The sequence below is a fragment of the Malus sylvestris genome, chromosome 11, assembly GCF_916048215.2.
Source record: "Malus sylvestris chromosome 11, drMalSylv7.2, whole genome shotgun sequence".
Taxonomy (NCBI): Eukaryota; Viridiplantae; Streptophyta; class Magnoliopsida; order Rosales; family Rosaceae; genus Malus; species Malus sylvestris.
In genome coordinates this window covers 10,321,409-10,463,793 of record NC_062270.1, presented here as the reverse complement: position 1 = coordinate 10,463,793, position 142,385 = coordinate 10,321,409, and the positions used below count along the sequence as shown (strand labels likewise).

General features: G+C 38.3%; 11 protein-coding genes and 1 long non-coding RNA gene across 23 annotated transcripts; 7 read left to right on the top strand and 5 right to left on the bottom strand.

The window, feature by feature from the left end:
- Window positions 1-44,881: 44,881 nt before the first annotated feature.
- On the top strand, window positions 44,882-48,017 carry LOC126588198 (uncharacterized protein YKR070W). 2 transcript variants are annotated; one of them, XM_050253265.1, is made up of 12 exons: window positions 44,882-45,118; window positions 45,213-45,331; window positions 45,419-45,454; window positions 45,558-45,631; window positions 45,736-45,776; window positions 46,094-46,165; window positions 46,289-46,490; window positions 46,752-46,847; window positions 46,973-47,040; window positions 47,247-47,454; window positions 47,560-47,643; window positions 47,773-48,017. In XM_050253265.1, the coding sequence occupies exons 1-12, from the start codon at window positions 45,003-45,005 to the stop codon at window positions 47,830-47,832; spliced, it is 1,176 nt and encodes a 391-aa protein (XP_050109222.1). In that variant the 5' UTR covers window positions 44,882-45,002; the 3' UTR covers window positions 47,833-48,017. The 2 variants fall into 2 exon arrangements, with proteins under 2 accessions (XP_050109222.1, XP_050109223.1); XM_050253266.1 differs by having other exon boundaries at window positions 44,887-45,118; window positions 45,228-45,331.
- A 14,937-nt stretch (window positions 48,018-62,954) lies between these two features.
- LOC126590612 (probable serine/threonine-protein kinase PBL5) lies at window positions 62,955-66,968 on the top strand. Of its 2 annotated transcripts, XR_007612105.1 has the most exons (6): window positions 62,955-63,222; window positions 64,108-64,382; window positions 64,619-64,808; window positions 64,940-65,331; window positions 65,829-66,190; window positions 66,595-66,968. XR_007612105.1 is itself a non-coding variant. In XM_050256082.1 (5 exons), exons 1-5 carry the CDS (start codon window positions 63,135-63,137, stop codon window positions 66,129-66,131), a joined length of 1,248 nt encoding a protein of 415 aa, XP_050112039.1. In that variant the 5' UTR covers window positions 62,955-63,134; the 3' UTR covers window positions 66,132-66,438. The 2 variants fall into 2 exon arrangements, 1 of the variants encoding a protein (XP_050112039.1); XM_050256082.1 differs by lacking the exon at window positions 66,595-66,968 and having other exon boundaries at window positions 65,829-66,438.
- Window positions 66,969-70,927: 3,959 nt separating this feature from the next.
- LOC126590613 (uncharacterized) lies at window positions 70,928-73,972 on the top strand. Its single transcript, XM_050256083.1, has 3 exons — window positions 70,928-71,027; window positions 72,246-72,778; window positions 73,546-73,972. Exons 2-3 carry the CDS (start codon window positions 72,499-72,501, stop codon window positions 73,728-73,730), a joined length of 465 nt encoding a protein of 154 aa, XP_050112040.1. The 5' UTR covers window positions 70,928-71,027; window positions 72,246-72,498; the 3' UTR covers window positions 73,731-73,972.
- LOC126590611 (uncharacterized) lies at window positions 73,882-76,515 on the bottom strand. Its single transcript, XM_050256079.1, has 3 exons — window positions 75,341-76,515; window positions 74,476-75,018; window positions 73,882-74,280 (listed from the first exon to the last, which is right to left on the bottom strand). The coding sequence occupies exons 1-3, from the start codon at window positions 76,271-76,273 to the stop codon at window positions 74,179-74,181; spliced, it is 1,578 nt and encodes a 525-aa protein (XP_050112036.1). The 5' UTR covers window positions 76,274-76,515; the 3' UTR covers window positions 73,882-74,178.
- Window positions 76,516-79,545: 3,030 nt separating this feature from the next.
- Window positions 79,546-91,659, top strand: LOC126589593 (phototropin-1). The gene is made up of 24 exons (XM_050254942.1): window positions 79,546-79,796; window positions 82,620-83,385; window positions 84,579-84,761; window positions 85,670-85,761; window positions 86,400-86,679; window positions 86,778-86,985; window positions 87,083-87,153; window positions 87,300-87,406; window positions 87,706-87,755; window positions 87,865-87,969; window positions 88,085-88,144; window positions 88,225-88,314; window positions 88,695-88,771; window positions 88,985-89,069; window positions 89,203-89,283; window positions 89,475-89,578; window positions 89,735-89,784; window positions 89,889-89,995; window positions 90,088-90,210; window positions 90,314-90,365; window positions 90,592-90,704; window positions 91,003-91,143; window positions 91,236-91,343; window positions 91,435-91,659. The coding sequence occupies exons 2-23, from the start codon at window positions 82,622-82,624 to the stop codon at window positions 91,338-91,340; spliced, it is 3,048 nt and encodes a 1,015-aa protein (XP_050110899.1). The 5' UTR covers window positions 79,546-79,796; window positions 82,620-82,621; the 3' UTR covers window positions 91,341-91,343; window positions 91,435-91,659.
- A 2,754-nt stretch (window positions 91,660-94,413) lies between these two features.
- On the top strand, window positions 94,414-97,066 carry LOC126590688 (BTB/POZ domain-containing protein At5g60050-like). Its single transcript, XM_050256179.1, has 2 exons — window positions 94,414-95,446; window positions 95,941-97,066. The coding sequence occupies exons 1-2, from the start codon at window positions 94,832-94,834 to the stop codon at window positions 96,895-96,897; spliced, it is 1,572 nt and encodes a 523-aa protein (XP_050112136.1). The 5' UTR covers window positions 94,414-94,831; the 3' UTR covers window positions 96,898-97,066.
- Window positions 97,067-98,397: 1,331 nt separating this feature from the next.
- LOC126589848 (uncharacterized) lies at window positions 98,398-108,565 on the top strand. 5 transcript variants are annotated; one of them, XM_050255283.1, is made up of 9 exons: window positions 98,398-98,702; window positions 98,790-98,907; window positions 99,050-99,120; window positions 99,211-99,340; window positions 99,466-99,532; window positions 100,203-100,269; window positions 100,439-100,490; window positions 103,375-103,456; window positions 108,354-108,565. In XM_050255283.1, the coding sequence occupies exons 4-9, from the start codon at window positions 99,217-99,219 to the stop codon at window positions 108,358-108,360; spliced, it is 399 nt and encodes a 132-aa protein (XP_050111240.1). In that variant the 5' UTR covers window positions 98,398-98,702; window positions 98,790-98,907; window positions 99,050-99,120; window positions 99,211-99,216; the 3' UTR covers window positions 108,361-108,565. The 5 variants fall into 5 exon arrangements, 1 of the variants encoding a protein (XP_050111240.1); XR_007611954.1 differs by lacking the exons at window positions 99,050-99,120; window positions 99,211-99,340; window positions 100,439-100,490 and adding exons at window positions 101,207-102,655; window positions 102,739-102,859 and having other exon boundaries at window positions 103,390-103,456; XR_007611955.1 differs by lacking the exons at window positions 99,050-99,120; window positions 99,211-99,340; window positions 100,439-100,490 and adding exons at window positions 101,207-102,655; window positions 102,739-102,859.
- On the bottom strand, window positions 106,385-107,672 carry LOC126589849 (uncharacterized). Its single transcript, XR_007611958.1, has 2 exons — window positions 107,103-107,672; window positions 106,385-107,010 (listed from the first exon to the last, which is right to left on the bottom strand). It is a non-coding gene; the product is annotated as an uncharacterized LOC126589849 (long non-coding RNA).
- Window positions 108,566-109,641: 1,076 nt separating the features above from the next.
- LOC126589847 (uncharacterized) lies at window positions 109,642-114,373 on the top strand. 6 transcript variants are annotated; one of them, XM_050255278.1, is made up of 5 exons: window positions 109,642-110,588; window positions 111,135-111,407; window positions 111,442-111,947; window positions 112,828-113,272; window positions 113,910-114,373. In XM_050255278.1, exon 1 carries the CDS (start codon window positions 109,716-109,718, stop codon window positions 110,490-110,492), a length of 777 nt encoding a protein of 258 aa, XP_050111235.1. In that variant the 5' UTR covers window positions 109,642-109,715; the 3' UTR covers window positions 110,493-110,588; window positions 111,135-111,407; window positions 111,442-111,947; window positions 112,828-113,272; window positions 113,910-114,373. The 6 variants fall into 6 exon arrangements, with proteins under 6 accessions (XP_050111235.1, XP_050111238.1, XP_050111234.1 ...); XM_050255281.1 differs by lacking the exon at window positions 111,442-111,947 and having other exon boundaries at window positions 111,135-111,254; XM_050255277.1 differs by having other exon boundaries at window positions 111,135-111,947.
- On the bottom strand, window positions 112,194-113,197 carry LOC126589846 (chitinase 2-like). The gene has a single exon (XM_050255276.1). The coding sequence runs from the start codon at window positions 113,195-113,197 to the stop codon at window positions 112,280-112,282; it is 918 nt and encodes a 305-aa protein (XP_050111233.1). The 3' UTR covers window positions 112,194-112,279.
- Window positions 114,285-117,457, bottom strand: LOC126589845 (laccase-17-like). Its single transcript, XM_050255275.1, has 6 exons — window positions 117,270-117,457; window positions 116,906-117,057; window positions 116,517-116,761; window positions 116,235-116,363; window positions 115,050-116,018; window positions 114,285-114,677 (listed from the first exon to the last, which is right to left on the bottom strand). The coding sequence occupies exons 1-6, from the start codon at window positions 117,387-117,389 to the stop codon at window positions 114,547-114,549; spliced, it is 1,746 nt and encodes a 581-aa protein (XP_050111232.1). The 5' UTR covers window positions 117,390-117,457; the 3' UTR covers window positions 114,285-114,546.
- Window positions 117,458-120,517: 3,060 nt separating this feature from the next.
- LOC126589844 (laccase-17-like) lies at window positions 120,518-123,196 on the bottom strand. The gene is made up of 6 exons (XM_050255274.1): window positions 122,980-123,196; window positions 122,702-122,853; window positions 122,326-122,570; window positions 122,081-122,209; window positions 121,013-121,987; window positions 120,518-120,884 (listed from the first exon to the last, which is right to left on the bottom strand). The coding sequence occupies exons 1-6, from the start codon at window positions 123,097-123,099 to the stop codon at window positions 120,754-120,756; spliced, it is 1,752 nt and encodes a 583-aa protein (XP_050111231.1). The 5' UTR covers window positions 123,100-123,196; the 3' UTR covers window positions 120,518-120,753.
- Between the last annotated feature and the right edge of the window lie 19,189 nt (window positions 123,197-142,385).

The window sequence follows — 142,385 nt, the reverse complement described above, 5'->3', positions numbered from 1 at the left end:
ACGGTGAATGGAAGACCTTTGGTATTTTTTATGCCATTAAGCTTTCGACCTATGAAATTGTCATGGATCAAGAGCTCCTGATGGTTACCTTGAACTTCTGGTGCTCGACCACCAATACAATGGTCCTTCCCTTTGACCCTATCAACCCATCTGTTCTAGATATCATGGCCATTATTGGCACCTTCCCCTCTGGTCTCCTAATCGACGCCGCTCTCTCACAGCACGAGTTCGACCTTAACCTAAAGACAATCTTCAACATTCATGCCATCGAAGTTTTAAAGAAGAAAAATCAAGGGTCGTTGAAAGAAGAAGTGCAAAAATTGGACAAAAACTTCTTCAATTACAGCACCTTGATTAACCACTTCGCCATCTCAGAATGGGAGGGCCTTAAGAAGGGAGAGCATGAAGTCTTTTTGTTCTATTGGTATAAAAAGCTCATCTTTTATACCAAATTGAACAAATGCTTGGCCGAGAACATGTCAGTGGTCGAACCCTTGGCCGGCGGTCACACCCTGGCCCTCAACCTGGCCATCCTCACCAATCTCACTCGGTGCTTGGCCGAGGCCTCCTCTGGGAAGATTGATCATACTAGAACGGTCCACTATGGGTCTTCCAACTCTGGCTGCAAGTCTACTTCTGCACACTAAGGCAAGAGATCCCTAGCTTCAACTCCTCTGAAGCGATGGGTCTTCAACTAGCCTCGCACCCCCTTATTGCTCATTCGGCCGAAGACATATTCAAATATTTCTTTAGCCTTGAAGACTTATCTGAGGAAAAATTTCTAGTCTGCCGCCGCCAGAAATACCTATCTTCCATCAGGCTCCTTACATCAACATGGGGAGAAGTAGAAGAGGCCGACCTTCGACAATCATAGGGGTCGTTTATCCTAACTTGAGACATTCCCTTTGGTTGTGATGCTTAACAGGCCAACTGTGAGGTATACCATCCTCACTTTATGGCCCGTCAACTAGGCTACCTCCAAGGTTATCTTTTGCCACTCCTAACGTCTTGCTTACTCTTGAGCTGAGAACGCCTCTCTGGTTCCTAGGAGAGGGAATGTGAGGTGGCCGAGAAAGAATTTCAAGAGCGGTGCACCAAATTCCGCATTCGGCCGTACACCCCTGAAACCGACAATACTAGCACCTTTGCCGACTGGTGGGATGCCTGTGTCAAAGATTTCTTCGGAATCTCAGCCGAGGAAGTTTCGAAGAAACTTTTTGGTAATCGACCAAGGAATACCCTCACTTCAAAATCCAAGAAACGACACAAGGTATATACTTTTTGGGGTGTGATATCCACACACCTTTTTTACTTCTCCCACACCTTTTTGGTTTTCAACCGACGGATTAGAAGAATTGAAAAAAATCAATGGACAGAAATTAACAAGAGGTGTGTGAGAAGTAAAAAAGAGTGTGTGGATAGCACACCTCATACTTTTTTCTTCTCTCGTTGATCTACTTAATTTAAACCTCGTTCTAACTCAAACTCAGTTTTTCCAGGTGGTCGTTCAATAAAAAGAGTCGAAATGGTTGCGATGGTCAAGGTAAAACAGAAACTCGCTGCTCCTTCCAAGAAGGTTGCGACTACCACTCCTCCTTCAACCGAACCAACTCCAGTGGGGACCCCTGCTACGCCGGTTGCATCAAGCAAACGGCCTCGCCCAGAGGTCGAGGTGACAAGCAACGTTGCCTAGCCTCAAAAGCGTATCAAGAAGAAGACAAAGAATAGAGAACGGGAAATTCACGTCATATCAAGTCAGACCACAGGAGCAACCACTCCTAATGTCCCTCTCCATTCTCCTGTCGTCTAGGCCTTGACAGGAGTGCCGCAAAACCCTCCCACGGATTAGATAACTAAAGTTCATCCCACCACGCAAGCCGTGGTTGAACCAGTTGTTGCCCCATTAGCCGAGGGTCTTGCAACTCCGGGGCACCTCGTTGCTCCTGAGGCCAACCTAGCAATTACTGCTTGAGGAAGGCGGCCACCACTGCCTAGAGGACCTCTCCCCTTAATCCAAAGAAAAAATCAGTGATCGCTTAGAAAAAGAGGTATGACCATTTTCCATTGAAAACTTTCCCTATTTCTCTTAATCGGATCTCAACTAACGAACGATCATTCTTTATGTCTAGGAGGATGAGAGCGAATGACCCTCGCTGGTGAGACACCCCCAATCGGTCAAATTACTAACTACCTATCCTCAGCCAGCGGTCGAGGCGACTGGCCAAGCCAACCCTCATGTTGCCGAAATGGGTATGGGATATGAAGCGGTGCCCTCAGTCGAGCCAGAAGTGACAGCGGAAACGCCAGTTCATCCCTAAGACCAAAATCTCGGCATCCCTCCTCAAGAGGTTACCTCGGCCTTTGTAAGTCTTATCCTAGTTCTCTTATAATTTCCAAACCTCAAAATAACTCTAAACCAAGAAAAACATTAAATGTCAGGTGCCCAATCATTCATTCCCTTTGTAAGTCTGATACCTTCATCAAGCTGTAGGAGCTTCTGTGCAGGGCATAGGCCGAGTAATTAATAAGCTAACTACGTCTTTCAGTTTTGTACGGGGCGTGCCAACTCGTCGACCGAGTTTGGCCGGGGAGTAAAATATGTTACGTTGAGCGCGTTGCTGACTTCTTGATCTTGCAACTGTGGCAGAGGAAGGAACACATCTTGGCCTTTGGGTTCTAAAGCCTAAAGACAAGGCTGCTAGTATTGTGAAGTTCACGGATCATTGGCACTGGGTTCAGTCACAATCATTATATTCGTGAGAGTATAAGCACACTGAATTGGCACCAGAATATATGGACAGAAATACTCAAAAGAGATGTATGTCTTGATGGTAAATGTGGTTCGGCAGTTGGAATGCCGAACTTTAAAAGATACCTGTGAATATCCAATCATAAAACAAGTTGGCGTTCAATGTGCCGAGCCTAGTAACCTGTAACACCTCACTTCGTTGAGAAGACTAATCAGATGACCTCTACCAACAAGGACTCGAAAACCCCTATCGATCGAGGCTTGTATAAATAACCAATCGGCCTCGAAGTAATGTTGTTTATTCAAACTGAATGTGCTCCTCGGTCGGCTGATTCTACGGCTACAGTGTTGTTTATCCAAATTGAAGATGTCACTGGTTGCCTTCACAGTGCTGTTTATCCAAACTGAAAATGTGTTGGCTGAAGAAAAGGGAGAAGGATAAAATCTCAAGGTTGTTGAGAGGATTTGTGCAGGGCAATTTGTGTGTTGAATTGGAAGGGCTTTGAATGATGCACTCCCTTCTCTATTTATAGTAGCAAACCCCTCATGACCGAGCTAGAACTGTACTCGGATTAGAACTCCTCAACCTAATCTGATTAGGTCTTGGCCAATCCTAACTCCAATAGGACTTTGAACCAACATATTTTAACAAACCAGATTCATCCCCTAATTCTCAGCATCCTCAGCCTTAGCCTTAAAACTCATTGTTGCACTAGGTCTCGACTACCTCACCAATCTTCCTCGCAGTAGGACTCGGCCGACCTTGATTAAATGACCCATGATGACTAGACGGCCCATGATAGAACTATCATTTTGAGCCCAAACAGTACTTAACAAATACTTTAAACTATTTCTAGTATTAGGACAAATAAATCTTTGTTCGTTAACCTTGGACATATTCCCATTCTATATTTATTATATTTAAACAATTAGATTATAAGTATACATAGCACATACAAAACGTGTTTGATTAGTTCAACTGGATATAACCGCCTATAACCTTAAAGTATAACAAAATCTTACAATGTAGGATAAGGGACTGAACGTGGATTTATCACCACGTTCTTTTTTGTTCATATTTCTGTTGTTTTATTATTGTTAATAATTCGAAATCACGCTATGAAAATAGTAGGATTATGAAAAGGGCTTCTCAAAACTTTTTATTAACCAAAAATCATCTAATAGCTTTATTTAATAAAAAAGGCTTAAACTTTAATAAAAATGATTCAAATTTTAATGAAAAAGAACAAAAGTTTTACATAACAAAAAAAAAAACATATACTGACGTGCGGTCCTGCACGTCACATCACACACACACTCTTCTTCACTTAGCCATTCAACCTCTTTCTCTCTCTTCCTCTTTCATATATTCCCGGATTTGGATCCTCTCCTGAGCTAATGGAGAGGATCCTCCTGACCAGTTATCATGGGCCGTTGGATTTTTATCTAACAGCTATAATTATTATAACTTTAAAGGGACCCCCTGTTTGTAATCGTTGGATAAAAATCCAACGGCCCACGATGACTGGTCAAGAGGATCCTTTCCATTAGCTTAGGAGAGGATCCAAATCCCATCCATTTTTTTCTCTTATTTCACCTCAACCATCCACATCAACTTTTTTTTTTCACCTCTCCCCACTCTTCTCTCTCCTTTCACCTCACTCCATAAACATTATATTTTTATTTTATTATTTATTTATTTGACTATTCTTTCAATTGTTTTATAACAAACTAAGTAATAATATTACAGGATAAAAAATAAAGAAAAATTTCATTATTCAGTTTTATGAACATTAATACTGTGACTATTTCTTAAACAAAACATTGACTACTTCTTAAACTGAACATTATTTCTTAAATTGAACATTGACTACCTACTTCTTAAACTGAACACTATTTTTTAAACTGAACATTGACTACTTCTTAAACTGAATAGTATTTCTTAAATTAAACACTAACTATATCTTAAACAGAACACTAATACTATCATTACTTCTTGAACTAAACACTGACTATTTCGTAAACTGAACACTGACTATTTCTTAAACTGAACACTGACTATTTCTTAAACTGAACGCTAGTACTATTACTATTTCGTAAACTAAACACTGACTATTTCTTAAACCGAACACAATAGACTGTATATTAAACAAAGTAATAGTACTATCACTATTTCGTAAACTAAGCACTGACTATTTTTCAAACCAAACCCTAGTATTATCACTGTTTCATAAACTAGTACTGTCACTATTTCGTAAACTAAGCACTGACTATTTCTTAAACAAAAAACTAACTATTTCGTAAATTGAACACTGACTATTTCTTAAAATCGAATACTAGCACTAACACTATTTTATAAACTATTTCCTTACAAATTACTGTCATGTATTGATGTCAGCAATATATTTTTTTTTTATCTCAAATTTCTTTCTCTTTTTAAATTTTTTTGAAGTTTGTTGATATCAGTTTAAAAGGATTTGGTTAGCTCTACCCTCACAATCTCTTCCTTACACACACACACACACACTCTCTCTCTCTCTCTCTCTCTCTTTGAACTTTTTCCTTCCCGATGAAATATTTAAAAAGTAATTTGGGTGCTGCTTTTGCACTGTTGATTTTCTGTTGAAAATTACTACTTTGCTTTTCTTTCTTTCTGTACGTAAACAGATTTCTCTCTCTCCCTCTCTAAAAGAAAAAAAGTCATTGAAGCTTCAGTCTCACGTTTTCCTTCCCAATGAAATGTTTTAAAAATAATTTATTTCATCCATCCATTCCATCTCATCATTTTAAAAATAATTTATTTCATCCATCCATTTCATCTCATCATTCATTGTACTACTCCCACTACTTATTTTGCACTGCATGTTACTCTTCTTATCAGTTCTATCTAGTCACAATCACAGCAGAGGCTTGATTTGATAATTGAATTGGTTGGCGCATCCTTACATGCAGTTGGGTTGGATTGTTTTTTTTTCTTTTTTTGTTTTTCTTGTCCTTATCATTAAATAAAGTTTGTATATGGTTTTTGGTTAAAATTCAAAATTTTGAAGCCCTTTTGGTTAGTTTTCCTTTATGAAAAACATTTTCTTATTGAAGGGATCTTAGCTCGGTTTGATTCATATAATTAACAAGTTATGTCAAAGCATATGCTTAGGATCTCTAATGGAATGTGTTGGGTTAACATAAAAAATATTTGACTCAACTAAGAAAAGATACGACTAACAACAAATTTAAATCGTCCACTTGTTTTGAGTATAATTTTAGGAGTTTTAACGAAAAGTTCGCGGTACTGTTTACTTTAACAAAAAACCATATTTTAGGAGTAAAAAGTCAAACTTGATACTATTCACTTTAGCCTTTATTTTGTCCTTATCGTTTTAAGTTTTGAAGCCCTTTTCATTAGTTTTCCTTATAATTTTAGGTACTGACGTTAACATAGAAATTATTTTCATTCCATATCAGGATTTTATTACACAAAAGTCAAGATTGCGGGGACTAATCATTTTTTTTGATAAATTAAAAAAAAGGTATTGTGTGCGCTACAACTTTAGTCCCACCCCTTTTCCTATCCAATGTGTTTGAGTTAATATTTGAACATTGGGTTTAAATGAAGGAAAGCCCAAGGATGCCAAATTAAAGAGGACTTGCCCAAAACCCAGCACCAAGCCCACAGGCAAAGTGTAGCCTTCTCAGCCAGATGCAAGCCATATAATACCATTGAAGTGACAAGTGATGAAAACTAACCTACAACCAGCCAAAGAACACTTTTCAGTGGCATTACAAGTAAAAAGTTGATGACTCGTTGCCCTCCAAGTGCTTTCAACAAACATACAAACTTTGCTCTCAAGCCAGATTTGCATCCAAAAGCTGAAATCAACCCAGATTCAATCCTTTTTAGCAACAAGCTATCTCTTGTCTAGATTTCCTTAGAAAGCCTATATTTCTCTAGTTTAAAAGCTCTACTATCTCCCTTAATGGCGTAGTATCGATTCCCCTGTGTAAACTTGTTTACCATCCATCCCTTTTTAGCATATAAACCCCTGTTAATTCAAAGATAAGTGATTGTAAGAGGTTCAACCTTGACAGATAAGGTGAAATCTTGCCCGACGCTCTTTGTTTGTTCTCTAAATTTATAGATCTATTACTTAATGTATTCTCCAATATGTATTCAAGTCATATCCACCTGTTTTCCTACTTTAAGAGTCTTATTTGTATCTAGATCTGGCTAGTTTAATGGATATGTTATCATTAAAAGCAATCTAGGACCAAATAAATGACTTAAGAGGATCTGGACTCCCTTCATTCAAACATACAGGACTATAAACTAAAAGTCCTTGTTTACAAGGCAAGAAAAAGAACTTAATGTAGACTTAACCCATCCATGATAATCATTTGATAACAAGAAGTCCGAGTAACTTGGGGCGCAAGTAATCGACTAAAAACACTTTTGTTCTACATCTGCTATATTGAGATAGTAATGGCATACCTAGAACTTAGTTAGTTTTGATTGCGAGCCTCAAGGCCTACACTTAAGGCCCCACAAAGGCACCTTTCAGAACTAACTTTGTCCTCTTCTTGTAGCACATCAACAAGTAATAGCCCGACTACACATCCAAAGTGCTAATCTCTTGAGAAGCTGTGCTGAGGTTCGAGGATCCTTCCACAGAGAAATCTTCGACACCAACACAATGGTTGTAAGATTCCGACATTGGCGAACTTAAAAACTGAAAACTGTTGTGAATAATATGTGAATGGCCCACATGAATAGTTTATTACTATTTATGCATAGTATTTTCACTATTCATTTGTGGAAAATTTGTAAAGTGAATAATGTTCTCTTTTGTTTATAAAATGAATGAGAGGTGAAGAAGGTTGAGGGACTCACGGGAGAGATAGGAAGGAAGAAAGGATGAGAGAAAGAGAGAGGATGAGAGAAAAAAGAGGAAGAGGATAGGAGATAATAGAGAGACTTATCCTTGTACTCCTATTATTCCAAATTATAATGAAAGCACCACTGCTGCCCCGAGGACGTACTTTAGTCACACTGACTGTAGAGGAACCTCGTAAATTTTGTGTCTTGTTTCATTTATTCCACTGCACCCACCGTCGATTTTATAACACGTTATCAGCACGAGAAGCTCTCATGACAGTGGAAAGCACAACGCCACAAATCATGTTCACATCTGTCGCCTGGAATCTCACAGATAAGAAAATCTTTTCATTTCATCTTAAAATCTTTGTATAACTGATTTTCCTAAAGCAAATATATATATGTTGTTGCATGACTGTATATCATTCTTTGCAGAACTAAAAGAGTACAGACTCAAAATTCATAGATAATTTGACAGCTATGTAAACAGCGTCGGAACTTCAACTTTCAAATCTCAGATTGAAATACTTTCTTCTTCAAAGTTGTTCGTCCGCCCAGTACCTACAACATATCAAATTTTTAGAAAATGCCAACGGTGCGATCATCGCAGATGCCTGAAATATCAAACCAGTTTCCAATTTCCGCAGAAAATTGGACATGCACCTTATGAGTAACACAACTCCATTTCTGTAGCTCAAATCGAAATTGTTTCTTCACGAAAGTTATTTGGTATCCTCATATCCATATCATACTAAAATTTGAACTAAATCTAACGGTTTCATCTTCTCATAAGTTACAGACACTCTTGACTCCAAAACTTATGGGAACCGTTTCGACTTTTTCGAAACTCACCAGAGGAGGAACACCAATTGGAACTTATCGTTACTATTATTTACTGAGTAACCAAAATGACTTCAGAACTGTGAAATATAAATAAAAGGAATCAGACAAAAGAAGTGGCAAACCAAGAAAAAGAAAAAGCAAAAGATGAGGACTTAGTTATTGCATTTTCTGTTTTGGCATATTTATGTGCATGTGTTGGTTTAAAGCCCATGTCACAAGTTTTATTTATTTAAAGCAATTTATTTACAGTGGGTAGAATTATTACCCTTTGCTTTAAAGCTTTGATATTTATGAGAATGGTGCTGAATCAAATCCCTTGTCACAAGCTTTATTTACTTAAAAGCAATTTATTTTCCATGGACGGTTTTACCGCCTACTGCATTAAGTTTTGATTTATGTGAATGGTGCTTAATTAAAGCCCTTGTCACAAGCTTTATTTACTTAAATGCAATTTGTTCATTATGGCTGGAATTACAGCCTATTGTTTTAATTTATTTATTTTATTTATCTTTTGTTACGACGAATATATACAGGACCTGAACTTCCTTGATTAGATCAGAACATGAAGTTTCTCGATCCTCATCATATAAAATGATTGGAAGTTCCATCACGCAAAAAGATCAGGTATGAAGTCCCTTGATCCTGAAGATCAGGACATGAAATTCCTTGATGAGTATCGTAAGTTTGAAGTGCTGCAGTGCCTCAACTTAATTGTAATAAAAGTCATAAGAGTCTCAGTCTATAAACTATTTAATAAGGACCAAAAGTTCCTTATGTCCATACTCAAAATGGGTTAGCAGAAGCATTTATTAAGAGGATGAAATTGATTACCCACACTCTACTCATGAAAACGAAATTGCCAGTTTTGACATGGGGACATGTCATTTTACATAATTCACTATTAAGTTTGGTTGAGACCAGTTACCAACCATCGATATTTCTCAGTACAACTCGTGTTTAGGCACCAGCCAAACATTACACATTTATGAGTTTTTGGTTATATTATCTATGTGCCTATTGCACTGCCACAACGTACTGAAATGAGGCATCATCGCTGATTGGGCATTGATGTTGATCACCATCTATCATTCATTATTTGGAACCCTTGACTAGGGATATGTTTACTGCATGGTTTGCGAACTGTCATTTTGATAAGACAATTTTCCCGCCGTTAGGGGGAGAAAATATCGTTCCAAAAGAACGATGAGAAAATATCATTCTAGAAGAATGATGAGAAAAGACCGTTCCAGAATAACAAAGAGAATTTGTCTTATGATTCATGAAGCAATCAATGAGAAAACGAAGTAAGAATAATTGAATGATGCAACAAAAGTGATGAAATCATATATACTTGCTGCAAATGTGCTTACAAGAATTGATGTCGCTGTTGAAAAAAAAAATTATGGCAGCAAATGATTTATCTGTTGCACGCCTGAAGCGTGGCAAACCCTCAGACTCAAAAGGTTCAGTCATTCGAAAGAAGAAGAATATGGCATTACTAAACTATTGCATTCCTGTAGCATAACTGTTGCATGCCAGAAGCATGACAGTCGCCGCATGAATACATGGTCCAGAAGGACAATCTGTGGACATGAGAATTTTGATGTCTCATGCATGAAGCATGATAGACGTATAGGTTCCAATGACTTAACTCCCGGAAGTAGAGATTAAAATCCAAGCTCTATAACGCTCTAGAAGAGGTTATGATCCGCATTCTCTAAATTACGACTATCCTGGAAGAGATAGTGTAATGCCCTTGAAGAGGCAATGGATATCCAAAGAAATAAAAAGCTTTTATGCATGCGCATGCACATGAGAATATGGGATCACAGATTGATGATAACCAATGGTAATTTTGGTTTTTATAAGTAGCTACAAAATTATCAATGGGCTGTGTTGATATTGAGTCTCGTTCTTTTTCGTCAACAAAATTATTGGCAAAAATGGATAAAGGTAATTCCATTACAATTTTGTAAGAACGTGGAAAAATGGACCTATATATATATATATATATATATATATATATATATATATATATATATATATTGAATAGCCAAAATATGTTGAACCAATAAGGTTACATATAGGCATTTGTAATACAATGAAATACACTTACATGATATGACACAAGGTTACTAATTATACTCTTGTAAACGAGTTCATATGAACGGAAAATTATATACGAATGGTTGTGAGTCAGCCACATTATATCTCCATAAGTAAATCCCTCATGTATACATGGGAGCAAATTGCTCTGTATAAATTCCAAAAGAAAATGTGTCATGAAGTGTAGAAAATCACTGAAGGATTCAAATTGCTTGAAGTAAGCCCCCGAAGGGTAAAGCATAAATTATGTACTCAATACCAATGGATGGTACAAATTACTTTAGTCAATGACATTAAATTATAACTCCTGAAGAGTTGATGATATTAAATTGAGACTCCTGAAAAGTCAAGAAAAATTATAAAATGTTGAGAGAAATATTGTCTCGAGCTGCAGATCGAACAATCTACCAACACGAATCTTATCCATGATGTTAAAGAACCATATGGATTGAAGATTATGAGTTGAATACTCAAATGATGTAGACACTAAGAAGGATCATTTATCTTCGTGAGGGTAAAGATAAATTGATATTTGGTCCAGAAGTACCACATCTTAGTGAAGTATATGCTTTATTGTATTTGACATAATACATTGAATGAAATAAAGCTTATCTATTAATATCTCTGAGAAATTACAAATATGTACATACACATGATTTAAAACAAACAAACAGGATGAAACCTTTATAAAGGTTGCTCATGTGAAGCCTCAATACTTGGAAGTACCCCAGAAGGGGGAGACACTGGAGATTGATCATGTGGTACCCCAGTACTTAGCAAAACACCAGAAGGGGAAGGCATCAGTTGCTTTCGAAATCTAGCAATGAACCTCTGGTGATCACTTTGAATCCGACTTTCGGATTCCTGCAACTGGTCAAGCTTTCTTTTCATGCTCGTCGAGTAATTATTTACAAGCACGTGTAACACTTTATTCTCGTGCTTGAGCCCTCTAATATCTTGTTTAAGACTTGCCACCTCAGCCATCAATGATTCAACTTGGCGAGTTTGAGCTAGTAGGCGTTAGCCCATATTGGATACAGAGCCTGCACACTGAATACTGAGAGCCAAAGAGTCTTGAACGGCAGACTCATCAGACCGTTTTGAAAGGATTCTGTTATCCTTTGGAGTGAGAAGATTCCTAGCTACCACAATAGCGGTTATGTTATTCTTCATCGCAGAGTCTTTAACTGTAAGAAGACCATTAGAAGATAAGAAAGACGGGCGCCATATGTTATCCTGACGCTGCTCGTCTGTATCACTCCTAAGACTCAAATCTAAGCAAATGTTAGATGGGCAAGTCATTTTCAAAAATGATGAAGGAAAAGTGCAAGAAGGGTGAAATTTCTCAGGCAGCAACTTTCTGAGCATACTCTTGAACACAATTGATGTCTCTATAAAAGAAGAGGCAACATAGCCACTCATTTAGAGATCGAAGAGGCACCGCTCTCCGAATTTCAAAAGCCAGATTTTCCTGAATAAAGTTCATTGGCATTTTTCAGACACAATCTCAGCTTTTTCTGATATCGCGTGCAACTTTGTCAAAGATCTCTGACAAAGTTGAAAACGCATAAATCTTACTGTTCTAATTACACCACAGTTGCTGACAAAAGTAAAGGCACAACACCACCTCTTGCTATTGGGAAATCTCTATATATGTTGACCTTCAACATTTATGGCAAGGCACACATCCAAAATGCCTAACTCTCTCTCATTGCCAAAAATGCATCTGCAACCAAACCTCTCAACATACTCAGTTTCCTTCTTCTCCGAGAATACCTCTTCAAACAAGTCACACCAGAGCAAGAGTATCTCATATCTTCAGGAACGAGAGCAAAAGTATCTCATATCTTCATGGACGAGAGCAAGAGTATCTCATATCATGCAACCTCCCTGTCATTTCCTTTGTCATTGTTCTTACCTGCAAAGACAATGATAAAGAAAGCAATATGTCGAAACCTCTACTCACTCCCAGTAAGGAACCGACTGCTTGGAACCTTTCCTGATTGCTTTACTAGTATTGCTCTCGAGTAGCCATCTTCAACTGTTATTGGAGCTGGGTCTCCAGTCACCAAGAAGTGATGAACCATCCAAATGCAAGGATTGCATTTCACTCCTGCATCAGAAGGCAAATACTGCAGGAGAATATGCCACACATGCATGGGGGGAAACCAGGGAAAATACTACTTAAGCAAAGGGAGCAAGTAAGGTAAGAGAAAATGAAACATTGAAGCATGTAGAGACAAGCGCAACAAACACGTGCTGATTCATCCCCGACATAGCCGAAGATCACTTGCCACGTGAAGCTTCTCATGGTCCAATTTCATTCAAGATCAGACCTCGAAGCCCTTGAAGAAATCACAAGTCTGATTCAAGATCAAGTGTTCACCACCCTTGAATCAAAATCTGCTCCAGATAAAAGGAGTAAATTTAGACCTTTGGGGTAAGTCTAGCAGAAGACCCTCCAACCCAGTTCAAGAAAAAACCTATGGAAAGTTAACAACAAGTAAAGCACCTCTTTTGGCAACTCTCCCCGCTAAGAGACTGAAGCATAATGATCAGTGATCAGCCTAAATGATTTGAAATCAGGGGGAGATATTCATCAGGGGGAGCATCCAAAACAGATCAAGATTTTAACGAGTCAATCGAAGATTTGTGGCCATCCAAATGGGAGTGTTGTGAATAATATGTGGATGGCCCACATGAATAGTTTGTTACTATTTATACACAGTATTTTCACTATTCATTTGTGGAAAATTTGTAAAGTGAATAGTGTTCTCTTTTGTTTATAAAATGAATGAGAGGTGAAGAAGGTTGAGAGACTCACGGGAGAGATAGGAAGGAAGAAAGGATATGAGAAAGAGAGAGGAAGAGGAGAGGAGATAATAGAGAGAGTTATCTTTGTACTCCTATTATTCCAAATTATAATGAAAGCACCACTGCTGCCTTGAGGACGTACTCCAGTCACACTGACTGTAGAGGAACCTAGTAAATTTTGTGTCTTATTTCATTTATTTCACTGCACCCACCATCGATTTTATAACAAAAACATCATTTTCTCTTGCATCTCCCGTTTTCTTCTTCTCCCATTTCTACAAGAATCCAACCTCTCAACCTCCCACCAAAATCGAATACAAGATCTCTGTGAAAGATAATAATGCAGTATTTTATATATTATCATGGAATCTTGGACATTAACAATTCACCATCCATGCAAAAGCAAGGATAAGCTTTATATTGCTTTCAATTTCATAAAAGAAAGAAATGACACATAAAGGTTATATATTCTAAAAATGAGATGACAAAAATGTTATAATCTGGAGATGTGCTCAAATCTAGTTGGTAATTAATACTATTTTTTAAAGGAAGAAAGGTGCACCAAGTGACAAACTTATACATGAAAATGTCCCAACCAACCAGTTGCACCACTAAACATTGTTAATATATAAGAAAGAGATCCATATTTCTCCGCACAATCTTGTAGTTTTGTTTGGACTTGGCTTTTGCACTGTCGGCCCATACAAATTTCAGACCGTTTGATCGTATCTTGTCTGATCAACTGAAGACTTCATGATTAGCCATTTGGGTTGATTAATCAAGATAATGGTCAATCGATAACTGTGCCCATTTTGGTGTACCGTGTTTAGCCAAGTTCGTCTATCATGCACGTGCTAACGATAAAAGATTGACCATTATCCATTTTATTTTATTATATGTGGGGTAATCTTTGGGAGACTATTTATTTAAGGGGTAAATCGTCAAAATAGTCTCTGAGATTTACATAACTCCTCACTTTGGTCCCTGAGATTCCAAATCGATAAAACTGGTCCCTAAGATTGTCCACCATCCATCATTTTGGTCCTTCTGTTAAAAATTCCGTTAAGTGTCCCGGAGCTCTTAGCCGGAAGCTTGGGCAATTTTCAAAGCTTCGTAACTCAATCGTTTCTTAACCAAATTCGACCCATATTATATCAAAATGAAGATAGGAAAGTATAGAATAAGATTATACCCATTTAGAAGCCCAATGGTTGCCGGAGATTGCCGGAAAATAGCCTCAAAGTTGACTGGTCCGAGTGAAAACTTGAAAACTCGCTGAAAACTGGGAAAACTTTAAACGTTCATAACTTCTTCAATACTCAACAAAATCAATTAATTCAAAAACAAAAATCATACTTCTCGACGAGAGGAAGAGAATGGTATATTTTTCAATGGCTAAATCATCGTGGTTTGGCCGAAAAATGGCTTGAAAGTTGCTGTCTTGGTCTCGAGTTAGCCACTTTTCAAGCCGTTTTCAGGCCAAACCACAGCGATTTAGCCATCAAAAAAGGTACCATTCTCTTCCTCTTGTCGAGAAGTATGATTTTTGTTTTTGAATCACTTGATTTCGTTCACTATTGAAGAAGTTATGAACGTTTAAAGTTTACCCAGTTTCCGGCGAGTTTTCAAGTTTTCACTCAGACCAGTCAACTTCGAGGCTATTTTTCGGCCATCTTTGACAACCATTGGGCCTCGAAATAGGTATAATATTATTCTACACATTCCTATCTTCATTTTGATATATTATGGGTCGACTTTGGTTAAGAAATGATTGAGTTACGAACCTTTGAAAATTGTCCAAACTTCCGGCCAAGAGCTCCGGGACACTTAACGGAGTTTTTAACGGAATGACCAAAATGATGGATGGTGGACAATCTCAGGGACCACTTTTATCGATTTGGAATCTCAGGGACCAAAGTGAGGAGTTATGCAAATCTCAAGGATCATTTTGGCGATTTACCTTTATTTAAGTTATATTTTGTAAATCATATAACATGGTTATTGATATTGTATTATTACTTACATGTTGTTTAACGTAATTATTTTCTATTATTAACATATTACATGATTTATAATGGTCAAATTAATTATAAAAAAAAAGAACTTTAACGAAAAGCTCTATGTACTGTTCACTTTAACGAAAAACCATATTTTTACACTAAAATGTCAATCTTGGTACCCTTTATTTTGTCCTTATCGTTAAAACTCAAAGTCTTCAAGCCTTTTTCATTAGTTATCAACTGACCATCTTCCTCGATCTTGTTCCTTCTTCTCCAACGACCTTTTCCTTCCTCTTCCGCATTCTCACCCACCTTTCCCCTACCAATTCATTCTTCCACATTCTGTAAATATCCACCCATGCACACACAGAAAGAAGAGAGAAAACAGAGAAGCAGTGGCCACCAACAGAGCCTCTTGCTTTTCTTCACTCTCTTCTGCAATTTTGCGACAAAATTTCATAAATGATGATAGAACAACCTTTAAATCAAGCAATGTATCACATCGATGACCAAATTTTCTACCTATTCCTAAACAATCCAACTTCAATGTTACAGGTTTGCGATCAAATACGCAACTTCTGTTTACCAATGATATAAAACAAACCAAACAATGTGCAACCAAAGAAAATTAAATTACCTTTTTTTAAGACCAAGACAAACATCTTCACCTTTGAAAACAACAGGGACATCAACTTTCAACTCAGAGCCCTCATCCACCCAAACAAACATCAAATTCAAAATCTTCCCACTCTCCTGGTCCCTGTGAATCTACACAATCAAACACCCCAAAATTCAACTTGTTAATGCACAAAATCAGTGAGGACTTTGGTACAACAGAAAGTGTTAAGTTTGTGACCTTCGCTAGATTGCTCCGGTCACTAGTGTGGATAAGTATGTAAATGATAAAGACAGAGAAGCAAACACAAGATGTACATGGTTCACCCAGATTGGCTACGTCCACGGAGTAGAGGAGTTCTCATTAATTGTGAAGGGTTTTGATGCGAAATATATAAGCACACAAATTAAACCCTCTTTTTATCAATTGTAGTAAAGTATGTAAGTAGGGATCGTTCTAGGCCGAGGATTAGGAGGGATTGCTAAATCACTTGGAAACTAACTTGAAAACGTAAAAACAAAGTTTAAAACACTAACTAGACTCAAAGAATGCAAAACTATACTTTAAAACACTAACACAAACCAAAAGACTCAAAACAGCCCCTAAACACTCAAAACTACCTTAAACACACAATCTGGGCAGTTTTGGGACTCTAACACAAACTTGGACGAATTTTGGTTTTCTAATGAACTAAAACACTTAAAAACATAATCTAAGACAAATTCTAATTAATATGACTCAAAGAAATAAGATGGGGTTGATTTTGGACGAAAATAATTAAATTAAGACAAGAACAAAGTAAACAAATTCTTAGACAAATTTAAGTGAATCAAAACAGATTGTAAAATGAATTTGAATGAAACTTATGGATGGAAGGCTAGCTAGGAGGTTCTTCTCCACACATGTCACACTTGCATACAAAACGATTTCCAGTTGCTTTTCGATAAGCTATGAATACTCAACGCCCCAAATTAACCGTGAATTGCACTAATTAACCCTCAGTTTTTCCACAAGTTATTGGGTTGGATGATTGCATACGACAACCCAAAACATTCCCTACAAGTTCCCTACATGAATTGCATAATAGAGATACAAGCAAGAATCATTAAGTTCTATGAAAAACATAAGCATTGACGAGGCACTCGTTACTATGATTTGCATGAAACTTATGCCAAGAATTTACTTAACGTGATTGTGACTAGCAACCTTCACTACTTGTGAATATAAGTTCATAACGATTAGGTGAAACTCCCTTATATTCTAGCGTTAAATTCATGCATGAAAATTAAGCGTGCACTCTCAACCAACATACACAAATCATTTTTTATACGATCGGATAAGTAAATTGAATTCACAACTTATGAATCACAACTGGATGTAATCAAATCATATTGCAAGTATGAACATGGTTTCGAATCACCCCCTAACTAAGAGGGATTTAGTTCCTCATACTCACAAAGCAAAGATACATAAAATTAGACATTAAAATTAAAGGAAAGAAAACACCTAAAATGCTCTAACTTGGGTAGCAAGTGCATCCAAGAATTCTCCTTTGCTTGCTTGCGGCAGATTGCTTTGTGGACGGATTTTTGGGTAGTTTTATGATGTAGAATGGATGGGGAATGGTATGGAAAGGTTTAGGGTAAGTGTGGAGGAGTGTTTGAGGGTTGGAGGGTGGTGGAGAGCTAGGCAAAGAGGGTGGAAGAAGGTGGAGTGGCTGTTATGTTTTCTAGGCACTAGAATGGTGTTTTTGGGGTGTTTTGCTACCTAGGGTGAGTATGGACGAATTTCTGTGATGAATGGTGAATATGAGAGTGTGAACCCTTTGCCAAGGGGTGTAAACATGTATATATAGGCCCCAAAAAACCTTAGAGAATCAGGTTAGGCTAGGGAGAATGCATGGCAAAGAGTGTATGTGGTGTGCAATGGTCCAAGGGTGAAAATGAAGTGATGATGCAAAGTGTGAAGGGTAAAATGGAGTGGTCTTGAAGCTAGGGAGCATGAATGATTGTGTACATTGCATAGAGATGGAAAGGGAGGTGAAAATGTGTCAATAAATGGGTCAAAGGTGCAGCAACATGTGGTACACAAGGCATGGGATTCCAAATGTGAATGATGGAGCATCAATTGGTGCATGTTATGGTTGTGAAAGTTGTCTAAAATTTTGTGGGTGAAGGGAACAAGAGGTATCAAGAAATTAAGTGTAATAATTAAATGAATTGAAGCATGAAATCAGAAATTATGTAGGGGACAAGAGTGATCAAGCATGGCATGGGAATCCAAAGGGAATTCTATGTTGTTTTGCATGGCAATGAAGGCAAGTTGGGGTGACAAATTTTTGGGCTGAGTTCTTCATCTTTTGGACCATAATTCTTCACATTCTTGGCCTCTTTAGTTCTCAAATTCGTCCATCCACTTTGGCCCAAATATGTGACATGCATTCCAAGCTCCATTTTGCTCCAAAATGCTCCAAAATGCATCTTCTTGCCTACTTTGTCCATAAAATCTGAAAACACACGAAAATGACTTTAAACATTAAAATAACTAAGGAAACACGACATAAATGCACAAGAACAAGCCAACTAAGTCGCATAAATATGCTCCTATCAGGTTTATACAAGTACATAGGTTCAAGCTCTCCTTTAATGAGTACTAGTGAATGATTTAGTACAAATGACATTAGAAAATATTGTGAGAGAATGATCTCTATTTATAGAAGAGGGTTTCTAGTTTCATTCTGACATTGACACGTGTTGTGTTGTGATTGGCTTCTGATGTTGACACGTGTCGCGCTATGATTGGCTTCTGATGTTGACACATGTTGCGCTGTGATTGGCCTCCTGGTTTGAAGGAAACTCTTATAGATCCTTGACTGTATAATATTGACCAATGCTCAGTAGTTTCGGGATTGGTCAAGTATGGTACAAACAGTACTCCTCTAAGTTCCCGAGTAAGGGAAGCTTCTCGGTTGAGGACTTGCAAGATCTAAGCCATTTAGTAATCACGAAACTTCTAAGTACCGAAGTGTGGTATCACTTTCACTTGCCTTATCTGTCTCATATGTAGATGTGGCATCTTCTCTAGAAGTATTTTTCCTCCATCCAGGGGTGATATCTTTAACCGATGAAGATGCACAAGGTAATGTATCAATTTCACTTGAAGCTTACTTATAGTTTCGGGCTTGGTCAAGTGTGATACAAACCCTATAGTAGGAGTCCCCCAAATCGCCGAGCTAGGAGATTTGCTGAATGAGGTAACAGACAAGGTAAGCAATCAGACTTCCAAGCAAGCAACCTGGATCAGAAGTTCAACTTCGGCTTCTGGTTGATTGTTCTCTTTCTCTTTGTGTCGTAAACAGCAACAAGGATAAGGAGAAGCAAATGGAGAAGAGATGATATGAGATACTTTTGCTTTTGAAGAAGTAACTTTCCACAGGCTCATTCTTGAACTGGGCTGGAGGGTTTTCTGGTTTCCTCCAGAGTATAAGGCCGACTTAAGAATTTAAGGGTCAAAACAAATCTATCAAATCTAGAGTACGTTCAACCCTGATGATATGGGATACTTTTACTGTTGACAAAGTAGTGGATGTATCGGCACGTGTTCTGTTACGCTTGTCTCCACATGCTTCCTTGTATCCTTCTCACTTGCCCTATCTGTTCCTCCAACATATGTGGTATCTTCTCTAGAAGCATAAGATGTTGAAGATGAGTACTCAAGAGCAATGCTAGGTAAGTAATCAGGCAAAGGGTTCCAGGCAGTCAGTTCCTGACTAGAAGCTTGATTCCGAGTGCTGACTGATTGCTCTCTTTCTCCTTGTCTTGCAGGTAAGAACAAGACCAAAGGAAAAGACAAAGAAAAAGCATGATATGGGATACTCTTGCTTTTAACCCTGATAATATAAAATACTCTTGCTCTAGTGTGGCTTGTTTGCAGATGTATTATCGGAGGGAAAAGAAGCTGAGTATTTCGAGAAACTCTGCTGAGAGTGCTATCTCAGATATGAAGAAAAGTTGAGCATTTGTTTTTATTTGCAGGTCTGCTTGGTTGTGAAGGATGAAGGTCGACATATATAGGAATTGTTCCAACAACGAGTGGTAACGTTGTTCCTTTACCCTTCTCGGTCATAGCAATGTAGTGAGAGCTGCAAGATTCACGTGTTTTAACTTTGTCAAAACACTTTGAAAAAGTGGTCTGTAGTATCTGGAAAGCTGATGTTACGTGTGAAGATTACAGATAAGCTTTATCTAAGGAAATCTGGCTCTCGAAGTTCGAAGAGCGGTGCCTCTTCGGTTTTCGACCAAGCAATCCTGTCGAGGATCTGATTCTCGAGATTCGGAGAACGGTGCCTCTTCGATTTTTAAGAAAGCAATCCTTTTGGGAATCTGGCTTTCGAGATTAGAAGAGCGGTGCCTCTTCGATTTTTGAGAAAGCAATCCTGTTGGGAGTCAAGCTATCGAGATTCAGAAAGCAGTGTCTCTTCAATTTTTGAGAAAGCAATCATGTTGTGAGTCTAGCTCTCGAGAATCAAAGAGCGGTGCCTCTTCAATTTTTGAGCAAGCAATCTTCTTGGGAGTGTTTTCTTGAATGTAAGTAAAGGTTGGGCATTTTTGCCAGTCTGTCTTGCCACGGAGTACGGAGGTTGACACACATATGGACTTTCCAGTTATCAAGCAGTGGTGTTGTTTCTTTACCCTTATAGGTAATAGTAAGGTAGCTGGATCTTCAAAATTTATGTGTTTAAACTTTGTCAGAGATTTTTGACAAAGTTATCTGTGGTACCCGATGAGCTAATGTTGCATGTGGAAAGTGGTGCCTCTTCGAAATCCGGAGAGTAGTGCCTCTTCGATTTTTGAACCAACAGCCATGTTGTCTTTTCTTTTATAAGGCCACCAATTGTGTGCAAGAAGTACATTCAGAGACTTATTGCTTATAGGAATTTTCTCCTTATTTTTGTACTTCAAAGATTTATTGGACCTCATTTCTCCTTCATCATTTCTGAAAATGTCTGGCCCATCTGACCATTGTTTTGACTTGAACTTTGGTGAAGTGGTAGCTATGGCTCCTCAAAACAACATATGGCGCTCATTCTTCTTATCCCCTACTTGTCCTCTTACCGTTAGAGACTCTGTGATGAAGAATGATATAACCGCTGCGGTGGTGACCAGGAACCTTCTCATTCCCAAAGATAACAGACTACTTTCCAAACGGTCTGATGAGTTAGCTGTTAAGGATTCTCTGGCTTTCAGTGTTCAGTGTGCAGGTTCTGTGTCTAATATGGCCCAACGCCTATTTGCTCGAACCCACCAAGTTGAATCATTGGCGACTGAAGTGATAAGTCTCAAACAGGAGATTAAATGGCTCAAGCATGAGAATAAACAATTGTACAGGCTCGCACATGACTATGCTACAAACATGAAGAGGAAGCTTGACCAAATGCAGGAATCTGATGGTCATATTTTACTTAATCATCAGAGGTTTGTGGGTTTGTTCTAAAGGCATTTATTGCCTTCGTCTTCTAGGGCTATACCGCGTAATGAAGCTTAAAATGATCAACCTCTAATGCCTCCTCCTCCTGGGGTTCTATCCAATACTGAGGCTCCGAATGATCACCCTCCGGTGCCTTCTCTTTCTGGGGCTTTACCGACTGCTAAGACTTCTCCTAAGTAACCTTTGTGAAGGCTCCCTCTTGTTTGTTTATTTTGACTCATGTATATGTACATATTTGTAACTTATCGGAGATATCAATAAAGAAGCTTTGCTTCATTTCAACGTATTGTGTTAAATACACCAAAGCCTTCTTCACTTAGTTCTTTGAATTTTTTTCTTTTGTTGAAGCTTGTATGTTGAAGCTTTGTGAGTGAAGCATGTAGATTGAGGTAGTGTTCCCTTAATTTCCCGAGTGATGAAAACTTCTCGGTTGGAGACTTGAAAATTCCAAGTCACTGAGTGGTCGTGAGACTTCCGAGTATCAAGGTGCAGTAGCATATGGTAGGAGTTCCCTAAGTCTCCAGTCGAGGGAGTTGATGAATGAGGTGTCTTGCTAGTAGCCAAGCTTCTAAAGTAACAAAACTTCACCATTTTCCTTTCTAAGTGGTAGCCCAAAACACCTCCTTTATATATATTTGTTATGAAAGTTGTTAGGCCCAAAGAAAATGAGGCCTAGGCAAATTTTTTTTTTTTCGATTTTTTTTTTCGAATTTTCGAATTTCTAAATTTCTGAATTTTCGAATTTTTGAATTTCTGAAAATATATATATTTTAAGCTTTGTAGGTGAAGCTTTGAGGTTGAAGCTTTGTTGGGTACTATGAATTGATTTTGCTTCACACTATCTTGATCAAGAGTGTGTGAAGCTTTTATAGGTGAAGCTTTTGTAGGTCAAGCTTTTGTGAGTCAAGCTTTTGTGGGTCAAGCTTTTGTAGGTGAAGCTTTTGTGAGTGAAGCTTTTGTAGGTGCAGCTTTGGAGTTGAAACTTTTGTTGGGTACCATGAATTGATTTTGCTATGAATTAATTTTGCTTCACACTATCTTGATCAAGATAGTGTGAAGCTTTTGAGAATTTGTAGTTGTCCTCCATTGATGAAGCTTTTGTTGGTGAAGCTTTGGAGTTGAAGCTTTGTAGGTGAAGCTTTGGAGTTAAAGCTTTGTAGGTGAAGTTTTGGAGTTGAAGCTTTTATGGGTGAAGCTTTTGTGTTGAAGTTTTTGTAGGTGAAGCTTTTGAGTTGAAGCTTTTGTTGGGTACCATGAATTGATTTTGCTTCACACTATCTTGATCAAGATAATGTGAAGCTTTTGAGAATTTGTAGTTGTCCTCCATTGATGAAGCTTTTAGTGGTGAAACTTTTGTGTTAAAGCTTTGTAGGTGAAGCTTTGAAGTTGAAGCTTTGTAGGTGAAGCTTTGAAGTTGAAGCTTTGTAAGTGAAGCTTTGTAGTTGAAGCTTTGTAGGTGAAGCTTTGGAGTTGAAGCTTTGTAGGTGAAGCTTTGAAGTTGAACCTTTTGTTGGGTACCATGAATTGATTTTGCTTCACACTATCTTGATCAAGATAGTGTGAAGCTTTTGAGAATTTGTAGTTATCCTCCATTGATAAAGCTTTTGTTGGTGAAGCTTTTGTGGTGAAGCTTTGTTGGGTACCATGAATTGATTTTGCTTCACACTATCTTGATCAAGATAGTGTGAAGCTTTTGAGAATTTGTAGTTGTCCTCCATTGATGAAGCTTTTGTTGGTGAAGCTTTTGTGTTGAAGCTTTGTAGGTGAAGCTTTGGAGTTGAAGCTTTGTAGGTGAAGCTTTGGAGTTGAAGCTTTTGTTAGGTACCATGAATTGATTTTGCTTCACACTATCTTGATCAAAATAGTGTAAAGCTTTTGAGAATTTGTCGTTGTCTTCCATTGATGAAGCTTTGTTGAATTTCCCAATTTCTTTTTTTTTTTTTTGGGAAAATTAGAAATTTGAAAATGTGGGAGAGACAACATATACAAATTTTGCTTCCACACTGTTGAGCAAGAGATTGTGATGCAAGCCACACCTTGTAATAGTCGAAGGTTTAGATGAACCATATAAATTGAATTTGCTTCGAACAGTCTTGATCAAGAGTTTGTGAAGCTTTCTAAGAGTTGTAGTTGCCCTTCATTGATGAAGTTTTTGTTGGCACCATAAATTGGTTTTGCTTCACACTGTCTTGATCAAGAGTGTGTGAAGCTTTTGAGAATTATGGTTGAACTCCTTTGATCAAACTCTTGTTGGCACTATAAATTGGCTTTGCTTCACACTGTCTTGATCAAGAGTGTGTGAAGCTTTTGAGAATTGTGGTTGAACTCTTTTGATGAAGCTCTTGTTGGCACCATAAATTGGTTTTGCTTCACACTGTCTTGATCAAGAGTGTGTGAAGCTTTTGAGAATTGTGGTTGCCTTTCATTGATGAAGCTCTTGTTGGCACCATAAATTGGTTTTACTTCACATTGTCTTGATCAAGAGTGTGTGAAGCTTTCTACAAGTTGTAGTGTTTGCATTGTTACAAAAGAGAAATGTCTGAAGCAAATGCAAGAGAGCTGAATAACTTGATCGTCGTATGCCATGCACTGAAGTTGTTGTTAGGTTGCAATAAGGCTTTGTTGGTGACTATAACTCTTGTTGGGCATAAGTGCTCCCCTAATTGAGTTGCAAAACTTGAGGGTTTTTTATTATTTGTGAATGCTAGAAGTTCACATGTACAAGTTGTACCACTCGTTTTCTGGCTGGTGGAATGAATGGTGAATTGCTTTCATCACTTGGTTGGTGGTACGAAGGTGAGTTCTTTCATCACCTTTCATCACATTTCATCACCTGGTTGATGGCACGAAGATGAGTTCCTTCTTCAGCTGGTTGGTGGCATGAGTGGCAAGTTGCCAAATGATATTAGAGTACGGGTTATACATTTCATCACCTGGTTGGTGGCATGAAGGAGAGTACAGGTTGTACATTTCATAACATGGTTGGTGGCACGAATATGAGTTCCTTCATCACCTGGTTGGTGGCATGAATGGCAAGTTGCCAAATGATATTAGAGTACGAGTTGTACATTTCATCACATGGTTGGTGGCATGAAGGAAAGTACAGGTTGTACATTTCATCACCTGGTTGGTGGCACAAAGATGAGTTCCTTCTTCACCTGGTTGGTGGCATAAGTGGCAAGTTGCCAAATGATATTAGAGTACGGGTTGTACATTTCATCACCTGGTTGGTGGCACGAAAATGAGTTCCTTCTTCAGCTGGTTGGTGGCATGAGTGGCAAGTTGCCAAATGATATTAGAGTATGGGTTGTACATTTCATCACTTGGTTGGTGGCATGAAGGAGAGTACGGGTTATACATTTCATCACCTGGTTGGTGGCATGAAGATGAGTTCCTTCTTCACATTTCATCACCTGGTTGGTGAGAATAAGGGCAAGGTGTTAAGGCACATTGTAGCAAGTGTCGAAGACACAAAGTATGTTGAACTCTTTCGAAGCATAGTTGGCTTATGTATGGATGTGTTAGAATGTATGATGTTTATGTATGAATGTGTTGGAATGTTTGATGTTTATGTAAGAATGTGTTGGAATGTATGATATTTATGTTGATTGATATGAGTGATGCTTATGAATGTTTTGCTATGCATGAAGGGATCCATGCTTTTGATATGTGAACCATGTTGGTTGTAGCACTTAGTATCACATACTTTGTGTCAAAGTACGGATGTTGAAACTCTGAGTTGGAGTACAAGGGTAGGTCACCGTAGACCAAGTGTTTCAGTGCTAGAAATGCAAAAGACTCAGAAGAAGAAGTCTGAATTCCCTCTTCTTTAAATATTTGTCGAATGGCTTGTGTGACAAAAGATCTCAAGCGGTTGAGAGTCAAAACATTTGTAAATTGTATGCATAATTATAATAGCATTTCCTTCAGTACCTAGTCCTCTACTTTGAAAGAGTGAGGCTTAGCCCTATAGTCATAATAGTCGACGATACGTTCACCCCTGGTTGTCTTGGTACGAACTTTTATCCCTCTTGTTGTAATGGGCTTGCTGAGAGTAAAAATCCTTCCTCTTACCAAAAGACAGTTACATTTGGTGACTTAGCGAGTAACTAAATGAGGCAGGAGATAATGCAATGGGTGTCTGAATGGCCAATATCTCCTCACTTGGTAAAACTTGACTTCCCCTTCCAATTTGTTGATAGGGGTTTACCATATGGGGGTTCCCTTGGTATGTCATTGCTTCGGCAGAGGTGTAGTTGTAAGTCTGTCCCATCACCTCAGAGTAAGTCTTCCAAGTGTTGGCATTGATCATGTACTTGAAGAAACAATCACGTAGGCATGCCGTGAAGGCTTTGAGGGCGGTCTTGTCATCTGCCTCAGCGTAGCGAGAATACTCATGGCTGAAGCGACCGGTATACTCTCGTGACTCGTCCAGCTTCTGGCAAAGAGTGTACAAGTCATAAGTTTAGAGCTCCGCCAGAGAAGGTGAAAGGGAAGAGAAGACATCGCTCTTCGTCGGTGTGCTTCCGATATGCCATGGTGGACTCAAAGAGGTTAAGGTGTTCAATTAGGTCTCTCATTCCAGTATAGAGTTGTAAACCAAGCTTTTGTTTTGTCTTCGCTTGAAAGGGGTGTTGAGGATCCTTCTTGTGAGAGGGCCAGGCCTGGGTTGGTTCCAGTCAGATATCCCGACCTGACATTCAGCCTTCAACTTGTGTACTTCCTCAAGGAGTTGTAGGACAAGGGGGTCCTGAATGGAGTCATATACCACTGAAATTTTCTTTCGTAAGTCTCCATCGCCTCTTGGAAGTAGGAAAGCTTGAGCAAGGGCGTGTGGTTTTTTCTTGGACTTGTCGTACTGACTTCTAGGGCGAGTCTGTCAAAATACCTCAAAGTCTCATGTACCTTCATGTTCCTCTGGGACCTGTCATTCCTTCTCTAAATTGGCAGCTAACCTGGGTCGTGGGAAGGGACCGAGTCTTTCAGAAACCCTTGGGTCATTGATCTTCGTGCATATGTGGAAGGGGATTATCTCAACGTTGCTTTAGGAAGTCTCGGCAGTCACGATAAATGGCTTTCGATCCTTTTAACCCTTATGCAAGGAAGTGTCTTCCTTCACTTCTTCTACTTCGGGTCGAAGTATCTGGGTTGAGAGAAGTCTCATGTTGATCAATGTTTTGATGATTAGCTCGCTCCTCATCAAGGATACCCATGTCGAAGGGAGGTGACCATCTATGTTGAGGGGCACCCAGATGATGGTTGATGTCCACAAGGGCAACGAGCTGGCGTGTTTAAGTACGCCTAGTTTCGTGGAGCATCTCAAAGAGCTTCTCATACTGTTCTTGGAGGACCACATTCTTCATTGCTATCTTGTTGTTCTGAGCTTCTAGCTCATCAACTTTAACTTGAAGAGCAACTCTTTTTCCTTCCTTCTTTCATTGCTTCGCACTAGGTGCAAGAGGGGTGTCATTCTAGGTGATGTGGCTTCCTTCGCTCCCCATGTTGGAGAGGGATACCTAGTCAAAAGAGAGTGTACGAATGGTGGAAACTAGCTTGGCAAAGCTGAAGAGAGTGGGAATAAGTGTCGTTCCTACAGACGGCACCAAATGTTGATCTACAAAATCAGTGATGACTTTGGTACAACAGAAAGTGTTAAGTTTGTGACCTTCGCTAGATTGCTTTGGTCACTAGTATGGATAAGTATGTAAATGATAGAAACAGGGAAGCAAACACAAGATGTACGTGATTCACCCAAATTGGCTACGTCCACGGAGTAGAGGAGTTCTCATTAATTGTGAAGAGTTTACACAAGTCCATACGTTCAAGCTCTCATTTAGTGAGTACTAGTGAATGATTTAGTACAAATGACATTCGGAAATATTGTGAGAGAATGATCTCTATTTATAAAAAAGAGTTTCTAGTTTCATTCTGACATTAACACGTGTCGTGTTGTGATTGGCTGGATGTCGACACGTGTCGTGCTGTGATTGACCTCCTGGTTTGAGGGAAATTTTTCTGGATCCTTGACTGTATAACATTGATCGGTGCTCAATAGTTTCGGAATTTGTCAAGTATGGTACAAACACAACTCACTCAAAAATTTTCAATCTTTATATATATATATATATTATAAATGGATGAAGAAAATGAGAAATTGCCTTGATGGGTATAACATTTCTAGATTCGAGCAAATCCGACGACCCAGACCCAGCTCGGATCTGAAGGGGGAACCGAGTGGAGAAGAAAAATGGGAGTTCTACTGACTTGAGAATGGCCTAATCGTACCTGAAAATTGGAAAATTTGGACGAAATTGGTAAGGAGAAGGTGAAGATCTGAAGGATTCGATGAAATGGAAACCCTAAAAATAACTGAGGCTCACGAAAATCTGTTAGCAGAAAAAAAAAAAAAAAAAAAAGGTGCAAGGAAGAGATGGAGGGGAGGAGAAAAGGAGAAGGAAATGAGGAGATAAGAAAATGGGGAAGGAAGGGGGAAGGGAGAAGGGGGGTTTTATTTTGGAAAATTTTCATTACTTTCTATTAAAACTGACAAAAACATTTTTTAAAATATAAACCAACAGAAAATTTTCATTACTGTTAGTTAAAACCGACAGAAATTTTTCATTACTGTCGGTTATAACCGACAGAAACAAAATCGTGGCAAAAATCCCCCCAAAATCCCCTCCCAAAATTTTGTTACGATTTTAAAAAATAAAAGAATAATTGTTTGGTTTAATAAATAAATAATTGTTTTGTGTCACATTCCCACCCGGGCCCCCACCACATATCAGGCTCTACTCCACTGTAGCACGATATTGTCTACTTTAGGCTCCGACCACGGCCTCACGATTTTGTTTCTAGGAACTCACACGAGAACTTCCTAGTAGGTCACCCATCATGAGATTACTCTCGCGTGAACTCGTTTAACTTCGGAGTTCTAATGAAAACCAAAGCCAGTGAGCTCCCAAAAAGCCTCATGCTAGATAGAGATAGGAATATACATATAAGGCTTAGAGGATCCACTCCCCTGGGCGATGTGGGATGTTACATTTGGTTTAATAGATACGCATGTAAAATATGCAATAAAGAAACAAAAAGATAATTGTACAATGAAAATGTCATCACACAAACTAAATATTGTCTAATCAATACTTGAAAAACATAAATAAAAATTTAGCACAACTTTTCCCACTTCAAAATTTAGGCAAATTTAACGGAGATATGCATTCTACAAAACTAGTTTCAATGATCTAACCGTCAAACTTGTTTGTACACATTTCGAGATCACATACGTAAAAAATCACAAAAAACAAACATTCAAAGATTAGGTAACAAAACAAAATCTTTCAACGGTTATAAACGAAAAATCATAATTTAACAATTATTTTAGCTCTGATTTTGAAGATTTTTTACAGCTACACTCCATGACCCTACAAGAATGCATTGAATGAATTCGATCTTCAATTTAAAATATTTACACTAGGGGATACCACAAAATCTTATTTTATACTTAATGGAAGTATAATATTAACTTTAGGCGTTTGTTTAATCTACCGTTTTAACGCGATATGCATTCTACGAAACTTTTTTCAACTATCCAACCGTCAAACTTATTTGTAAACACTCCAAGATTGCATACGCAAAAAATCGTAAAAAAAAAACATTCAAAGATTATGTAACGGAACAAAAGTTTTCGACAGTTATAAACAAAAAATCACAATTTAACGGTTATTTTAGCTCCGATTTTAATGATTTTTTACAGCTACACTCCTAGACCCTATAAGAATGTAATGAATAAATTTGATCTTCAATTTAAAATATTTACACTAGTAGATACCACAAAATCTTATTTTATACTTGACAGGGAAGTCTAACATTAACTCTAAGTGTTTGTTTAATCTACTATTTTGATGCGATATGCATTTTATGAAACATTTTTCAACGATCCAACTGTTAAACTTGTTTGTACACACTCCGAGATCGCATATGTAAAAAATCACTAAAAACAAACATTCAGAGATTAAGTAACAAAACAAAAGTTTTCGACAGTTATAAACGAAAAATCACAATTTAACTGTTCTTTTAGCTCCAATTTTGATGATTTTTTACAACTACACTCCTCGACCCTATAAGAATGTATTGAATGAATTCGATCTTCAATTTAAAATATTTACACTAGCGGATACCACAAAATCTTATTTTATACTTGATGCAAGTATAATATTAACTCTAAGCTTTTGTTTAATCTACTGTTTTGATGCGATATGCATTCTACAAAACGTTTTTCAACGATCAAACCGTCAAACTTATTTGTAAACACTCTGAGATTGCATACGCAAAAAATCATAAAAAATAAGCATTCAGAGATTACGTAATGGAACAAAATGTTTCAATGGTTACAAACAAAAAATCACAATTAATGGTTATTTTAGCTCCGATTTTAATGATTTTTTACAGCTACACTTCTCGACCCTATAAGAATGTAATGAATAAATTTGATCTTTAATTTAAAATATTTATACTAATAGATACCACAAAATCTTATTTTATACTTGACGGAGAAGTATAACATTAACTCTAAGTGTTTGCTTAATCTATCGTTTTGATGCGAAATGCATTCTATGAAATGTTTTTCAACGATCCAACCGTCAAACTTGTTTGTACACACTACGAGATCACATACGTAAAAAATCACAAAAAACCAAACATTCAGAGTTTAGATAACAGAACAAAAGTTTTTTACGGTTATAAATGAAAAATCGCCAATTATTTTAGCTTCAATTTGATAATTTTTTACAGCTACACTCCTCGACCTTATAAGAATGCATTGAATGAATTCGATCTTCAATTTAAAATATTTACAATAGTGGATACCATAAAATCTTATTTTATACTTAATGGAAGTATAACATTAACTCTTAAGGGTTTGTTAAATCTATCAATTTGATAGAATATGCATTCTAAAAAATTAGTTTCAACGATCCAACCGTCAAATATGTTTGTATATACTCCAAGATAGCTTGTGTAAAAAATCGCAAAAAGAAAAAACATTCAAAGTTATTCTGGCAGTCGTCTAAGATTTTGCTATGTTCGTGTCGGTTATATCTGACAGGGCCATGAGTGAATAAAATATATTTAAAACATGTGTTTATTTATTTATTTTTAATCAATATAACATTTTAAAATAATAAAATCAGACATGATAGAGTACACCAGATGTTCATGTGTGTTTATGTGCCAGACAATGTGCTTTGTGACGCATTGAAAAAAATTGTTTGCATTTCTTTGTATCTTGTTGCTTGCCTGTGAGGGAGCATAATCCTTATTACAAAAATGATAGAGCGTCAGATTGTTGTATGTTGTTATTATTCTCTCAGAAAATTTATGGCTCGTGGGAATTGGGTTCATTAGACTTTAGGGTCATGAGTGAAAAAAAAAATTTAATATGTGTTTATTATTTATTTTTAATCAATATAACATTTTTAAATAATAAAATTTACATTTCTGTCGGTTATAACCGCCAGAATACTAAAATAATAACCACCAGAAAGTAAAATAATAAAATATTCGATTTCTATCGGTCATAATCACCACCATTAACTTAAAAACTGCCAGAATATGTCAAAAATATTTAAAAAAAGGATTCAAAAATATTGTCGGTTATAACCGACATGATTTTTTTGGTATCCGCCAGGACTTTATGTCGAATATAACCAACACGATTTTTTCTAATATCCACCACTAATTAAATGATGTGTCGGATATAATTTATTCAACAGGATTTTTTTTAATATCCGTCACCATCATCCGCCACTTAAAGCTAATATTGTAGTAGTGGCAGATTGTAAAGAGAGAGTTAATGATTTTCAAAAAGAAAAATAAGACATTAATGTTAAAAAATTCATTGCATATTAATATCAAATATGAGAATTGTTGGCTTAATTCTATGTATCTAGCATTATGAGTTTATATATATATATATATATATATTTTTTTTTTTTTTACAAAAAAAAAAGCCTAATATATGTTATTCATAAAAAAAAGTAATTTACCAACCATGTACAAAAATGTTATTTGATTCAAAATGTGTATGAATATATATATCAATGTTCTAAAAGATGCTAGGCGCTAGTCAAGCAGCGAGAAGGGGTCTAGCGCCTAGGCGGATTTAGGTTAATTTAATATAAATTTTAAATTTATTATATAAATAATATGTTTTTTTTTAAATAATATATATGTAATGTTAGGGTTTTTAATATAAATGGTCTTAAAAGGAATAATAAAACAATACAAAAATATTTAAAAAGTAAAAAATGATAATTGATTTGGGTGAGAAAAAAAACAAAAGAATATTGACAAAAAAAAAACAAAAATAAAAGAACATAAAATAATGGAAACGTGAAACCAAATAGTGCGGTGGGACCATAAAGACCACATTTTTCCATTTAAATTGAAGAAAAAAAAGATGGACCCCACCAGTCATCTTCTTCCTCTCGACTACAACCTGACTTTTCCAAATTCAAAATTTTTCCTGGTTCCGATGTCTTCAAATACGACCGACTAGACTTCGCCCAGCCCTGTCTAGCTCCCATGCAGACTTGCATAGCTCCACCTAAACCCGCCCAACGTCCGTCTAATACTTTCTCCAATTTTGCAACCGATTACAAGTTAATCGGGGTTGTTGGTCTCCGCCCAGCGCCTAGGCCGATTTTTAGAACACTGAGATATATATATATATATATGTGTGTGTGTGTGTGTGTGTATTCATATACTTAGACCATATTAATTTACCTACCTACTATTTGAAATGTTCATTTCCAATTATGCAAAATATTGTATACCAACAACAAAATATTGCATAAACTTAGGAATTGGATCATGCTTTTGATGTTATCTTTTACCTACAAACAATCATATACATATTACTTTATATATTTTTACCAAAAAACGCCCCTAATAGGTTAATATATGTAATAATACATGAAAAATAATTTACCTACCATGTATAAAAAAATGTTATTTGATTCAAAATATATAACCTAGGTTTTCTCAAAAAAAAAATCATATATATATAATCTAGGTGTAGTATATATATATTTTTATATAATTGGAACAAATTAATTTACCTACCTACAAATTAATTTACCTACCCTGTGTGTAATATAATATCTTTTTTCACTAATACATGGAGAATAATTTACCCATAACAAGAAGAAATATAATTTGATGTATTATATTGAAAAATATTATGTCATACCTATATTTATACAACAGTAAAACGTGCCTAATATGTCACATCCCGGCCTAGGCCCCCACCACATCCCAGGTTTAACTCCACAGTAGCACGATATTGTCCACTTTGGGCCCGACCACGCCCTCACGGTTTTGTTTATGGGAACTCGCGCAAGCAGAAGTTCTCAATCGGTCACCCATCCTGAGATTGCTCTCATGCGAACTCGCTTAACTTCGGAGCTCCTACGAAACCTGAAGCCAATGAGCTCTTAAAAGGCCTCGTGCTAGGAAGAGATGGGCATGTACATATAAGGCTTAAAGGATCCACTCCCATGGGCAATGTGGGATGTTACAATCCACCCCCCTTAGGGGCCCGACGTCCTCGTCGGCACACTTCCGGTCAAGGATTGACTTTGATACCAAATTGTCACATCTCGGCCTGGGCTCCCACTATATCCTGAGTTCGACTCCGCAGTAGCACGATATTGTCTGCTTTGGGCCCCGACCACGCCCTCACGATTTTGTTTCTGGGAACTCACGCGAGCAGAACTTCCCAGTAGGTCACCCATCCTAGGATTGCTCTCACGCGAACTCACTTAACTTCGGAGTTCCTACGGAACCCAAAGCCAGTGAACTCCCAAAAAGCCTCGTGCTAGGAAGAGGTGAGCATGTACATATAAGGCTTAGAGGATCCACTCCCCTGGGCAATGTGAGATGTTACATAATATATGTAAGAATGCATGAAAATAATTTACCTACAAGTTAAAGAAGTGTTATTTGATTCAAAATATATAATACGGATTTAGTATAATTTTTTTTAATAATTGGAACAAATTAATTTACTTCTCAATTAATGCAAAATATATATATAACAAAAAAGGTAAATTTTTGGTATGATATGGATACAATTAATACAATACAACAGTTTATATAATTTATTTCACTTTTTTCTACAACTTTTAATTTGGAATAAATTTAGGGATCTTGGAAAGTGGCATGGGTGTAAATAAATTGTATTAGTAAGTCAATAGTGTTTCGATGTGGCTGCAAATTTTAAATTTGGGTTTTTATTGGACGTTTATATGTAGATGAGTTTTTATCTAAGAATCATGAATTGTAAGGGCCAAAATCTAAAGCACCTAATGATATATTTTTAGGTGTAGCTTCGTTTCTTCTACCTTCTGATCAAAATGTAAAAATAATTAATCAGTCAATGATTCAAATTGATACAAATTTAGGGCAATCCTCTTCGAAAAAGTTGGTGTCAGATAATGCAATTTGATTTTCGTACTTGGGTTAAGTATACAAAAGTATTATGATTATATATAGGGCCGGCCCTGAGAATTTGGGGCCCTAGGCGAACCTTCGAAGTGGGGCCCTAAAATTCACTGATCTCCGGTTCTTTGTATATTGATTTGTATAAAAAAAAAATCGCTAAATACATAAAAAGTTTTATTTTCACATCAAATATCATAAAAAATTAATATCAAGGAAGATAAATACACAAAAATTATTTAAACATTACACGATTCACGTTTTTAGACATAAATGTACTAAATGTTTGCAGTTAAGAGTTTAAGATTGAGAGTGAAAAACAATAAAACTTAATGATCAAGAGAATAAATAACAATAAAACTTGATTGACAAGTATAATAAATTCAACGCCAATTGTTTCTCTTGTGTTTTTTTTTTCTTCTTCTAAAATCAACATCACACTAATGAATTGAATATTAAATAATCCATTGAATAAAAAGTTATTGAAAAGAAAAATATATAATTCAAAGTTTTGATTACCTTAAAGTGCAATCTTTAAGACCATATGATAGTTGATTTAAACATTCAATAGAAATGAAGATAATGAAAAGTTGGTTTAAACATTTGTAGAAATGGAGAGAATGAGAAGTTGAAAGAAAAAAAAAATTGCAAAGAGACTTGAGTTTTATAACTTTATATGCATTTGGACAGATGAATTGGGAGTTGGACATATGGATTAGCAGTACATTTGAAAAACAAGAAAAATCTAGTGACTAAAAAGGCAGCTTCGTGTTTCAAACTCAACACCCCAAAGAAAAATGAAGCCAACATTTCCACTGCACTAACAAATGAATTATGATATTTCTTACTTTTTTTGTATTTATATATTAATTACAGGATATAAATTTTTTTTTGGGCCCTTCCAAAGTGGGGGCCTTAGGCGGGCGCCTACTTGGGCTACCCTTAAGGCCATCCTTGATTATATATAGACTTACAAGTTTCAATAATGAAATTGCATGAATAATGTAATTGCAACTTATATCGCACAAGCAGATTATAATTGTGGTTTCTTATGAAAATAAGTGGAGATTGATTTATATGTGTTGTTGTATTATTAGCACGACAAAAAATATTGTATCTCATGTTAAATCCAAATATCACACATCTAAACTACCTATTAACATAATTTTCTTTGTCTTTTATCACAACAAAAAATATTATGAACACACTACCGTAATTTTATAAAACCAAATTTTGCTATCTTTTATTTAAGTCTCACTACATGTGAGTTTAACATATATCTCATATTTCTTTTAAAAACAAAACATATATCCTATATTAAAAATAACAAACAAAACCCTCTCTTCCCACTCCCTGGTTCCCTTTTTCCCTCCCTTCTTACCATTTTAAAAACAAACAAACAAAAAATATTGACATATGCTAGTAATTAATTATTAACCTTATGTTTAAATTGACATAAACTATATATAGTAGTCCTATTATAATAACATATTGTTGTGTTATTAAGAAAAAAAATTGGCGTTCTAGATACCTTGTGTGGTCAACTCCTCATGAGGTCCTAAAAACCATCCATTTTTTAGGGGATGAACCAATACGTTGGCCTCACAGGTGGCCTGCTGGTTTGAGAGCCTGTTGTGGTCGTCGTCGTTAGAACGGAATAGTGACTTTGTTAGGTGCACAAGACCCCAATCTTGCTGGATCACATCCAAGAAAGCCAGTTCAAGCACCCCACTCAAAGTCGCAATACAAGCCAAAGTTTGAATTCCATGTATTCTTGCTTCTTTCACTCTCTCACACTCGTACAATTGAAACTCATGATCCCCTGCAAGCCAAACAAATCCTCCGGAAAAAAGTGCACGTCCTAGAATGTTATTATCTGTAATAAATGATTGGGTTAAAGAAACGCTGTAAAAGTAAAACCACTCAAAATCAGTAACATCTCCATCACCATTATCCCCTGGAAAATCCACATCGTTGAACCCTAATTTGGGTTGGTAACTGTTTAGGTTAAAACTTGAACTTTGGGCTCAAAAGGGAGTCAGCCCAACAAGAAGACTAGGAGGAAGGGAGCCCGAAGCCCATCCAGAGCCCAGAAGGCAGAAAGGGTTTTTCTCCGACTAGGTGCAGACCATTTACACCACTTGTTCACCTACCTAGAGACCAAGTGGTGTAAACCAACCAACTAATCAGCCCAAAAGCATTTTACAGTGGCAATACAAGTAAAAAGCTGATGAGTCATTGCCCTTCAAGCTGCATTCGGGCAAGATTAAAGCTACAGGAGGCCAAGCCATACTGTCTATAAAAGAAGAAAGAGAAATCAGAGATGAGGACACTCAAACAAATAAACAAATATAAGCACAAACTCTGCTCAAGCCAGATTTGCTTTCAACGAAGCTGTAGTCAACCTAAACCTTCATCCCTTTCGGGTTCAACCCTCACCCAAAGCCTTTGTAAAAGCTTTGCTACCTTGCATAAATCCTGTTGTAGTATCGATTTCCTTATGTAAACTCATCCCCCTATCCCTCTTTATAAAGCTCTCAAGCCCCTCCAAAAATCACAAAGATAGGAAGTTGCAAGACGACCAGTCTTGCCCGACCCTCTTTGTTTTTTGGTCTTTTCATTCATAAGTCGTAATATGTTGTATACTTCCATTTGTATCCAAGTTAGTTCCAGCAAGTTGATGATTAAAAGACTCATCAGTGCTTGAATCCGATTGGAATATGTAGTCACAACTTAAATCAGATTTAAGTTCTAAACCCTCAGGCATGTAAGATTGACCATTCAAAAGTCCTTGGTCTCAAGGCATAAAAAAGAACCTTATGTGGACTTAACCCATCCACAACAGTCTTTGATAACAAGAAGTCCGAAGTTACTTGGGGCACAAGTAATCGACCGATTTCCTAAGTTTTATTTCTGTTATATTATGATTATCGTATAACGTTTGAGTATAAAAGTAATTCTGATGGGAAGCCTCAAGGCCTATACCTAAGGCCCTACAAAGGCACCTATTTGGATGCATTCTGCTCTTCGAGCTCGGGTAATTAGAAGTATAATAGTCATAACACTTCTGCAACCAATGAAATAGACATTATATGTTCGAGTACTGGGTTAGTTATTGATGGGAAGCCTCAAGGCCTACACCTAAGGCCCCATAAAGGCACATTTCATAACTAAAATAGCCTTTCGGGTATATATACAATTAAAACTCAACATCCGTTTTACATCTGCCATGCTAAAGATGGCAATGGCACACCTGAACACCTAAAAGTTAATCTTGATTGTGAGCCTCAAGGCCTACACCTAAGGCCCTACAAAGGCACCTTCAAAGTTAACCATGTCCTTCTCTTTCAGCCTTGCCCGACAAGCCCGCCAGTAAGCAGAAGCTCGACAGAAAGCATCAGCCGGCATCAACCTCTCGGGGAGCTGTGTGCTCGTCAGCTAGGAAACATCCTCAACGGAAATTCTAGCCACGAACATAGTTTTGGCACGCCCAGTGGGACCTATGTTTCAATCTCGTGTGTCAAAAAAAGGACAAAATACGAATAGTTTCAACATTTGTTAAAAATGACAGATCAATTAGGAAATCCTTCTTCTCTATTAGGACAGGTGGTCCTGGAAAACCTAACTTCATCTGGAAGAACTGAAGGAAAAGGAACTAATGAAGAATTGCAGTCTACTATGATACAAGTGTTGAAGAGCATGGAAATAATCTCTTTGGAAACTAAGGGGGAAGTAAGTAGACTGTGTACCTTGATAGGAAATCTACAAAGAATACTAGATCTGGAGTTTTCTACTCCAAAATGTGCTCAATGAAGTGGGATAGGCCAGGTTACCATCAGAAGTGAACCAGTTATTCCCCTATTTCTGTTATTAAAAGAAAAACAAGATAAGGGAAAGGGAAAAGAAGTATCCGAAGGAAGCCAACCCATGATTGAACCGGTTCTAGAGAAAGAGTTCCCCAGCTTTCCATTATTATCATTTAATAATAGGAAGCATAATGAACAAGAAATGACGAGGTATGGGATGCCCATAATAACCGGAGGAGTCAGCGGAAAAGAAGGCTTTGTCATCTCAGATAAACCTCTTCCTTATAGGCCACCTCCTCTGGCTAATAAGAGAGGAGGAGCCAACTGGAGGAAGCCTAAGACAAAGAAAGAAGCAGGCGCGGGCAATGACCGAAGCCCGAAGAACGAGTATGCCTTTCTCTTCCAAAATAATAATGCAGCTACTCAACAACTGAGGGAGGAACTGGCTGAGTTAAGGAGGACGGTGATTCATAATGCTCAACCACGAGTTCGCCCAGTATTCAGGGTTACCTATCAAAAGCCTTACCCTGAGTATTGATGAGCAAAACCCGTTTCCTCTTAACTTCAAAATGCCTGCATTCCCAACATTTACTGGTGAAGATGGTAGTGTGTCCTCCAGAGACCACATTTTCAAATTCTCCAATCACTGTGTGGCATATGAAGACAACCCGAACTACAAGTTAAGGTTGTTTAGAAATTCATTGGCGGGATTAGCATCTCAGTGGTATTCTTTGTTACCCCCTAACTCTATTGCCAACTGGGGGCAGATAGAGATGGCCTTCCATGAACAGTTTTACAGAATAAAACCAGAGATGACTATTAATGATCTGGTTGAAGTCAAACAATACGAACATGAGTCTACCCAGGACTTCATGATGAGGTTCAGGAAAACAAGGATGAAATGCCAATTCCCCGTCAACCAAGCTCAGCTCATATCAATCGCCCAAAGGGCTATGAGATTACCTTTGCGGAATAGGTTCTATGATACGCAATTCAATAAGTTGCAAGAATTGGTAATTGTTGCCACAAAGTATGAGAGGCTGCTGCTAACAACAAGTGAAGCACACTTCCAAGGCTCCCTTTTTTTACAAAAACAAAGCTGCAATTCATCATGTGGAGATAGAAGAAACACGGCCAGAGCATGAAGATGGTCATGATAGGGAGGAAATTAATGTTTGTGCTGCTGAGATGACTACTCATTTTAAACCATTAATGGTGAAAGGGTTAATTCAACCTATCAAAGATCATAAAATAGTGATGAATGATGGAGGGTTTGTTCCTATGAAGCCTTCCAAGTACTAGAGTTATTCTTTTGACGTGGCCAAAGCTCCTGAGATCTATGAGGAACTAGTACGGGCAAGAGTAATTTTGCCCGACAGTACTAAAAAGATGCCCAAGCCAGAAGAGCTGAGAGGGAAGAAATATTGCAAGTTACACTATACCTTCAATCATTCCATAGCCAATTGTGTCTAGTTCAGAGATTGGATACAATACCTTATAGTGAAGGGAAAGCTATTGCTGGACAAACCCCAAACCAGTATAATAGTTGACACAAACCCTTTCCCAGAAGCCCCTATCAACATGGTCAACCTGATTTTGGTATAAAAGCCAAGCTCATCATTTGTCATAAAAGAAGAAGGAGATAGATCCCAAGTTGCTCCAACACCCCTGCTTAAATAGTAGTACCATAAGAGGGACCAAGTGATCGTGATCAGGTCCCAAAATTGGTATTAGTAAGGGAAGCAGAAGAAAAAGAAAATAAAAGGGGGCAGGGAGTTGCTCGAAGTCAATTCAGACGAGAGCCATAAGCAAAGCAAGCAGAGGCAAAATACATGTTCATTCTGCTAAAAAAAGGGTTACGATCGATCCTAGTCTAACAATTTTACATCTTTACTCAGAGTGATTATTCAGGAATGATAAGTCTGCATAATTAATTCTACGAGGTTCGGCCAGAACAGTATTGCTATTTTCAAATTGAGACCTGGTGTACTCTAGCTCCGAGTTTGACTTCTTCACTTCTTCGATTTGATGTTTGAGGGTGCCAAGAAGAGTTGCTTGCTCAGCTTTAAGAGCAACAAGTTATTTCTCCAGCTTCTGGATTTCAGAAGTTACCACTCCGATCCTTTCTTTTGTCAGCAAACCATCATCCATCAACTGCTCGACATGTGCAGAAGTACTTAATTCCTTCTCCTTAAAGCATTTTACACGATTGGCTTATCTATCAGCTCTCTGATGCTGCTCCCTAAGAGCCTTCAAATTCTCAAAATAAGAAAGAAAGGAATCATGTTGAGCTTTGGATAACTGATCAGCTTTAAAGAGCTCAATCGTAACCTTTTCTAGGTCACAAAGAGCCTTGAGGCTGAATGAAGCTGAGAAGTCATTCCTAGCCCATTCTTGGAAAGCTCGGTGTTGCTCTTGAAAGCTGGAAGGTGCTAAAGAATGCTTTGAAGATTTCAGTCTTGTCTCAAGTTGCCCAAATTCTTCAAAAAGTTCGGGTAAGTTGGCAGTCGTTGAAAATGAAGAAGAAGCAGAAGGGGTTCGCACTCCAGTTTCTTCTAATGGAATAGTAACCACTGATGGGGCAATTTCAGTCTTCCCAGTCTTCTCAAGCCCAGAAAGGGTAATCCATGTACCTCCAAAAGTTGAAGGAGGTCGGGGGAGCTCCATTTTACTCACCAAACGCGGGGGAGATTTGCCCGAAGCTTCTCTCAGGGCCTGTTGTAAGAAACAGAGAAGACCACATTGAGGCAAGAAATGTAGTTTGAAGTAAAGAAAAGTTTTGGGAAGAAGAAATATGCCTGACTAAGCTTTGGAGCTTTTAAAGGAAGAATATCTACTCATGTTTGATGAGGAGAACCACTATCACTAACAGGGGAAGAAAAAGCTATGCCCGAAACTTCACCAACACCCTAAGAGACATCCAGGGATTGCAGCAATTGTTGATAAAGCAGGATATAAGAAGAAACTAGAAAGGAAATACTTCCATACCTGAGTTCAACCCTGAGGAGAAGAATGAAGCTCATTAGTGGTAACTATTGGGCAAGCAAGCACTTGCAAAATAGATGCCCCTAAGGTCACAGGAATCTCAAGGACTACGGGTTCGTCACGTGTTACCACCGACGGTTGTTGTGGTCCATATAAGAGGGAAGGCTGAAGAAAATATAAACAGGAGTTAATATGGACGCAATGTACAGAAACTCAATGATAGGACAAGTTCTCACCGAATTACTGCCCTCATCCACAAAATGCAACATGACTCCTGTGGATGGATCAAATTGGGAAGATGGAGTTACCTCTAGGGCAAAAGGAGAAATTGCAGATTTTGAAGGTGATCTTTGACTAGTCAAGGGGGCAGATACCCCGACCTGGATGAAGAGAGCAGAAGAGAAAGAATTAGGCATTTGGTCCAGAAACCATAAAGTTATCCAAGATTTAAGATTGAGGGAAATGCACCTCTGAATGATTAACCCGATGAGGAGAAATGCTTGTTTCTCGGGCAAATGACAAAGAGGCCTCAGGCGGAAGGATCTTTTCCTCCCTCGCAGCCTAGATCAAGCAATCATGTTCAGAGTTTAAGGAAGATTATGCAGATAAAAATACAAGCAAAATACCTCAAGCTCTTTGAGGGTGATATTTCGCAGATCCTCAGCCTTTTGATACATTTCAGCTCTTAGTGGATCCTCCCTTGAAGCAATAGTTGGTTTTTTGGAGGCTTGAGGTCCTAATTTCAAAGAAGACAAGAACAATTAGATAAGGAAGAAGGATGGCAGCTTGATAAAGGAGAACAGGAAACTTACTTGAAGATTTTTGCTTCTTTCTGCCTGCCTCAGAAACTGGAGCAGACGGGACTGAAGGCTTGGAAGTCTTGATGGTTCTTGCTCTTTTACTCTTTCTAGTGGGAATTGGTCGCTGAGGTTTGGGTGAGGATGCAGGTTCAGATTCTGAGGTCTCAATCACAACTACTTTCCTTCGTTTAGGTGCTTTAATGTTCACATCAGGGGTTTCTTCAGCCTCTAAATCTCCAAAAGATTCTGAAACATCTTCACCTCCTCCAGCTTCTCGTCTTTTAGCCTCTACTGCGGCTCTATGAAGAACTGCCGCATCAGCTAAGTCATCATCGGACTCAATGGGTGCCGTTTCAACATCTACTTGGGCTGCAGGATCAAGCAAAGTAAGATTTAAAGGACTTCAGAAGGGGGACAGAGTCAAGTTAAGAACAGAAATACCTATCAAAAGTGATCGGTTCTTCTGCTGGATCATTTCCTTCCAGTTTTCAAGTTCGCCCGAACTAGGGTATGACTTGAGGGAAAGTTGACTGAAGAGTCGGTCATGAGTTTCCCGCAAGTCTCCTCCATATTTCTTGGTCCATTTGTCTTCCCACCAAGCAGAAAAGAATGGAGTACATTCAAAATTGAGAACTATGGATTTTCAGGTGGCCTGATTCATAACTTCAAGACTACGTCGGGCAGCTCGGAAGGTCGCCTCTAAAGAAGATGGTAATCGGAAGGAAGTACCACAGTGGACATAATCAAAGAACAGAATGGGAATGGCTTGCATAAAGCCTAGTTGTCTACTACAAAAGTTAGGGTGATACACCTCCAACCCTCGATCATATCGGTTGCCCCGAACTCCCCAGGCTATGTCTCTTAGTTGAATACAACTAATGAATTTTTCCCTACAAAAAGAAATGGCATCTTCCCCGGGAACGTCTTGGAAGGCTTGATCAGATAACCAAGGATATCTCCTCAAAACTGACGCACCCCATTCCAAGTATGATCGGGTTCTACAAACTTTGAAGAAGAAGAAGCAGGCAAAGGTGGAGTGATCTGTAGGAGCAGCTTCAGCTAAGATTCGGGCAGGGGCCACACCTTCTGGGAACTCTAAGTTAACAACCCGAAACTCTAGGAAATACCATTAAAGCCATGTTTGGATCATCCATATGGGTCCATTCAGATTGGTTTCAAATGGCTCTCCTTGAGTCATTTAAAAAATAAGGTGGTAGAGATGAGAAAGAAGGAATGGACCTGTAGCAACATCATCAAAGTTGTGGAGAGCTTCTACTAAGGAAATCCATTCAACCTTCACCCCTTTAGACTTATTGGGGAAGACATGCTTGTTAAGCCAGTATAAAAGGAAGTACATGTGTTCTTGATCCTTATCAACATAAGAAGAATCTGCTTTAAAATTCTCCTTTACGAAAGGGATGAACCCTTTGAAAGAAGTTCCGTAACTCTTGAAGGTTGTAGAGTTATATTCCAGTGAAAGGAAAGAGGCGGAGGAACCTGAGCTTTCAGCAATTGAATGAGGAACCCAATCTTGAGTAACATCTACTATCATGCCCGATGGTCTTAGCCCAAAGACTTGGGCCATGTCTAGAACAGTTGGAGACATGGGACCTATGCGAAAGTCAAAAGTATTTGTGCCCGAATTCCAGAAAAGAAGAGAAGTAGCAAGTAGCTCGGGCTTGGGAATAATGGTAGTTTTTGAAAGCATTATTAGTTCGTAGATACCATTATTCATCCATTTCTTCTTAAAAGTTGGCTCTAGTTCATCAATCCACTAAGCCCAAGCCAGATCATTCATTAGAGGAAAGCCTCGATAATATGACGACCATTTGACTGAAGAAATGCCCGACTCAGCCAAGAAAGGATTTGGGGAAAACCAGTTACCCCTGGGCATATTGTTCTCTATCACTGCAGGGACACGAGAAATCCAGGTGGGACCCAACGATTGTGTCCCATGCGCTTCAAAGAAAAGTTCAGAATACAAACCTACCAGAGGGCGATGCAGTCCGTTGAGTAAGCGGCGTAAGGTAGCTATGCCTTTGCCGGATTCGTATGATAGTTGGACCTGGCTGGATCCTGAAGCCATTTAACAAAGTTTGGGGGAAGAACGATAAAGAAGATGACAAGAGTAAAAGATATCGGGCAAAGAACAAAGAAAAGTCTGTAAGTTTGAAAGGAGTAAGACGTCTGGGAAGATAGAATTTTTTTAGGAAATGGGATTTCGTGCTAAGTATGTAGAGGATTCGTGGGTTAATGGAAAGATCGCAAGAAAGTGATAATTATCTTTAGAAAGAGTTCAAATCCCAAGAGAAAGACAAAGGTATACAGGCATGCAGCTATTCAATCAATATTGGCGCCTGGAATTCCAGCCTGAATATTAATTGAAGGGGGCACTGTTTGGATTAAAACTTGAACTTTGGGCTCAAAAGGGAGTCAGCCCAACAAGAAGACTAGGAGGAAGAGAGCCCGAAGCCCAGCCAAAGCCCAGAAGGCAGAAATGGCTTTTTTCTGACTAGGTGCAGACCATTTGCACCACTTGTTCACCTACCTAGAAATCAAGTGGTGTAGACCAGCCAGCTAATCAACCCAAAAGCACTTTACAGTGGCAGTACAAGTAAAAAGCTGATGAGTCATTGCCCTTCAAGCTGCATTTGGGCAAGATTAAAGCTACATGAGGCCAAGCCAAACTGTCTATAAAATAAGAAAGAGAAATCAGAGATGAGGACACTCAAACAAACAAACAAATACAAGCACAAACTCTGCTTAAGCTAGATTTGCTTTCAACAAAGCTGTAGTCAACCCAAGTCTTCATCCCTTTCGGGATCAACCCTCACCTAAAGCCTTTGTAAAAGCTCTGCTACCTTGCATAAATCCTGCTGTAGTATCGATTTCCTTCTGTAAACTCATCCCCCTATCCCTCTTTATAAAGCTCTCAAGTCCCTCCATAAATCACAAAGATAGGAAGTAGCAAGACGACCAGTCTTGCCCGACAAGGTGAAACCTTGCCCGACCCTCTTTGTTTTTTGGTCTTTTCATTTATAAGTCTAGTAATATGTTGTATACTTCCATTTGTATCCAAGTTAGTTCCAGCAAGTTGATGATTAAAAGACTCCTCAATGCTTGAATCCGATTGGAATATGTAGTCACAACTTAAATCAGATCAAAGTTCTAAACCCTCAGGCATGTAAAATGGGCCATCAGCCTTCAGCCTAACTTATTGCGGTCCTATTAGATTTTCTAATCTTGAGGAAAATCTAACACAGAAATATATTTTTTCCTCAAAAATATTTTTTGAAATACATTGATATTTTTATACTCGAAGGGATTGCACCCCAAATTTTAAAATGAGCCATCAGCCTTCAGCCTGATATTCACCCCTCGTCGGCTACGCTAGTACTCAATACTCGTAAGAAAGAACACCAATGAGCCTCCGAATTCTGAGAAATGCTTGGCGGAGCCGAAACGGTGACCTACTGTCATCCGCTTTCTCCCAAATCATCATACGCTCATTCTCGCAACTCTCCTCGCAGTCCACACCGTACGATCAATCTCTCTTTTTATTTATTATTTTTCATAAATTTAATGATGATGTTCTACGGCGAGATTCAATTGGGTTTAATCCTCCTGATTAGTTTTAATTTCATCAGGGATGCCTTCGGCATTGCGTTCGACATCGACGGCGTCGTTTTACGAAGCGAAGCTCCCATCGGAGGCTCTCCTCGGGCCTTCGGAAGATTGTACGAAAATTCTGGTACGCCCATTTCTTATACCCATCTCCCTCCCCCAATTTTGTATCTTTCTGGGAATTAATTTCTGGAATTTTAAATTTTTTTGGCAGGTAATCTCAGGATTCCATACGTGTTCTTGACAAATGGTTAGTTTTCTAAGTTGTAATTTTTCTACCTGGTATAATCTAAATTTTTGTTTTTGTTTTTAAATAAATTGTTTTAAATTTTTGGGTTTTTTGGTTGTGATAGGAGGTGGGTTTAGTGAATCCAAAAGAGCCCTTGAGTTAAGTTCACTTTTAGGAGTGAAGATTTCAACTTTACAGGTATATTTTTGTTGAGGGTTTTCATAAATTTTTATAATTTTACCTCTTTTATCCAGATTTGTGTACTTTTTACCTTTTTGTTGATTGCCTGGTGTTGGACGCAGGTTTTACAGGGCCATACACCTTTTAAGCAGTTAGTAAACAGGTATGTAATATGATGCATATAAGCTGAGTTATGGGTCAGAAAGTAAATTCTTGCTGTATAAGTTTTTAGTGTTTTCTTTTGCGTTTGATCGAGTATTTGCAGTGCCGGCATAGTTCATTTTTCTGTGCTACATGTATATTCCTCTAGGCTAAATGTGGGAATGAATGGTTATACATGGTGCAAATCAACTTGAATTCTGCATCTAAGCGTATGCGTTTCAACCTAACTAAATGGTCAATAGACTCACTACGTAATTTGTCTGAGAGAAAGATTTCCTTATATTCTTCTATTCAAGATTTTTGGTTTGTGTTGTACAGATTTGAGAATGAACTCATTGTTGCTGTGGGAAAAGGAGAACCTGCTGCTGTGATGGCTGAATATGGATTTAAGTAAGTTTCTGATCTGGTTGTCCAAATTTGATTTTGGCATGTCGAGTTTCTTCACAAGCTTGAACAAAATGTCTAATTTGATCTAAGCTTTTGCTCCTGAATGGTTTTTTTTTTTCCTTTCAGAAATGTTCTTTCAATTGATGAATATGCATCCTGCTTCGAAAACATTGACCCGCTAGCACCATATAAAAAATGGATAACTAAGCAAGTTGCTGATCAGTATAGCACAGTTAAGGCTGTTGCTGCCAAAGATCTTGTTCTCTCACAAAGAGTTCAGGCGGCGTTTGTAGTTAGTGATTCTGTTGATTGGAGCAGAGACATTCAGGTTATCTTGGACAAGTTTATTTGTTCATAATATTATAGGGACTTCTTGTATGCACATTCAGCTATACTAAGAGGATGCGTGACTCACAATGCATCATTGTTGGTTAGCTAGATGTGAATTACTCAAAATGTCATCAATCTGGTCTTTAAATATTTTCAAACGATTCCAGTCATTTGATCCTTATTCTCCCGCTTTCTTGTTTTAGTAATTTCAGAAGCTTTAAAGTATCAAGTGTCTAATGAATAATGACGGTGATTTCAGGTTCTATGCGACATTTTAAGAACCGGTGGTCTTCCTGGTCGGGGAATTGGACACCAACCACAGCTGTATTTTGCGAATGATGACCTTGCATACCAGGTTGGTTCCCCCTCCCCTTGTAGTAAGTTAATTGTACTGTTAATCCAGTATACCTTATTGAGTTTCTATGGAACTACTTGTGATTAAAAAAAAATGATGTACTGATAAGGTGCCCCTAAAGGTAGGCTGCTTTTCCTTCTGAGCGTTTTGGAATGGGAGCTTTCAGAATAGCACTGGAATCCATCTTTAATAGGTATGACAAGAAATATAAAAAAAGTGTACCGTGTTCTTGTCCTAGAAATATACAAATGTGAATACTAGGACAAAGGCAAGGATGCTGATGTTGATAATGATTTGATGTGATTACTTGTGACAAAGGCAAGGATGCTGATGTTGATAATGATTTGATGTGATTACTTGTGCTTCAAGCTAAACCTGTTTGTTAAATTAAATATGCAGAATCCACCCTCATGCTCTGGAGTATACAACTTTCGGGAAGCCAAATCCATTCGTATTCAAGAATGCAGAACTTGTACTTAAGCAACTTGTGTTATCTCTTCAAGACAAGGTTCAAGTTCTCAATCCAGCAAATGCTGGAAGCCATAATTTCAAAACACTGTATATGATAGGAGATAATCCTGCAGTTGACATCAATGGCGCACGGCAGGTTTGCCTCTCTTGGTCCAGAAATTTGGTTGCATAATTTTCACACTAGTGATACGGGGTTAAAATCAAACAATATTGCAAAGGTTAATTATATTTTTTGTTTCAGGCTGGCCATCCCTGGTTTTCTATTCTGACAAGGACAGGGGTTTTCAAGGGAAAGGAAAATCATGCTGAGTTTCCGGCGGATCTGGTAATGCTTAATAACTTTTTCTGCAATACTATGAAAATGTAGCATCATCTTTTACATTATAGTTCTTCCCCCTATGATCTATAGTACATATTCAAATTTGTTAACGGATACGACATGATGCTTCTGCAGGTTGTTGACACTGTGGAAGAAGCTGTGGACTTTATTTTGAGAAAGGAGTGCAGCTCTTAGAATTTCGTTCGCTCACTTAATTTTTTCATTCCCCCTCCTCTCCCCAGGTTCAAGTATTTTCTGATCACTTAATCAGTATATACATATATTTTTTGAACATTTTATAAGAAAGAAAATTTGGGGGAAGACAATTGATCTAAATCAATAAAAGATGAACCGCAGTCGGGTGTTCATTTTCGGATCAATTCGTGGTGTATACCGTTATCGTGTTTACTTAGACCATCTCCAACCCTGGGCTAAAAGCCAAATTACCCCCCCCCCCAAACACTCTTCAACCCATGCTAAAATTTTAGGCTAAATGCCAAATGCTATTTCTGGGCCAAATACCCCCCACCTTTCCCCCCGGGCTAAATGCGAAATGTTTATCGGAATTTAAATTTTTTTAGATTAAAATGTTCATAAAATTAATTTACAATAATCTACATATTTATTTTTAAAAAAAAATTGATTTAAGAAAAAAATTTAGGCTAATTTCATTCTTTAATAATTCCGGGCTAAAATTTTAGGGTAGAAGGGTTGGAGCAGAAAAGATGTTTCTGGGCTAAAAGCTAAATTTTTCGGGCTAAAAAATTTGGCTTTTAGCCCAAGGGTTAGAGATGGTCTTACTACGAAATGGGAGTAATTGTGAATGGTAATGATATGAGAATGGCACACGGTTGTTCGTATATTGGACAAACAGCCCGTTGTATTCGTTATAGTTATTCAAGTATGGCATACCTAATCCCACATGTGCCTCACTTTGTATTCTGAAGTTCTAGTTAATGCAGGATACACCATACGTGAAATGATGCTCAACACATTGCGTATTCATTTTTCGTAAGTAAACATGCCACTGCTGTTGAACATGAAGCACATCAAGATTCTCGTCCGTCGATTGCCATTTTGTGGTCAAGGGACTCAAAGAAATAATTCTATAACAATAAAACTTTATCTCACCAAGCGGGATCGGCTGTATGAATCCATAAACAAAACAAACAAACAAAATTCTAATAATTACAAAACGACATAAAAATCCTAACACAAACAAAAAGTGAGTTTTTAGAGTTGTTAAACTTCATCTCACTCTTTCTTTTCTCTTCCTCTTCCCCTCTTCCCCTCACTCCAAATCTCTCCTTTTTTTTTCTCTCTCCTCCTCAATTTTTTTACCTTTTTCGTCTCTCTTCCAATCCACTCTCTTCATTCTCTCGATTCTTTTCCTCACTCATTTTCCTCTCAATCTCCTCCCATACTCTCTCTTCTTTCTCTTTCCTCCAATCATCTTACTTTCTTTCCCCCTCTCTCCTCTTTCTCCCTCTCCTGCGACACTCTTTTTTTTTTATCTTTGTCCAGTTTAAGTTATAAGATTTAAAAATTTTAAATCGCATACCAAACAAATTTTTGAGTCTTAAAGAAAATTGTTTTCAAGAAATGTTTTGAGAAATAATAAAAAATTCGAATAGAATACCAAACAGATCCTCAAATATCCCTAATCATAGGGAAATAGTGCATCAAGCTATTGGCAAGGGCCAACTTGATCGTCTTCCCCAAAGTATAAGAAGCTCTTCGGAAGATTAACGAAAGAATCTGGTCTTCTTCCGTAAAGAATTCGTTCTATCCAAATGAATGAAAACGTGACTGAATTGGTCTTGGTTACTCTTTAGAACGAAGTGGAAGAAGGGAAGAGATTCTCAAACGAGACCAAGGACCCAATGACTTCAAAAGAGTTGAACGAGGAGCCATGCAAAGGGAAAATCTCATGTACGATTCTGTAGAGTGGCATTTAGGGTAACTTATCTAAATGGTTTATTGGGATAGATGAACAATGTTCCCTCCTAGAAACGTATAAGAAGTTTTCTCCTCGTACGGCTCGAGAAAATTCTGTCTATCATAATATCAAATAGATCCATTTTGAACGATAGCATCTCCTATATTCAAACAAATTAGTCAGTGACAAGAAGGTTAAGAAAACACAATGGGAATTACAGATGTTGCTCTACCTTTCTTTAAAGTTGTGAAGTCTTCTAGCATTCGTAGTGCAGTGAACGGATAAACCGTAATAGTGGCAGCATATTCCAAGGGTGTATCTTTATTGATCTTGTACCATACCCACTAATCTTTCACAATATACATCTGCCATGTCCCTAATAAAAAAACACTAGGGACAAAAGGCATGCAAATATTTTGTTTTCACCACCGTAAATGTAAGGAAATGTGATCTTGAAATGAAGAATGTACAGAAAGAAGGCGAACCCGACTGAATGTACCTCTCCTACGCCTTCATATCCTCCAACTGCTGGAACATGTGGCCTCACAGGTTATACCCTTTTTTCGTGGTTCAACTCAAAACCCCCCTCAAGATATGACCTTACAAAAATTTTGCAGCTTTGTTTACTCATGTTACTTTAAATTCGAATTTGTTAAAACAAGCTATGAGTACCAACAAAATTCGTATGGTCAAGGATTTCATGTGTTATAGTAAGAGTACAACATGATTGATATGTATCACATATAAGATATATAAATAAATAAATAACAAATTCAATTATCGTAGATGTGGAATATTAACTTCACGTGGCCGTGTTTTAGATAAACCGAAAAATTGCTCCTAAAAATGAAGCAACAAATCGGAGCACATGTTAAAACTAATAAATTTAACTCCATTTTCTGAACAACCAATCAAATAATAAATAAAACATGAGACTGAACCCATAAAATAAAAGAGAAAAAACCTTCGTTCGGTTAATATTAGAAGGGTTGTTTATTACTATGTATGTGTTTTAGTCACTCTCTCGCTTTGTCGAGGAAAGTATGTAGTTCGTGATTGTGGTTGCTCTCTCGCTTTGTCAATGAGAGATTTTGTAGTTATGGTCATGGTCATGATTTGTTCAATATCAAATTTTAGAGCATTGCTTGTTGTTTAGATCTAAGGTGGTGGTGTTTGTGGTTTGTACGCTTAGCAAAAGACTATGGGAAGGAAACTCAATGTTTGTTGGAGGGGAACTCATAGCAGGGCTTCTTTGCCAACAATTGCAAAATCATCATAGATTATTGCGGTCTTTTTCTTGTGGACCCTCTACATTAATTCTTGGGCTTGCAATGTTTGGTCCTCGCAACTAGGGTTTAGGATTAAGGGTCTTCTGTGATTGAAGAATGGTATTGTAAATTGATGTGTTTGTAATTGTAGGGTTATGATATTCTTTTGAAATGTATAGTCTCTTTAATTGTTCTAAGAGGCATGTTTAATATGTTGTTGTATGTACTTTTTTTTACTATTTCTAATGAAATTATTTTCCCTAAAGAAAAACCACTGTAGCTCAAAATTCAAGCTTAATGACACATTTCAACTTTAGAGCAGTTAATTGCGACCAAAGAAATTAGAGCAGTTAAACATTTTTTTTTTCTTAGTAAAACATTGTTTTCACTGTGTTTAGGTGGAAAATACATCCGGTCACCGACATTTCAATTTTGCCAATTTAACCACTGCACTTTATTCAATTAGCAATTAACTCCAACGTTTTTTGTTTTTTGTCTTTGAAAAAAATGGAACAACTGCTAATAAGTTAAGGTTATTCCCCCTCTCGGACTCGAAAGGATTATGGAGAATTTCACTATAGTCTTGATCAGAATCAAGCATACTCACCTATTTGGAATATCAAATCTCTCATATTTTTTTATTTATTGAAAAATCGCAGTTGTATTTAACTCAAACGTTTCACTTCCCATCAATTACCCACCTAGCAGGTTAGTACTTTCTTAAATATTCTGTTCCCTTTGGATTTTATCATGATTTCATAAGTTTGTACTTGAACAATGATTCAAGAAAGAAAACAACGTACTACTGCAGGCTGCAAAGCAGAGCGGTGACACAAAAATGAAATTAGAATGTAAACCGAGTGGTATACACGAAATTGACATTATATCATTGCCACCAATTATTGCTTATTTTTGGAGTACTGTGCCGACAATTAATCTAAAACATTATTTGTTTTAAGTGTTCGAAGTGTACATATGCTTCAGAAGTTACTGTTTTTTCCCCTAAGATCTCATTTCATAGGGGAGAATTTTTTTTTTTATTACAAACGATATTATTTACACTAAATGGAAAACGTGGGCTAAGCCTCATAATAAGCTATCATAATATGGTTCAAATTTGCATTTGGTGAAAATCGAACATCTTACTGATAAATGAAGAGGAATACTATTAAACTGTAGTACTAAATAGCAGTTGAATATGCTCTTACAATTGGCAAATTAAAACGTGGGAAGGTGCCTTCTAGTGTGAAACTGCCCTAGAATTTCTATCCCCATATAGATGGTCTATATACTGAGTCCCTCGCAAGCTACTCATTTTTAGAAATTTGACCTCTTCCTTTTGGCATTTCATTGAGTGCGGATAATATCTTACTTAGATACATCACAACATATCATTATAATTTTTAAAATGGTCAGCCGGTAGTTTCAAATTTTTTTTTAACAAACGATTGGGGTGTGGAATGGGGTTAAGCTTCACACTATGTTAACCATAATAAAGTGGTTCAATTTCGATTTTAATAAAAATCGAACATAAAATCTCTCATTTATAAGTAAAGAATAATATCCTTATCACTAGACCGTAGTATGAAGTAGAAGTTGCTAATTCAATTAGTGTCCAATGAAAATAGGGAGTAGGTAGTGCAATCTCCAAATAAAAGTTTTTTTAGTTGGTTTTCGGTTTAGTTAGAATAAAAAAGTTATTTTGTAGCTATACGTGGATGGCGGAGCTTTTCTAAATCCATGCACGAGATCATCGCTACCCATTAACGTGCAACTAATATAGTATAGATGACTCACTCTCTATACAACTAATACAAATTATTACTGTTCGTAATAAGCTTAGAAGATGACACGTGTGGTATTAGAATATATGACACAATCATCTTGGACTCCTATATTGTTTTATAACAAGATATTGGAATCAAACTTTGGGACATCTCCCTAATTAAGATTGGTTATAACTTATAACTTGACCATATGTTGGAATGAAACGAGTATAGAATGACTATTCTAAAGTGTTTGTGACATCTTTTTAATTAAGACTGGTTATAACTTATAACAAGTCTTAATTAAAAAGACATCAAATAGCCTGAAACAATCTTAAAAATGTTTTGGTATAAGATAACTACTAAAATCGAAGTCCCAAAATTCTTTAGATGAAATGTGGTGCCTAGCTCTTTGACACGCGACAAACTGACTGACATATATATTATTCAGTTAAAATTGGATCCACGGGTTAACACATGGATCCAACTTATAATTTAATATGAACATTACCACGTTTTTCTTTCAAAACCCTGCTTAATTTAGACAAACTATAATACTCTATAGAGTATCACATCTCAAATAGAGGTAGGACCCACCAATACAAGTGGATTATCTTTTTATTAAAGATGTGAGATAAATGTGGTATGAAAAATATGTGTAACATTTTTTATTCTATATTCTTAAGTGTATTATTTGAGAATGTAAACCACTAGTTACTAAACCTAATTATTGTGGTTGATCTTGGCCTTCCGTGTGATAAAATTTCTCTTGGTGTGTCCGCTGCATGAACAGTTGAATTTCCATAAAGCAATCATAAAATCATTATAATACTGTTTCTTCCTTTTTCTTGCACCGACCAAGCAACTCTCCAAGGACAAAGGATTTGCTGATTTCATCTTTAGTGCAATTAGGATGAGTGGTTATGGGGCGATTCATGGTGGTTCGAGTGTTGGATGGATTCGATGACGGTGGTGGCTGGAGTTAGGGGAAAAGTAGAAGGTGGGAGGGTTTCAATTTTGTTGTTTTTGAAGGTATTATTATTTTCTTTATTTTTGAATTCTTTCATAGTTTTTTTATTTTCTTAATTTTATTCTTTTTTTAATTAATATTAAACATGATTATAAAATTTTAACGGTAATTGGATGGAAAAGGAGCACATTGACTAATTGAGTTAAACATATGGATCAAATTGACCGAATTAAAAATAAATAGACTATTTTAACATTTAAACCTTTATTTTAACCTAAAAGAAATGAGCACATTCAAGTTAAGCATGTACTTTCTTAAGTTATATATATATTGGGAGCAAATGAAATACCTCATAAGTCACGTAGAGGCCACCACATTCAAGTTAAGCATGTACTTTCTTAAGCCAATTTTCTTGTTAATGCTATTGCAATTCCTAGTCGCCCTATATGTTTTCAAGTTGTTCTAATGTATGGCTATGAGCAGAGGCGGAGCCACAGTGGGGTCAATGGGGTCGCACGACCTCTTAGAAGCCATGGAAATAACCTTAGAGGTCCCTTGGAGCTACTGGTGCAACTCCTTGGAGTTGCTGGTGCGACCTCTTGGAGCTACACACCACGTGCTCGATGAAACGTCTGAAAGAAGAAGGCCGCGAGCCTTTTTTTTTAAAAACAACCTGGGCAAAACGACGTCATTTTGGCCCAGGGATTTTTTTTTAAATGACCTGGCCAAAATGACGTCGTTTTGGGCCAGGTCTGAAAAGAAAAAAAAAATGCAGCCTCTCCTTCCTCTGCTCACAGACATGACTCCCCCATTCCAAAACCCCAAAATTTGTCTACTTTCTCGCCTCCCCTCTCACCTGCAAAAAGGTTTGCCCTTTGTCTTGATTTCAGTTTTGTTCTAGTTATTCTCGCTTTCAATGTTAGGGTTTTAGGTTTTCGTTTCTGGTAAGATCTTTTTGGGATGGGCCGAAATTGTGGTATTATTTCGGCTGTAAGTTTCAGATTTACAATTTTTCATGCATTGGAATTAGGGTTTCTGGATATGTTTGATGCAATGAATTTCTTTAGGTTAAAGTATGTTCCTATGGGTAATCTTGATTTTCCTTTAGTCTTAAAGAAAATGATAAAACCGTTGTCTCACATGTATTTGTATAGCACAGGGGCTAATTATGTTAAATTACTGCCATAATATGTATGTGATAAGTTTCAATGTTAGAATCAATCATGGTTTCGAGGCCTTGAAATCTCAATGAGCTTGCTTTAAGGGCTGATTTAATTAATCTATGAGAAGCCTTATTTCGAGCGAATATATGTTAGCATGGTTCTTGCAGCTCAAAATTAATCCCCTTTTTCATAGTTTGGCGCATGTTAAATTTTTTCGTTAGCCTACTTGATTGCATTGTCTCTGTTACTTTTGATTCTGAGCTGGGAAAAGTTAGTTTGTTACATAATATGGAGTATACTTCAGTCTCTTTATGTCACAGGGTATGCTGATTTTTTTTTTTCAGTTTAGTTTTTGGTGGTTATCATTCGTTACGTGGCTTAGTGGATTCATGTGTTTGTTATTTGCTCATTGTTATTGTGAAATTTCACAATTCAAGTAAGTTCTAAACCCTATGTATAATGTATGATATATTTAATTTAATTGAAATCCAATTCATATTTATTTTGATTATGTTGATGGTTTGTTTATATTGTGAGTATTTATTTTGAATATTTTGTATATGTAGAATTATTATGGAACGGTTTTTTAAGAGAAAGTCATCATCGGGTTCGGGTAGTTAGAATAATGTTGATAGTTCAAATACCGTTGGTAGTTCATGAACTCCAAGTTCAAGACAAAGTCAGTTAGATGGTGTTTTGGGTAATCTTCAAGCGGATTCTGGATTAAGAACTCAAATGATAGATTATGATGCTAATATGAGAGATGAGGTCCGAAGATCGTATCTACAAAAAGGACCTTATCAACCTAGAGGTCATAATTTCCCAATAACTAATATGTCGGGAATTAATCGACACTTCATTCCCCAATGGTTTGATGAGTTTGATTGGTTGGAATATAGTATATCTAAAGATGCGGCATTTTGTCTCTATTGCTATCTCTTTAAAACCAATTTTGAACAAGTGGGTAGTGAAGCTTTCACTAGAGATGGATTTAAGACTTGGAAGAAAGGGAGAGAAAGATTTAAGATGCATGTTGGACCGGTTGGGAGTGTTCATAATAAGACTAGAGAAGCTGCTACAAATTTGATGAATCAAGCTACACATATTGAAACGGCAGTGAGAAAATACTCCGACCAAGCTCGTAAGGCTTATCGCACATGCTTGAATGCATCAATCAAGTGAACTAAGTTTTTATTTCGACAAGGTCTTGCTTTTCGTGGCCATGATGAAAGTGCCACTTCAAGCAATAGGGGAAATTACTCGGAGCTATTGCAATTCTTTGCAGATAATGATGATAAAGTTAGAGAAGTTGTGATGGAAAATGCTCCGAGGAATCTCAAATTACTAGCTCCTTCCATTAAAAAAGAAATTGTGAATTCATGTGCCCTTGAAACACTTGATGCTATCATGGATGGTTTAAAAGATAGATTCTTTTCAATATTGGTGGATGAGCACGTGATGTGTCGGTGAAAGAGCAAATGGCTATGGTGTTACGTTATGAGGATGACAACGGGCATGTAATTGAAAGATTTGTGGGTATCCAACATGTTACCGACACTACTTCAAGTTCACTAAAGGATGCTATTGACACATTCTTTTCTCGCAACGGTTTGAGCATTTCCAAGCTACGAGGACAAGGTTATGATGGTGCTAGCAATATGAGAGGTGAGTTGAATGGCCTTAAAACAAAGATATTGAGAGAACAACCTTGTGCATATTATGTTCATTGCTTTGCTCATCAACTTCAACTAGCTCTTGTTGCTGTAGCAAAGAAGAATATAGACATTGCCTCTTTTTTTGCAACGGTTAATAGTGTGGTTAATCATGTTGGAGCATCTTGTAAGCGGCGTGATTTACTTAGACAGTAACTTCAAGAAGAGCTTGTGATAACTTTTGAGAATGATTGTCTTATAACGGGGCGAAGCTTAAATCAAGAAACAAGTCTCAAACATGTTGATGACACGCGATGGAACTCATACTATGGTACCTTAATTAGCATCATTTCCATGTTTTCATCCGTGGTTCATGTGCTTCAAATGGTTATTGATGATAATCCCAATGAAAGTGCCGGTGAAGCAAATAAGCTAATGAGAGAAATACGTACTTTTGAGTTTGTGTTTCACCTTTTCTTGATGAAAGTTATATTGGGACTTACAAATGATTTGTCACAAGCATTGCAAAGGAAATATCAAGAAATTGTGAATGCAATGGCTTTAGTGAAATCATGCAAGGAAAAGCTACATTAGATGAGGAATAATGGGTTCGATGCATTGGTTGATGAAGTATCTTCTTTTTGTGAAAAACATCATATTGATGTTCCTAACATGGAAGAGGCATTTATACTTCTAGGGAGGTCAAGGCGTAATGCTCCAATAAAGACAAATCATCATCATTATCATGTGGAGCTCTTTATTTATGTCATTGATGAGCAAATTACGGAGTTAGAGGATTGCTTTAATGAGGTAAATACTGAGTTGCTTATTTGTTTGGCATGTTTGAGTCCGAAAGATTCATATGTAGCTTTTGATAAACCAAAGTTACTTCTTCTTGCTCAATTTTATCCTCAAGACTTTTCGGATGAGGATCGTTTGGTACTTGAAGATCAACTTGAGATTTATATTCATTATGTGCGTTCCAGTAGTGATTTCTCTCAATTGGAAGGGATTGGTGATCTTGCAAAAAAAATGGTGGAGACAAGGATGCATCAAGTATTCAATTATGTATATTTGCTCATTACATTGTCTTTAGTTTTACTAGTTGCAACTGCTTCAGTGGAGAGAGCATTTTGTGTCATGAATATTGTTAAGGGTCCACTTAGGAACAAAATAGGAGATCAATGGTTGAGTGATAGCTTGGTTGTTTATATTGAGAGAGATATTTTTGCTTGTATTGAAAATGAAGCTATAATGCTTCGTTTTCAAAATATGAAACCTCGTCGTGGACAATTATAGTTTGTAATATTGTTTCCGTTATGAATTATGAATGAAAGTACTATGATTTCATTTTCAATATGTTTTTCCATCCTAAATTTTTATTTGGACTTTTACACTAAGACCCCTTGTGGTAAGATTCATGGCTCCGCCACTGGCTATAAGTTCCTCTTGTTGTTTGTCCTATGCAGCTATGGTAAATATATTTGACTGTTTATACTATTTACTTGAAGGAGGTGATTTTCATACTCGTTTTTTAGTTTTTCACACTATTTTTAGAGTCGTTGGATTGAATAATCAAACCAAAACAACGGAAGTTATTTAACAGTGTGAGTGATAATAATTTAATTCCCCTTTTGGGGGTTTGAGTTAATTCTTCTTTTGCAAATAATGTATCTTTACTGTACAAATTTTATAGTTGGAACCATTCAATTCTTAATCTTTATTTGAAGATCACCGTTACAAAAAATTATTTCACTCGGAGATCATTTAGTCATTCAAGTGTAGGATGCATGTGGTCCAATAGATAGGGTGTTGAGTTTTCACCCATGCGTCCCGAGTTCGAAACTCTCCCATCTTTTAGATTATTGTAATAGTTTCGAACTCTCACATTTCCCCTTAATAATAATAATTTTTTCTTAGAAACAACAAAAGCCATTCAAGTGGATGAAACAAACTGACAGTTTAACTACTAAGTAATATATTCATGATGAACCATCCATTTATTTGATGTGTTTGGATGATTAAATGATCTCAAATTCGAATGATTTTTTGTAAGAGCGATCTTCAAATGAAGGTTAATAAAGTGAACTGCTTTGATCATTGATTTCATTCAGTCAAGATATAATATTCGCAAATAGAGGATATATGCATTCCAACATAGGAGGTGCAAGTATTATCCTTGAAAGTAATAATTCAACGCCAAATATGCCTAATTGGTATAACAGTTAATTAAACTATTGTTAAGAGTGTAAATACTAGAATTCAATTAACAGTTAAACCATATACCTGGCTGCCTTAGGAATTAAGGGCTCCTAAAGTTATCCTAATTTGGTTTGGATTGGTGTACTATTTGGTGATGGGTAGTATATATACTTAAATAGGGCGTGCATATAAAAAGGAGATTATATTCACACACACCTCAAATTACTTTATTCATATTTTTTAACTTTTTAATATTTTTTTGTCAAGTGTTAATGGTGTCTAGAAAATATTAAAAAATTAAAAGAATGTGTGAGAAGTAAATTGGGGTGGTTAATATAATCTCTCTAGATATAAAACGTAAGGTAATAGTAAATGGGAGAGAAAATTCTCGAATAACATAAATAAAATGTGCTTGAGAAAGTGCTGAATGGCATCTTTCCCGCCGGTCCTTTTCGAAGCCCATCTCAAAAACTATGTATTAAGTAGCAAAACTGCTCTTCTAAGGTCCTCATTTTAAGGACTTGTGAGGTCCTTTTTATGGATACTAATCAGATTGATGTAATGATAGATTGAGTTATCAACTTAAATAATTCATGTTACACCAAAGCACAATAATTGTGTAAAGTAATTAAATTAAAAAAGATTCTTGCGTGAAATCTCTTGTCTTCTTCCCTTACCGTCTCTCTCTTCGCATCGCCTTCTTCTCTCCATCTCTCTCTCTCTCTCTCTCTCTCTCTCTCAATCATTCACTTTCATTCTCTCCTCCTGAGTTTTTTTTTGTTTTTTCCTTTTGCGTATGATAAAGGGAGAATGACTTGTTTCAAAATTTTCAGGTTCGTCGGAAAATTTCATAAGAAAAAAGGGCTCACGCGTTCAAGAAGGGATTCTAATTTTCAAAGTCAAATTTTTTGGTGCTTTGTAACTAAATGGGTTTGAATATTATTGATAAAATATTGGATGAAATTGGATGTGTAAAGTTATCAGGGTTTATCCAATTGGATTTGCTAGGTTTAGATATTTGATGAGAAGACTAGGTTTTGCAAATGGAAGGGATTCGATAGACATGAAACCTTCTTCTCTCTTCTTATTTTATTGTGTTTTTATTTTATGAATTAGTATTTTATTTCCATGTAACAAGAACTATTTAAGTTGATAGTTTAATCTATCGTAAAATTAATCAGACAACTCATATAAAAAAAATAAAAAAAAACAGAACCTCATAGGCCCTTATTTTAGGAGAGCAGCTCTCTTTTGACAATGTCACGAAATGCCTCATTATTTGGTTTCCTTTTAATTAAAGACTATATTATTAAAGTCGTATACCCTAAGATCTATGATGTGCTTATCATTCATTTGTAAATTAAAATATGAGAATTTTAACGAAAAGCTAATGTACTATTTATTTTAACAAAAAATCACATTTTTATACTAAAAAATCAATCCTTATACTATTCATTTTACCCTTTATTTGTCTTTATTGTTAAAACTCAAAAATTTTAAACTATTATCATTAGTTCTCCTTTAAAACATTTGTGCTCACTACATAAAGTGTTGAAACATATTTCGTCGAAACTTCATATTGCGGTGAAGACAGCCAACATAAGTCACAGCTGCAAAAGCATACAAAAATTGGTCCTTTGGTTTGACACTTTAAGCTCCAAATTCAATAAAATAAATAATGTTTTTTCGGAGTTACGAAGAAAAAACATTAATAATAAAAGAAAGGATTGTAGCACATGTTGCTTGTTTTAGTAGGGGATTTATTATTATTATTTTTAACAATAAGCTCTTATTTTATACATCCAAAAGAATTTCCTGGCGCGTAAAAGTTAAATTAGATCGTCATTTTTTATAGTTTTTTTTTTATTTAATCGTATATTTTTCAAATACGGGAATGAATGTTCTTACCATTAAGTAATAAAACTATTTTTACTAACATTAATCAATCACATCTTCTAAAAGTTAAGAGTTAACTTCTTACGTGTAAGGAACTTGTAACTCAAGTACGGATTAAGATTATTACTTATATAGGTCATAGGATCAATTTCATCTCTTCCCCTACTATATCAACAAACGGGTTGACGTTATACCAAAAAAAGCAAGTGTTTGATAAACATATTGTAGAATGTCCATAATAACTCTCATAACTAACGAACATGTAGTGTTTCACAACAATTTAACTACATAACGTTGATGCATTTAACTATACAATGCTTTGCATTATGAATGAAACTATGGGGAGACAAATTCATCTAAGAAGATTCTCAATGCATGTACTCTTTCATCTACATAAAAAGAACAACTTATATGGTACAAGTGCAGCGTCACTTGATATTCTTTGTTAGTGAGTTAATAATATCTGAACAAAACTTTACATATATCTTTATTTATTAGTACAAAACGCTATTATGTGAGTGTTTTTGTTCACGTTTGTCATACTTTTGCTTAAAATGTTCTCTCCTAATTTACAAGACATTTTTCATGTTGAAAATACAGCTTGATATACTAAAGCATCATTATAGTAGTAATTTGATACTTGAAAAAACCTTCTAACCACTTGTACCAACACACTAAAATATTTCTCATAATTAACCCGCGTAAACAACTTGTCGGTTCAAAATTCACACGGACAGTCAAACCCGAGTGCCGGCTGGGATCGCCACATGTCAAATTAACTTTGTTGAACACTTATTTTTCCAACTTTTTTCCCCTGGGAAATACGCAGCGGAATTATGGCAGGCGAGCGCGTCGATCACCGTTGGGACCTTCCCTTTCGCAGCAGAGCAATATCATGGGGAACCGCGTACAGTCAGAGGGGCCCCTTTAATGCAATCCAGTCGGACCTTCCCCGTACATTAACTTTTCTTTATTACAGATCCGACGGCTGCGGGGACGATCTGTGACTGATGAGCATCACCTGCGGGTAAGAAGGACGAATTCTGAGAAGGAAGAGACTTGGTTGCTCGCCGGAGGAAAAGGACAAAGATTTGTTGCGAACCAGCTCGCAACTAAAATCACGCTGGCCAATGAGAAACGGCCACGTCGGCAGAGCATTTGGGTGATAGGAACACGTAAAAGACAAAACAAAAATACCGTACATGTAATGGGAGTTGACCAAACAAACCTCTGCGCCGGAACGAGGCCCTCGGCGCGGTTGTTGTTGCAAGTGCGGACACATGCAGCAGATTACGGCCCCCGTCGTTCTACTTCTAGAAGTAAAATTAGTGATTATTTTTCAAATGGAAGTATTTTTTATCACAATCATTTAGTATGGTGTATGCCCACCATCCTATATATCATAATTATATGAGTTTGAATTTTGAGATTCGTGTAATGGATAAGCACAAATATCAAAATTCAAACTCATCTAACGGTGATAAATAGAATGTTGAGCATACACCACATATATGATGGTGAGCAAATATGCACTATTTTCAACCTCCATGTTGTCCTTAGTGCACCTGTAAAAAATTTAAAAATTGTAGGGTACTTTTAATTTTAGTATATGAAAAGTTATACCTAAGATTAATTTTGATTCGTAGAAACGCATTCTCGAGGCATGTAAATTACATACCTAGTCGGACTTTTGTATACGATATATGTAGTTAAAAGCATCAGATTTTCAGTAATGTGTTTACCATATAAGAGTGTCGTTCAATATTCGCTTTAAAATTTCCTACTCACAAATCAAACCAAAGCTTACATACAAGAAACTTAATAACAAGCAAAAACAGCCTTATAATTAACTCTACTATGTACTTTAACTAAAACGTACTGAATTATTTGGTTAAAGAGATTTTGTTTTTGCTTCTTTCCTAAATACAAAAGGAAAGGTTAAACGTGTTATATCAAATACACATTGTATACACGTCGAATACAAATTATATCCATACTGTATACATACACATTGTATTAATCGGATTATGAATATAATTTTAAAGTTGAATAATGCTACATGTAATGTATGGCGCATTTACTTGTCAAGAAACGTTGAACATAAATATCATCCCTATCATAAAACATAGAATAGGAAATGGAATCCATTACGATACACCTTGTATACAAATCGGGCACATTGTATACTTATCTGATACACCTCGTATCAGTTGAATTATAATCATAATTCTAAACATAGCAACACCACATGTACGACACTGCGTAATCTACTTGTCAATAAACGTCGAATGTAGAATTCACTTCAATTAGAGACGCGGTAGTAAACAAGCGAGAAACAGTGTTGAAAATGAAATTGATGACGTGGCAATATTTAATTGGTAAAAAATGGAATTTATTTTGCGGTTAATTTGCATCACAAACCAGCCCCTCCCCCATATAAATTAAAGAAAAGGGTCACAAAAAAGTACAAAGAGAGTTCTGTCACTTTGTGGCTGAGTTTTGCAAACGCTTTCTCCTTTCTTTCTGCTCTGTTTTCTTGGTTGGCTGGTTTTCTATGCTTTTTTTTGGGTGCTCTGTTTTTGTGCGCCAGTTGAGATAAAAAGCAGTGAGAGCACAAGAAGAAAAGAAAAAGGGGAAGACGATGAGCTGCTTTCGCTGCTCGAAGAAATCAACCAAAGAATCAGAGAAGAAAATTACCCACATCAACACCAACAAACCCAATCATCAAGGTAAGAATTCTTTTCCGAAATTATTTGATTTAATTCTGGGGTCATTGAGATAAAACCCAAGTTTTATATGATCGTATTTGATTTTTTTGGATGATTTTATTTTATTTTTGGCATTGTGGGTTTTATTTTTTGGATGCTATAATTTGATAATTTGCTTTCCTTTTTCTAAATCTGTTTGAATTTTGTGGGTAGTACTCTTTACCCTACCTGGGTTTACGTGTGTCTTTCAATCTGTGAATAAAAGCCATTAAATTTCATCCATTGTATGAGTTCTTGAATTTCTTCCATTTTTTTACTTTATATAATTCTTGGGTTGAATTTTTTGAATTTGGTTTTGGATGGTCATTCTTTCCACCTAAAAATCGATTTAAAAGGTCGGTGCTTTTGACTTTGCCATGAGATTAGTGTCAATTTTTGAAATTTTGCAGCGGATGAGGAAAGAATTATGGCTGAATTTTTGTCTAGTGAAATGGGATTTAATCACATTTATGAAATTTGAATCCTTTTTGTTCATCTGGGTTTATGTTAAATTGTTAATTTTCTCATCTGGTGCTGAATTAATAAATTTAATTTGATTCTGTTCATTGAGACAGACTGTTGCTCATTCATTTTGTTTGTTTCTTTGCTTGGCTAGGAAGGTCCAATCTATATTCCACATTTCCACACCCCTTTTAGTTTCGAATTTTGTCAGTTTGTATTCTTTGTTTGCATTTAGATTTGCATGACTCCGATTTTTCACCCCATAAATTGATAGAATTAGTCAATGTCGAATTTTTGGATTTTAGTTTCCATGTGCCGTATTTTTGTCTTTTTTCTTGGCATTCTCAAATCTCATTTAGTTACCTGTCTTTGTGGATGTATATTTGCCCGTTTTGATCCGTGAAGTGAATACGAATGGGACTGTGAAAAAGGAACTGGGTGTGGAAAAGGAACTGGGTGTAAAAAAGGAGGAGGCGATGAAGGATGACCAGTTATCGTTGGATGTAAAGGAGTTGAATATAATAGAGGGTTCCAACGATGGAAAAACGACTGGCAAGCGGGCACAAACATTTACATTTGCTGAACTTGCAGCAGCAACTGGCAATTTCAGGTCTGATTGCTTTGTAGGTGAAGGAGGATTTGGAAAAGTTTACAGGGGTTACTTGGAGAAAATTAATCAGGTCTGTAGTGTTTATGTGAATGTTAGTTCTATCATTAAATTGAGCGTTTTTAACTCAAATTGGTACAATTGTTTTCAACTGTTTGAACTTGTACGTGGAATTGAATTCTGCTGGGACATTACTCGTACCCTTTTATGCCATTGTATCAAAAACTGTGTTTTGTTCCTTGAGTTTCATTTAGTAAATGACTTATAAGCTCAAGGACTGACCTTAGTTTGCTATTTTTGTGGTTCTAGGTTGTTGCTATTAAACAGCTTGATCGTAATGGATGCCAAGGACTTAGGGAATTTGTTGTCGAAGTATTGACGCTTAGTTTGGCTGACGACCCTAATCTTGTCAAACTGCTTGGATTCTGCGCTGAGGGAGAGCAGAGGCTATTGGTTTATGAATATATGCCATTAGGATCTTTGGAAAACCATTTGCATGGTATGCAGCTGAAACAATCCAAAATCCTGCTCTTGTTGTATGATCGAGATTACCCTTTCACTTTGTTTTACATCTGCCCCTTATTATCGCAATGTGTTTGAATTAAGTATCACATTTGTTTTGCTTTACAGGTCTTTCACCCGGAAGGAATGTGCTTGACTGGAATACAAGAATGAAGATAGCAGCTGGTGCTGCGAGGGGTTTAGAGTATCTGCATGAGAAAATGCAGCCCCCTGTTATATACCGTGACCTGAAATGCTCAAACATTTTGCTTGGTGAGGGGTATCATCCAAAGCTATCGGATTTTGGCTTGGCTAAAGTAGGTCCCAGTGGAGATAAAACTCATGTTTCTACTAGGGTTATGGGTACGTATGGGTATTGTGCACCGGATTATGCCATGACAGGTCAGCTGACTTTCAAATCAGATGTTTATAGCTTTGGGGTTGTTCTTTTGGAGCTTATCACAGGAAGGAAAGCTATTGATAATACAAAACCCATCAGAGAGCAGAACCTGGTAGCATGGGTAAGATAGCTCTAGTTGCACTCTTCTTCGATATCTACTATTGCACTTTATTCTGTGGAATTGAATATATTGATTTCATGGTAGCTGCTGTCCTTTGAAATATTGTGTGGTATGCAATAATATCGGAAATGCTGATGGTTCTGGCAGCCTTTGTTAATTAGGTCGGGCCCAACCGCCCAAGAGGCTGGATATAAGTATTATAATCTCAGTTTGTTGAAACTTATTTTCTGTACTTATTTTCTTTTCATTTTGCGGTTGATTTTTTGTCCCTATTGTCTTGTAAAGTTATATTTTGATATCCAAAGTAGAATTGTCGAGTATTTCCACCTGACTTACCCCCACATGCATAGAAACTAGCCGATGCAATCCTTGTAGATTTGAAATACTGGCTGTTAGTAGTATTTTTAGTGGAGTAAATAGAAATTCAATGTATATAATTACCAGTAGTTTGGTTTCAGAATTGTCGAGTGTATCCTTAACCGTTATATTGTTTTCAGGCAAGACCCATGTTCAAAGATCGGAAGAAATTCTCATTAATGGTGGACCCGTTGCTTCAAGGTCAGTATCCAGTCAGGGGATTATACCAAGCTCTTGCTATTGCTGCGATGTGCGTTCAAGAGCAGCCCAATATGCGGCCTGTCATAACCGACATAGTTACAGCGCTGCATTACCTTGCATCCCAGAAATATGACCCCCGAACCAATCCTGGTCAAACCTCGAAAAGGGGTCCATCTTCTCCAAGATTGAAGAGTGATGATGATATAACGCAGATTGGAGGTGACAGGCCAGAGAGAGACTGAGCCGGAGGATTAAGTTAAATGTGCCTAGTTATCAATTTTTGCATCATAGAAGATAACAGGTACTGCCGCCATCCTCAATATTCATACACAGAGAATTTCTGCCTTTTCTTCTCTCTTTTTTTTTTTTTTTTGCGGTGTACATGAGAGATGGCGTAAAGCGGGAGCCTTGTGCACTGGGTACAACCTACATGAGAGATGGCGTTTCTTGTATGTAAAATGCTTCGTTGTAGGAACATTTTCCCATTGGATTAGTTACCCTTGATTTCTATAAAAGTTCCATTCTTTGGCCGGTTGCCTCCTTTTTCTCTTTTTGTTTCCCACCAGGCGTCTATGCTTGCGCTTTTGTTTCAATTTCATTTTCTATAGCACAATATAGCTGCAAAATAATGGATGTTCTCGTGCACAAGCTTTGTCGTAAAAACAAAGTGGACGTATCTACTTCCTCTTGTCTCCATCGATGCAGGTAATGCCGGGAACATCGTTGTTGGAGAGCTTAAGATGCCTCTCTTCTGGTTAACCCAATTCAAAGGGGGACGGTGGAGGTTCCAGTGAATGATTTGTTATTGTGTGACAGGGGTTGAGTGTGGTGAGTTTTGAGGGTTTAGGGTTTAGGAGGGTAAATATCTTATAGGCTGCCAAAAGAGCTTCGAGATTTTTGGCATCCTTGCACGAGAAGTGCTGATAGAGCCGTCAAATGTACTATGAATTGTGTCATTTCATAGTAACATTGAACAAATTTGTAAAAAGATCTCAACTTTTAACCTTGTTGGTAAAAAGAGGATAAGAGTTGCATTTTTGGACGGGGATGACATCAATGTTACGTATCATTTAATTTTACATGTGCTTTAGCCATTAGATATGATTTTTACAATGATTACGATTTTTATTTTCAATCTCATATGCTCATAATCCGTATCAGTCAATGCTACATAGTATTTAAAAAGAAAAGAAAAAATTTGGACAAGTCAAGCCATTTTTTGTAGTGGGTCATCCACTTGAGATATATAGGATTTTTTGCAGTGGGTCATCCACTTGAGATATATAGGGTACTGAGGGAAAGTGGTTTTAGAGGACGTTTGCATTGCTTTGGTGCTCTATTTGGTGACAAGACGTGACAAGATCAAGTACCATGAATCGTTCGAAGGGTTAATGAATTGGGAAAGCATACCACATTCAAAGCTTTGTCTAATAAAACCAAGGCATTCATCATCCCAAAAGGCCATCCATTATTATTACATTATTGAGAGAGAGAGAGAGAGAGAGAGATTCGTGCAAACTCTCTTATGGAAGAGTGGTACCAAAATTAACTAAAAAACTTCCACTAATTAAAAAAGGCAAGTACAAGGAAAAGGCATCCCACTGCCTACAAACAAGCCCAACAACTAAAAAGAAAATATGGTAGATAGGCCCAAAAGTGACTAGCTGGACAATAACAAAAAAACCCTAAAATTGGAAAGGAAACCAGCAGCAGCCACCAAATACGCCTCCATCGCAAGGCCACCACCACGACCAAGGGAAAGAACCAACAGAACAACTAGATCAACGGAAAATGGGGGTGAGCGATCCACCCGCGCAGTGAGCGGTCCCATAATCCTACCAAATAGTGAAAAAACCCCTACAACAGCTACCAAGAAAAAGCACCTCGAAAGTCATGGTCAAATGAAATTTGTCCCTAAAAGCTAGAAATAGTGTACAAGTCCAAGGGATAAAGCCTAACATCCAGTAACCACAGCCTCCCTAGTATTAGAAGAGGCTAGACTACTACTTGTTCCATTGTGAACAGAAGAACTCTCAACAGAGATCATACCTTGTTCCAAAGTTGGATCACACTCTATGTATCTTATTCTTTCAAGCTTTCTCGAGTCACCCTAACGTAACGGCTAAGAGAACTTGGCTAACTTTGATCAATTCCACGACTTTCCATCCTTCTTGTGTTGTGGGATGTGAGTCATCAGTTCTTTCCTCTGCTTAATAGTTTATTCTCAAGGATCACTAAACTTGGCTTACTTCTTACTGAATGTCGTACTTATCACTCGAGGTGGGGCGAGTGGCAGAGGCCGATGGTAAAGGACGTGTGACATAAAGTAGCATCGGAGTGGAGAGGGCCATGAAGGTCCAGATCTGAGACCATCTCATGGGAATTGAGACAAAGTTCAAACGAACAAAGCACAATGGAAGTCAAAATAAAAACCAAAAGAGAAAAAATTTAGAAAATGAAAAACTAATTAAGTAGAAAGATGGGGGGAGGATGAAGGAAATAATGGGAAATGGAAGGTGCAAAGGGTGGAGATGGATGGGAAAGAGGGAAGGAGGGCTACAAAAAGGTGGGGAAAATGGTGGAAAGATGGGAAAATATTGGGAAAGAGGAAGAAGCATAGGGTGGAGAAGGAAGAGAAAGAGGGAAGTGTCATAACCCGTCTTGAATTATTTTTATCGATGGCGTGAAATGACTAAATTGCCCTTAGACGTTAGTTGGTGTTGTGGGTGATATGTTTTGGTTGTGGTCCAATTCATGTTAAGTCCTAATTGTTTGGACCCAATTAGAACTAAATTTTTCCTAGTTTGTGGTTGGTTGTTTTGTTGCCAACTAGGACCACACACACTCACACACATCCATACCCTTACCCGTTGACCTTTCTCTCTCCTCCCTCTCTCGGTTTTCATCCATTATCCGTACAATTGTACAGTCAACTCATGAACCAATCAATTTAGGCACAGATCAAGGTTTTGGAAGCCATCTTCACGTTCCTTGTGAGCTCAGGAACACATCCATACCATTTTTAGAACGTGAATCCTTCGAAAACCCGAGAACCCATAAATCCCAGATTTTGAGCACTGTTCATGTGATTGTGATCATGGAATTTTCAATGAGTTTTAAGGTTCTAGGAAACTTTAGGACGTCTTCACGAAGCTCGGGGAGTAATTTTGAAGTGTTTTAGACGTCGGGAAACTTGAGTTCATCGAGTTGCAGAGGTTGCCAGAGTTTTCGAGGTTTCTCCAGCGAGATTCTGTGGATTTCAAGGCTTGAAAGTGGTAAGAATGTGTTCTACTCACTCTAATTTTCATTTTGAGACAAATTTCATGGATTTTGGTGCAAAAATGAGTGAGAAATGAAGGTTTGAATATTTTCCAGAAACCGACAATCGCAGTGGTGCCGACGACGGTCTCCGACGAACCAAGGAAGACGAAAGAGAATATTTCGTCAAGTCTGACAAAATATTCTAACGGCGTCAGGTAACGCCGTTAACTTTTATTAAGGTTTTAACGGAATATTCCTAATGGCTGTTAGGCTCAGTTAGGCTTTGGCCACGCGTGGGTGGTCCAAAAATTATTTTAAAAATATGGGGATGTTCATGAGGTTGAGTAGATCACGTTGGTATATTCAAACACCCCATTTGAGCATTGTATGAGAAGTTATTAGCTAGTTTTGGTTGTGTGCTTTAATTAACGTTTATTTAGTTATTTCGCATATAGGTGAGACCTATCCATAGGACGAGCACCATCAATCGAGGCTCGGTGGCTACAACCCTTCAACATACCAGTGAGTGGGCTTTTGGTTTTCCATATATACCTATATACTTGAGATTTTTCGCAAAAAATAAATTTGAATGATTATACGTTTTGAAATGTCATGCAAAGTATCTGCCTATTTTTATTTATGCATTAGTAGTTGCATATATTTATGATTGGTGCTGCGGACGCACAAGTAAGTGTCAGGTAAGTTCATAAATTAAATATATGAGATTGCTTTAGTTATGGGAGATATGATGTGATGCATTGAGAGCTCATAAACCTCTACCCCAGTGTTAGTGCTCCCGCCCAGAGTTAAGGCACAGTCATTCACGTGATGTTCACCTCTCACACCATATGCTCACCTTGGATCCAAGTTAGGTGCACATGCTTGTCGTACAAACCATTACAGGTGGTTCCGACTCGTAGGTGACCCGCGATCATTCGTATGGTCTTCACGTGATCGTAGCACCAAAGCATGTTTATTTTACACCTAGTCTTGTCGTACAAACCACTTTAGGTGGTTCCAACTCGTGTGCAGGATTTGATATGATTAAGATTGGTTATGAGCTATAGACTCAGCCGTGCAGGTCACGTTAGGTGGATCCAGCTGATATGATATATGGCATTGATATATTTTAACTGGATTACTTATGGCATTTCATTGAGATACTTTGGCATGGTATATTTCTATGGATTTTCATCCTGAGCATGATTTCTGATATAGCATATATTATTTTTGTGGGAAATTATACAGGTTTTACGGCGAGGGGTTAGCGCTTTTGATAAATGAAATGAATTTGAAAAGCTTTGTTTTGGCCCACTCACACTTTCTGTTTTGTGCCCCTTCAGGTTTTAGGTTGAAGTGCTTTGGTGGCTCACGGGGATTTCGACGGTGGTTATGACAGAACATTACAAATGTAGGATCACATTTGGGTGTTGTATAATTAGTATTTGTCCAGTCGGACTGCACTTAAGCTATTTATGCTATGATTGTGTATTTCACACTTAATCTCGCACTAGCACCTTATTTTAACTAGTACTTTTAGTAGTACGGTTTTTATTCATTCGCATTTCCTTATCTCTATTGCTTCCGCACTGTGCACATAACTACGTCACCCTCACGTGACGGCCAGCATGCCTAGGTCTAGATCGGGGTGTGTCAGGAAGGATGGTAGAAAGAGGTGAGTTGGGTTCTGCCAACCCCAAGTCGGAGCAAGAAGCGGGGACTAGAAGGGTTTCGTTTTTTCTGAAAACAGAGGGAGGAAAGGTACAGGAAAAACCGCGTGAGAAGAAGAGTGATTCTTTTTGGAAGTCATCAAATCTATCAACAATGTTCATTTTTCTCATCGAGTTATAATTGGTTACAAGTTCTAGTCGTGGAAGGTATGATTCTGTGTTTAGGAGTGTGTCTATAGTCTATACGAAACTCATCTAAGGATTACGTTTAGTATTTAAAAAGCGATTTATAGCAAACATGGTCATAAGTGCTTTCGGTGTTCTAAAAGCACTTTATGGCCTTAAGTCACTATTTTCCAACTTAGCCATCTTCAACACAATCAAATAAGAACTCCCATCACTACTTTTGAAGACTCATTAGGGACTTAAAGGGAATCTTTCTATTCCTAAAAGAATATTGCCTCCAATGTGAGAGTCCTTAGACCATAAATCTAAGGTTTTTACGTTTTTAGGTGCAATTTTTTGTATGTGTTAAAAATTTCGAATTAATTAAAAACTACGTTGTCATAATTTTTTTTTTGTGAACATTTAGACAAACAAAAATTTAAATTCTGACACCAAACTTTTTTCTTCACAATAACGTAACTAAAATGGCTCCATTATGGGATTATGTCATGATCAATTATTTCTTTTCTTAAGCATGACATAGAGCAACATCTTCTTCAATTGAGTAATTCCACATTTGGTTAGAGCCTGACTTGAACCCTCCATTAAGGGATAAAATAAATCAGGAAACTAAGCAAAACGAATTATATAAAATGAGAGAATTGAGTATAAGTTATGAAGTTGCAGTAAATTTTGCAATAATAAAACAAAGAGAGAGGGCAACATGTGTGCAAGGGGCCTACAACTGACGATGCGAGAAAGTTATGCTTTGCAACTTTCACGTGGCGGGCTCAAAATTTTTATACACATTTCGGAGCCCTTTACTATAATGTCTTGTCTCATACACTTTGGAAAGCTTGTACCTCCTAAATTAGGCTTGTACGGTTGTAGGGACTAGATATGGAGAGCACCACTGTCCGGCGGAGAAAGAGTCATCTGATTTGAGAAGAAATACATTTAAGCGCTTAGCTTGTCGATTGAACGTATTTATGAGTTTTCATAAATAATTGTTATTCGCCTGACTTGGCTCGGCCTGATGCAGCTCTACTTTATGTTGATTGGATTATTCTTGCTTGTTCTTCGATTTTGATTTTTTAGTTGAGGTTAGCTCAAGTGGTGAAGGAAGGTGATATACAGATTAGAATTTTGACAAAATCCAAATTTGAATCCCTCCAATATACAATAAGATAAAGTTAGTACTAACCCGTTCTCACAATAAGGTTCAACTCTTTAACAAACTTAAAATTTCATTTGACGCAGAACAAGAAATAGTGGGAAAGGGCAAAGAATTTGGGTGTCCATTCTATATTGGGCCTATGGCCCAATTGCCCCATAACAAAGAAAATAAAACTCCTAGAAGTCGCCGACCTATCCAACTCACGTGCAACGCACGTGATGAAGACTTCGTTCCCGCCCAAAGTCGTTGAGAATCCTCAGTCCCAAGAAACCCAAATCGCGATCCTCAGAAATTCAGAGTCCCACAAATTCTCGGTCACAATTTTCACAACCCAAAATGCAGCAGAGATTTTGGTCGCCTTACTCCTCTCGAGTACCCGAAGATCAAGCTTTTGCGACTGTCGGCGGCGGCGCAGCTTCGCAGCAGCAGCAGCCACAGCTGAAGCACCACCACAACAGCACTCCAAGAGCCAGCGCGGATGAACTCCCCGTCTACGACCCGCGATCCGGCGCTGGAAAGAAAGAGGATTCTTCAAGGTCGGTGGAGAAGTGCGTCCATGCCATTCCGGTGATCGTGTTCTTCTGCCTCTTCGTGCTCTGGTGGTTCTCCGTCTCAGGTATTGCAAATTTCGACGCGAAATTTGGGTTTCTTGGTTTTATCTGCTTGATTTCTTTGATGGGATCCTTATTAATTCTGTTTCTGAAGATAAATTTCTGTAGTTCTGTTTGGAGAAAATTTGTTTCTTGGTTGGAGAAAATTGGGTGATTGCTAATTGCCTTGATTCTTTGGGGAATTGGTCCTTTCTGTATATGAATTATGAGTTTTTTGCTATACATGTGATTTCTGTTCAGAATCAGGCACTGTCAAAAATTTCGATCTCTTCGGGTTCTCTGCTTGATTTCTTTGATGGGTTTATGTTATTGTTTCTTGATAAATGCTTATTTGATGTCTACTTCATAATTCATTCTGTTTGTGAAAACAAGTTACCATTTGGGGAAAAGGGTATTTTCTTGCTCCGAACTTCATTTCTTGGGAGGAAAACTTGAGAAATTGCGTTGATTCTTTTGAAATCGCTACTTCTGTATATGACTATGGGGTGGTTGTTCTGGCTTGCAGATTTGGACAAAGTTTCAATCTCTTGGTTTTAATTGGTTTTGCTTGTTTCGATTTCTTGTTCATTACGTTTGTGAAGATAAATTACCATTTGGGGAAATGGGGTATCGTTCATTTGCTCTAAACTGGTTTATCGGGAAAGAAAATTGAGTTATTTCTTTGATTCTTCAAGAAAATGATACCTCTGAATATGATCATGTGGTTGTTTGTGTAAGTGAGAGGAATTTAATTTTTTCTGATCAACCATCTGTTGCCTTTGTTCGAAAACAGTAAAAGTGGTGAACATCGACGGAAGAATTACATCTGTAGTCGAAACTGAGATACCGCTCCTTCTCAACGAGACTCGAATTGATATTGCAATCCTGGCAGCCGTGGCCATGTCACCAGTAGCCACAGTTCCTCAGAATCTCACGGTCAACAATGCAACTGAAGTTCCAAGTGGTGGGCGAAACTGAAAGATAACCAATTTTCTTTCACCACAGTAAAACAGCTTTACGAATCTATTTTTGTCAATCTTGTAAACAACTTAGAACTGCGATTCATGCGAAGCTAGGAGAAGACGTTCATAGATGTATCTACTTGATACGCTGAATGCACCGGCAAGGAACTTGTCGTAGTTAGACTTTACAGAGATAACAACGGTGAATAGTGTACTCGGTTCAAATTTACATAAAAAATAAGAGCAATGAATTTCCAATTCGTAGCTGTCTGATTTCACCATTGATGATATTTTATGAACTTTCTATTGAAGCTAAATTTAACAAGGGACCTTTTCGTATTCTATTCCCATCAAAACTTGCCATTTGATTTTATTCCTATAACCCTCTAAACTCTCAGACCGCGGGAAACAGAACCAGATACAAAAATAGATCAAGGAGAGATGTTCCCTATTCCTACAAGCCTCTACAACTCACTAACCTCACCTACTCTGCAGTTGTCGATCGATAAGTACATGGTCGAGTTCTTCTGCGATGGAAGAATTCTACAACAATCTCTCCTCGGTGACTGCAAAAGGAAGTTTCTTTCAGTTAGAAACGGAATTATGAACGAAATATATGAGGATAGTATTAGGATCAATGTGAATGCAGTAAAACCAGTAACCCTAATTCATAATTTTGATTGATACATGCTTTTATGTGTTGTAAAAGAAACGATGCGTTCGAGTTACGAGTCAAATTTCATGTGCTGGAAAAATCATACCTTTTCCCAACGAAGAGGATCCGGCCTTTTTAAGACTACGATGGAATCAACTACTTCTGGTGACGCCATTTTCCATCGGCAGTGAGGAATGGGAGATTTGTGACGGGTGTAGTAGCCAATAATTTTCTTTCCACCTTGATCATACCGCGTTGAGCTCAAGTAAAAAATGAAGGGTTTCTGACATGGGTGCTTGGGCACAGGCCTAGTGTTGAATGCATATGCTGTGTAATCAGCTCTTCTATACCAATTCAGAAAGGTTCTTGAGGGCGTCTCTAGTTCTCTTGGAGACATGATTCCCCTAATGATTTGAACTACATAGCCCCATGAAACAGAGATGGACCAGTATCGATCTTTATCGTAGCAGATTGATTGCTGCATTATACTAGCCGAGTCGAGCTTGACGGATTGGAATAGATGATGAAGCGCTTTCCCTCGAGTCATGTGCGGGAAAACTGGTTCAACTACATCAAGGTGGTGAAGTGACACCATAGGAGTCACAGGATGTGCACTCAGAAGGCCTAGTAGGTCTCCATACACATCGTACTGCACAAGCACAAGAAACAGAGTTCATAGTTTGTATTTGCAAGTTATTTCAACAATTCTTGCATACCAAGAAATGTAAAATGACATCTGAAACTCCATCACATTCAATTTCATTGATGAAAAATCCACGAAAAATGAAGCCAGAAAATGGCTGATGCAAAGTACTAGAATCACAAAATTCTGGTCACCAAATGAAGTAGCAGATGACACAGAAAATGGCTGATCCAAAGTTTTCGGATTCAAGCAATGCTCAGAGAAAAAGGAAAAAACACAGATCAGTTGCCAATTTTCAAACATTTTTCATGTTTTGTTTCCCTCTTACCTGATGAAATCCAGTTTCCTTGGTCAGTGGCACGCCTAGTTCAGCCATACAAGCCTGCATTCGATCATCACTGCCATATAATGCGGGATAGCGCTGAATGCACCGGTCCTGCATCTTTTCCAATTCCACTGCCAAAGGGTAACTTATAGCAAAACCTCCTCCACCATACGCCATAGAATACGAGAAAAATATGTTCTGAATATGACTCTCCGACGAGCTTCCCACGTAATAAAATTGCGTGTGGTCATACTTTTTGAGAATCCTCACCACATTTTCCACGATGAAAACCGTGTCATCATCCCCCATCACAAACCATCTCACATCTTTCACTCCAAGCCTCAATGTCTCCGAAACCACCCTTGAAATCCTCAATGCAGATCGCCGCCCCTGACGATTCGTGTACTTAAATCCGCTTGTGTCTCCTGAAATCCGAATCTCGGGTAGCCCCTCACTTCTTCTAGTCCTTACCCTTTTGTCCAACCAAACTACCCCTCTAGTCTCGTTAGGCCTCCACCAAACTTTGATGTATTCCTTCCTCTTCTGCCACAAATTTGAGGAAGCAGCTATCCCGAACATAATGTGTTTAAGCTCCGTGTCGTATCCCCGAGGCTTTTGATAAAGTGCAGCCACTTGTGGGGATTCTTCGTCGCCTTCTTTGTGGTCCTCCCCGAGTTTTAGATCAGCCGAAGTAGTGGCATTGGAGATGGATTCCAGGTGCCGTTCGGTGGAGGGATCTACAGCGGTGGTTGGACAATCTTGGCGGTCGTAGAGAAGGCGGTTGGAGTAGTAGATGACATAGAGAACAGAAACGGTGAGGAGAACCCAAGTGAGGGTGGCTCTGAAGCCTATCATTGGAGGAGCCACTAGTGCAGGTGACGATTTCTTTTCGGAGTCTTGGAGTTTGTGGTTGCTGTTGGTGCTGCTACCTCCCATTTCTGTTGAGTTTGGTTTCAAGAAAGGAGGTGGCAGAAAGATGGTTTCCTTTCAAAATTGTTCGGATCAGAGAGAGAGAGAGAGAGAGAGAGAGAGAGAGGAGAGGGAGGGGGATGTGTGTTGTGTCCTAAAGTTTGTTATGGAATGAACGAAGTTGACTGCGAGGAAGTTGGAAGTTTATTGACCTTTCTGCCAAAATGACACATATTGATCATGTCTAAATTGCTAGGAGAAGGAAAAATTGTATGGTTTGTGGGAGAGCAGGCAGTTTTTATGAGAAATATTTTTGCACACCAACCTCTTTCTCATGAAGATTTTGGTCTTACGATTTGTAACCGAAATGAAAAACATTGGTCATATGATTAGCAAAATTTGGGTGGGCATGGCAAGTTGAGTGACAAAAGTTGTCATGTGTTATAAGTATTTTGTGTTTTAATAACTCAAATTTTGTAACTTGTGAACTGAATTGGACCTACCACTTGGTGTGCTAGGTGAAAATGGCACTCTCCACTCCAGTCTTCTTCAATAGAATTGTAGGATTCAGGTCCTCTCCAAATCCGTGCCTCCAGAGACTGAGGACCAAGTCATATATTGTGGCAATATAAATCGAGAAGGTTCCATTTTGCATGTTACTAGTATAGGTAAAGTAATTGATAGATGATCATGGTCCACCTTGAGCCCACAAGAACTCAGAAATCTCTTTTCTTTGCCTTTTGGACTCTTTGTTCTTTTGGTTATGAAGCAATCTGGAGCCCCCCAAACTCACCTCAAGTCCTTGAGCTATCACTGTGCCAAAATGTTGAAAAAAGCCCTTTTTTTTTATTTTAGTTTGGGCCATCACCCAACAATCCCATATAATGACGTGAAAGTGACAGAGATAAAAGAAATAGCTGAGACTTTTTTTTTGGTGTATCCACTATCTAGTGTTTTTTATATTTTAACCGTTAAATCTTTATTCAAAAATTCAAAATTCTTTCAGACTTTGTGAAAAGATCCCTCTCATTGGATTATCATGACCTCTACGTTCCCACTTTTCAAAAAGCGATCAGGAAGAAGAATTCAAAAAGTGATAAGGCTGCAAGAAAACACCTAAGAAGGAAGTTCCGTGAAAGACATAAAATACAAGATACTCCGGAGCACCTAAATTTTTTTGAAGCTGTAATCCCAGTGTGACATCAGACAACCCAAGTTAGTTCGTAGCTGTGTAACTTCCCTTTACAACGTTATAGCAACACATGGTGGTGTGACTCCCGTGCTCTCTCTCTCTCTCTCTCTCTCTCTCTCTTTCTGAGGCAGTCACAATCGTTGGGAGGGACCGGAAGAGGATCCTCTCCTGGCCTCAGGATCCTCCTGACTAGCCCATCTAGACCGTTCAAATTTAATCCAACGGTTGTAATTATTATAATTTTTAAAAGATTTACTGTTTGGAATCTTTGAATCAAATTTAAATGGTCCAGATAAGTTGCTTAGAAGAATCGCTATTCTGAGCTCAGGAGAGGATTCTCTTCCGGGAGGGACCATATTCTGGGGGTGGTTCTATCTGCCAGAGAGACTAGAGGTTGGGGCCTACCAAGGAAAGGGGCTGCACTTGAGCATGAGGGGAGGTTGTGTCGTCGGATGTGACCCCTTCAGGCCGTGAACGGATAAGATGTCTCTGTGTGAAAAGTTTGTTCACGTGGTTCTAGGACCTACCACATGTGTGAGTACCACATAATTAAAGGTGAGTATCATATATGTCACTGGAAAAAGCAGAAATCTCACCCCAACTTAAATTTGATATTAAGTTAACAAAAACTGAGGCTTATTTTTAGTTCCGTTTATTAGAATTCGATTTTAATTTTATTTTACTTTCTGTAATTCAAAGATCATTATTTTACTTATTGAAATTCAAAATTCATTTCATTTTATTCCTTTGTCCTTTGGCATTTAATTTTGATTCAATTTTACTTTCTGAAACTTGAAAATCGTCTCTATAAAACTCAAAATTCGCTTCACATTGCCTTAGATCTATTAATTTTTTATGTAGGTTTGATTTGAGTGCACTATGCTAATCAATTTATTTATTTTTCATCTTTTTCATCTCTTCAAAATAGAGTTTAGCATAACTAAAAATAAGCCAAAAATCGATAACTTAAAAGTTTGTGCTTTTTGAAGAGAAATATATGCAGCTAGCCACTTCTTGTTCGTATCTGCCAACGTTTGTAACTCACGATTTGGCAATGGATTTCAAACCAAAAACATCTCTCTCTATTCCCCAAGAATCAAGTTCTATATATAACATTTACCACAAATTCTAGTTTCTAATTTATAATTAGCCTAGTCTACACACACTGCTTATTTTTCCTACTGTTGATACCTTGCCTCATGACTTGGAACTCCAAGGTTAGTAAAAACGGTGAGTAGTGAGGGCAATATTTTTCAGTCGCCCTCGTGAAAACCTGCCACCAGTATCGATAACAAAACCCTAGCGATGATCAACTTGTGTATTGAAGCAAAACTCAATTCCTTATACTCCATAGCATCGAATTATATCACAAATTGTAACATAAATGTTAGCATTCATCTCCCTCTGCTAATATCGATTGTGTTAAAAACCAAAACACACAATACCCTGTAGGATAGGGTAAGACTTGTACAGTTTCCTTCAAGTTCCTTATGCTTTGGTATAACCACAGCACTTACACTGATTTTTTTCCTTAAGAATTTCACTGTCAATTTTTTTATTTTTATTTCAACCCATCCAATATATAGTAACGCATACTTGAGGAACTAATTTGATCAAGTAGGTTCTCTCTCCGCCAATTGAGGGAGGGAAAGGGGAAAGAAAAAAAAAGAAGAGAATCCTGCTATTTTGAACAAACTCTTCCATGTTCCATTGTTCCATTAGCATGAGCAAATTTGGTAACTTCGACAAACCTAGGTAAATGCTTTTTAGCCCTCCCAACATTGCCATGTGCATGTGTACTCCTCTTACATCAGAGTTCTTACCCATGACCACTCCACCTCAGGACAAAATATTATGCTTCTATAGTTTATCTTACCAATTTCGGAAAGTTTATCCCAAAACCCAGGTAAACTTTTAAAGCCACAAGCAGTTTGATACCCCCAAAAAGGATAAATCTTTGTCCTAATTAAAAGAAAAAAAATAATGCTGACAAATTCACAAACCTAATCATAACATTCAAGAAAGTTTCACCGCCACGAGTTGTTTGTGTACACACACACACACATATATATATATATATATCTAGATTGTGTACATATATATGTATATATATCTAGGTATATGGTCTTCATCATTTCTCTCTTTTCCAGTGCAAAATTATAGAAATCTTACTTTCTATCTAGTACGACAGAAAAACACAAGAAGCATTGCTGATCGAGCTATACGGGTCGGATGAAGGGCTCCTAGATCTACTACTGCTTCTGTGCCTGTGCCTGCCTTTGTTGTTTTAGCTGCTGCCAACCAATTTCCAGTCTGTAAAGAAAGATACCAGAAGCTCAATCATATATTGGGGGCAAGGTAAGAAAGATATTAATAATGGAAGCACAAAATAAATTAATACTGTTTGTAATTTTGATCTCAATCATATCATGGAGCATGTGTAGTTTTTCTTGCCTAATCCTCCGTTGCGCTCTCTATAGTGTCTTTAAGAAAAATACATAGAGTGTGGGATTGGTATAACAAGATGTGGAAGAGGGCATGTGAGTATTTGGTATGGAGGGATGGGAGGCCAAACCTTTTGTTTTCTCACAATCATGTTATCTTTCTTGTTTTTCTCTCTCAATCTTTTAATTTGCCCACTAAAAACTGCTCCCTCACCCATATTGTGCTATCTTCTCTTCTCTCTCTCACCAATTATTTTCTTGAAACAAAAGCCATAAAAATGAGCTTCTTGAATTTGCTAAGAATTGAAACTCATTTATTTCCCAATTGCCTTGTTTAGCAGTACACAAGTTCAGCTGATCAGGTACTTCTTCTGTATATGCAAAATCTTTGAATGTTCTCTCTCTCTCTCTCTCTCTCTCTCTCTCTCTCTCTCTCTCTCTCTCTCTCCTCTTAATATAGCCAACCATTCCAGCTACTGAGCTACCAGTCTTGTGTGGCTGAATAAAATTTTTCTACAACACTCTATTGGTTAATGGGTTTTTAGGAAGATGCATGATGACAGAAAATTGAACTACTTAAACAAACTTTTTGGGTCCACTGATTCTTGCAGTTTTGAAAGTTCAAATTCAACTATACATCCAGCTTGGTAAATTTGAGTTCAATATGCATGATCAGTTGATCACTTCCTACTTCTATGTGATCCTTAAATATTACTCTAATTGCAAGATTTTGAATGACATTTTTGTCTTTTGAGTTTACGTAGAAGCCAAATGAAATGCCAAACTTAGAGTTAGAACACCTCCAACAGACTAGTTAAACTCACTTTTAATTAAGTCATTTTCAGTCAATGAGCTCAAAGGCACTTCTCCAAGAAACTAGCTAGCTATCCACGAATCAAATTTAATCATGTGAATAGTATAGCTACCTTTGCTGGAGATGCTCTCACGACATGTTTATTTGAACTCTAATAATTCCTACTTCATCAATTCATTCACCTTAGGTTATAACAACCGTATGTATGATTCTCCTCTCCAACTATGCTTTTGGTCAATTTGTTGCCTAAGTTATTGCTTTCTATATCATTAATGTTGCATATTTTTCAACTAATGACCTTACATAAATTGATTAATTATTGTAATATGACCATGCATTTCTACTGTGAATTATATAAATCACAATCGATCGTGGGAAAGAAATGGGAGCAAGGATGTTGCTGTAGTGTCCTTTTTAATTAAATAGCACACCCACCTAGTTCCCACCCTGACCTCTTGTTCAAAGTACCATATAAGCCGGTATAGCACAAAGAATTGCAGTTGAAACATGAGGTGCTCATCACTCCACTCAGGAGCTTTTCAAAGTTTCAATGAGGACTAAAACCCTATACCTAACACATGTTTAGTTGGATATATGCATGATTATGTCAAGATTTATCAGCTGAATTAGTGGCTTTTTATTAATTCGATCGAGGTTGTCTGAACTTAACTGCTTGCGCATGAAACCTAAGACAATCCTTTTTATTTACTTTCAAAATTTGTGTCATGAGTTCACATCAATCCAAAAGTTTACACATCACCGTCCATGTCCCTCTAGTCTGAAATTTGGCCAGTCCCCAACTCTCACAGCCCCACAAGAGCTATGGTCAGTGTAGGCATTGGGTGCAAGGAAAACAACATGATTAACATTGCATTAGTCCACATCTTGTTCCTATCACTTATGTCGCGACATGGCTCATTCTCTTTCACTCCTATTTTTGTAATATCTTCAATAATATCTTCCAAAGTGTTGTGAACTAAGTCCAGCTTGCAATGTGGTGTCCTTGTTTCGAACCATTTATCTTTTTCTTTTTCCCGTTTTATGCATTACTTTTTCTGTAGTATTCTATGTCTATTAATTTAGTCTAACGACAATCAATTTTCACTTTATTAAAAAAAATTACCTGTTCAGATTTAGAAGGCAGTTCTGGAATAAAGGGGAGCTGCACTATAAATAATTATCACGAATCAGGCATAATAAAACAAACTAAATAAAGTCAAAATTTATCCTTAGCAAGTATATAATTAATGACCTTTTAAAAAAGAGCCTTTATCTAAAGGATTTTTTTTTTTTTAAATAGGACTAGTTGTGGGGCTCATTTATACATCGAACCTCAACGATTTCAACCACTTATTTTTTGAGTCTTTATTCATAGATAATTTTTGCAAAAAATCCATTTAATCTGAAATCATTTACTTGCTGATTTTCATGATAAAATTTGAATGTTTCTTAGAAAATAATGTTCGTCAATTATATGAACTCAATTAGATGCCTAAAACATTTTCGATTTTTTGCTAATATTTTGTAAGGATGATCTATAAAATGCAAACTAAAAAATAGACGATTCGGATCATAAAAATCTAATGCGGAGTGAGTCATACATACACATGGTGCTTCCAGTGGACGTTGAAATTAGCATGATTCTAACAAAATTGCTACACAATTTTTGAGTTCCCCAACATTTTTTACATAAATATTTCTCAAAATAAAATGTAATAGTGAACAAATAGAAGGTTAAATTATGAAACCACGTATTGTTGCAGCGTAAAGTGGTCCTCAATTTTGTTATATTCTTCTGCAAATATCAACGAGAACATTTTCCCGGTGACGCATGATTTTTTTATTTTTATTTTTTAGATTGTATAATATAATAAGGCTTCATATTTTAATTTTTAATTATCTGGTCACAAAATATCCATGCAGAGATGGAAGACGAACAGTTCTCAGACACAACGGCACCCGCCCTCATCCCGCCATTCCCAAGAGACTCCCGCGGCTCTCTCGAAGTCTTCAACCCCTCCACCTTCTCCACCGCCGCCAAACCAACAAAAACTACAACCGGTTCACCAGCCTTCCGCTCCCAGCAGACGTGGCAGAGCTGGACAGACCCACTTGCCACCACCCCGGAACCCGACCCATTACCCAACCTCGCCTCCAAGTCCACCCGCACCGCCGACATCACAACCTCATGGATGGCCCTCAAGGACGTCGCCCACCACTCCCCAACCCCATCTCCGCTGTCCAATATTCAGCAGACAATCTCCTCCTCCTCTGTCGATGCAAACGACAAGCCGTCCGACGACGCCGCGCAGAGGGCTGCCGAGTGGGGTCTGGTGCTGAAGACGGACGAGGAGACCGGGAAGCCGCAGGGAGTCGGCGTCCGGACCTCGGGCGGACCCGAAGACTCGACTTCCAAACCGAGTCTTGGCGGAGGAACTGAGGCCTCGAGAAGGAACTCGAACAACTCGACTCGGAGCTCCGGCGAGTTGTCGTCGGACGACGTGTTCGGCGGAGGGAAAGAGAGAGGGATTCCAAGAGTTTCGAATGACTTGAAAGACGCGCTGTCGACGTTTCAGCAGACGTTCGTCGTTTCGGACGCCACCAAACCCGATTACCCGATTCTTTACGCCAGCGCCGGGTTCTTTAAAATGACCGGGTACACCTCCAAGGAGGTCATCGGCAGGAACTGGTAATTATTTAACTTTTTTACTCTTTACCGTTTTATTAATTTTATTAACATACCCCTCATTCAGTTACCCCTCTCATCATTTCACCATATAATCTATTTTATTTTACATTGCCATCTAAAGATCAATTTTTAGAATTCAGTCAAGTTAGTGACCATTAAGTCATTTATACAATTATATTGCATGCATCAAATAAGTAGACCGTTATGATAATAAGTAGCATTTTCATAAGAAACCGACAATTTTTTCTTTATATATCTATACAAATTTTAATAGAACACTCTTCGTTAACTAAAAATTAAGACAAATACTATTAATAGAACATTTTTTTTCAACTAAAAATCAAGAAAATGCTATTGTACCCTTTCATGCATACTTGAAAAAAAAATTCATGCGCATTAAAGTATTTTCACACAAAACAAATTATGCTATATTTCTTATTCTATCACCCACATATTATCAAAGCATATCTCTAATTTAAAAAAAATAAAAATAAAAATAAAAACCTTAAATCCCAAGTTCTCTCTTTCCCTTTCTCTTGAATTTTTTTTAAGTGCGTTGAGAATACGGTCCGGTACACCAAGTGTCTTAGTACAAGTGGTTAGAAGTTATTTTTTGAAATATCCAACAACTTGTATTAAGACACTTGGTGTATTGGATCGTGTTCCTGCAACACTGAAAAGTTTCTCTTCTCTCTTTCACATATCTCTCCAACTTCCCTCTTTTCCATGTATATTTTTCTTCTTTTTAAATCTTTTATATTTACACATACATAGTGTGTGGACTTCATATAGTATAACTGAATGGTCTATAAATTGAATACATTTTTCCATAGATAATATTTAGATAATGATATAAAAAAAATGGAAAACTAATAAAAAGGGTTTGAAAACTTTGAATTTTAATGATAAGGACAAAATAAAGGGTAAAGTGAATAGTACCAGAATTGACTTTTTAGTGTAAAAATGTAGTTTTTCGTTAAAGTGAACAGTACCGGATGTTTTTCGTTCAAGTTCCCTAAAAAAAATGAATGGTCCTAATTATACATTTGGAGAAAGAGTTGAAGGGTGATATCCTTAATTTTATTTTCAACTTTTTGCTATATTTATGGTAACGGTAATAACGGTTTGAAGTGTGATGAGGGTGGTTTTGACAATTTCGGGGTTTTGTTGGGGTTTCCTGTTTTTTTTTGCAGCCGGTTTTTGCAGGGGGCGGGTACGGACCCGCAAGATGTTGCACAGATAAGGGAGGCTTTGCAAGGGAACAAGAGTTACTGTGGGAGGTTGCTGAATTATAAGAAAGATGGGACCCCTTTTTGGAATTTACTCACTATTGCTCCCATCAAGGACGAGAGTGGGAAGGTTCTCAAATTCATTGGGTATTTTTCTTTCTTTCTTTCTTCATGTTGAATACTTTTTCGTATTGAAAGTGTGAGTTGTCATACTATCAGTCTCATAATATTTATGGGTTAGATTCACCGACGCACAGAGTTGTCATACTATCAGTCTCATAACATATCATGTCGCCTGATGTTATGAATTATATAACATTTTAGATTGTTTGATGTGACAAATTTCTTGTATGTAATCATATGTATGTGTCGGGTATAGAAGATTTTTCAATGTGTCTGAAACACAAGTACATACGACATATGTTACTATACAAGTGAAGGGATACTTGAAAAAAAAAAAAAACTTTTCTTTGGATAATGATATAAGGTGCACCATCCGATGTTCTAGGCATAATGAAAAATCTCTCAGGTAGTACAAATATGCTCGAGCGCATCATGGACTGTCTAGTAACGTGGGTATAGACACACATGTAAAGGTCCAATAATTGTTCTACTTTTTCTCCAACTGGGGCTGCCTTGCTCCTCTCTAGTCTCTATAATCTTACTAGATTCAATTAGCCTGTATAGGACATGATTGTGATGGAGTGTCGTGTGTGTGTGGACCTTCCTGTCATAGACCACATGTGCACCGTGTATTGTATTCAATTGTGAGGCTCTCGTGTCTATCTCTCTTCTCATGTTACACATCACGTGAGAAAAAAAAACAAACACAATACAGGGTTCAGTAACTAGTAAGCTATTTCCCATGCATGCATGCATGCACTTGCCGACATGATACTTGATGGGTGGGGAGGGAGATGGATGGACATGGCCTAGAGAGACAAGAATGTTGGGGATATGGACATTTTAGCAACTATATATAAGCATTGCATGGGAATGCATGCGATGCTAATTATCCATGCATGCTTTTGTTTACTACTTTCGTGACGTGGCAGAATGCAAGTGGAAGTGAGCAAGCATACAGAGGGGTCCAAGGATAAGATGCTGCGTCCTAATGGATTGCCCGAATCCTTGATTCGATATGATGGTATATATTCTAATTATTTCTCTAATTCAATTGTTTTTTTTTTCCAGATTTTTTGTTTGGTGATATGATTGAACTAGTACCAGCCATGAACTACAAAGATTTCATAGCTCAACAAGTGACTAACAAAAAATCATAAGTTCGAGTAAAAAGAATTTGCTCAATAAACCAAAACGAAAATCGAAGGTGTTTGTTTTGACATAAGGAATTTGAAGACTAACGAAAAATCGACATGGTGAGAGTGATACAGAAAAGTTGCTTCCCAGAGTTTTGAAATCACTGATACTACTTAGAAAATACCTTTTCTTTCCAATTAAAATGTAGTACTAGCTAGCTAGAGACAGATTGCGAAATCTGCATATGAAAGCATCTGTCATTGTTTTCGAGTTCTTATGGAAGATGAACACTCAGTGACATATCTAAAATTTATATGCTTTCTCTAAAACCAAAAGTTTGCTAGTATTGTTATGCAACCAGTCAAATTTGTACTAAACTGTCATCAAACTCTAGCTTTTTTTTTTCCGAGTATGAAGTACTACCGGCGTTTTTGAGATAGCGACTCGAAGACTAAAACTGAAACATGCAAATGATTGTCACATTGTCTTAGGTTTTGAGCTAACTGATAATTGGATTTGTTGCAGCTCGTCAGAAAGAGATGGCTTCAAACTCAGTATCTGAACTGGTACAGGCAGTGAAAAGACCAAGATCACTTAGCGAATCAGCAAATCGTCCCTTCTTTAGAAAGTCAGAAGGTGGCAGGGCAGAGGAGAGAACAGATCAGCCTCCAGCTAGGAGAAACTCTGAGAGTGTTGGTGTACCTAGGCGAAACTCACGCGGGGATCATCCAAAAATCTCAATGCAGCGTATCAACGAGTTGCCTGAAAAGAAACCCAAAAAAACTAGCCGGCTTTCTTTCATGGGGTATAATTTCATCTATTCATATGAATATAACTACTGAAAAATGTTAAGGCATGCATAGACTTAATACTTTCCTCTACGATTTTACTTCACAACTTTAGGAGGATTAGGAAAAGCCAAACTATTGAGGAAAGCTTTGACACCGGAGTCCCTGAGGATAGCTATGAGAGTGACGAGGAGAGACCGGACAGTCTTGACGACAAAGTAAGACAGAAGGAAATGAGGAAGGGTATTGATCTTGCTACAACACTCGAACGTATTGAGAAAAACTTTGTCATTACTGATCCAAGGCTGCCTGATAATCCCATTGTAAGTTTCACTCAAACTTTGTCATTAAATTTTCACAATCGAGGTTTAACTAACGCAAGATTTAAGCATGTGATATTTATGAGCGTTTGCATTTCAGATATTTGCGTCCGACAGTTTCTTAGAGCTTACAGAGTACAGCCGCGAAGAAATATTGGGAAGAAATTGCAGGTGTACTTCAATATAAATAAACTGGTTTTGTTGTCTGGCGAGTTGCTTTAAGAAGCTCAATGATCCTCATTCGGGATCTGATCATCCCAAAATGTTCGGAACTTAGAAGAGGGTTCTAATTTGTTTTGTTGTTTGGATGTCCTTAGGTTCCTGCAAGGACCTGAAACTGATCCGGAAACCGTGAAGAAAATAAGAGATGCAATCAACAACCAGACTGAAGTTACCGTACAGCTCATCAATTATTCGAAAAGCGGTATGTTTCCTTTTTCCATTTTAAGCAAGGCACATCAATTAAGTACAATTAACAAATAATAAGGAAAATAAGTTTATACTTGAGCTCCAATTCAAATTCTCACTCTAACAACACCGATACTGTCCTCACTTGGCCACCTGCTCAATCCGTCAGGTGTGGGGTTTTATTGCAAAATGTCTCGCTGTTAGTTAGAGTGGGGTAATTCTATTTAAAAGGCTTGTTCTCAAGCCTACTGACCGATGTGGGACAAAGGAATTCTAACACCATAATTAACTAAAATCCGTTTGCACTCGATCCAGGTAAAAAGTTCTGGAATGTATTTCATCTGCAGCCTATGCGTGATCAAAAGGTATGATCTACACAGATATTGAACGAAAACAATGCAACTACAGTTACCTGCAATAGAAAAGACTCTGGAACTGAATGACATATGATATTTTACTTGTTTCGGTAAACAGGGGGAGGTGCAGTATTTTATTGGGGTGCAACTAGATGGCAGTGAGCATATTGAGCCTCTTAAGAACGCTATTCCTGAAGATACCGTAAAAGAGAGCGAAAAACTGGTCTCAACTTTCTTCACACTTTTTTTTTTTTTTTTTTTTTCTATTCCTGTATTCTGCTCTTGAATTTCTGTTCAGAATTAAGCTTATTTATACAGTATTCGATTTCTACTTTTAGATCAGAGAAACTGCAGAAAATGTCGATGAGGCAGCGAGAGAACTTCCTGATGCCAATTTGGTAATGTCTTGATTTAAATCCTCGTCATCTTAAATTTTTTTATATGTTTACGAATTTGACAGCATCCTTTTCTACTGCAGAAACCAGAAGATCTATGGATGAACCATTCGAAGGTTGTTCACCCAAAGCCTCATAGAAAATATACCCCCTCTTGGGTAGCTATCCAAAAGGTATTGATCATCATTCAGTTACGCATGGTTTATGGATTTCGTGTAGTGGGAAAAGAAAACCTCTCTCGATTTTCAGAATTCAGGATTTATTTTAAGAACCTTGAGTTGCAAGCAACTAAAATTGAGCGAAGTAATGCTTCTTCTCAGAGACGTGGTTTATGTGAATGTACTTTAGCCCTTTTATTATCCACTAAAATTTAGAGTAGAAGCTCAAACTTTGGCAATTTCTTTTTTGTTTTACGGGTTAGCATTCATTTTTGTGGTATAGAAAATCACTTACATTTTGTGGATTTATGTATGCACTATCTTCTATTGATTTTCTTGAATATCTTCACCCTTTATATTACGGTAGATTGCTGAAGGAACCCTTGATTCTGCAGATTCTAGACAGTGGAGAGCCGATCGGATTGAAACATTTTAGGCCTATAAAACCCTTGGGATCTGGTGATACTGGCAAGTTAGTATTTTCTATCTTCGCATTTTTACCTCCGGTTTTCACTATTAATATAATGAACTTGAGGAATGTTAATTACTTGGTGGCTCTGATCGAAATCCATTGAATAAAACTATAGATCTTTAGTATACATTTGTTTTACTTGTCGATATTTAGGAGAAGTCTTTTAGTTGCAAACTCATACGAATCATTCAACATTGTATGTTCTTATGTCAGTGTGCATTTGGTTGAACTGAGTGGAACCGGTCACTACTTCGCCATGAAGGCTATGGATAAGGGTGTCATGCTCAATCGCAACAAGGTACTGAAATCCATGATTTTATGTGTCTTGATTACCTTGCTTTACGATTTATTTGGAGTCAAGTTTTTAGGAACGTTATGGTACCGCCACTTCCATATCTCTTTACAGGACTCCTGTCGTTCCTTTCTTGCAGGTGCACAGAGCTTGCGCAGAGAGAGAGATCCTCGACATATTGGATCACCCTTTTCTTCCTGCATTGTATGCTTCATTTCAGGTTAGCAAGAATGGATGATTTCTCTCTGCAGAACTCATCTTTTTGTTTCTTTCACACTCTTGCTTTTGCCTCATTCATTTTGCCACAAGGCAACACCTGACTTCAGATTAAAACTATCATTTATATATGTTAGACGTTGCTTACTTACATATGGATTTCTTTTCAAACTTCAACATCTATAAATTTTGCAGACCAAAACACATGTTTGCCTCATTACTGATTACTACCCGGGTGGAGAACTCTTCGTGCTTTTGGACAGACAACCGACGAAGGTTCTTAAGGAGGATTCTGCGAGGTAAATCACGAGAAATGATAATGATGCAATAGGCCACAGACAATTGCAGTTGAATATTTCAGTATTTCTAGTCAAATAATATTCAAATTTGATTGCGATCAAAGGTTTTACCGAATTGTAAACAAACGACTGAATGCTGTTTTGTGTGAACTGTAGATTTTACGTTGCAGAGGTAGTTGTTGCACTGGAGTATCTTCACTGTCAGGGTAAGTTGTGTGCATCATTCACATGTCTTTCTCTGTGTTGCAATGATGTTTGTCCTTCCCAGTATCTTCAAGTTATTGTATTGAGCCTTCTGTTGTTTTCACAGGGATAATATACAGGGATTTGAAGCCAGAAAATGTTTTACTTCAGAGCAATGGGCATGTGTCCCTGACAGATTTTGATCTATCGTGTTTAACATCTTGCAAACCACAGGTATCCAACCACATCTTACAAACCATATCTTACTTGGGAACTAAAAGAAAAAGTCCTTTTTGTTCTGAAGTAATAATTATGTTTCCTTTCAGCTTCTACTTCCAAGCATCAAAGAAAAGAAAAAACAACGCAAATCTCAACAAAATATGATCTTCATGGCTGAACCAATGAGAGCATCAAATTCCTTCGTTGGAACTGAAGAGTACATAGCTCCGGTGTGACACTTAGAACACGCTCTTTTTTATTCTTTTCTTCCAAGATATGTCAAACTTCAGGACTCTTCATATATACTGCTTTGTGTTCCCACTACCTTTGCAGGAAATCATAACTGGAGCAGGTCATACCAGTGCAGTGGACTGGTGGGCTCTTGGTACGTAATTTATTCAATTTCGTATTTCAATTATTTTTCCGGCTTTTAGTATGTCATCTCTGCATGAGAATGATAAGAAACTATCTTCATCGCCTCATGATGGGAGTGTCTTACCTCTTCAAGTGATGCAGTAGCATTTACTTTAGCACAAACATATGCATGACTGAAATTAAATCATTCATCTACCATCTGCCACCTCTACTGATCAAATGCATCTATTTTTCAGGTATTCTTCTGTATGAAATGCTCTATGGATATACACCATTCAGGGGGAAAACAAGGCAAAGGACGTTCGCCAATATTCTTCACAAGGATCTTAAATTTCCAGGAAGTATATCGGTAAGATTTACTGTTTGCGTGTATAGATACACATACCTATATGAAATGTGTGTATTCTTGCACCTATAATTCTGTAGGTTCACATGTCTCACAATGCGTTTATGATCGCTTGTTTGATGTGCTTTGGTGGAGGCATTAGGATCTGTAGTGAGAGCATTATGCAGACGAACATATACATTTTTCTTCATTAACAAACTGCAACTCTGAGTTCCAAATATAATATGCATGAAGTTAGAAATTACGAAGTGAAAATGTTCCTCCCTGGTTTGGATGCTAATGGAGTTGTGTCCTGATGCAGGCAAGTCTCCAAGCAAAGCAGTTAATGTATCGGTTGTTGCACCGTGATCCCAAAAACAGATTGGGCTCACAGGAAGGAGCAGATGAAATTAAGCGCCATCCGTTCTTCAAGGGAATCAACTGGGCTCTTGTTCGCTGCATGGTAACACCAAAGGGCTTACAAATTGCATTGCCTGAAGCATTAAAATTTAGAAAGTTCAAGGAGTTCATACTGAAAAGTTTTTAAATTTGCAGAACCCTCCTCAACTCGATGCTCCCCTCTTTGCAAAAACTGAAGCCGAAAGGGGAGCAGATGCTGTAGATCCTGAGATGCAAGATTTACAAACAAACATATTCTAAGAGGTATATATAATATATCTTCTCCACCCGGTTTCGAAGAATTCTGAATGTTGCTAGCATTATTGGTAGATTAACACTTTGCTTTCTTGGTCAGGAATTTTCTGGTGCACGTTTTGAGTACTTAAACTGTATCTCATTCGGGAAATTGCGAAGAAAAGCTCATCGTTTCGTTCAAACATTCCGGTGTAGATGATAGAACTTTAAGGTTTTTAATAATTGTTCGTCCGATGTCTGCAAAGTGTGATGTTTCTGTAATCTATGTTGGTTTGTACTCCAAAAATTTGAAATTTAATTAATTAATTTAACCTGTTTTTCTGTCTGTCTTTATTACTCCATTGCCTTTTAGCCTTCTCCATTGGAGATGGTCTAAATGCTCTTCGGCTTGAATGATTTTTTTTAAGGGTGATCTTCTAAAGAAGATAAAAAAACTCAACGGTTTTGGTTATAAAATTCATATGATGCACATATGCATTATTCAAAAGAAGTGAATATATTCATTCTCCCATAAAAAAACGCAAGTATCATCCTGGGTAAACCTAGACATCTTGCAAATCGAGCTCTAATAGTACCACATAGGAAAAAGGTGAGAACCTAATTAACTTATAAGATGTCAGAGAATAAACGAATAACGTATATTAAACTGACTAATCATGCCGACTACTTACAAACTCAGACATGACTCATGAAAAATGCGAGAATCAAGCTGAGTTTGTCTAGTATAGACCGGCTCAGAACATGAATAGAGATCCACAACCATTATATCCTTAATTACTAGACCATGTATGTCGATTAATGTTATGAGCCGGTTGATTCAGCAATTTTCAAGTCAAGTTTTAGCTGAAATGTCACATCATGTCCTTGTCCTTTCACTTTGGCAAGTCTTTTGTCATGTGGTGAGTCCACAAAATTATTGGGGGCGTACATAATTTCTACGATTCTTCGAATGGATGATGAGTGTCAAGAATATTACAAAATGCCAAGTTGTGATGTGAGAGTGTACAGCCCTGCCGGCATTCGCTTGTGGAAGTGACAACTCATCCTCCGCAAAATTTAAACGCACATGGTTTGTTTAAAACTCAAAATTTAAGCAAACTTTTTGACCAATTCACTCGAAATGACAACAGAATGGCTTTGCATACTTGATGCCAAGCCCTAATTTTTTAACCAAACTGAAACCACCGTGAGTGTTAAAAACAAGAAAGCCATAACAAATTATTAAAAAAACTCCATACGAACTTTTTTTTTCTTTCTATAATCAGAATCGTTTAGTTTTTTAATCTCATCCGAAGTTTATTCCTACGGTATAATATTTGTGTTTTACCTAACTGAATAATACTTGCATTTTTTCAATGGGAGAATGCACATATTCTACCTTTTGCAATAAGTGTATTTTCATCATATAAACTCTATAGTCAATATCGTTCGGTTTTTTTAATCTCGTTTGAAGATCATCATACGGAAAAATTATTTGATTTAGAAATCTTTTAGTCAACCAAATGTATCAAATAAATAGACGGTTCATTATGAATATATTACTAGGTATTCACATCGTCAATTTGTTTCATACATTTTGATGACTAAACAAACTCCATTCGAATATTTTTTTTTTTTGTAGGGATCATCTTCCAATGAAGATTATAAATTGAACGGGTCCAATTATGAATTTCATAAGATAAATATACAGTATTCGAAAGAAGTGAGATATGTACGTTCCCATGTGATGAAACATGAGTATTATCTTATTAAACCAAGATTTTCTTATGGGTAATGCTAGGAAGACTAAATTTGTAAACAAAATTTTAGAAACTAAATGATATGGAAGTTGATAATTGGTTTATTACTTAAACGTTGATAAACATACTCATACCTATTAGTGACACATTATTTAATTTGTAAATTTTATCTTTAAATTTAATTTCCTTAGCATTACCTTCATATATCAAATCATGCTAGAATTTTCGTATGTTACATGTCAACCCATTTTTCACGCATTTATTGGGCCGATAATTTCAGGCTCACAGTCACTCTATTATTGACTTCGCACAAATATTACAAGGCCAATGGAGCAGCTTTGGTGTGATGAGCACGTTTTTGTTTGCCACTATTTATGTGGTGTACGTTCATCATTCTATTTATCATGGTTAGATAAGTTTGAATTTTGAGATTTGTGCTTATCCACTACACGAATCTCGAAATTTAAACTTATCTAACGGTGATAAATAAGGTAGTGAGCATACACAACACTAAACGATGGTGATAGTCCTAAATATCATTTGGTCCACCCATGTGGCACTTGAGTTGATTCTGTTATGAATTATCTTTATCCTTGTATAAACATCCACTCAACCGCACTGTCTCAAGAATAATCACTCACCCTCGCGTTTGAACAACAGACCGTAACGTAATCTCATAAATCATTTTGCGCAACAACAAAAGCAAACTTGAGAAAAGTTGATGGCATTGTACCCAAATACCAGTTTCTCATCTCGAACGCCCTCAAGAATACCCATTTCAGTGTTGCGGGTGAAACACACTACTTATCCGACTATCTTGTTTCTCACGTGATATGATTCACCCGTCGCATGAAAGTTATTTGGTTGATGAGAAAGGGAGAATCATTACCTAAGATGAAGTTGAAGTTGAAGTTGAAGTTGGAGACATGCTATGCCCCATTGCTCAACCACTGCATACGACAGTGTCGCTACTGCACAGAATGCAGAGTTCAGATCCCACTTCTAGGTCCTCCTACGCAACTAAAAACACTTTCTTTGTATCAAAAATAGAAAGAAAGAAAAAACACTATTCTATTTTACTAATTATGATTAGATTATTAAATCTGGATTAGGGTTCTCTGCATTCTGCAGCAAACAGGAAGAATCTCCAACCATTATCATCCAAACATCCAAAATATTAAACTAATTTAAACAAAAGTTAGATCCATTTGATAAACTAATTTAAAAGCTGATTAATATTATAATTTATACATAATGATGCACAGATGGGTCCACATGAACTCCTTTCCTCCATACCTATAAAGCATAATTTTACAGCAAACCAAACAAAATTGTACGACCTGGAGTGAGTGAGTGAGTGAGAGTGGGTGGGCAGCTCAGCTGTTCAGATAAATATTACCTTCTTCCTTCCATAAACAAACTCTTTTACTCAGGTTCGTTATAATCATTCACACCATTACCCGTCTCTCTCTCTCTCTCTCTCTCTCTCTATTTCTTGGATTCCTACTTTCTTCATTTTCCCGGAAAATATTTTACTGTCTACTTCCCGAGAAAACATTCTTTATTACTTTCCCCCTCGCGCTCTCTACTTTCCTAGAAAAGTTCACTTCTTTCTTTGATTGATTGATTACTCATTTTCTCTCACTCCAATCCTCCAAGAACCCATCTTTCTTTCAATCCTTGCATCCCCACGAAAATCCCACTTCTGGGTTTTCTTTCCCATTCACTTAATTCCCCCACCGAGCTCTCAGAGCTCCAATGGCGGCCGAGAACGCGCTGAAATCGAGGGAGGTCTCCGCCATGATCAAACAGGGCTTCATCTCCGATCAAACCCTCTCCTTCTCGCCGTCAAGATCCCTCTCCAAGCTCTATTCCCCCACCTCCTCGCCCTCCAAGCCCCTCTCCTCCCCTCCTTCTCCCCAACCGCCGCCGCCCCAACTCGCCGGGTCAAATCAGTCTCTGACTCGACCGACCCCGTCCCAAACCCTCTACGAGATGATGTCCGACGACCAGAATCGGGACTCTAAGCTCCTCCCGGACCGGAAAATCCATGAGAAAGTCCACAGGCTTCTCCAAGACGCGCCGTTTCGGAACCCCAATTGGGGAGGGCTGGTGTCCGGCGACGTCAGGCTGACGGTGGTGGCCAAGGACGGGTTCAGGATCTCGATGGACGTGCACAAGAGCGTGCTGGCGGCGAAAAGCCGGTTCTTTGCCGAAAAGCTCCGAAAAGAACGGGGGGTTTCGCACTGCGTGGAGATTTCGGACTGCGATGACGTGGAGGTGTATGTGGAGGCTGTGGTGCTCATGTACTCTGATGATCTGAAGGGGAGGTTGATGGGTGAGGAGGTCTCTAGGGTTTTGGGTTTGCTAAAGGTATGTGCTTTTGGCTTTTGGCTTTTGCTTTTAGCATTTTCTCTGTTTTGTTTCTCTCTGTCTTATGCTCTGTTTGGTTGGTGAGAAAATTTTGGATTAGGACATATGAGTTTTGGAAATCTGTGCACTTTTGGGATGGTCAATAGAGGTTGTTGATGTACTGTTAAAGTTACTAAAATAGGCGCAAATAAAAACTTATCGAATTTAGGAATCCTAATTCTTGTATTGTACACGTCTTTGATGTATCGTTAATTTTTTTTTTTTTAAATTCAAGAAATCCCATTTGACATTTGCAATTTCTTGTGCAAAGCTGCATTTTTGTTGTCCTAGTTGTTTATCTTTTAAAATCAACAGCCCGAATCTGTATTTTCTTAAATCTATATGAAAAATTGAATAAAAGAATCGAATATTCGGTATCTAGGAGTCACGGTCTCTGTATTTGTTTATCGAGTTTGTGACGATGAATATTTGTGAAATTTTTTGTTTTGTTGCAGGTATCTGCTGCTATAATGTATGATGAGGGGATTGCCTCATGCTTGGAGTATTTGGAAGCTGTTCCGTGGTCCGAGGAAGAAGAGGAGAAAGTTGTATCGCAACTCGGTGAGCTCCAGCTTCATGAAGACTTATCCAGTGAAGTTCTGCTCAGAGTTTCGTCTGAATTGTCCACTTCTGCAAGAGCTGATGGCATTTTCATGAGACTGCTGACCGGCGTTCTTCAAGCGAAAGATGATAGAGCTCGGAGGGAAATGAAGGCTCTCATTTCTCGGTTGCTCAGAGAGGATGCAGGCAGTGACAGCAATAGGATTGATGTATCTAAAGAAACCCTTTACCATCTTTGCCACAGATGTCTGAGTTCTCTTGTCCTGTGCTTATCTGAAGCTACATCTGCGGATGACGGCAGGCGGGACCGTGGGGTTTTGATGGCAGAGATAGCGAGAGAGGCTGATAACATGCAGTGGATCGTTGGTATTCTGGTGGACAAGAAAATGGGCGAGGAGTTTGTCAAGTTATGGGCAGATCAGAAGGAGCTTGTGGACCTGCATTCGAAGATTCCAACCATGTACAGGCACGAAATCAGCAGGATCACTGCTCAGCTATGCGTTGCAATTGGGAGCAGGAATTTGCTTGTGCCAAAAGAAACAAGATTCTTGTTGCTATCGACATGGCTGGAAGCTCTGTATGAAGATTTCGGATGGATGAGGAGGGCTTCTTCAAGATCTATTGATAAGAAACTGGTTGAAGAGGGAATAAGCCAGACAATTCTCACACTGCCATTGCAGCAGCAGCAGACAATTTTGCTTAATTGGTTCGATCGGTTTCTAAACAAGGGAGACGACTGCCCCAACATTCAGAAGGCATTCGAGGTTTGGTGGAGAAGAGCTTTTATCAGACACGTATCGGAGCAGGAAAATACTCAGTTGCAAATAACTGTTTGTGACTATCCAAGCTGAATAAAATCTACATACAATGTACACGTACATAAAAGCAATACTTTTGTATTCCGTACCAGTTTTTATCGCATAGTTTTTGTTGGCGCTCACGAGCGAAAACTACACAACTCTAAGGCACTGTGACCTACAAATGTCTGAAATGGAAACATTTTTTTACGGTTTCTGAACATTCTTTCTCTGAGCAGCTAGAATTTACAGAGAGATGTCAATTTTGAAGATCAATGCTATGAAAATGTTACATACAAATTATACCGGTACCCATCTCTCGTAGGCAAAGTTCAAGCCGGAAATGAATCAGACGAGTTTACACAAATGACTCGAGATCCGGCTGCTACATGTTGCAATGTATACGAGCTTCCCAGTTAAACGATTTCCGGTCAATTCTCAAGTAACTGAGGTGAAAGACGGGAGCCATCAAGACATGACAGTAGCGCCACCAAAATGATAGAAGCATCGAGGCTGCGTGACACAGTTCGGGAGAAATGTGATGCTTTACAAACCATTTTTCTTCAAATCACGTAAGAATCGGTTGTGGCCCATAATCGAGTTGCACATCTGAACGCGGTAGCCCCATATCTGAAGAAACACTGCTCATGGAAAAATACATTCAGTTAGAGTGAGAGCGCGCGCTCAGAAAGGTGGTGGTGCTGCCAACGGTGGAGCCTTCATCGGAGGTGGCGCAGAAGCATCTGCAGTTTGAGTGAGAGCGCGCGCTCAGAAAGGTTTTTAGTTGGGTTTTAGGCTGTTTAAATGGCAGCACATGCTTCTGCGACCGGTTCGAACCGCTCAAACCGGTTGCAATGTTAAAAACTGTTGAACCAAAACTCATACGCCCGGTTTTTGTTTGGTTTATAAATATTCTTTTGTTTATTTATTTTTTTTAAGCTTATTTATTGATTTAACTTCGAAACTTTCATTTAATCTCACTTTATTCTATGAAACTGAAATTATCTCACTCTACTTTCTGAAATTTACATAATTGAGCTATTTCACCTTATTTACATTCATGTTGACATAAATTTGATAGTTTTGTTTAAGAGTACTTTTAGACCATCTTTGTGACGACCCGTCCTTACTTTTCACTATAAGTTCCTTTCCATTGGTGTGAACTAACGATTTTACCCATTTTTGGACAAAAGTGAAATCTGACGTAGACATGGTTTTCGGCTTTCAGTTTCATTTTCTTGGTTTTGTATTAAATTAGTACCCGTCGCTACGAACGTGTGAGCGCGTGTTAGACTTGAATCGGATATGTAATGAGAAAGTTATGCTCCGTTAAAGTATGTTAACTACGTGTATTTTTGTATACGTACGTGCAAATTTACAGTATCAAAACACTGTCAAGAGGATAGATTTTGTATAATTAAAATTGTACAAATCCATCTAATCCCTAAAAGGGATCCGGTCCCCTTCTTTCATACCCGTCAACCATAAAACTTTTGCTTTTTCCTTCTTTTCCTCTCCACCACTCACATCATTTCCTTCCTTATGGCACCCAATCACTCTTGTTCCCTCAATTTGGCATCCAATCAATGACATTCACACTCACAATAGCCACCAATAAAAAACTCAGCCTTTTCTATTTCTCCCATGAAGGTCTCTCTTTCACTCTCTCTCTGCAACAAAGAAGAACCACCCTCAAAAGTCACAAGCGAGACCTGCAACCTACACCATTGAATCCTCCTCGACCCCACGAACACAACCATGCAACCATATTCGAGAACGAACGAGTTTTGACTCACCAACTCGAAAGGTCCGACTCGGTGAGTTTTGGTTCAACGATTTTCAGGCCGTTCACGGCTTAGGTAAGCCTCGGGAAATCCTAAGAACCTTCATTTCATCCCTATGGGTTGATATTGACCTCGTGTTCATGTTTTGAATGAACGTTTTAGCACATAAAGCTCGAGGGGGGAAAGACTGCTCAGTTTTCCAACAAAGGAGCCGTGACCATTTGGTCACTTTCAACTATTTTTTTCCGACTAACCTCGACCACGACTGGACTCCTAATAGGTATAGACTTGTTCTCTATATTAAAATGACTTTTGAATCATTGAGTTTGATTAACTATCGAGTTAGGGATCAACTCTAAAAGTTGGGAAGAAATTCCCAAATTTTTGGAAAAGTTTGACCATGGCCATTTGGCCACTTTCAGGCCAAATTCTTGGACAGCACGGACCACATTTGAACTTTCTGTGAATATAGATCGATTTATTACATTCCTAGGTACAAATTGGTTTTTGTAGAATTGAATTTGATTGAGAATCGAGCTCGTTAGAAGCTTTAGAAGTTTGACCTTCAACCTGCAAAACGCAGGAGCTCATGAGAAAGGCGAGTACAGCCGTACTCGCAGGCGCGTGGGCGCATGTGACTGCCAATGCAGCCAGTTGTGGTGGTGCATGGCGGTGCGTCCGGCCTCCGTTTGACCTTCTGTCTATTTGTGTAGGTCCGTGATGTCGAGTAGATCGATTTCATGTATTCAAACCCTATGTTTGAGCAATCTACGGAGGTTTTATTTAAGTTTCCGTGTATGTGTTATTAAACTAAGTTAATAAGTAATTTCACATATAGGGGAAACATATCCCGATGACGTAAGAGGTCAAGCAAGGCTAGGAGGCTTCGTTTCGACTGCGTATATGTGAGTGGGCAGTTTATTTTATATCTATAAGTATTTATAGTTTCCAGAATTGCATAAATATATCACTTTACGTATATATTGCCAAATAATTGATAATTGCGATATAATTGTGATAAATGCTGCTATATGGTTGAGATATTACTGTCATAACATTCATACATATTTGTACATGCTCATCTTGCTGCACCAGTGTTAGTATTCGCCCCAGGGCTAGGGCTAGTCCTTCACGTGTATGTTCACATCACACCGTTCGCTTGCCTTGGATCCAAGGTAGGTGCCAGTCCTGTCGGGTAGATTGCATTAGGCAATCCGACTTGTATGTGATCATGCTTCTACACCAACCTTCACGTGATCGTAATACTAGAGCATATTGATTACACCTAGTCCTGTTCGTGTCAGAAATTATCTGTTCGAACTCGTGTGTCAGCTTAGATGGATGAGCACTTAGCTATACTTGATTATCACATGATTTTATTACTGTGGCATTTATATATCATGACTTGGCATATTTCTGGTTATAATACTGTTGTATTATTGTTTACATACTTACATAGTATGTTTTAAGGAAAATATACTTGTTTTATGGCGAGGGGTTAGTATATTCGAAAATAAAGGTTTTTACAAAATGTTGTTTTGCTAACCCACTCAACTTTGTTTTTCGCCCTTCCAGATTTAGTAACTGTGCTTACGTATTTACAAGGATTCTGGCAAATCTCAGGAGATGGTTAACTTCAGTGGTATAACCCTCATCCTATTCATTATACTGTCTTATGCTCTAACATCACGTGTGAAAAGGGTTCAATCCCACTCACCCACGCACTCCTTTGTTTAGACACTTTTAGATTTAAATTTATTCATATTCTTTTTTTCCACTACACTACACTTTATGGCTTCGTCCTCCTCCAGGTATTGGCCAACACAACTCGATTCAGAGTCCAATGGAACTTTCCGGGTCGGGGTGTGTCAATCTTTAACCCTTGGAGTAAAACCTAAAATTTTTACCCCATAAAATTTAGGTTTTAACGCAAAAATAATTTTTCTGCTCCAACCTTTTTGGCCTAAAATTTTAGCCCTAGATTATTAAAAAATAAATTTAGGATTTTTTTAATTAACTTAAAAAAAATTATGTAGACTATCCTAAATTAATTTTATGAACATTTTAACCTAAAAATATTTTAAATTCCGATAAATATTGAAAAACCACTAAACCTACACTATGAAACTCATTAGACACTATGAAAGAATATGAAATGCATGAAAGAATATGAAACACATGATACAAATGTTTTGTAAGATGGTAGAGAGAAAAATTGGAAGAATTGTAGGAGAAAAGTGAATTTTGTGTGGATGTTTGAACCCAAAATCAAATTTTAGGATAGTTGTAGTGAACTGAGGTGAGTATAGAAGCCAAAATTTGAGACTTGCTCCAAGCGTTAGAGTTGGTCTTAGAAAAAATGTATTTTGAATAAGTTCTCGACAAAATACTAAAATAAAATGAAACAAATATACTATCTGTTTGGAAAAATTACACATAGAGTATAATTTAATATTTAATTTTATATTGAGACAACACTTTTTAAACATTTCAAGGATAGACAAAAGTTAATACAATGTAGAAGACGACATCATTAGCTTTTTTTCTCTGAATCGTGAGTTACGAAAATACCTTCTCAGACTATATCGCAAAACAGTGACGGCTGCCACCTGGGATTCATGATACAGAGATCATAAAGAGGACATTCTTGCCAAATGGTGTAACATCCCACATCGTCTAGGGGAGTGGATCCTCTATGCTTTATATGTACATGCCCATCTTTTCCTAACATGAGGTCTTTTGGGAACTCACTGGCTTCAGGTTCTATCGGAACTCCGAAGTTAAGTGAGTTCGCGCGAAAGCAATCCCAGGACGGGTGACCCACTAGGAAGTTCTCCTGTGAGTTGCCAGATCAAAACTGTGAGGGCGTGGTAGGGCCCAAAGCAGATAATATCATGCTACGGCAAAGTCGAGCCTGGGATGTGGTGGGGCTCGGGCCTGGATGTGACAAATGGCTTGAAGCCAAATAATTCCATCAACCGTTCTTACTCAATCTCATCTTTGGGAATTAACTCTTCTACAACAAATGGAAATCACGGCCCACTCATTCACCCAAGGATCCATTTGGAACGAATGAAACAAATGTGCAGTAGAGTCGGAGCTTCTGACCTCCAATGGGATGATAAAATCCCCAGATAAACTACCTAATAGTGGTGGATCATTTTGGAAGGACAATAACAGTGTGTCTGAAAATTTTGATGGTAAGGAATGCTGGCTATTTCAAGATGGCGATAATGGTGTGAGATCTAAGAATTTTCCATCGCCTGCTAATGATAATACAGTTGAGACAGAATGGATTGAACAATATGACCCGAGTGTTTATATAACTTTTGTGGCTCCGCGGGATATAACTAAAGATCTCAAACGAGCGCATTTCAGGGCCTCTTGGTTCTATTGGTTTCTTAATAAATTAATTTGTGAGCTGGCAGCCCAATGATCTATTGATCACATTGGCCGTAACATGCCACATATGTTGATCATTTGCCAGCTGGTAGCCCAAGTCTATTGCCTATTGATCTCACTCTCTCACACATATTTTTGTGGTGATAATTTCTGGAATCATTTGCTTATAAGTTATTGTCTAATGTTTGGCAAGTTACTTATCTTTTTCGTAGTTTTGAATTAATTCTCGTGTATACTTGTTGCATGTCACAGCCCGTCCCGGAGATGTACGTTAATTATGTTATCGATGGTGTGAAATTACCTAAATATCCTAGGATGTTGAGAATTATTATGGGATGTGGTGGTTTAAACTTAAGATTTTGGACCAATTAATTATATTCCTCTTTTATTGGATCCAATCAGAGCTAAGTGTCCTCTTAGTTGTGATTGGTGTGCATTTTGGGACCACACACACATCCCTACCCTTTCTGTTTTCTCTCCCGTACTCTTTCTCTCTTGGTTTCACTATCTTTCTCCTTGCTACGTACGGACAAGGGGAAGAACACCCCAAAACTTCACAGATCAAGGAAGAAAATGGTACCATTGTGTTCATGAGGACCCTATGAGTTCAAAGGTATCAATTTCAGGTAAGGAAACCTTCGATTTCACGTGGAAACCCTAGCCCCGATTTTGGTCACTATTCATGTGGACGTAAATATGTTGGTTTCAGGGAATTTCAAGCTCATAGAGAGCTTTAGGAGGTCCTAAGGAGGCTCGGGGTGGTTTGTTGGATAAATTTGGACGTCGGGATAGCTAGTTTTGAAGTTGACCGGATTATCGAGCTTCCTCAGGTAAATTCTAGTGGATTTCAAGGCTTAAAAATAGTATAACGTGATTCTACATGTTGTTAGCTTTCCAATGGTTCAAATTTCATGAAAAATGGTGCATAATGAAGAAGTTAGGACAATTTTAATATTTTTCCAGAAACCTGCGAAGTCACTGGTGACCGGCGACTCGCCGGAGAAGACAGGGGAATCTTCCGTCAATTTTGACGGAATATTCTAACGCCGTCAGTTAGTTTGGACGGTTACCGTTGAGTTTTAATAGAATATTCCGAGGAATATTCCTAACGCCATTCCTGTTCCGTTACATGTGCCTGGCACATGGCCGCGCGTGGGGGGCGCGTTTTGCCGTGCCCTTAGCAGCGCATGGCTGCACGTGGGAGCTTAAAAAATTTATCTAAAAATTTGGGGATGATCATGAGGTTGTGTAGGTCACTGTGGTGTATTCATATACCCATTTTGAGCAATGTATGAGAAGTTATTAGCTAGTTTTTCCTATGAGCTTTAAAATAACGTTTTTATAGTTAATTCGCATATAGGTGAGACTTATCTCGAGGACGAACGTATCCAAGGGCGACTCGGGGGTTACGACCCGTCGACATACCAGTGAGTGGGCTTTTGTTTTCAGTATATATTTATATACTTGATATATTTCCCAGAAATGCATTTTTAAGGAAAGTATGCTTTGAAATAATATGCCAAATGCTTTTATATTCTGAATATGCATTTCATGGTTGCATATATATATAAATGTGGTGCTGTGGAGGCACATGTAAGTTCAGGTAAGTTATGTTTGGTTATGTGAATCATCGATGATATGACATGTGATTGAATAATTTTGAGCTCATAAAATTGCACCTAGGGTGATTGTGATTTAGCCAGAGATATGAAGTACAAGCCTTTTTATTTATGTCACCTTCCGCATTATATGCTCATATTGGATCCAACTTAAGTGCACAGTCTTGTCGTATAGACCTTATTTATGATTCTGACTCGTACGTGACTAGCGATTTATTGCCCGGCTATTATGAGAGAGTAAAATTGAGCATAATTATTGTTTATACCATATTTAGGGCCTCGTATTTAGATCTCGTACAAATACTCGGGGGACTTAAATGTAATTATGGGATAAAGGAAGGGGCAAATATGTAATAAGTGAGGAGTCCTTATTCTATAAAAGGACCCCTCACCCTCACAATTGAGGAGGGCTCATTCTCACCCTCAGAGGCCATTTCTGAAGCCTCTCACCCCCTCTCAAAGCTCCTCACATCCCCCAAGCTCTCTCTCCCTCTTCAACAGAGAAATATAATACAATCAGTGTGGACGTAGCCCAAACCTTGGGGTGAACCACGATAACTCTTGTGTTATTTACATTACTTGCAGATTCACGGTCGGATTTACGTTGTACCAAGACCATCCGGTTTTGTGCATCAACATTTGGCGCCGTCTGTGGGAAACGACACGAAAAGTTATGTCGGTTCTCTCTCGATTCTTCACATCCACCGTGAATCTGCATAAACACCAAACCAAAATCTCAGATCTCTCTCTCTAGAAACCCAGAAATGGGGCCAGCGAAAAAGCCCAACTGAGAAATAAGGAGCCATTCTTAATCTCGCCAGCCCGAACTCACAACTTACAGCTCCATGCTTCAGAAAAATGAAGGTCCCCTGCTACCCTTCCGCGAATTCTCAGTCTGAAATCACAACTTGCAACTTTCAGTCTTCCATCTCTCAGGCTGGCGATTATCGACAAATTTCGCCAAACCCGCCAGCCATGTCTACCACTACCACAGCAACAGCTGGTTCCACGAATGCGCCAAGTGGTATGATCTCAACCGTCGCTTCATTGTCTCCTCCATAGACAGCGGAAGACAACGCGGTTTGTGCCCAATCATCACAAGCCGTATGATCAAATCCCCCGACTCTTCTCGGCCCTCTAGAAGTTCGGCAAACCTGCACAGACCACCCCACCGTCTCAACCCGAACCCAAATGCGAGCCCAAACCCGCAACTGGCAAACCCTTCAATCGACTCCTTGTTCGATCAGGCCACTCTGATCTGCAAGAGCATCGCGAGGAAGGTGTTCCTGCACGAATCATATCAGGAATACAATTTCTGTACGAAACTATGCCACATCAATTCGAAACCATGAGTTTTGCTGCAACCACCAAACTCCTCTTCAAAGTCCTCTGCTATGGCAATTATATCATTGTGGTCGGAGGTGGAGGGCCAAAGGTTCGACTCGGCAACCACAAAACTGACAGATCCCGACTCCCTATCCCTCAAACTCTGCAAACAGACCAATCCCGACGCCCCCTGCCTCTCCGAGCTCGTCCACCACTTCCTCCAAGACGACGAGTCGTCCGCCGCTGGTTTTCCCGATAACGAGTCTGACTCGGACCAAGTCGACTCGGCCTCCGACGCGGACGCAATCAACTCCATCCTTAGGTCCGTGGCATCTTCTGAAGCGTAAGATTAGAGAACAAGGATGTGATCGACTCTATCCTTAGGTCCGTGGCACCTTCACGTTCGGGAAGAAGGACACGTCGACGGATCTGTACTCGATCTTTTCAGTCAAACAGAACAAGATTAGGAGCCATGCAATCGGGAATCAGGAAGTTGCTAGTGGAATCGATGACGGACTTCGTTTCGAACATGGTGGACAAGTCAGCGTACGCGCTGAGCGTCCCCGTATCGGTATTGGAGGCCTGCACGGCGTTGGTAGAGGAAGGCAGAATTCCGGAGCAGGTGGAGATCATAGAGGCGGGGTCGCAGCGGCAGAAGGAGATATCAGTTGCGATATATTGTTGCAGATTTGTGAGAATAGTGCTCCCAAAATTTACTGGCACGTAACCTTCGATTTTGTTAAAACCCAAATCAAGGGCGACGAGCTCTCCACCGCCATTGCGCTCCGGGATCTCGACACCTGTCAGGTTGTTATTCACCAAGTCAACTTGCTGGATAGACGGGAGGAGAAAGAACTAGAGCATCTGAAGTCTGAACTCTCTCTCTCCCTCCGCTGTCAACTCTCTTAGTCTCGCAGTCAACTCGGACAAGGGAAACAGCTAAGAAGCTTGTGGGCATTTCATTGCATCCATAACTAGCAAGAATGATGATGTTGAAAATAGAGCAAGCTTGTGCGAATACTATTGTTTTATGCGCTGGATCCCATTGTTTTTTATGAAGGAGAGAAACCGCCTGGTAGAGAGATTCTAGAAACATCTGCAAGAAATCTCCTTCTCAGTGATGGGACTAAAGTTGCTGTCAAGAACAAAGAAGGAGTGGAGACAGCGCAGGAGCCAGCATTACACACCACTTGGCCTTACGGATCAAGGACAGAGAATGAGTGGAGAGATAAAGAATAGCAAATGGTCATTGAGGTGGGGTTTCTGAAGACAAAGAAATGGAGTGGGAGGCCACGTTCTTTACGTTATTTACATTTTTTACAGCTGGAGTACACCATCTTGTGTTCAAACAGTAGAAACCAGGCTGAAAGAGAAAGGCAGTGGCGGACAAAGCAAAAGGAAAAGAGAAAGAAAAAAAAAAAAAAAAAAAAAAAAAAAAAAAAAAAAAAAAAAAAAAAACGGCAAAGCCCAAAACAAATGGGCTAGCATGTTGTGGAGGGCGAAAGCCTATAAGCTCAAAATAGCTCCAACCAGACGATCAAAAGTACGCCTACTACTCCAAATTATACATGAGGATTACTCAAGTCATTCATACATAAACATTCATGAGCATCACTCGTGATAATCATACATAAACATTCATAACCATCATTCATGTCAACATTCATGAGCATCACTCATGTTAACATTCATGAACATCACTCATGACAACATCCATGAGCATCACTCATGTCAATCAACATAAACATTCATGAGCATCACTCATGTCAATCAGCTTCAAAAGCTTCATTTACAGAGCTCTAGCTTCAACAACTTCATTTAAAAAAGCTCCAGTTTCGAAAGCTTCATTTACAGAGCTCTAGCTTCAAAGCTTCACTTGCAAAGCTTTACCTACAAAGCTTCAGTGCAGGGTATACAAATACCGCCTCCGAACAACCACCACTTCGGCCCATACATGGATTCAATTTGAAGTCTCCAGCCAACAGACTCTATTGACCGAAGACTTGGGGGACTACATTATGTACCATATATTGGGCCTCAACTGGGCCTCATAAAAAATACTTGGGAGACTCTAGCCGACTTATGTATTGAGGAGCGAGCCCTTATTCTATAAAAGGGACTCCTTCACTTTTAGAGAGCACTCATGAAAAATACTTGGGGGACTCTAGCCCATCACTTATGTATTGAGGAGTGAGCCCTTATTCTATAAAAGGGACTCCCTCACCTTCATTAGAGAGAAACGCCGCCAGCTGAGCAACCGCCTCGCCGCGAGCATCAACTCTAGCCCATCATTTATGTATTGAGGAACGAGCCCTTATTCTATAAAAGGGACTCCCTCACCTTCAAACGCCACAAGCCAAGCCAACCAAGGCAACATAAGCTACAAGCAAAGCGGCCTCACAACATGTGCTACTTCTAGTTGAGCATCATTTCAGATTGGGCACCGCCTCATATCAAGCACCAGTTCAAGACGACATCTAGTTACTTCGGCCCACACATGGACTGAATTTCAAGTCTCCAGCCAAAAGACTCTCTTGACTGAAGACTTGGGGGACTACTGTTTATACCATATTTAGGGCCTCGTATTTAGATCTCGTACAAATACTCGGGGGACTTAAATGTAATTATGGGATAAAGGAAGGGGCAAATATGTAATAAGTGAGGAGTCCTTATTCTATAAAAGGACCCCTCACCCTCACAATTGAGGAGGGCTCATTCTCACCCTCAGAGGCCATTTCTGAAGCCTCTCACCCCCTCTCAAAGCTCCTTACATCCCCCAAGCTCTCTCTCCCTCTTCAACAGAGAAATATAATACAATCAGTGTGGACGTAGCCCAAACCTTGGGGTGAACCACGATAACTCTTGTGTTATTTACATTACTTGCAGATTCACGGTCGGATTTACGTTGTACCAAGACCATCCGGTTTTGTGCATCAACAATTATATTACATCCAATCTTGTCGTACAGACCCATTTTTAGTGGTTCTGACTTATGTGCAGTATATTGCCATATAGGTAATTGTAGCGACTCCGGCTAGATTGACTTTTGAGCTATGAATTCAGCCATACAGACTACCACAGGGGTTCCGGCTAACATATCATATTTCTACGAATTTATTCTTACCTGAATTGCTTACTCTATTATATCTTGGCATGACATACATTTGAATATGATTATGTGAAGCATGAATTGAATTGATATGATCATATATATATATATATATATATATATATATATATATTATGTATATGCTTATATCTTGGTTTTGGGAAAAATTATACATGTTTTACAGCGAGGGGTTAGTATATTGATAAATGAAATGGTTTTGTAAAGCATTTTTTTTTGCCCACTCACGTTTTCTATTTTGCGCCCTTCTAGGTTTTAAGTAAGCTTGCTGTTGGTGGCTTAAGGACGTCGGCAGTTCTGACTTATCTAAATAATAGTAGGACATTCCTGGTATTGTATAACTAGTACTTGTCCTATTGGACTGCATCTAGACTTTTATGCTCTGAATAAGAGTGTATACTGTTGTAACTAACTCCTATCACTCCTTGTTTAGTAGTGCACTCTAGTAATTTAGTTTTTATTTATTTGTATATTTCTTATCATTATCGCTTCCGCACTGTACACATGGCTACGTCACTCTTACGTAACGGGCAACATGCCTTGATCTCGGTCGGGGTGTGTCATTGCCTTTATGTTTCGATTAGATTGATTCTGTTTGTAGCTTCTGATGTAGTATTAAACCCATTTGCCTTCATATTTTCAAATATAGTATTAAATTTTGATTTGTATATAATGTGTTAATTTTGGAATAACATGTATAATATTGTTTGCGAGATTGTGTAATGTGTGGTTGCGCCTCCAGTCAATTTGTGAAGAATTGTTCTTCCCTTAGCTAGGAAAATCTATAAAAAAAAATTAATGGAAAAGCCAAGTCGATTGACTCAGGCTAGGAAAATCTAGAAAAATAATGATCAAAGACGAGTTGAACTGATTCTGCAAAAAAAAAAGTCGAGGACGGGTTGAACTGATTCTGCAAAAATGATCGAGAATTGATTGAACTAATTCTGCAAAAATGATCGAGAACTGATTGAACTGATTTTGCAAAATAGTTAAGGACGGGTTGAACTAATTTTGCAGAAATAGTCGATGATGAGTTGAGTTTATGACACATTAATTTTGTAGGAGTTGTGAGGATTGAGTTATATTAATAGCCCTAAAGCCTTAGGGGTATTGCTAGTATTTTAAAACATTGTTTCCATGTTTCTGGGCTGTGCTTTAGTTGTTTTTATGCTTTTTTTGATCTCTTATTGAAATGTTTAAAGATTAGTAGAGTTCCTTGAATATATTAATTTTTTTTATCTCTTTATATAAAGCTCTCTATCTATTTTATGTCAAGTAATACGTGGAGTAACTCCTGATATAACAGTAAAAACAAAAGTAGTATGCGGAATTCTTGTAAAAAACTTGAAGTGATTTTTTTTTAGTGACCCGATAACGTTAGCAAGTTAAATGTTAAATTAACCACCGATGATATTCGAACCTACGCTGTCATGCAAGGGCACAGTGACCTTTCCCAAGGTCACTTGCTAACTTGTAGTGATTAATATATGCATTTCAAATTTTTCACGGCCAATCAATAAATAAACGTGTTTTATTTAAACCATGCGTCCCTAAATTGAAAACCCTAGATGAAACCACGTCCCCTTTCTCCCTAAAACCCTAGAAATCCTAACCATGAAAACGGTCTCAGGGGTCGTCGTCTCGTCGAAGCCAATCTCTCTCTCCAAAGCGACCTCCACTCTGTCCTCCTTCGTCACCAGCGACACCGGCGCGTCGCAAGAGTTCAGCGTCTACCTCCGACGCACCTTGACATCGTTCAAGGAGCTGAAGCAGCTGCACAAGGAGCTCAAATCGCCGAGGTCGGAACGGAAGCGATCGCGGCGGCACAGGTCGGAGGCCGAAAACGACGACGCAGAGACCGTCGGAGAGAATCCAGCGCAGAGTGCCGGTGTGAGTGAAGTGAGTCATGGGCTAGAGTTCAAGCCGAAAACGCAGAGACAGGTAGTGGATGCCGAGGGGAAGAAGAAGGAGAGGAAGAAGGGTGAAGTTCCTAATTTTGGGGAAGATGGAGGTGGAATTGCAGAGAGGGGAGGGGACGGTGGTGAAAAGAAAGAGGCATCTGATTCAGTAGAGGTGCCTAGGAAGAAGAAGAAGAAGAGGGACAATGATGGTAATTCTAATGAAAATGGGGGGCGAATTGACAAGGGAGATGGTGGGGTTAAAATTGCAGAGAGGGCAAATGGGGGTGTTGAAAGTAGAGAGCCGGCTGATTCAGTTGATACACAAAATAAGAAGAAGAAAAAGAGGGACAATGTTAGCAATTCCGGTGAAAATAGGGGTAAAATTAAGAAGGAAGATAGTAAGAAGAGGAAGAGTGGGGTATTAGAAGATGGAGGTTCTGATGCTTCGGAAGAACAAGGGGATAAGAAAAAGAAGAGGAGGAAAAGTTGAGAAGACAATGACACAATTGTTCATTGCTGTCGGTTTTGAGTTTTCTGGGATTCGGTGGAGATTTCAATTCCATGAGGGCTGCTCTGCACGTTCAGGGTAATTTTGTGGGGATACTGTTTTCTATGTAATGCTAATTACTAATGCCAGGTGATATTATTGATTGCAATGAAAACTTTGATAATGCCCTATCGATTTTGATTCTTAATACGAATGTTATTTCAGTTTGTGTTTTCTCGGTTTTGTATGTCAAGTGTTATGATTATTTCAAAGAACACTGATTCTATCACTTGCAATTTTGTAGATGGCTAATGAAATACTGGCCTACGAAAGGAAAAAAAAAAAAAAAAAAGGCCTAGAAAGCGCCGTTGGATGATGTGTAATCAATTGAGAAAACTGTGGTTACTCATATTTCCAAGAAATTAAGGATGCTTCTTTCACTTGTTGGGGATTCCATACATTACATTCTTTGCATAAATACACGTTTTCCGTTTACGTTCTTTTATCCCTGTTCTTTTTTTCTTTGATGGGTATTTGGTATTTCCTTTGCTCTTGTATATAATGATCCAAGGCCCTGTATATGCATAAGGTTCTCCACCAGCATATTCTAATTTTGGGCATCTTTTTTTGTTCTTCTTGGATCAGTTCATTTACAATAGTCTGTCAACTTGTTTCCTCAAGGCTTATACCTTTTTGAAGTTTGAACAGAATAACGCATAAACCTATCAGATACCGTGGTAACCAGTTATATAAGAGCACTACCAGGTATGATATCTCTGTATCAACTTTTCCGTGTTCGTGTTTCCTCTTATTTAACAATATTGTCTCCACCATCTTGCTTTCTCCTTTGTCAATTGTTCTTCCTATTTGCCTTAATATATCCATGTCTATTCATGTAATTGAAAACAAAAAAGAAGGGTACACAGTACCAGTTCAACACTAAATACTGCAGAAATTATAGAATCTTTACTCCTCTGTAATGATTCTTTCGATGTGTATGTATTTTTCGTATACCATGTATATTTGAATTCCCTCTGAAAGTGCAGTCCCACATTAGATGGTTCGTGTGTTCGTCATACGCTCCACAGAGAACATATACCATATCCGTTTTGAATCTTCTTTCTATGGAGATTGATACATGTCGGGATGATATCCAATCCAATCCTCCAAACCCCAATCTAAACCTTGGGAGGCACCCTAGCAGCCCATGGTTTCTTCCAAACCTCACCGGAAGAATTAGCAGAGGAGGATGAAGCAGCCTCCCTTCGAGATTGAATCCAGTCCCGAGCGACATGATACGCACTCTTGACTGAGAAGATACCTTTCCTGTCATAATGCCATATGAGTTTGTCATTCGGCAAGCCGAAGCTCGGAAAGGGACAGAATGCTTTGAACCTCCACATCCGGGAAGAGATGGCTCAGGAGAGGAATGTTCCGATTCTTAGACTCATCAATAAGGTATTCTACAAGAACTAAGTCACAGTGGGTCGGTTTTGGGGAAAAAATATGGGACCGAGAGGGAATTGGGAGCCATCTATCTTCCCAAATTCTCACTTCATCTCCCCTTAATAAAGAGGGATTAAGGGAAAGAAAAACTTTGGTAGGAGGAAACATTTGGCCACAAGCCGGTTCAAATCGTCGCAAAAAAACTTTGGTAGGAGGAAACATTCATAGTATAGAGAGGGATTGACTGGGCAACAACCATAATAAAGAGGGACTCTTTATTTTCTTCTTTCCAGTTAGGAATAAAATAACAACAAATACAACAAGGGAAAGAAAAAAAATAAAGATCAAATTACACTAGATAGAAAGGCTTGTGATTGCTTCTCGTAACGAAAATGATCCTTCCTGGAGTCATCTGCAGACCAAACGAAAATGCCATGAAGTTTGCCCTCGCGTTTAAGCCTAGTACAAGCCGCAAAGAACCCGTGTTCAGGAGACAAACCCCCGCTGTTATCTGTTCCAAAGCTCACTAGAATCTTGCCACCCTTGTAATTTGAGCTCTGCATCTCAAAATATTTCAAAAACTGAGTTATAGTCGTGCCCTTGTCGTAGGCATAGAACTGAAAGTTAACATAGTCAATGAGATGCCCGTACTTCCCCCACAATGCCAAGTAATTTGGCTGCACCGAGTCATCATCATATGGTGCTATTGATGTGAAGGACACAATATTGTTTTGTTTAAGGGAGAACAACAGTCGCCCAATGCATTCGGCAAATGTATTGGGATCTGTCTGGAAGTGTTCGTAGTCAATATCAATTCCATCCAAATGATATTTTCTGATTATCTGAGTTAGTGAGTAGACAGCATTTCTAACCCAAGAATTGATTGATTTAGGATTGAAGGACACATTTTTGTTGCCAACGGTATCACCTCCAAGACTCAGAGCTACTTTAGCATTTGGATGAAGGGCCTTAATGGCGGAAACATGGGCAGCGGTGAGGTTCTCTGTGTCCCAGAAGACATTAAAGTCTCCGTTGGTGGGAGAAGGATTATGAGATTGTGTTGTATAATCAATAGCAAAGGAGAGGATGAAGTGAAACTCAACATTGGAATCAACGGGTACTTCTGTGAAAGTGACACCTTTGTTCTCAGCTCCTATGTATTCTCTAAAGAGCTTTGGGTTTGCTGGGGCTGCTTTGATCATTGACGCTGCTGTGAAAAACATTTGAAGAAAAAGGAACGGTAGGAGCTTAAACGAAGTCATGGCTACAAGTGGAACTGTGAAAGTTTCCTACTTCTGGGGCCAATTGTGCTACCTCGTTTGGAGGTACTTATACAGGTGAGCCTCACATGGAATTACTTTTGTTTTGGTGCTGGTGTCTCATTCTTTTGAAGGATAATGTTACTGCTTCGCAAATTCATTTGATTCCCCATCAAGTATGTTGACAAGAATATATGATTTCTTGGCGGATGTCACGAACCAACAGATACATAATAGATATCATTTTTTGTTTATTAAGAATTCAACTTGTCTCATTTGGATACAAAGCGTTGAATTGATTAATTAAGTAATTAAGAACCTATGCAGAATGTCGTATTACAAACGTATCCTAGTCTTTGGATTCTTAGGTATATATTTGGTAAGGAATATAGTGAGACTGCTTATTGCATAGAGCTATCATCTATTTGACATGAATGCATGTCTACTACCGATCGATTAGTTAATTATAAGGCTCCATTAACATGAAACCCTTATGAAAGCTATTTCGACACAATTGCTTGTCTACTTCTGATCAATCATTTGCAGGGCTCCATTAACTGGAAAGTGGAAACCCTTATTAATCAATTATGTGAAACAATAAGTTCTACTTCATTTGCAGGGCTCCGTTAACTTGACAAAATTAGTTTTTTTTCTCATTAATCGTAGGTGTTATGATGTCAAATTGTTGATTAGGTGCTGGAATTTGAATATGCAGACGCAACATGCCATCCATTCAATCAGCGATCAGTCTTCTATCGTGACACATGCTACTGCACACCTAGAAGAAAACCATGCTGTTCTTGTTTTCATTAGAGTGGAGTAACTTCCAGACACTTAAGCTAAAGATAGGATCCCGTCTTCTTGGGCGGCTATGTAACTTTCGGGTGTCTTTTTCCCTGCGGCTGCGTGCACAGGTATGCTTTATCTGGGATTGGTTGGTTTCTTCTGTATACTAGGAAATCTGAACTTTGTGCGACCGACACGCCTTAGCCGAACAATTCAATAACACTTCTTGTTTGTTACCAAGAGTGTGGATTTAAAATACTGCAGGCCAGTCCTTTTCTGTGTTTGTTTCTTATATTCCAAGAAATGAAAAAGAACAGCAAGAATCTGCTGGTAAATATTATTGAATATTGAGAGGCATTGTACATTAATAATATAATTAGAGTGTTTAAGTAATTGTCTCACTCTTTTGCTCCCTTCGGCTATTCTTAAGAAAAATGCAATCACACTCAAACAATTTAATTTGGGAAAGTAATTAAAATGCAAAAAGGTACCAAAGAATAAACAAATATTAATGGGTCACAAAATTATTCGGGCAAGTTACGGTCAGAAGAATGGGTTGAAAATATTCAGCATTTGGGAAGATCTGCGGGGGGAGGGAGCAGTTTTTGATTGGGAAGCTTGCCATCCAAGACTACCCAGCCCATCTTCAAGCCCCAGCTTGTGTGGATCTCCAGGTGGCAATGCATAAACCACACACCTGTGTATTGACACACGATACATTAACAATCATAATCAACAATAGGAAAATATGATTTATCTTTGCGAGTTGTTATTGACTCATTCACCGTTACTAATCACATTAGTAACTATATCTTTGCCTTTACGTAACTATATCTTTGCCTTTACTAATCACATTACTTCTATGACCATGAGAAAATTCTTGTTCCCAGATGCCCGATTAGGGCACCAAAGTGAACGGTGTAAAATCATAGAGCTTAGTTGATAGGACTGCCTTGTGGTCCAGAGTGTTGGACACAGGAAGTTCTCTTATAAGAGATATGTGATCATTAGTGTGATAGTATAGTTATTGATTTTAATAATTACTTTTTAGGTCAATTCAATGAGTTACCTGGGTTATCGGCAAGAAAACGGATAGCAACCCACCCACCAGAGGGCACACCCACAGTGTTCCTCTCAACAGGGTCAACCAGGTTGAACATTTTAGGGTCCTTATTCCGGTCAAAGTTCCCAAACCCTTGACCCACAACAAAGAAATTGAACCCATGAAGGTGCAGAGGATGGCTCTCAGCACCAAGAATGCTAGTGTCCTGCATCACCAGCTCCACCCTAGAATTAAATGGCAGCACTACCAGCTTTGTCCCATTGCTCACCATAGTATCATTTGGTGGGGTCCCTGTATAGTTGAATGGGACTATGGGATTGGCTGGGAAGTCAGGACTGTAGACCCCACTTGATTGGCCAGAAAAGTGGGATTGGAGTAAGGCAGTGTTTGGCATTGCAAAAGAAATGTTGTTAATTGAGGCTGCAAACATTGTCCCATTGGGTCCTTGGCATGTTTGGTTGTTTTGGCTACAAGGGTTGGTTCCAAGGCCTATGGTGAAGAAAAAGTGCTTATCAACTTTTTGGGGGACATTAGCTGGGAATTGTTGGGTGTTCAAGCTGCGGAGTTTGTTGGCGAATTTGGTTGCGAATGATGTGTCGTTTAGTGCGGGGAGGTTTGGTTTGAAGAGCGGATGTCTCTTCGTTGTTAGGGTTTTGGTTTTGGTGGGCGATTCGTACTCTAGAATGCCAGCAACTGTGGAGTTGTCAAATGTGCCTTGGCCAGTCACATATGGCCTAGCAGTCATGAAAAATGTGGCGTTTGGGAAGTTGGGTTTGGTCTTGAGAAGAACATTTGTGGTTTGGCCGGGGGCAATGAGAATTGTGCGAGTCTCGAAGGGTTTGACATAAACAGCGTCGGCTTCTACTACTTTGAGGGTGTGATTTGCAATACTGAAGAAAAGCTCGTCGTTGAGTGCTGCGTTGATTAGCCGGAGAAGGTAGGTCTTGCCAGGTCGAACCTTCAGCTTGAATGCATCTGCAGAAAAGAGCCACACGTACAAAACAATGGCGATGAAACTAACATAAATTTTCCGTGCATGACATGTTCTATAATGATATTGAATGGAAGCACCATGGATAGTTTTGATACTATATCGATAACATGTTGATACTTTTTGTTGGTTACAATGATATTGACACATTATCAACTACAATCAACAATTCATACGACTTCCGTTCCATATTTTGATACCTTTGGTAGAACAATTGTATAGCGGTCCTGGGAGTCCATTGATGGTATAAGCATCAGAGACATTTGGACCTCCACCTGTTTGCAAAGCCTGCCTAATTATGACTTCAGGGTCTGCATTCCACCACTCACCTGTATTTCAAGTATAAATTATATAGCTTTTCTTGGCAATTATATGCAACATTATAGGCAGAAAATATATTTGAAATTAGAATTACTACCAACTGGTGGACTTCTGTTAAATAAATATATATACATACATATATATAGTTAAATGTTAATTACCAAAAATAATTGGAACCTCCTTGTAGGGTTTAGTGAAAGGGTAAGGCACACCGCGCTTGGGAAGTATGATTAAGGGACCATAAATGGTTGATCTGAGCCATGAAATGTGAGCATGCCAGAAAAGAGTGCCTCTTTGCCCTGTAATGGTGAAGTTGTAGACATAACTGTTGCCTGTTTGTATGGGACATTGGGTCACATATGCAGGGCCATCGGCCCACCCCGATCGAAGTTGTCGAATACCATGCCTGGCCATTTAAAGAAATTAATTAACATTATTAATCAGTACTTAATTTAGATTAATTATGCATGGTGATGGTGTGTATACACTAAAGTTTAAACAAAAAACGATTAGTTTCTATATTGCTTATGAAGTTGTAGTTGATGATTACCAGTGGATAGAGATGTTGTTTTGGACGTGGTTAACCACTTTAATTAGGAGTTGATCACCCTCTCTAGCAATGATTCTGGGGCCAGGAAACTGCCCGTTCACTGTTATTATGCTCTTTGTGTGACACAATCTTGTCACGTTTTGCAGTTTGATCTGTAAAATCATTTAAAAGGATAAACATAAGAACAGAAAAGGAAAGAAAGAAATGGTTGCATGCATGCATGCAAGGACTCAAACTTCATGTATGTGACAATCTTAACATAATGTTTGACAAGAATATATTCCCTTGTGGGTGCGTGTGTTTACATATATATGTACAACTAGCTAGTATATATGTTGTGACATATATATGCATTTGCACATACTTCAAACTTGTAGTGTCTGGTTATGCCAGCAAGAGCATGTTGAGGAATAAGACACAACGTTATGAAGGAAAAGAGAAAGAGCCTAAGAAATGGTGGTGGTGAAAGAAGGTGAACACCCATTTTACACACACACTCTCTCTCTCTCTAGATCTCTCTCTCCTTTTTCTGCAAGAAAGTGAGAAGCTGCTACAATCGAGTGCGTGTTCAAGGAAAGATATTGGGTGTGTATATATAGAGGAGAGGGAAGAGTAGTGTTTGGTCGAGTAGGTGCAAGGTCATAGAAATTAGAAATATAGTCTATTACTTTTCTGGAGGATACAGGAGATTGTAGCAGAAGAGCTTGATGAATTAGCTATTATATTACAGGGATATGCATATACGGTTGTTAGAACAACTTTAGAGTGGTGTCAAAGACAATCAAATATTTCTGTTGACCTCTCTCCTTTCCTTTCAAGTCCAACCTTTCCTAAGTATTTCCACGTCCCTCTGCATATAAATGGACGTGATTTTGACCTACTTAATATTACTTTCCAGGCTTAGCAACAACTACGAGTCTGTCACGAAAGGGAACACTCATAAACAACTCTTCTTTGCATGCATGTATACACAAGTCGTAAGGGAACTAATGATGAATATATGTAATGTGAAATTTATTGGCACCTTGCATATCGCTTTAAGTATCCGCAATTTGTGTCGGGGCTTCTTAGTATAATAAGAAGGGTTTAGGGTTGATAAACAAAGTGATCGCGTGAATCATCCGGATAAGTAAGCGAAAACTAAAGACATTCTACTTAAAAGTAAAAGAAAAATATACGGTAAATTACATAAAATTACCTCAACTATTGGGTCAGTCATAATTTCATATCACATCTTTAAAAAATTTCAATGTCATACCTCATCTACAAATTTTTTACAATTTCATACTTCCGTCAGTTTAAAAAATAAAATCATTTTTAATTTTTTTTTGCATGGGGACCCACCCCGTACCCTTTCTTCCCCCTCCCTTTCCTCCCCCACTTCTCTCTCTCTCGTCATGCCAAGAACCCCCTAACCCACCTAGGTTTTTTCATTTGCCATCCCCTTTCCTCCTATATTCTTTCTCTTTTCTCCCTTTCACGCTGCTACAGTAGCCTCGTCGGCCCCGACCTTGACCTTGGATCCCTTCACCATCTCATCACCTTCACCCCCTAACCCGACCTCGTCGACCTCGTCTGCACCCTCCCTCACCAGATCCCACCCATCTCGTTTCCTCTGTGCCAATCACTACCTCCCTTCTTCCCCCTCGTGCCGATCACCCACCTCACCCGCGCCACGCCATCGCTTGACTCCCTTCCGCCTTCCCTCCTTCCATACCGCCATCGACCGACTCCCTCTTTGATTCCGACTCCGCCTTTACCAAATCGGGTCAACCGGCCCTCTCTCTGCTCTAGTACCATTTCTGCCCTCTTCCCCTGCCCTTCCAAACCCTCAAATCTCTCTGCTCTAGTACGACGCGAAGGACGCCATGATGGTGATTGCATAGGTGGCCGGGTACGAGGAAAGCAAGGAAGAGTTTCAGAGGGTTTCCGGGGTAAGGGTTTTGGCAGATTTGCTGGATGTGGTAGAGTGTGGCTGCAGAAGAGGGCGTTGAAGGAGGTGAGGGAGGAGTGGGTGCGCTGAGGGATGTGCTGGAGAATGGCAGCGGGAAGTGGGATCTGGGTTTAGGATGGTATCTGGTTGATTTTGGGTTTGGGGAAGAAGGGTGGGGAAGAAAGAGGGGGAAGAAAAAGGGTTTTGGGCACGATGAGAGAGAGAAGTGGGGGAGGAAGGGGAGGGGGAAGAAAGGGTATGGGGTGGGTCTCCGTGCATAAAAAAAATTAAAAATGAATTTTTTTTTTAGTTTTTTAATATTTAATTATTTTTTAATATTTTAATTATTTTTTAAGCCACGTCACTATTTTAACGGAAAATTGATAGAAAACTGACGGAAAGTATGAAATTGTAAAAAATTCGTAGATGAGGTATGACATTGAATTTTTTTAAAGATGAGGTATGAAATTGTGACTGACCCAATAATTGAAGTAGTTTTATGTAATTTACCAAAAAATATATAACTAAACTGTAGTGCTAGTAATTGTGATTACACTTTTGAGTGTTTCATATCGTAAGGATGCAATTAAAGATTGAGCTTACTTCTGTTGCACCGGTTATCCATCCTTATTTGGATATCTTTCTTTGTCTGTAAAGTGTAAACTAAATGTCATTAACTCTTAATAACCTTTATATTATTCATAAAATGAATTTAACCACTGTTTTAGATGAGGGGCTTCTGAATTTCATGGAATTTAGGCTAATTTTTTTTTAGGAATTCACTATAAAAATTAGACAGACTTGAAAATTACAAGATACAATACATTGGATTGAGAAATTTCAAGGTGTCATTTTGAAAGTTCTTAATTTATTTAGTGTCTTTGTAATGCATCTTTAGTATTTGGAAAATGGAGATTAGCCTATTTACTTATAAGTACATGCAATGTCCCTTCTTTCCCCTATGTGGGATTCATAATCTCAATCTGTCTCCTCACATGTGGCGAAATTTCAAGCCTAACACGTGAACAACACAAATTAGGTGATGTGGAGCATGTGTGGCCGTTGGGCTTCACACATGTGACGACATGCTTTGATATCATGAAGAAAGTTGAGGTTGCACCATAAAACCAATTGGCAATATGAGAAATAGTCTAATTAATTATAAACACATGCAAAGTCTCTATTTTCCGATGTGGGGTTCATAATCTCAACACTTGATGCCTAGGTATGCTTGACCGATTTCTTCGTTTACAAGAATTCTCAATGGTTTTGTTTTTGTAATCTTGTGCACTATCTATACATTAATTTAATTGGTCTATAAATATATTTTCTTCTGCCAACAAATTGAATTCAATGTAAATGCGTTTACTTCAAATATATTAGGAACGATTTAGTTTGGTAGCGCCATTGTTTCTGGTGGATTGATGCTCCATTTTCTTCTTTTCTTTCTTTGGTTAGACACCTACATTGTAGTGCATGCAAGAGATACAGCACGAAAATTAGTTAATTTTGTTTTCTATAAAGTCGGCGTTGTTATTACGAAAATATAAACCCTTTGTTGCAGAGTTTTGTCGGATGAAACTTCAACCCTTAGTTTAAGTGGTTGTCTACTTGGTTGAAATATAAAGACGGAAAAATTAAACACAATTAGCTATCTAAGACGCCATGGAGAAAAATCATACAGAGTCAATACTTTCATATTCAGCCTCTCACATTAGAATATTTGATACTTTTACAGTGTGTCCCCTCAACCTTTTTCTCCCCTCAACTCCATAGGAATCGGTACAAGAATTATTGAAACATAATTAATCAGATAATACATGAAAAAATTAAAGTTGTCAGTAATAAAAGAAGGGTTACAAAATAATGACAGCAGTTTCTCGTCCAAAAAATGTAGCTTGGAATGAGTCAAACATTAACATGTGGGAAGATCCGCCGGGGGAGGAAGCAACCTCTGGTTGGGAAGCTTTCCATCTAGGACCAGCCAAGCCATCTTCAAGCCCCAACTAGTGTGGATCTCCAAATGGCAATGCATGAACCATACACCTGCAAATACATTATTTATCACGTAAGTACATTAGGCGAAATAGCTTAGATTAAATTCTATATGTTACATTCTTATAGTCAGATTTGCAACACTATATTATACTACTGCACTTTATTAATTTACTCACCGGGGTTATCTGCTACGAATCGTATGGCAACCCATCCACCAGAGGGCACACCCACGGTATTTCTTTCAACAGGGTCAACCAAATTGAAGTTTGCAGGGTCTTTATTCCGGTCAAAGTTCCCGAACCCTTGGCCAACAACAAAGAAATTAAATCCATGCAGATGAAGAGGGTGGCTTTCGGCGCCCAGAATGCTTGTGTCCTGCATGACCAGCTCCACACTAGTGTTATATGGAAGTACCATTAGCTTTGTACCATTGCCCACCATAGTATCATTAGGTGGGGTGCCTGTATAGTTAAATGGGATTATAGGACTGCTTGGGAAGTCAGGGCTGTAAACCCCATTTGATTGCCCGGAGAAGTGGGCCTGAAGTAGAGCAGTGGTTGGCATTGCAAAAGAAACGTTATTAACTGAAGCCGCAAACATTGTTCCATTAGGTCCCTGGCAGGTTTGGTTATTGCTGCTGCAGGGGTTGGTTCCAAGGCCTATTGTGAAGAAAAAGTGTCTGTCAACCTTTTGGGGGACATTAGCAGGGAATTGTGCGTTGGCTAAGCTACGGAGTTTGTTGCTGAACTTTGTTGCAAACGATGTGTCGTTTAGAGCAGGAAGAATTGGTTTGAAGAGCGGAAGCTTCTTCATTGGGAGTGTAGTGTGGAGGGCTTTAGAGGTTGATTCATACTCTAAAATACCAGCAACAGTAGAGTTGTCAAAGGTTCCTAGTCCAGTCACGTACGGCCTGGCAGTCATAAAAAATGTGGCACTGGGGAAATGGGGTTTGGTCTTGAGCAGAACATTTGTAGTCTGCCCTGGGGCAATCAGAACTGTATCAGTGTCAAAGGGCTTGACATAAATGGCGTCAGCTTCTACCACTTTGAGGGTGTGGTTTGCTATGCTGAAGAAGAGCTCGTCATTGAGTGCTGCATTGATTAGGCGGAGAAGGTAGGTCTTCCCAGATCGAACCTTTAGCTTGAATGCATCTGCATAAAGACCGCCATATATATACAAAGTTACTCATGCAAGTTATAAATCACGAAATTATCATATAATTTCATTTTTCCTTAATTTGATACCTTTGGCAGAACAGTTGTACAAGGGCCCTGGGAGTCCATTGAAAGTATAAGCATCGGAGACATTTGGTCCTCCACCTGTTTGCAAGGCCTGGCTAATAACTGCCTCAGGGTCTGCATTCCACCACTCTCCTGTATTCACATTGTATAGCTTTTGTTAGCATATAATTGATAAGACATAAATTTTTATATATGCTTATTAGTACGTTACATTTGGTGAGTAGTCTTATGCAGATATGAAGCATTACCGAAGATGATTGGAACCTCCTTGTAGGGCTTGGCGAATGGGTAAGGTACACCGCGCTTGGGAAGTATGATCAAGGGACCATAAACAGTTGATCTAAGCCATGAAATATGAGCATGCCAGAAAAGAGTGCCTCTTTGCCCTGTAATGGTGAAGTTGTAGACATAACTGTTGCCTGATTGTATGGGACATTGGGTCACATATGCAGGCCCATCAGCCCACCCCGATCGAAGTTGTCGAATGCCGTGCCTGGTTGTTTAAATGGTTAAGTAACCTCCATTTTTATCAAAACTCAAAATGCATGGCATCAAATTTAAGCTAGCACATATACTTTCTTTCCGAACTTGATATAAGTTAATTATAACCGTACTATTAATTACCAGTGGATAGAGATGTTGTTCTGAACATGATTAACCACTTTAATAAGGACACGATCACCCTCCCGAGCAACAATTTGAGGCCCCGGAAACTGCCCGTTTACCGTTACAATGCTCTTTGTGTGGCAGAGTCTTGTCACATTCTGCTGTTTGATCTATAAAATCATACAAAAGACAGAAAATAAGAATCCCGAGGGGTGTGTGTGTAAACACATTCAAACAAGAACCTATAATTGTCAAATTGTTTGACAAAAGAATATCTTGTGTACGTATAGACATACATCAAACTTGTAGTGCCTCGTTATGCTTGCAAAAACATGCTGAGGAATGAGACACAATGTAATGAGAGATAAGAGAAAGAGTCGAAGAAATTCTGGTGATGACAAAAGAGAAACACCCATTTTGCTGTCTCTCCTTTTTTGGGCGGAAGAAAGTGAGAGGTAAGTAGGGTTTGGATGAAACTGAAGCTGCTGCAATGGAGTGTGTGTTGAATGAAGGTTTAGGGTTGTTTATAAATAGAGAGGTGAAGAGCTTCATGAGTTTTGGTATATATTTTAATATTTGTAGGATGCAATTGCTAGAACAACTTTATATATAGAGTGGTGTCAAAGACAATCAATTTCTGTTGACCTCCTTCCCTTTTAAGTCGATCCTTTCCTAAGTATTCCACGTCTCTCCATCTTCTGATGAACTCAAAAATGGACGTGATTTTGACCTACTAAAATATTATTAAGCTTAGCAACAACCATATTATTATTTTGATGATTGATGAATCTATTAATTAGCCGATGGCATCTGTACTTGCAGATACAATAAGCCATACAGAAATCAGTTTACTTAATTTGCAAGTCTGACTAAATAGTGAACTGTCCTAGGAGAAAACAAAAAAGTAGATATTTCCAATTCCAAATACGGGTTCTCCTAATTTTTCATCGAGTTTTCTCAAGTTTACGTGAGCTTGAATGACACATATTCATATAACGATTGTGAGCTACTGTATTATGAGTTCACACATTATGTAAATTCATTTGTATTATATATATTTAGCATCTTCAATAGGGAAAGGCAAATTTGAGATGCAAAACCATATTTACATCTCATTTTACATTTACGACAAATGTAAATGAAAGTTCTACTCTAGGGAGGGATGTAAATTTGGGATCCTACTTAATTTTTTTCTTTTTGGTTACTGGGATCCATCACAAAAAGACGTAGCTAAAAAGTAAATTTAGGTTTTTATTTACATTTTCGACGGATAACATTACACCATAGGAGATTTTTCTAGCAAAGAAAAGATGTACAATGCCCATAAGCAGCGTCGAAGCCACCTAAGCAAACCTAAAAGATACTTAACGAAATAGACAAAATCCTACCAAAGTGAAGCAAATATTGATTTGGGGTGTGCTTATCCACACACCCCATTTTACTTCTCACACACCTTTGATAATTTCTTCCATTGATCTTCTTCAATTCATTCGATCCGACGGTCGAAAATTAAAAAGGTGTGTGAGAAGTAAAATGGGATGTGTGGATATCACACCCCTATTGATTTTTATGGGGCAAATTAGTAAAAATTTAGTTTCAGGAGATAAAGTGGGATTGAAGTCAAGAGGTGGCGTTGGGGTGTGCAAAAGGTAATGTTGGACCCAAATTTCTGAGGGCCCCCAAATTTTTTTATCCTTCTATATATTACATATGTGTAAATTTTCAAATAAAAAAAACTTTTTGACTAAAAAGAAAAATTATCGTCATAATTTTTATTGATATTACAATTGGTTAAGTAGAGTCTATACTTAATATATTAATTTTCCACTTTTCTCTACCAACAAGAACTTGTATATTACTTTCTTCCACTATTCTCTAGAAAAAAAAAAAAAAACCTAACTTGTGTATTACTTTTTTTCCACAAACACAAGCGTATTTCTGTATCTCTCTTTCAGTTATGCTTTTTTTTTTTTCATGGATGGACCCTAAATCATGGCAACTGGATTCAATTAGTAAAAGTGAGATGCTGATTTCAATTAAATTTAAATATTGATTGTTGAATTATGTATGAATATATTGTTCGAAAAATTATGTTTTCTAAATAAGGAGGATCTTTTTACTAAATTCGCACATAAACCCTAATATGTCAGAGATGACCCCAAAGTTGAGTTCCAAGGAACTTGACAAAAAATAAACCAGTGAGAAAGAAGAGTAGAGCGAGAGTAGAATGAAAAAACAAAATCCAACCCAACCACCACCCCTTCTCCACTCCCCACCCCGGCGTTATATCGTGGACAATATTCTATAGGTTAATTTATTCAATTGGACCTCATGCATTCCACATGCAATGCAACTTTCTCACTTACACTGTTTAATCGTAATGACAAATTAAGCAGATTAAAACATTGCTATATGAAGCTGTCGTTGTTAATATTCGTTCTTTAAATCATTATCTCATGGGTGAATTGTATCAATACGGAAACCTCATTTGACGTGATTTTGTCTTAAGCAAAGCTATCTATGCATGCACTGCATGTCGTGATCGAATTCGAATGTGGATGGTAAGATTTCATTGTATATACTGCTCCTGTTGATATACACATACATATCGTCGTGACTAGAGCTAACCGCCTGCTGTTGCACCTACTACAGGTTTTAGGTTTACCTATCTATATATTTAATTTCTTCTTAATTTCAAGGTAATAAGTATTTTATTAATCATATAAAACGAAAAACATCATCTATTTAGAATACAAATTTATGATTATAATCACAACAGAAAAACAATATAAAATCTACCTCACATAACCACATTTAACCAAACGGAAAGGTAATGCTCACACGGACAAAACCTTGCATCACTTGCTGATGCTTCTTCGGCAAAGAAACTCTGCTATGAGACATCACGCAGATATCCTCATAATCCTTTGCCAATTGAATAAACAACGTACCACAACAAAACAAAACAAAAAGACAACACAACACAAAATAAACTTTTCAGAGGTACAATTCCTCAATCACGGAAGACCCACACCTAACTAATAGGAAAGATAAGCTCACAAGGCTTATTTGTTACGAGTCAGACCTAACACTATCAAGACACAGAAGGTAAACATCACACCATTACATGCTAATTAGGGCTTATTTTGGGGTTTAATTTCCTGATATCATTCTTCTCACCAAGGAGGAAAATATAATGTACAAGAGTGATTTACAAGGAAAGAAACATCAAATAACCTAATTACAATCTGATTACAAGGACTCAAATAGGTAACTAAACTAATTACAAAAGGTCAACTCTCCAACACTCTCCCTCAAGTTGGTGCATAAATGTCGTTCATGCCCAACTTGACAAGAGAGTTGTAGAACACTTGACTTGCAACAACTTTAGTTAAGATATCCGCCAATTGATCCTCTGACTTTACGAATGGGAATTGAATAATATTCCCATCCAACTTCTCCTTAATGAAGTGTCTGTCAACTTCCATGTGTTTTGTGCGATCATGTTGAATTGGGTTGTGTGAGATATCAATAGCTGTTTTATTATCACAAAATAAATCCGAGGTTGAATTCGAAGGATACCCAAGTTCACCAAGTAACCTCCGAAGCCATAATAGTTTACATACTCCTTTTGCCATACCCCTGTATTCCGCCTCTGCACTTGATAAAGCAACCACTTTCTCTTTCTTACTCCGCCAAGTCACTAAATTTCCTCCCACTAATGTAAAGTAACTAGATGTGGACCGACGATCAGTAACGTTGCCTACCCAATCTACATCAGTGTAACCCTCTATTCGGCAATGATCATTCTTGGAAAACATGATTCCTTTACCTTGTGAGGACTTCAGGTATCGTAGGATGCGTTCAACTGCACCCATATGTGCCTCACTTGAAGAGTGCATAAATTGACTAACAACACTTATTGCGTATGCAATATCAGGCCTGGTGTGAGATAAATAAATTAACCTCCCAAACCTTTGATAACAATCTCTGTTAGTGGGAACTTGATCAAGGTGCACGACAATATGGTGATTTTGGACTATGAGGGTGTCAACCGGTTTACAATCAAGCATTCTGGTAATAAGTCTAGAACATATTTTCTTTGAGACAGAAATATACCCTGTTTAGATCGAGCTACTTCTATCCCTAAGAAATATTTCTGTTTGTACTGTACTTAGGGCCTCCGTATTTAGATCTCGTATAAATACTCGGGGGACTCAAATGTAATTATGTAATAAAGGAAGGGGTAAATATGTAATAAGGAGGAGCCCTTATTCAATAAAATGACTCCTCACTCTCCTTATTGAGGGAGGCCAATTCTTAGGCCACACCCTCACCCTCTCAGAGCTCTCGTCCTCATAGAGAAGCTCCCTCTCTCCCTCATAATCCTCTCAGAGAAATACAATAATCAGTGTGGACATAGCCCAAACATTGGGATGAATCATGATACATTTTGTGTTATTTACTTTCTTGCAGATTCACGGTCGGATTTACGTTGTTCCAAGATCCTCCGGTTTTATGCATCAACATTTGGCGCCGTCTGTGGGAATCGATACAAAAAGTTGTGTCGGTTCTCTTTCATTTTTTCACATCTGCCGTGAATCTGCAAAATCACAAAAAACCCAGGAAACCAAATACTATATCTCTCACTCTGCTATCCTCTTACAAAATAAAAAAAAATCATAAAAACCAAGAACAACACTCTCTCTTTCTCTCTCTCTCCCCATTGTTTCTTCAACTTCAGTTCTGACTTTGAATTTGGCATTTGGGCCACTTAGGGCATCTTAAAAAAACTGAAATTTGGTATTTGCAGTGTGAATAGCTTTCTGGGATGGAAGTCTTTGAGCTTGTTCGTGCAGTCATGAGCAGTTTCTACTTCTACTTCTCTCACTGGATTCTCGGTTTCTTCTAGAAGAAAATGCCCCCACAGAAAGCCCAACCCCACCATCGCCACTCATTCATCATTCTCTCATTCTTCCTCTTCCACGCTTTCATCCACCAATCTTGGGCCTTTAGCATGGGCCTTGGACTCGTGGAAATCCAAGCAGGTCCATCAGCTACCTGTTTACCCGGACCCAGACGAGCTCCGGGATGTTCTGACGACTCAGGAGATGTTCCCGCCAATCGTGTTCGCCAGAGAGGCGAGGCGGCTGGAGATGTGACCCGACCCTTTCTTGATCTGCTGCAGATGCTTCAGGGTCATCACCGCTCTCACCGCCATTCTCTGCATCATCGTCAATGTTTTCTCTGACACGATCGACTCCATCCTTAGGTCCGTGGCACCTTCTAGAGCGCGATGGTTTTCGCGGGAAGAAGGACACATCGACGGCTCTGTACTCGCTTTGTTCAATCAAAGAGAACAAGATTAGAGCCGTACAATCGGGAATCATGAAGCCGCTGGTGGAATTGATGGCGGACTTCGGTTGGAACATGGTGGACAAGTCAGTGTACATGATGAGCGTCCTCGTATCGGTATCGGAGGCCTACGCGGCGTTGGTGGAGGAAGACAGAATTCCGATGCTGGTGGAGATCATGGTGGCGGGGTCGCAACGGCAGAATGAGATATCAGTTGCGATATTGTTGCAGAATTGCGAGAATAGTGGTGTCTACAGTAATATGGTGGCCAGCAAAGGAGCGTTTCCAAGCTTCAATATTTGTCTCAGTCAGGCACCAATCGTGCCAAGCAAAAGGTGTTAGAGGTCATGAACTTTCCCACTGTGCGATGGAAGTGACAGCAGTAAAGTACAGGGTGCACATGCATGACAGCAAAATAGAGACAAAATGATTACCTGCAGTGATGATCTTACTTTAAGGATTTGGAGATTATCAAAAATTGCGCCTAAAGGATTGCATTAGACAAGGATGGGGAACATGGGTGGGCAAAGAAATGGAGTGGGAGAAACAAAAGCAGAAAAGAAAAGAGAAAATGAAAGCAAAAGCAAAAGCAAAAGCAAAAAAAGGAGATGGCATTATTCCCTTGTCTGTCATCTGCCAAAAGAAAGGAAAATAAAGAGAAAGCAAAAGGAAGGCAAATGGGGACACTGCAAAAGCAAGGAATAAACACCCCACCAGAATGATGTAATTTATTTTTCTTATCTTTCGGAGATATCTGTATAACCCCATCAGAGGGTAATAAAAAAAAAAGGCAAAGCCCAAAATAAATGGGCTGGAATGTTGTGTGGAGGGCAAAGGCCCATAAGCCCAAAATAGCACCAACTAGGTGACCAAAAGTACGTCAAGTACTATAAAAAATTATTCGGCACCCTGCCGCTATTATCACCAACCAGATGACCAAAAGTACGCCCATTACTACAAAAAATTATTCGGCACCCCGCCGCTATTATCACCAACCAGGTGATCAAAAGTACGTCCAGTACTCTAAAATTATTCGACAGCCTGCCGCTATTATCACCAACCAGGTGATCAAAAGTACGCCCAGTACTTCAAATTATACATGAGCATTACTCATGTCAATCATACATAAACATTCATGAGCATTACTTATATCAATCATACATAAACATTCATGAGCATCACTCATGTTAACATTCATGAGCATCACTCATGTCAACATCCATGAGCATCACTCATGTCAATCAACATAAACATTCATGAGCATCACTCATGTCAATTAGCTTCGAAAGCTTCATTTACACGAGCTCCAGCTTCAAAAGCTTCATTTACAAAAGCTTTAGCTTCAAAAGCTTCATTTACAAGAGCTCCAGCTTCAAAAGCTTCATTTACAAAAGCTCAAGCTTCAAAAGCTTCATTTACAAAGCCCTAGCTTCAACTGCTTCATTTACAAAAGCTCTAGCTTCAAAAGCTTCATTTACAGAGCTCCAGCTTCAAAGCTTCACTTGCAAAGCTTCACCTACAAAGCTTCAGTGTAGGGTATACAAATACTGCCTCCGAACAACTGCCACTTCGGTCCGTACATGGATTCAATTTGAAGTCTTCAGCCAACAGACTCTATTGACCGAAGACTTGGGGGACTACACTATACACCATATATTGGGCCTCATGAAAAATACTTGGGGGACTTAGCTCGTTATTTATGTATTGAGGAGCGAGCCCTTATTCTATAAAAGGGACTCTCTCACTTTCATTAGAAAGCACCCATTATTCATGTATTGAGGAGCAAGCCCTTATTCTATAAAAGGGACTCCCTCACCATCATTAGAGAGCATCGCCGCCAGCTGAGCAACTGCCTCTCCGCGAGCATCATTCCGAACCCATCACTTATGTATTGAGGAGCGATCCCTTATTTTATAAAAGGGACTCCCTCACCATCATTAAAGAGCATCGCCGCCTACTGAGCAACCGTCTCGCCGCGAGCATCAACTCTTAGTCCATCACTTATGTCTTGAAAAGCAAGCCCTTATTCTATAAAAGGGACTCCCTCACCTTTAACGCCACAAGCCGAGTTAACCAAGGCAACATAAGCCACAAGTCGAGCAGCCTTGCAACATGTGCTACTGCTAGTTGAGCATCATTTCACTTTGAGCACCGCCTCATATTAAGTATCAGTTCAAGACGACATCTAGTTACTTCGGCCCACACATGGATTGAATTTCAAGTCTCCAGCCAAAAGACTCTCTTAACTGAATACTTAGGGCTTCCGTATTTAGATCTCGTATAAATACTCGGGGGACTCAAATGTAATTATGTAATAAAGGAAATGGCAAATATATAATAAGTGAGGAGCCCTTATTCTATAAAAGGACTCTTCACTCTTCTTATTGAGGGAGGCCAGTTCTTAGGCCACACTTCACCCTTTCAGAGCTCTCGTCCTCATAGAGAAGCTCTCTCCCTCCCTCATAATTCTCTCAGAGAAATATAATAATCAGTGTGGACATAACCCAAACATTGGTGTGAACCACGATACATCTTGTGTTATTTACTTTCTTGCAGATTCACGGTCGGATTTACGTTGTTCCAAGACCCTCCAGTTTTGTGCATCAATAATTTCAAATCACCAAGATCTTTCATCTTGAACTCAGTCTTTGTCGTCATCCATAACAATCATATCGTCCACATAGATGATAAGTGCCGTCAATTTCCCCATTCGATGTTTCAAGAAAAGTGTATGATCAGAATTGCTCTGCTTGAACCCATATTTCCTCATTACTGTCCGGAACCTACCAAACCATGCTCGAGGTGATTGTTTCAACCTATACAATGCTTTATTCAACTTGCACACTACTCCGGGTTGTAAAACCGATGCATAACCAGGTGGAATATCCATATACACTTATTCTTTAAGATTACCATGTAAGAAAGCATTTTTCACATCAAATTGCTGTAATGGCCAATCTAAGTTGGCTACCAATGAGAGCAATACTCTTACCGTATTAATCTTTGCTACTGGGGCAAATGTCTCTGTATAATCAACACCATACGTCTGAGTGTATCCCTTGACCACTAATCGTGCTTTGTATCGTTCAACAGACCCATCAGCTTTGTACTTGATGGTGTACACCCATTGACACCCAACTCTTTTCTTTCCTCGGGGAAATGGAAGTAAATCCCACGTTTGATTTTTCTGGAGTGCAGCCATTTCTTCCTCCATTGCCTCATTGATCGTCAGATAGTGCCTCATTCAATGAACTTGGTGTGCTATCATTGGATATTTTTCATACAAAAGCTTTGCCAAGTTCTGATAACTTTTGTGATGACACGTAGTTGGCAATGGGGTATTTAGAGCCTTTTGTTGTGTCTAATGAATATCGATTGGGTGGCTTTCCCCGGTTGTGCCTGAAAGGTAATTGATAATTCGAAATAACGGTATCATCAATAGGGAAAGTAAAGCTTACCTTAGGAATATTCTCAAGAGAATGGTCATCTGGTGTTACTATATTTGGAGATGAGGGGGGAGTAGTATCAGTAGAAGTCTCAAAGTTAACCAGTGGCGGCACTGGTGCTGTGGGTGAGGATGACATTGCTGTGCCTGCCATTAATTTTGTGGGCAGCACTACGACTGTTGTTGGCTGGACTAGCAGTGCAGCCATTATAGGCTCGGTTAGTGGCAACGGAAGATCAACAGTATCACTTATGGTCCAATCCTTCTTGAAATGCCGTGTCTTCCCTTGAGGAGGAGGATTGGAAGAATCTAAAAGGTAATACATCTCAGACTCGGAAAAAATGACATCCATAGTAACATACATTCGACGGGAATGAGGGTGGTAACAACGGTACCCTTTCTGATGGAGTCCGTACCCTATAAAAATACAACAAATAGCACATGGTTCAAGTTTCGTCTGTTGATTTTTATGAAGATGAACAAATGCAACACATCCAAACACCCGAGGTAGAAGTACCAAAACCGATGGTAGATGCACGAAGGTAGCAAGGACTTGTAAGGGAGTAAGAAAATCAAGGACTTTGGATGGCAGACGGTTGATAAGATAAATGGCGGTCTGAAGAGCAACATCCCAAGAAGAGTGAAGAATGGACGCCCCAATCAAGAGTGAGTGAGCCGTTTCTAAGAAATGATGATTTTTGCGCTCAGCCACCCCGTTCTGTTGAGGAGTTTGAGGACAGGTAGTTTCGTGAAGAATTTCGTGATTAGTTAAATAATGGGAAAAATCATTATTAACATATTCACCACCATTATTAGAACCCAAAATCCGTATTTTAGTAGAAAACTGTGTTTGAACCATGGCATGGAAGGTCTTAAAAGCCGAAAAAACATCACTTTTATGCTTAAGAAGATATAACCATGTCATTCGTGCAATCATCTATGAACATTACAAACCATCGAATACCAGATGAAGTAGTAATCGGATATGGTCCCTAAACATCCGAATGAACAAGACTAAAAGGAAGAACACTTTTATTAGAATTCAGTGGATAAGAAACATGGTAACTCTTGGTGTGTATGCAAGTGTCACATTTAAAGTCTGAAACTGAACAACCAATAAATAAATCCGGAAACATATGCTGCAAATAACTGAAAGATGGATGACCTAAACGGTGATGCCATAAACATATTTGACGCCTCTTGTGATCAACGGCTCCTTGGGCGAGATTGACCCGTCCTGTATTGACATCATCCATAAAATAGAGATCTCTCACTCTTGGTACCACGACCAATTATCTCTTTCGTGAGAATATCCTGTAGAAGACAAAACTTTGGATACATTAGCACACAACAGTTCAATTGTTCAGTAGCTTGGCTATGAGACATTAATTGATGCTTTAGTGAAGGTACAAGTAATGTAAGAGGCAAAGAGAGAGTGGGCGTGAGGCGCACGGTGCCAGCACCAGTTACTGGTGAGGTGACTCTATTAGCATTAGTAATATTATGTCGAAGTGAAACAATATCACAAGCTAAATCAGTGGGATCATAAGTTATATGGTATGTGGCATCGGAGTTAATGATCCATCTGGATGGGGTAGCATCACTATTCATATTAAAAACATAACCACAGTTACCTGAGGACTCCGAAGACATGTCGGAAGAACTCGAAACCAGAGGAGGATCATCTTGAGATATCAAAGATAATTGGGACATGGCGGTGGCGAGATTAGCTTGCCTAAGCTTGGCTTGCTTGTCTCGTTCCTGTTGTTTTTGAAGCTTCAACGGTTCCCACCAGTTAGGATAGCCATACAATTGGAAGCAATTATCACGGCCATGCTTCTCACTACCGCAGTAAGTACAACCACCAACAGGGACATGTGGTTTAGGACGAGGAGGACGGGGACCCGTGGTGGGTCATGAGGCCGTCCTAGCAGCAAAGAGTGAGCCCTGTGCTAGGCTCGGGGTAGTAGCCTAGGGTTGCAGTCCTGGGTTCGATGCAGGTGACTTATCGAGGGTGAGGGGGCGAGGTGGAGCTACGGTTAGTGTGGCAAGATGAGCCACCATGGCTGCCCTACTTGGCAGCTGTCCTCCGGTATTCATCACAGCTTGTCGCATTCCTTCCCGGCGAACATAGGCAAAAGTTTGTTCAACAGAAGGAAGGGGCTCAGTTCATAGAATATCACTAAGAATTTTATCAAACATCTCATCCAATCTTGCAAGCAAAGTGTACATACGATCCGTTTGAACAATTTTATTAAAAATTTCAATATCAGTACCGCACTTCATCAGATTAGGTCGACGATAATCAATCTCCTGCCACAAAGATCGAAGATCACTATAGTATGTCTCCACCGGTCGTCTATCTTGCCTCATGCGAGAGGCCTTGCAGGTAAGATCATAGACTTGAGATATATCGGAGCCGTCATAATATGTGCGAGCATCCGCGTCCCACACTTCCTTTACCGTCGATAGTCGAAGAAAGTACCCAATCAATTTGGGTTCCATAGAGTTGATGAGCCAACCTTTCACAATAGCATTTTCCGTACGCCATTTGATGAAGGTTGGATGGTCGATAGGTGGTTGGGGATTACTCCTAAACAAGTAGCCCAACTTGTCTTTTCCAACAACAAACATCTCAACAATCTAATACCAAACTCCATAATTGGCACCATTAAGTTTGATGCCAATCGAAGTAGTAGACGAATCATGATGGACAATCTGTGTAACAACTTGAGGTATAGGTAGGGTAGGATTCATGGTAGGGTCGGTTAGGGTAGCAGTGTTTAGGGTTGTAGTGTTTAGTGTAGGAGTAGAATCAGTTAGGATGAGGTTGTTTCCACCATGGAGTGGTGGTAGGTTCTCCATGGGAGGGCCGAGTTTGCTTGAGGGAACGGGCAGAGCAAAAATCCTAGGATCTCTGCTCTGATACCATGCTAATTAGGGCTTATTTTGGGGTTTAATTTCCTGATATCATTTTTCTCACCAAGGAGGAAAATAGATAATGTACAAGAGTGATTTACAAGAAAAGAAACATCAAATAACCTAATTACAATTTGATTACAAGGACTCAAATATGTAACTAAACTAATTACAAAAGGTCAACTCTCCAACATTACATAAGGGCTTTTGTTCTTAACTAATTAGTTTCTTGATCTCATGATCACTACAATTAATCAACTATTAAAATATAGCAATTGCCACTTAGTACTACGGTCTAGTGGTATTCCTCTTCACTTATAAGTGAGAAGTCTTAGGTTTGATTCTCGCCAAAGACGAATTTGATTCACATTATTGCTAGCCTATTGTGAGACTAATCCCACCCCTCCTCAGTGTAGATAATATCATTTATTCAATATATATATATAACTAAATTACCCGACCCTAATTGAAAGTGTGGTTAATTAAGTTGTGATGAACACAATAAGAAATTAAGATAGAGCCTCTGTTTGCACTCAAATAATCTCTCTCCACAACTAGCAAATTAATGCAATTTTTTTCTTCCAATAATACCCTTGCATGAAAAGGACTAGTCTTCATCTCTTCAAATCCTTTTTTTTGGGTCCAAAGGTAAAGTTTCATCACCAACAAAAATAACATTTACAAACTGAGATCCAATTACAAGTAAAGCCCAAAAACTAAGATATGAATCCCACAACTGCCCAATCAAAAGAATGAGCCAGAACAATCAAAACAACAACAAAAAACCCTAAGTACACAGTTGTCGTCAACACCACCGCCGACCACGAACCACCGCCTCTTGCAAGCACAAGAATCCACCCAAATGAAGCCTCCAAATCGGAAATCAAGAAGGTTCCACCCATCTCCATCATGCCACAAGACTCAAATCCGCAACCATCAAGATAATGAAACTCGTGGGAAGAACCTCCCACAAGTAATAGTGCCAACGAAGGCACACAAATGGAAGGTGGTGGTGTGACCACCTGAGCACCACCTTCCAGGATAGCTGCGAAGCGCATTTAGAGGAACTGGTTGCAGATCTGAGAAGTAATAGGATCAGGAGGGGCCAAAACCATTGGGGGTAGGTAGATAAACGGTTGAAAGGTGACATGGATGTTAGAAAACTTTAGGAGAAGAGAAAGAAGATGGTCGGGATTAAGAAATTTCCGACGAAGGCCAAGGTTTCATTAGATCCAAGGCAAGAGAAGGAAGAAAGAAGGGCCGGAAACAGACAGGAACACAGAAAAAGGAAGAAAAAGAAGAGAAAAAAGGAAGAAAAAGGGAGGACTACCACCGACCCAAGCCCTGCTAGGGCTGACGGCTGAACGGAGAAGAAGGATCAGGTCACTCACACAAGAATGAGAAACACTCTTAGTCTGAGAGAAGAACTCTCACCGGAGGGAGAGAATTTTTGAGAGAAGACTTCTCTTCAAATCCTTAAACACATCTTCCTCTACCACCTTGCACACTTTATGCATTAATGAAAACTTTCGTAGAATGAATAACTAAGACGTCGTTTGGGGAGCTCCAAAGGAGGTATACCAAAAAAATTCCAAGTATTATATGTTCTTTTGCACTTCTAAAAATTTATGGGTTGGTGTATTGTTGGCAAACCAGCCCACGAGCACATATAGGAAGGTTTCATATAAATTACCGAACATATATTTTGAATTTGTTTTTGGAAGACATTGCTCCCTAAAGACCCTAACAAAGATCAAGAAGAACGTTCGACAGACTTAGGCTGAAGATTTTGCGCAACCAATCATGGGTGTCTAATTCGAAACTAGAAAATTTCAATATTTCAACCCCAAATGTTATATAACCATTCAGATATTTAATTTTAGTCACAACATAATCCAATCGCAAAGCCTAAGAGTACGGATTTAAATAATAAGTTAATTCTTGATGTGCTTAGATGCATGGTGATGATTGTTGAAGGTTTCGTCATTGTTGGGTGATGGATGCTAAGTTTGATTTCGAATTTATTGTGAGATGAAGGATAATAGAAGGTTAAAGTTGAGTTTATTATATAAGGGGTAATTTTGAAAACATGACTTGGTGAGAAGAGTAAATAGATACAATTAATGGCAAAGCCATGAATTTTCACAAGGGTGGGCTAACATTTTTCTCTTTTTCAACTATAGACACTTGCTTCATCTAACAACAAGAAAAGTGAGCAACAACTATCTTAATTAGTAACTATTTTAGTAGTTGTTGCTCAACAATGATGTTGCCAATGAAAAAATAGTAACAAAGGTTAAATATATATGATAATACATTAGTCATCATTGTTGTATAGCTCTTACCTACTCTTTGGCTTTTTGTCAACTTTTTTCCATTGGCAACAACATTGTCATCCCAATAATAGATACGAAAATAGTTACTAATTAGGCTAATTGTTGCTCACTTTTCTTGTAGGGTAAGGAGTTGTACAGGTAGAGAAGACAACTTTTAGTTCGGTGGGGTGGGATAATTTTCACTTAGCGATGAAGCCCACCTAGCCCAAGAGTGACTCTGCTCTTGGTTAAAATTCTTCAATTTTGTTAAGTGAGGAGATAAAATTAAGTTGCTTGTGAGTAGAAGTTGAGTTTAGAAATAAAGGGTCCATTACATGCATTAAAGAAAGCAATCGAGGAAGTACAATAAAAAAAAAGGCATCCTAGGTTAATCAAGTATGGAATCTGTTGGAAAATTAGTTATTAGTTTATTTTTGTTTATGGTTTTCTTGTGGGACAATGATGTTAGAATTTTCTATATCCTTTAAGGGTTAGGATTTAGGGTTTATTAGAGTTTTCTATATCCTTTAAGGATTTGGATTGTGCTTTAGTTTTCACTATATATAATAGTGCTTGTATTAGTTAGTTTTAACAAGTCAGTCACGATGTAGTCTCTTGGGATTATGTAGCCGTTTCGGCATTCAGTTTGTTTAATAATATTCTTATTATTTTGTAATCTTGTTCGTTGTGCACTCTGATATTCAACTTGGTATCAGAGCAGGTTTGATCCTTCGGGATTTAATCTGTTCTTGATTAGTGTCAATTTGTTTGTATCAGTTTTGTTGTCAGTTTACTGGGTATTAGTTTCGTCCGTCTTCTTCCGCTCATCCGTAGTCAAAGCGGTTCTTGTCGCCACCACCACACTGCAATCTGCCCAGATAACCTGCACCACCATCTCCACTTCTACATCCCACAGTGTTTCTACATATAGACCGTTAAACCACCATCCGCATCTGCACGCACCCACTGCTGCAATTTATTCATCCTCGCTATCACACCGCACCCACAATCTACTACACCCGTGTGACTTCGTGATCTTCTTCCCGCATCGTACCTGCAACCCATATGCACTCACTCCTGGATCCATCTCCGCCTCACTGACCTTCTGCACCATTTTGTCCCCAACGAAGCCCATATCCGAGAACCACTCGGATCGAGTTAGTCTCCCCTTGAAGTCCTGTAAACCTACATCTGTTTCTGTTCCGCACCACACACCCGCTGTCTGCAACTTGAACCCGTATCTGCACCTGTGCTAGTTTTGCGCGAATTGAAGAAAAGAAAGAGAAAGATGGAAAAGGACAAAAGTCAAATTGGTTTGGTCCACACGGGCAACAAGAAGAAATTGTTGGTTTTTGGTTTTTTCTTTGGGCCCACGTTTGATATTGGGCATGTGTTTGGGGCATGTAATTATTGACCGTAATGATTGCTCGAGTACGTGGACTGGTGATCACTCGAATGACGTTGCGAAAGTTAGATTTTTTGTTTTTGTTCAAGTTTGTTTAGAAGTTGGTATTGGTATTGGTATTGGCATTGATATTCGTATTGACATCGGCATCGGCATTGACATTAGCACTGGAATTTCGAAGTCTTGCATCCACATCTACTTGTTGGCAAACTCATGATGTGTACCGCCATGAGTTTGACGGGGAGTGTTGGAAAATTAGTTATTAGTTTATTTTTGTTTATGGTTTTCTTGTGGGACAAGGATGTTAGAATTTTCTATATCCTTTAAGGGTTAGGATTTAGGGTTTATTAGAGTTTTCTATATCCTTTAAGGATTAGGATTGTGCTTTAGTTTTCACTATATATAATAGTGCTTGTATTAGTTAGTTTTAACAAGTCAGTCATGATGTAGTCTCTTGGGATTATGTAGCCGTTTCGACATTCAGTTTGTTTAATAATATTCTTATTATTTTGTAATCTTGTTCGTTGCGCACTCTGATATTCAACTTGGCATCAGAGCAGGTTTGATCCTTCGGGATTTAATCTGTTCTTGATTAGTGTCAATTTGTTTGTATCAGTTTTGTTTGTCAGTTTACTGGGTATTAGTTTCGTCCGTCGTCTTCCGCTCATCCGTAGTCAAAGCCGTTCTTGTCGCCACCACCACACTGCAATCTGCCCAGATAACCTGCACCACCATCTCCACTGCTACATCCCACAATGTTTCTACATATAGACCGTTAAACCACCATCCGTATCTGCACGCACCCACTGCTGCAATTTATTCATCCTCGCTATCACACCGCACCCACAATCTGCTACACCCGTGTGACTTCGTGATCTTCTTCCCGCATCGTACCTGCAACCCATATGCACTCACTCCTGGATCCATCTCCGCCTCACTGACCTTCTGCACCATTTTGTCCCCAACGAAGCCCATATCTGAGAACCACTCGGATCGAGTTAGTTTCCCCTTGAAGTCCTGTAAACCTACATCTGTTTCTGTTCCACACCACACACCCGCTGTCTGCAACTTGAATCTGTATCTGCACCTGTGCTAGTTTTGTGCGAATTGAAGAAAAGAAAGAGAAAGATGGAAAAGGACAAAAGTCAAATTGGTTTGGTCCACACGGGCAACAAGAAGAAATTGTTGGTTTTTGGTTTTTTCTTTGGGCCCACGTTTGATATTGGGCATGTGTTTGGAGCATGTAATTATTGACCGTAATGATTGCTCGAGTACGTGGACTGGTGATCACTCGAATGACGTTGCGAAAGTTAGATTTTTTGTTTTTGTTCAAGTTTGTTTAGAAGTTGGTATTGGTATTGGTATTGGCATTGGTATTCATATTGACATCGGCATCGACATTGACATTAGCACTGGAATTTCGAAGTCTTGCATCCACATCTACTTGTTGGCAAACTCATGATGTGTACCGCCATGAGTTTGACGGGGAGTGTTGGAAAATTAGTTATTAGTTTATTTTTGTTTATGGTTTTATTGTGGGACAAGGATGTTAGAATTTTCTATATCCTTTAAGGGTTAGGATTTAGGGTTTATTAGAGTTTTCTATATCCTTTAAGGATTAGGATTGTGCTTTAGTTTTCACTATAAATAATAGTGCTTGTATTAGTTAGTTTTAACAAGTCAGTCACGATGTAGTCTCTTGGGATTATGTAGCCGTTTCGGCATTCAATTTATTTAATAATATTCTTATTATTTTGCAATCTTGTTCGTTGCTCATTCTGATATTCAACTGAATCGAGTGTAATTAGGATGGGGGATACACATTTTTGGACACGCTTTCTTGTGGTTCTCATTTTGTGACTTTTTTCGAAAATCCGAACATCTATATTTCAATTTATCATTCATGGATTTTTTTTACAAAAAGTTAAACAAATCCAAAACTACTACAACATTCATTTGTACTAAAGAAAATGGATGGATACGGTTGTACAAATAAAAAAACTAAAATGAGTACCATTTAACCTAACAATCATATAATTTCATATTTGAGTTATTTTTTATAGAGATGATTTTTGAGAAAATACCTAAAAAATAAACGTTGAAGTTGAATTGTGAATATACATTATGGAGTGGGCCCTAACAATGTATGTCCAAAAAATCCTATACATAAAGGAGATTAGCACTAATAGAAGATGCTTAGCTCTAATACCCAGGTAATCAACCTCCATAAAAAAGCAAATGGTATAAGTAGAAGTGAAGGAAACCTGATTCATACGTCTAAATGTACACATAAACATGAAATATGGTATAGTGGATCACACATACGGCTAAAGAATATGCCTTTCTTAGCTTGCCAATCAAATAATACGAAGCATTGGACTGGTCTCTATAAATTGCATACATATACGTTGAGAGAGCTGATATTAATACGTTTACTAGCCAATAATTTAATTTGTTTTAGCATACTAGAAAGACAACATAAGGCAACAAAGAATTGCAGACTATCGTTCTTAATATGCTGTGTGCTTCTGATTGTTTTATTGGCCGGAGGTGAAAGTGTCGCGCCAAGAATAAACAAGGTGATGAAGATGCAGCATGCATGCATACACACACACACACACGCACTAGCTGAGAATTGAAAACTAATGTAAAATTGGTTTGTTATTATTTTTTGTGATTGGCATTGTATTCTAATTATTGTTTTGCACTTGTTGGACATAGGCTATTTCTTAACCCATCAAATGCAATTGTTTTTCTAGTATATTAACATTGAAAACTTGCTAGTTAATCAGTTAGCATTCTAATTACTATTTTGCTTACTGTAAAGTACATCAGAAATTGGGAAAATGATCTATGTTCGATTCTTAATTGCTGATATGATCAATTTTTTGGCGCGTCGTCAATATTTAATTGTTACGTTGTCGATATTTAATTTTGATCAGTTTAATAATTTATTTGATTTGTGATTATCATTTTAGCCAATTTCTCAAAAATATTTGTACCACATTTAATTGATAACACCTAGCTAGATGAAATAAATATCTCACTTTTGACATTATATAGGAAAACTGTACGTACGCAGTTATAATTACTATTGAAACAACATGCATAAAAGGTGCCGGAACCTCAAACCACATAAGCCTGAGATTTGGTGACACAAACTCTAACGACATTGTGGTTCACCACCTAAACCCCAAGCACATAAGAAGGGTGGATCCAATAGAGCCTGACCTCCTTGACGATGTCCCCAGAAAACCATTTCAAGCCTGCGTGGTGATGAGTTCCAAGTGAAGGGGCGTTGATTCGCCGGTCTGCTACCTCTATCTAAAACTGTCCGGAACTGATGATTGGAGACCTGGTTTTGCACAAATCCATGTTTTGGAGCGGTCTCACTCCCATCTCAGCTCGAATTACTTCTACTTCCGCAGGTATTGCCACGCCATGTTTGGCATGGTTTGGACGTGTGTGATGATAAAGAGGTCACTCCATTTGGGATCAAGCACAAGAGGAAAGTGTCTGCAAAAAAGCCATTGATGAAAAATTGGGACGAATGCCATGATATAATTAATCATTAGTTACTTGTATATCATACTTTTTCTCCCAACTTTTTTGTTCTTATACTACATGTACATGAACAAAGTTGAAGAATTAACCCATATTTGTGAGATAAAAGAAGTTGGGTATAATATATTTATAAATAATTTTATTTGCAACGACAACAAAATAGCTGTGCAACAAGAAAGAAATTCCTCGCTCCCCATTTCGTCCCTAAACATTTTTACTCAGAAATTACATAATTTTTCTCGTCAGGTCCTAGTAGTAAGCCCGTTAGGAAAAGTCTAATGCGAGAAATAACTTCCTCGTTGGTGGAAACTTGTTGCGTCAAATATTTCCTCGCTTAAAGTTCACCATTTTCTCGCAAAAAGTTGATTCTTCATTGTAGGATATAACAAAAAACCTAAAAATCTTAACAATTTGATGAAGATATATTGCAAATTATTTTAGAATGTTTTACAATGATAGAACTAGTCATTGTTTACCAACATTTGTAATATTAGAACATGAGGCCTTTTAATAGAGTGTAGCTCAATTACCAGGCCTTGCTCGTCTTAGGCATGGGTCGGCCCTAACCAGGAACACAGTTTCAACCGACAACCAACTTTACATTTTAATCTCCATTGTCTGATCCCATTTTAAAGCATAGTTAACTACTTCATTGCATTAGAGTATAGGTAATTAGATAACGATTAACAATATTATTAA

Coding starts and splice junctions, on each gene's coding strand:
- LOC126590612 (XM_050256082.1), top strand. CDS start 63,135: ATGAGCTGCTTTCGCTGCTCGAAGAAATCAACCAAAGAATCAGAGAAG. Junction 64,809..64,939: donor TTTGGAAAACCATTTGCATG/GTATGCAGCTGA, acceptor TTTGCTTTACAG/GTCTTTCACCCGGAAGGAAT. Junction 65,332..65,828: donor AGCAGAACCTGGTAGCATGG/GTAAGATAGCTC, acceptor TATTGTTTTCAG/GCAAGACCCATGTTCAAAGA.
- LOC126589845 (XM_050255275.1), bottom strand. CDS start 117,389: ATGGGTGTTCACCTTCTTTCACCACCACCATTTCTTAGGCTCTTTCTC. Junction 117,058..117,269: donor CCAGACACTACAAGTTTGAA/GTATGTGCAAAT, acceptor ATGATTTTACAG/ATCAAACTGCAAAACGTGAC. Junction 116,762..116,905: donor AACAACATCTCTATCCACTG/GTAATCATCAAC, acceptor TTAAATGGCCAG/GCATGGTATTCGACAACTTC.
- LOC126588198 (XM_050253265.1), top strand. CDS start 45,003: ATGAGCCTCCGAATTCTGAGAAATGCTTGGCGGAGCCGAAACGGTGAC. Junction 45,332..45,418: donor AAGATTGTACGAAAATTCTG/GTACGCCCATTT, acceptor TTTTTTTGGCAG/GTAATCTCAGGATTCCATAC. Junction 47,455..47,559: donor ACATCAATGGCGCACGGCAG/GTTTGCCTCTCT, acceptor TTTTTGTTTCAG/GCTGGCCATCCCTGGTTTTC.
- LOC126590613 (XM_050256083.1), top strand. CDS start 72,499: ATGCAGCAGAGATTTTGGTCGCCTTACTCCTCTCGAGTACCCGAAGAT. Junction 72,779..73,545: donor CTGGTGGTTCTCCGTCTCAG/GTATTGCAAATT, acceptor GTTCGAAAACAG/TAAAAGTGGTGAACATCGAC.
- LOC126589846 (XM_050255276.1), bottom strand. CDS start 113,197: ATGACTTCGTTTAAGCTCCTACCGTTCCTTTTTCTTCAAATGTTTTTC.
- LOC126589848 (XM_050255283.1), top strand. CDS start 99,217: ATGAGAAAGGCGAGTACAGCCGTACTCGCAGGCGCGTGGGCGCATGTG. Junction 99,341..99,465: donor CCTTCTGTCTATTTGTGTAG/GTCCGTGATGTC, acceptor TTTCACATATAG/GGGAAACATATCCCGATGAC. Junction 100,491..103,374: donor ATGGAACTTTCCGGGTCGGG/GTGTGTCAATCT, acceptor ACGTTTTTATAG/TTAATTCGCATATAGGTGAG.
- LOC126590611 (XM_050256079.1), bottom strand. CDS start 76,273: ATGGGAGGTAGCAGCACCAACAGCAACCACAAACTCCAAGACTCCGAA. Junction 75,019..75,340: donor AGGAAACTGGATTTCATCAG/GTAAGAGGGAAA, acceptor GTGCTTGTGCAG/TACGATGTGTATGGAGACCT. Junction 74,281..74,475: donor ATCCTCTTCGTTGGGAAAAG/GTATGATTTTTC, acceptor TTCCTTTTGCAG/TCACCGAGGAGAGATTGTTG.
- LOC126590688 (XM_050256179.1), top strand. CDS start 94,832: ATGGCGGCCGAGAACGCGCTGAAATCGAGGGAGGTCTCCGCCATGATC. Junction 95,447..95,940: donor GGGTTTTGGGTTTGCTAAAG/GTATGTGCTTTT, acceptor GTTTTGTTGCAG/GTATCTGCTGCTATAATGTA.
- LOC126589593 (XM_050254942.1), top strand. CDS start 82,622: ATGGAAGACGAACAGTTCTCAGACACAACGGCACCCGCCCTCATCCCG. Junction 89,785..89,888: donor GGAGTATCTTCACTGTCAGG/GTAAGTTGTGTG, acceptor TTGTTTTCACAG/GGATAATATACAGGGATTTG. Junction 89,996..90,087: donor TAACATCTTGCAAACCACAG/GTATCCAACCAC, acceptor GTTTCCTTTCAG/CTTCTACTTCCAAGCATCAA.
- LOC126589847 (XM_050255281.1), top strand. CDS start 109,716: ATGAAAACGGTCTCAGGGGTCGTCGTCTCGTCGAAGCCAATCTCTCTC.
- LOC126589844 (XM_050255274.1), bottom strand. CDS start 123,099: ATGGGTGTTTCTCTTTTGTCATCACCAGAATTTCTTCGACTCTTTCTC. Junction 121,988..122,080: donor GTACAACTGTTCTGCCAAAG/GTATCAAATTAA, acceptor GTCTTTATGCAG/ATGCATTCAAGCTAAAGGTT. Junction 120,885..121,012: donor ATTCGTAGCAGATAACCCCG/GTGAGTAAATTA, acceptor ATGTATTTGCAG/GTGTATGGTTCATGCATTGC.